Source organism: Jaculus jaculus, chromosome 13, assembly GCF_020740685.1.
Source record: "Jaculus jaculus isolate mJacJac1 chromosome 13, mJacJac1.mat.Y.cur, whole genome shotgun sequence".
Lineage (NCBI taxonomy): Eukaryota > Metazoa > Chordata > Mammalia > Rodentia > Dipodidae > Jaculus > Jaculus jaculus.
This window is the reverse complement of record NC_059114.1, coordinates 38,107,945-38,245,220: the sequence shown is the minus strand read 5'-3', so window position 1 is coordinate 38,245,220 and position 137,276 is coordinate 38,107,945. Positions and strand designations below refer to the sequence as shown.

General features: G+C 40.9%; 1 protein-coding gene across 4 annotated transcripts; it reads left to right on the top strand.

The window, feature by feature from the left end:
* Positions 1-16,649: 16,649 nt before the first annotated feature.
* On the top strand, positions 16,650-136,209 carry Rbm27 (RNA binding motif protein 27). 4 transcript variants are annotated; one of them, XM_045132466.1, is made up of 21 exons: positions 16,650-16,884; positions 39,337-39,455; positions 51,669-51,793; positions 62,123-62,214; positions 63,160-63,353; positions 64,057-64,317; positions 65,766-66,047; positions 70,195-70,329; positions 81,738-81,902; positions 89,223-89,372; positions 94,588-94,732; positions 96,373-96,526; positions 100,592-100,888; positions 103,884-104,024; positions 109,393-109,512; positions 111,422-111,496; positions 111,616-111,780; positions 123,752-123,856; positions 124,040-124,231; positions 131,652-131,762; positions 133,050-136,209. In XM_045132466.1, exons 1-21 carry the CDS (start codon positions 16,826-16,828, stop codon positions 133,131-133,133), a joined length of 3,171 nt encoding a protein of 1,056 aa, XP_044988401.1. In that variant the 5' UTR covers positions 16,650-16,825; the 3' UTR covers positions 133,134-136,209. The 4 variants fall into 4 exon arrangements, with proteins under 4 accessions (XP_044988401.1, XP_044988400.1, XP_044988403.1 ...); XM_045132465.1 differs by having other exon boundaries at positions 64,054-64,317; XM_045132468.1 differs by lacking the exon at positions 81,738-81,902.
* The last annotated feature ends 1,067 nt before the right edge of the window (positions 136,210-137,276 follow it).

The following is a 137,276-nucleotide window of genomic DNA, read 5'->3' as shown; positions in this document are numbered from 1 at the left end:
TTTTCTAAAGACTGTTCTTATAAAAAAAAAAAAAGTAGGGCTGGAGAGATGGCTTAGCGGTTAAGCGCTTGCCTGTGAAGCCTAAGGACCCCGGTTCGAGGCTCGGTTCCCCAGGTCCCACGTTAGCCAGATGCACAAGGGGGCGCACGCGTCTGGAGTTTGTTTGCAGAGGCTGGAAACCCTGGCGTGCCCATTCTGTATCTCTCCCTCTACCTGTCTTTTCTCTCTGTGTCTGTCTCTCTCAAATAAATAAATAAATTTTTTTTTAAAAAGTATATTATGCCATTTCATTCCCCTGTTTTAAACCTTCAATGTCTTCCAATCTCACTTAGATTTAAAGTCCTAAATTCTAGCCAGGCATGGTGGTACATGCCTTTAATCCCAGCACTTGGGAGGCAGAGGTAGGAGGATCACCATGAGTTTGAGGCCACCCTGAGACCACATAGTGAAGTCCAGGTCAGCCTGGGCTAGAGTGAGACTCTACCTTGAAAAACCAAAAATTTAAAAAACAAAATCCTAAATTCTTAGCTTAACCAACAGTCCTTCATGATCTGACTTCTACTTTTCTCAGTGCACCTACCATCATTTTCTTTCTGGCTCCTTTTCCAGCCTCCCTTCTGCAAACTTACCAAACCAGCTTCTGCAATGGGGTCTTTGCTTTCAAGGGAAGCTCTTTTCCCAGACACTCACATAGTGATGCTCACTACTTCTAGTCCTGTGTTCAAAGAGTCTTTCACCTTCTCTGTCATGCTCCATGCCATACTTTGTCTTACTGCTTTTAGTATGTATCTCACATGGCATGGATAGCTGTTCACTTGTCATTCTCCTCCTAACTGCTAAAATAGATCTCCCAAACAATGTCTATTTTCTTCATTGCTAAATCCACAGCAGCTATCATAGGGCTTTGCCAACGATGTTTTCAACCAATATTTCATGAAATAAGGGTTTAGTGCTGCCTAGCTGTCTGTCATAGTGCTGAAAAGCACTATGTGAGTCGATGGGGGAAAAAGTCATCAATTGTATGAACAGTGGAGCCTGCAAACTACTAAGTCAACCAGGCAAGCAAAATGTACCCATGAGTGCAATAGTGGCACTTAAGTTATGCGGTAATAAACTGTTCTCTGATGGGATATGTGGCCCACTCAGTAGGAGGGAATTCATGGCTGGTACTGAGAAAGAAGTAAAAAGCCTATGCCTTGGATGGTCATAGACTCTACAGGGAGCTTCCACTGTTCTTTGGTTAAATGGAGATGTTACTCCCATCAAAAGTCCTTCTAAATGAGTTAGTTTGTGTCAATTGATTAATGTCATTCTCACGTTTGGTTAGTGAACCTTCTTTTTATAGTTGGTGGTGAATATCAGTAGGACCCAAGACTCATCAAAACCACAAGAGAAAGCAAAGTGGGTATCACTCAATGGAGTCATCTCTATCATACCCACCAGAGCCTAGAGAACATTGCAGAGGAAGTAGCAGGGTGAATATAAGTATTGCTCTCACTGCTTCACAGAGAACTTTCACTTATGGAGGTGGCAGTTGACACTAAGGAGACTCAAAACTCATCAATGCTGAAAAGTAAGAGGCTTTCAAGGGCTCAACGCTAAAGGAGATTTTTATCATGTCCTCCAACGCTCACAGAACACTGTAGAAGAAGGAGCAGAAAGAATGTAAGAGCCACAGGGAGGGAGGCTATACTTGGGCATTGTCCTCTCAACATGAACTGATGGGTGCATTCATGACCTCACAATGATTACTGAAACCCACATAAGACCTGCAATGTTCTGAGCCCAGAAAGATTTTGACACAGAGGACACAGAAGGACAAAAGGAATGAGACAACAAAATGGAGGAAGGACTGCCTTTAAAGAAGTGGGTCTTCAGTGTGGGGAGGATAAAATAATATAATGGGATGGAAACATGACCAAATTATAGTATATGTTAAAGTTCTCAATAAATAAAAATATTAAAGAGGAGAGCTGGAGACATGGTTCAGTGGTTAAGGCGCTTGCCTGCAAAGCCCGACAATCTGAGTTTGATTTCATTCCCAAATATCCATGTAAAGCCAGATGCAGAAGGTGGTGCATGCATCTGGAGTTTGTTTGCAACAGCAGGAGGCCTTGGCTCTCCAATTCTCTCCCTTGCTCACTCTCTCTCTCTCCTTCTTTTTCTCTCCCTCTCTCCTGGGCATGCTAGTATACACCTTTAATCCAAGCACCCAGGAGGCAGAGTAGGAGGATCACTGTGAGCTCAAGGCCAGCCTGATACTACATAGTGAATTCCAGGTCAGCCTGGGCTTGAGCAAGACCCTACCTCAAAAAAAATAAAAATAAATAAAAAACTGTGGTTGGAGAGATGGTTTAAAAGTTAATATGCTTGCCTGTGAAGCCTAAGAACCCAGGCTTGATTCCCCAGTACCCACATAAGGCAGATGCACACGGTGGTGCATGGATCTGGAGTTCACTTCAGTGGCTATAGGTCCTGAAGCACCTGCTCTTTATCTGCCTCCCTCCCCCTCCCCCTCCCCCCCCCTTAGCTAAATAAATAGAGTATATTTTAAAAGTATTTTTAATAAAAAAATAAATAAAGTGGCCATGTGAGACAGAGCTGAGTGCTGGAGCTGAGTGCCAGGGCTAGATGCCATTTGACAGAGGCCACTAGGGTGTGGTGGTTTGATTCAGGTGTCCCCCATAAACTTATGTGTTCCGAATGCTAGGTTCCCAGCTGAGGGAGATTTGGGGATTAATGCCTCCTGGAGGCATTGGGGATGGGCTTATATGAGTGTTATAGTTAGTTTGCCCTTGCCAGTGTTTGGCACACTCTCTTGTTGCTATTGTCCACCTTATGTTGGCCAGGGTGTGATGTCACCCTCTGCTCATGCCATGGTTTTCCCCTGCCATTGTGGAGCGTCCCCTCAAGTCTGTAAGCCAAAATAAACCTTTTTTTTCCCCCAGAAGCTGCTCTTGGTTGGGTGATTTCTACCAGCAATGCATATCTGACTGCAACAGTAAAGTGGTACCAAGGAGTGGGATTGCTGCTAGACACCTGACTGTGTGGCTTTGGCTTTTTGGAGCTGATTTTCAAGAGGAATGTGGAGGGATTTGAAACCTTGGCCTAAGAGATGCCTTGCAGTGCTGAAAGTACAGCTTGATGGACCTGAAAGACCTTGAAAGACCTGAATGTAGTAAGAATTATGGACTGTAAGGTTTGGCTTATGAGGGTGAGAAAGAGCTTTGCTTAGACTGGACTAATCTCTCAATCGCAGCTGAACAGGCAGCAGTTCACCCAAAAAATTTCATTTTTTTTCTGTGCCATATCCGTTTGCACACACCAGTTCATTTGTATGTAAAGCAACTCTATACAACTTCTCAGGACATGGGCATAACAGCAAGCTTCATACACAAACTGCTAGTCCAGTACCACAAGGCATCTCTTAGGCCAAGGTAGGGTTATGAAAGCCAGAGGGTATGGATACACAAACCTGTAACCCTAGTCCTGCGGGGATTGGAGGCTGAAGAATGCTGGACCTCACCGATCAGCCAGTCTGACCTAAAAAGCTACAGATCTGGAATCTGCAAGAGAGTCCTTCTCAAGGAAACACACCAATAAGTGATAGAGAGGGCACCTGACCTTCTCCTCTGGCATTCACATGGACACACATGGAGCAATCATGTACACATACACCCCCTCCCCACACACACATACACAATTTAAAGAAAGGCTGAATGTAGAAATTGAAAGAGGCAGCCAGGCATGGTAGCACACGCCTTTCAACCCAGCACTTGGGAGGCTCAGGTAGGAGGATCACTGTGAGTTTGAGGCCACTTTGAGACTACATAAAAAAATTCAAGGTCAGCCTGAGCTACAGTGCAACCCTACCTGAAGAAGAGGGAGAAGAAGGAAAAGAAAAAATAAAAGAAAGGGGCTGGAGAGATGGCTTAGCAGTTAAGGCACATACCTGTGAAGCCTGGGGACCCTGGTTCAATTCTCCAGGTCCCACATAAGCCAGATGTACATCGTAGCACATACATCTGGAGTTTGTTTGCAGTGGCTAGAGGCCCTGGCACACCCATTCTCTCTCTCTCTGTCTCTCTCTTTATCTCATTAATAAATAAATAAAAATTTAAAAATCTTAAAAACAAAAGAAGAAAAAAAGAAACCGAAAGAAGTTAATTTACATAGTCACAGCAGAGTGCCTAATATAAAAATACAATATTAAAAAAACAAATTTTGGGGAGAGGTAATATGATGGAGAATGGAATTTCAAAGGGGAAAGTGGGGGGGGGGAGGGTATTACCATGGGATATTTTTTTATAATCATGGAAAATGTTAATAAAATTTTTTTTAAAAAGAAACAAAAAAATTTTTTTGTTTGTTTGTTTTTTGGATTTTCAACGGAGGGTCTCAATCTAGCCCAGGCTGACCTGGAATTCACTAAGGAGTCTCAGGGTGGCCTTGAACTCATGGCGATCCTCCTACCTCTGCCTCCCAAGTGCTGGGATTAAAGGTGTGTGCCACCACGACCGGCAAAAAAAAAAAAAAAAATTTATAATGTTTTTAAATTTTGTTTATTTTTATTTATTTGAGAGTAACACAGAGAGAAAGAGGCAGATAGTGAAGGAGAGAGAATGGGCTCACTAGGGCCTTTAGCCACTGAAAACAAACTCCAGATCTATGCGCCTTCTTGTTCATTTGGCTTACGTGGGTCCTGGGGAATTGAGCCTTGAACCAGGGTTCTTAGGCTTCACAGGCAAGCGCTTAACCACTAAGCCATCTCTCCAGCCTTAAATTTATTTATTTACAAAAAAGGCGGGGAAGAAGGAAGGGGGGAAGAGAGAATGCACATGTCAGGGCTACTAGCCACTGCAAATGAACTCCAGACACCATGTTCCTCTAGCTTACATGGATTCTAGGGAATCAAACCTGGGTCCTTAGGTCTCACAGGCAAGCACCTTAACCACTAAGCCATCTCTCCAGACCCCAAGTAATATGTTATTACTATTTACAATGTCCAAATCCCAAAGGACTTTCTGTCCAAAGAAGAAAAGACAGTTCTAATACCAGAAAGATAATCAGGGAGTGGGGTGAAGGGGGGTGGAAAGATGACTTAGCAGTTAAGGCACTTGCCTGCAAAGCCAAAGGACCCAGGTTCGATTCCCCAGGATCCACATTAGCCAGATGTACAAGGGGGCACACTCATCTAGGGTTCGTTTGCAGTGGCTGTAGGCCCTGGCACACCTATTCTCTCTCTCACTCTGTCAAATAAATACATAAATAAAAACTGTTAAATAAAGATAACCAGAGGGAATGGACTCCTGGTCAGTCTTCTACTTCTGCCATTTTGGTTGGTCCTCCCCAAAAGAAGTCACCATGGAATCAGAACTCTGTACATTTCTCCTAAATGCTTTTTTGTGTTTTTTTTTTTTAGATAGGGTCTCACTCCAGCCCAGGCTGACCTAAGTTCACTATGTGGTCTCAGGCTGGCCTTGAACTCACCATGATCCTCCTACTGCCAGGCTCCCCCCAGAGGACCAGGCCCTCTGGTTCCTCCCAAGGAGTTGAGGAGGAGGGTGTCTAGTCAAAGCAGGAACTCACTTTATTGTTACAGGCGGTTGTTTATATAATGTTCAGAACAAAGGCAGGGATTTTGGGATGGGGTAAGGTGTAAGGGCCAATAGCATACCGCGACCTCTGAGATGATTGGTGCTAACTGTAACTTCCTATGTGGAAGTAGCAGGCCAGAGACCATTTGGCCCCCTGCTGAGTCATAGCTGGCCGGAGGCAATGTGCCAAGCTTTAGCTAGGCTCAGAGAGTTCTACTAGGCCTCACGTCCAGGCCTCTCAAGGCCCAACATCCTACTTCTGCCTTCAGAGTGCTGGCATGAAAAGCATGTGCCACCACACCCATCTCTAAATGTCTTTTTAAAAAATATTTATTTATCTGGTTAAGATGGTGGCGTAGGAACCATGCCAAAGCAGCCTACAGGAGAAAAAGCCAAAAAAAAGACAGCAAAATACACTCTTCTACTAAAAAGTGAGGTGTATAAGAAATTATCAACAGCAGCAGAGAAGTAGGAGAGATTACAGCCCACACAGGCAGGCAGAAGTGGCTCCAGCAGCAGCAGAGCACCAGGTCCATGAGGCCACAGCTGCAAGGCTCGGCTTGAGCCACAAGTAAAGCCAGGTGAGGGAATTTTCCACCCATACCAGAGCTCTTCACAAACTCAGGAAATATGAAGAACTGCAGTGAACAACGGAGAAGCAGATCACAAGCAGATCACCTGGACCAGCAGGAGAACCAAATACACCATCCACAGCCTCCCCACCCCCACGACCAGTGCAAGTGCCAGCAAATACCAGAGACCAGGGGAAGAGAAATCACAGCACCCAGCACCAGCAACCAGAGCAGAGATCCAATGACCCATCCCCCTATTTGAACCCATAGTTCACCAAAGAGGGACCCAAGCAGGAGCGCAGCATAACTGAGACCAAAATCATCCCAAAAGGTAACTGGGACTATACCAGGGCAGTACCCACCAAATAAGCCTGGTATATAGACCTGAATGGAAAGTGCTAATTGCACCTTCCATGTTAGGATATGTTAAATCTGATGGATGGTCAGATTTGCCATTCTTAAATAAGCTATATTTTGGGTTTGTTATTTGTTGCTCCTTGATTTATAGTGGCTTTGTTTCCTTTTCTGTTGTACATTAGGGAAGGGTCTCACTTGGTCACAAGCTGACTTGGAACCCTCGACAGATGAGAAATCTTAACCTCCTAATTGACAGGATTAAGGGTGTGGGGCACCACATACTCTAAGGGACAGTTAGAGGATCTGGTTGCCATAATACCTAATCTTGCATAAATACTCTGTACTGTTTTTCATTGAAAGTGTACATTATTTAGTTAAATTTTAGAATCTGCCTGTACTTTCTTCCACTCAGCCTACTTGAATACTCTTATAGCAGGCAAACCCAACACCTAGGGTCACTTTTGTAGATACTCTGAGAGTCTCAAGAGCCACACCTAGCACCTTAAGCTCCTACATTGAACATATATAACATCAGATTGATTGATACATCTAATAATACTACAGCTAACTAGAAAATCCAAACATTAAATTATTCCAAGATGCAAAAATATATACATTATGAAGCAAGAAACACCAAAAATCAAGACAATATAAATCCATCAAAAAGTATTAATGCATCAGAAATGACTTTCAGTAAGAATGAGAGGACATGCCTGAAAAGATTTCAAAAGAATAATTATAAATATGCTCAAGGAAGTCAAAGAGGAAATCAAAGGAAAGAAGAAATTAAAGGAATCAAAGAAGACACAGGATACCAACTTAATGAAATAAAGAGGTCAATACAAGACATAAATAAGGAAATAGAAACAACAAAGGAAAGCCAGTCAGAATTACTAGCAATGAAGAACACAGTTAATGAAATAAAAAATTCTGTAGAAAATCTCACCAGTAGAATGGATGAAGGAGAGGACAGAATATCTAAGCTAGAAGACCAGGTGGCAGATCTAATGTAGTCCAACAAAGAGAAAGACAAACTAATAGGAAAGTATGAGTGGGAATTTCAAGATATTCAGGACACTATGAAAAGATCAAACATAAGAATTCAGGGCTTGGGCTGGAGAGATGGCTTAGCAGTTGAGCGCTTGCCTGTGAAGCCTAAGGACCCTGGTTCGAGGCTCGGTTCCCCAGGTCCCACGTTAGCCAGATGCACAAGGGGGCGCACGCGTCTGGAGTTCGTTTGTAGAGGCTGGAAGCCCTAGCGTGCCCATTATCTCTCTCTATCTGTCTTTCTCTCTGTGTCTGTCGCTCTGAAATAAATAAATAAAAATTAAAAAAAAAAAAAGAATTGGACTGTTGGGGGGCGCTGGCCAGAGGCAGCAGTGGTCTCCGCAGGCCGCATGGCCGGAGCTGCAGGCGGGCCCTGAGCGGCCGGCCCCGGGCAAGCCCCAGCTGGGGTTTCCTCTCTGGCTTCTTCACCCGGGACCAGGATTGCCAGTGCATGCTCTGGGAGACGCTGGAGACGAATCCATATGTGAAACTTCTCCTTGATGCCATGAAGCACTCAGTGCTGTTAAGAAAGAAAGACAGCCGGGCGTGGTGGCGCACGCCTTTAATCCCAGCACTCGGGAGGCAGAGGTAGGAGGACTGCCGTGAGTTCGAGGCCACCCTGAGACTCCATAGTGAATCCCAGGTCAGCCTGGGCTAGAGTGAGACCCTACCTTGAAAAACCAAAAAAAAAAAAAAAAAGAAAGAAAGACACTTTTCTTGTGAATATTGTAATGGAAATGTGAGTGTAGGTTTTGATTCTTCAACATCTCAGATTGTTTTATGCCAAAATAACATCCGTAACCAGGCTCATATGAACAGGGTGGTCACCCACGAGCTCATTCATGCCTTTGATCACTGTCGGGCTCATGCCCCTCCCCATTGGCCCCTCCTTGTTGAGGTATATGGGTCATGCATTGTGGATATCATTTTCAAATTTTAATTAACAATTTCCATGATTGTAAACAATATCCCAAGGTAATGCCCTCCCTCCCTCCCTCCCTCCACTTTCTCCTTTGAAACTCCATTCTTCATCATATCCTCTCCCCATCTCAATCAGTCTCTCTTTTATTTTTATGTCATGATCTTTTCCTCCTCTTATGATGGTCTTGTGTAGGTAGTGTCAGCCACTGTGAGATAATCGATATCCAGGCCATTTTGTGTCTGGTGGGGGAGCACGTTGTAAGGAGTCCTACTCTTCCTTTGGCTCTTACATTCTTTCTGCCACCTCTTCCACAATAGACCCTGAGCCTTGGAAGGTATGACAGAGATATTGCAGTACTGAGCACTCCTGTCACTTCTTTCCAGCACCATGATGTCTTCTCAGTCATGCCAAGGTCACTGCCATCTGAAAAGAGAAGATTCTCTACCAAAGGTGAGAGTAGCATTAATATATGGGCATGAACATTAAGAGAAGTGCTTACTGGGCAGATTGATAAGCATAGTATATACATTTAGCCAGACAGCAGCAGACATTACACCCCTAGGGCTCATGACTACCCCTGTTTTAAGTTTTCAGTATCAGGGATATATTCTCTCCCATGGAGCAGGCTTCCAGTCCAATTAGAGGGCAGTTGGTTTCCATGATGACATAGGTGCCACTATTGCACCTGTTGGCTCATTTGGCCTGGCTGGCCAATTATAAGGCTTGAAGTGTCTACTGTTCAGTATCTTCACTGGTGATTTCTCTTTCTTTCATTGAATTGCATGCAGAATGGCTTCTTCCAGCTTTCTGTCAGCTGGTCTACATGGAGGAGGTTATCAGTTCAGTTCCATCAGGATTTTTCAGTGGCCTTGTAGCCCAAGTATGTGGAGTCTTCAGCAGTAGGGTCTTACCATCTATTCCTGGTGGGAAACCAAGGACCTTGTCAATGGCCTATAATGTTTTGTGGGCATCAGGGACCTCCCTGGCCAACAACTCACTGGAAGGTATCCCATCTCTGGCACTGAAAGTTTTCTAGCAACAATCTACAGCTCCTGAGTGTTATATTGTCCAAAAAAGTAGGTTTCTGTATGATTTATTTATATCCTCTTAGATTTAATTAGCCCTCCCTCCACCTTTCCTTTATTCAGTCTCTTCCCCTATCCTCACTTTGGGCCTTTTCACCCCCTTTAATCTATTCTTCTATTTACATATATACAATACCATCCTATTAAGTACTCCCCTCCCTTCCTTTCTCTTCCCTTTATATATCTTTTCTAGCTTACTGGCCTTTGCTACTGAGTTTTCTTCCTACTCACACAGAAGTCCAATCATCTGTAGCTAGGATCCACATATGAGAGAAAATATGTGATGCTTGGCTTTCTGAACCTGGGTTACCTCACTTAGAATAATCCTTCCCAGATCCATCCATTTTTCTGCAAATTTCATAACATCATTTTTCTTTACCACTGAGTAGAACTGCATTGTATGAATGTGCTATATCTTCATTATCCACTCCTCAGTTGAGGGACATTTAGGCTGGTTCCATTTCCCAGCTATTGTGAATTGAGCAGCAATAAACATGGTTGAGCAAGTATCTCTAAGGTAGTGAGAAGAGTCATTAGGTTTATTTATTATTATTATTTTAAATTTAAATTTAATTTAATTTTTTGTTTTTTGAGGTAGGGGCTCCTTCTATCCCAGGCTGACCTGGGATTTACTGTATTGTCTCAGGGTGGTCTCAAACCCACTGCAATCTTACTACCTCTGCTGGGATTAAAGGTGTGTACCACCACACCAGGTTTAAATAATGTATCTAAAAACATAATGTATTTTTAAAAATTTAGTTATGTTTTTGAGAGAGAACAGGAGATAAAGAGTAGCCTCCTGCCACTACAAACAAACTCCAGATGCATGTACCATTTTTTTGTTTTTGTTGTTGTTTTCGAGGTAGGGTTTCACTCTTGCTCAGGCTGACCTGGAAATCACTATGTAGTCTTAGGGTGGCCTCAAACTCATGGTGATCCTCCCACCTCTGCCTTCTGAGTGCTGGGATTCAAGGTGTGCATCACCACACCAGGCTAGTTTCTTTGTTTATTTGAGAGATAGAATGGGTGCTCCAGGGCTTCCAGCTTCTGCAAAGGAACTTCAGATGCATGCGCCACCTTGTGCATCTGGTTTACATGAGTCCTGGGGAATTGAATCTAGGTCCTTTGGCTTTGTTGGTAAGCATCTTAACCACTAAGCCATCTCTCTAGCCCTGCAGCTGGTTTTATGTGGGTACTGGGGAATTGAATCCAGGACATCTATTAAGCTTTGCAAGCAAGCACCTTTAACTGCTGAGCCATCTCTTCAGACCCCTACACGCATAATATTATTACTCCTATCATCTCTGTATCTGCCACCAGTAAAGACACAGAATAGTTCTAGTATCACAGGATCCTAATTTTGCCCTTTTATAAATACACCCACTTTCCTGTTGGTAACAGGTCTCAGTTCCTATGTGGGCCTCTCCATAGGGTTGTTGAGCAACTTGCAACATAGTGCCTGACTTTCCCCACACAAATTGCCAGGCTTTTTGTGACCTTACCACAGAAGGCGCTTCTAGTCACGGTCCACCACCTGTACAATTATATTTTCTTACAGGATGAGGAGATAGCTCAGTGGGTAAAGAGCTTTCCTTGCAAACATGAAGACCTAGTGTTATTTTTTCTACACTTTTTTTTTTAAAGGCCGAGTTTCTTTCTAGCCCATGCTGACCTGGAACTCACTCTGTAGCACAGTGATTCTCCTACCTCAGTCTCCCAAATGTTGGGACTATAGGCATGAGCCACGGTGCCTGACTTTTTTTTTTCCAAGGTAGGGTCTCACTTTAGCCAAGGATGACCTGGAACTCATTCTGTTGTTCTAGGTTGGCCTCAAATTCACAGCGATCCTCCTACGTCTGCCTCCTGAGTGCTGGGATTAAAGGCATGCACCACTATGCCTGGATTTTTAAAAATTTTATTTATATTTATCTATTATATGAGAGAGAGAGAGAGGGAGAAAGAGGCAGAAAGGGAAATGGGCATGCCAGGGCCTCCAGCCACTGAAAATGAACTCCAGACACATGCACCACCTTGCATATCTGGCTTATATGGGTCCTGAGAAATGGAACCTGGGTCTTTAGGCTTTGCAGGCAGTGCCTTTGTTGCCCTGTTTTGTTTTGTTTTTTCTTCAAGGTAGGGTCTCACTGTAGCTCAGGCTGACCTAGAATTCACTAGAGTCTCAGGGTAGCCTTGAACTCACAGTGATCCTCCTACCTCTGCCTCCTGGGATTAAAGATATGTACCACCATGCCTAGCTTTTTTGTTTTTTTTTTTTTAAATTGCTGTTGTTGCTGATTTATTTTTCTTTTAGACAAGGTCTTATGTAGCCCAGGCTAGTCATGAAATCCTTATGCAGAGGAGGCTGGACTTGAACTCCTGATACTCTTGCCTAGATTTCCTAAGTATTGGAATTAAAGGCATGAGCCAAAATGTTGGGATACCTTTCTTTTTTTTTTTTAATTTTTTTTTTGTTTATTTTTATTTATTTATTTGACAGCGACAGACAAAGAGGCAGATAGAGGGAGAGAGAATGGGTGCGCCAGGGCTTCCAGCCTCTGCAAACGAACTCCAGATGCGTGCACCCCCTTGTGCATCTGGCTATCATGGGTCCTGGGAAATCGAGCTTCGAATCGGGGTACTTAGGCTTCATAGGCAAGCGCTTAATTGCTAAGGCATTTCTCCAGCCCTCCACTTAGTTATTTTTTTTTTTAATTTTTTTTATTTATTTGAGTGTGACAGACACAGAGAGAAAGACAAATAGAGGGAGAGAGAGAGAATGGGCGCGCCAGGGCCTCCAGCCTCTGCAAACGAACTCCAGACGCGTGCGCCCCCTAGTGCATCTGGCTAACGTGGGACCTGGGGAACCGAGCCTCGAACCGGGGTCCTTAGGCTTCACAGGCAAGCGCTTAACCGCTAAGCCATCTCTCCAGCCCTCTTTTTTTTTTTTAATGTAACATTTTGGGTGAACCCAGTCATCTCTTAGGGCTTTTATTCTCATTTGCAAATGGCTTCCAGTTTTATTTCTCTATATAAGGGGTCTTCAAACTTCAGCCATAAAGCTCATCTCTGCCAGTCCTTTTATAAAATACTTTATTTTTATTTTATTTATTTAAAAAAATTATTGAAAATTTCTATAACTATAGACAATAAGCCATCACTTTCTCTTTTGCAACTCTACTCTCCATTATATCCCCTCCCCCTTTCAATTAGTCTCTCGTTTATTTTGATGTCACCATCTTTTTAAAATTTATTTATTTATTTGAGACAGAGGGAGAGAGAAAGAGTGACAATGGGCATGCCAGGGCTCTAGCCACTGCAAATGAACTCCAGATGCTTGTGCCACCATGTGCATCTTGTTTATGTGGGTCCTGAGGACTTGAACCTGGGTCCTTTGGCTTTGCAGGCAAAGGCCTTAACTGCTAAACCATCTCTCCAGCCCAGCAGCACTTGTTTTTGTACATCTATGAGGTTGCAATGCCTCTTATGTTTCTAAGTGGTTGGAGAAAATGAAACAAATGCAGTCTAGCTATTCATAAGAAGGGTGAATATGGATACATTAAAATGAGGTACATATACACAATGGAATTTTATTCAGTCATAAAGAAAAACTAAACCATGAAAATTTGAGGAGAATGCATTATATCAAGTAATATATTAATATATAATATTAATGTATTTTACTAAGTGAGGTAACCCAGAGTTAGACAAAAACTGCATGTCGGCTGGAGGGATGGCTTAGTGGTTAAGGCATTTGCCTGCAAAGCCAAAGGACTCTGGTTCGATTACCCAGGACCCACGTTAGCCAGATGCACGGGGCGGGGGGGCATGCATCTGGAGGTCGTTTGCAGTGGCTAGAAGCCCTGGAGTGCCCATTCTTTCTCTCTTGCTCTCTCCCTCCCTCTTTCTCTGTCAAACAAACAAACAAATAAATAAAAATAAAATATTTTTTGGAAGGGAATTACCATGGGATATATTTTATAATCATGGAAAATGTTAATAAAAATTGAAAAAAAATAAAAAAAAATTTTTTTAAAACTGCATGTTTTCTCATATAGATTATGGCTTTTTTTTTTTTTTGGTTTTTCGAGGTAGGGTCTCACTCTGGTCCAGGCTAACCTGGAATTAACTCTGTAGTCTCAGGGTGGCCTTGAACTCACGGTGATCCTCCTACCTCTGCCTCCCGAGTGCTGGGATTAAAGGCGTGCGCCACCACGCCCGGCTATGGCTTTTAATATTTATATGTGTACATATGTGAGTGTGAGTGTGGGTAGAGGCAATGAAACTAGAGAGGGGAAAAAGAGGTTTTGAGGAAGAGAGAGGAAGGTAAGAAAACAAATGTGATCTGAAAGTGGAAAGGGGGCTATTGAGCACAGAGGGTAAAGAGGAAGCAGAGGTGTGGGTGAGAAAGATCAACAAAAACAAACTGCTTGGACTGGAGAGATGGTTCATCAATTTAGGTGCTTGCTTTCAAAGCCTGACAGCCTGGGTCTGAGTCCCCAGTACCCACGTAGAGCCAAATGCCCACAGTGACACATCCTAAAAAGAAAAGACAAGACAAGACAAGAAAGGGAAAGAAAAGAAAAGGATAGAAAAGAAAAGAAAGGAAAAGAAAAGAAAAAAAAGAAAAGAAAAGAAAAGAAAAGAAAAGAAAAGAAAAGAAACTGGGTGTGGTGGCGTAGGCCTTTAATTCCAGTACTTGGGAGGCAGAGGTAGGAAGATCAGTTGTGAGTTGGAGGCTACCCTGAGAATACATAGTGAATTGCAGGTCAGCCTGAGCTAGAGTGAGACCCTACCTCGGAAAACACAACAAAACAAAAAGAAAAAAAAAGTGGCACGTCCATATTGGTATTTGGGTATTTGTTAGCAGTGGCAAGAGGCCTAGAGTTCCCATTCCCCTCCCCTCTTTTTTTTATTTTTATTTTTTTTCGTGGTAGAGTCTCACTCTAGCCCAGGCTGACCTGGAATTCATTCTGTATTGTCAGGATGGCCTTGAATTCATGGCAATCCTCCTACCTCTGCCTCTCAGTTAAAGGTGTGCGCCACCACACCTGGCTTTCACTCTTATTTTATATGTCTCTCTTTCTGCATAACAGAAGTAGAAATATTTAAAAAAAAAAAATCAAGCTTGGCGTGGTGGCGCACACCTTTAATCCTAGCTCTTTGGGGGCAGAGGTAGGAGGACTGCCATTGAGTTCAAGGCCACCCTAAGAGTACATATTGAATTCCAGGTCATCTTGGGCTTAATTAGTCCAGTGTGATGGTGCACACCTTGATCCCAGCACTTGGGGAGTAGAGGTAGAAGGAATGCTATGAGTTTGAGGCTCAACCGTGAATACAAGGCGAGTTCCAGGGGAACTGGACTAGAGTGAAGGCCCTACTTTGAAAAAAACGAAATAAAGAAATAAATAGATTAAAAAAAAAAAAAAAAGACATTGCCGGACGTGGTGGCGCACACCTTTAATCCCAGTATTTGGGAGGCAGAGGTAGGAGGATCACTGTGAGTTTGAGGTCACCCTGAGAATATAGAGTGAATTCTAGGTCAGCCTAGGATAAAGTGAAACCCTACCTCAAAAACAAAACAAAACAAACAAATAAATAATAATAAAATAAACCAGGTGCTGCTGTGGCGCATGCCTTTAATCCCAATACTCAGGAGGATGAGGTAGGAGGATGGCTGTGAGTTCTAGGCCAACCTGGGTCTACAGAGTGAGCTCCTGGTCAGCCTGGGCTAGAGTGAGAACTCACCTAAAAAACAGACAAAATAAAAGAAAAACCCAAAGGATAAAAATATTATGTGAAAAATTACATAAAGTTGAAAATTACCATATGCTATTGGAATACAATTACACTCATTTGTTTTCATATGGCCAGATTTCTGCCAAGGCATTGCATGTTGAGTAGCTGTCACAATGACCTCAAGGCTCACAAATCTACAAAACCTGTTTGGCTCTTTACACAGAAAGCTTACTTATACATGTTCTATGTACAGAGTATTTAGTATACCTGCTAATTTTGGGTTGACCCATCTGTCTTATGTGAGATGTGTGCTCACCAAGAATTTTTCAAAATGTTTATTATTAGACAGGGTAACAATAACTGTATAGTAACTATTCCATTACCTTTCAGGAGGTCCACTTGCCACAGGGGCTCAATATTTGTTATGGAATAAGTGTTCTAGCACCAGTGCTAAACCAGTAATTTCAGAAGAGCAGCAAGAGTATCTCACCTAGTACAAACTAACTTGCCTGTTTTAGCCATTTCTGTTTTTCTTTGCTTTCATTTTTTAAAAATTGTTTTTGCTGAAAACATGTTTTGCTGAAAAAAAACAGCAAAGATACTGAAATTTAGATAATGTACTGAAAAGAGATTTTTAAAAGTAGGAACCTATTAAAATCATTTTTTTCTTCCTAAAAAATTGATTAATATCACCAGTACAATTGAAATGGCCTCAGCCTTTCACATCCGTGCGCCACGTTTTAAAAATGACGAATATTGGATCCTAAGGCAATGGTTGTCAGAAAGAAACCTTTTGCGTAATTTAAGCTTAGCGGCAAAAAATACAAACATGAGTGCCGATCAAAATTAGTGTGTAAGGAAAAAGATAAAACTAAGATTTTGCATTCTTTGTAATGAGTAGAACGTGAAGGTTTTGCACGTTGTGTTGCAGATTTACTACAGCTGAGTCATTTCGGGACAGGAGAGTGTGTTTCCAGGAAAAAAAACGACAGGAAGGAACCAGGATGAGGGGCTCGCCGGGTTCCCCCAGGCACTCCTAACAGCAGACACCGGTATTCCGCGGCGGGTGGCGGCGTGGTCCAAAGAGGCGCCGTGGCCCCTTTAAGAGGCACAGCACCTTCTCCAAGATACCATCTTGCACCAGGAGTTCACGGGAGCTCTCCACCTACCTTGCTAGGTCCCTCCTCCCTGACTGGGTACGGCGGTCGGGCGGGCGGGGCGAGCGAGCCTGCTCATTGGTCTTGCGCGCACGGCCCTCTCTTTTCTATTGGTCGTCACGTCCGCCACTTGGCATTCTCTCCCGCCCACCGGGGGGCCTTCATGTTAGGTTGAGTGAGGGCTCTTGGGTTAGTTCCTGTTAGGCCCGGGCCGGGGCAGTAGGTTGAAGTCTCTCAGGATGCCTGGTGGGCTGGGGCACCCGGAGCTGTGAGGGGAGCGTGAGCAGGCGACGAGCGGAGACCCACGGCGGGCCTGAGGAAGAGCGGCGGCCGAGCCCGCCTTCCCTGCACCATGCTCATAGAGGATGTGGATGCCCTCAAGTCCTGGCTGGCCAAGTTACTGGAGCCGATGTGAGTAAGCCGGCCAGGGCCAGGGCCGGCGAACGTGGGCGTTGGGGACGCGCGGGGGCGTGGGGGAGGGGAGCGGGCGGCGCGGCGCGGCGCGGGGGGCGGCGGCGGCGGCGCGGGTTCCCTCCCGGCGCTCCCGGAGTACGAGCCCATTGTGGGGGGGAAGGGAGCGCGGGGCCGCGGCGAGGGCTTTTTGAATATCAATGTCGGGGTGCCGCGGCGGCTGGCCGCCTCGCGAGGGAATCTGGAAGCCGGCTATTGGAGAGCCAAGGGGGACGGCTGGGCTGTCGAGGGAGTTTTGAATGTGACTATGGAGATTTGGAAGGAGATGGCAGCGTCGAGGACTTTGCAAACATCGCGAATCTAAGGCTCTTTGCAAAAGAAAAAATAGCCGGGCAGAAAAGAATGCAGGATTCTCGAAGCTTAAAGCAATTCTTGGTGAGCTGGAAGGGCTTTCAGGTATATTGAACGGTTGGAAAATGGGGTGGGAGTAGCTGATGGGGGCATTGAAGGCTTTTCTCACATTATTGGGGAGCTCGTAAGTACGTAGCAAGGCTACTTGCTAAGGGGTTTTTAAAGTGTTAAATGAGGAGGAGTTGGTACTTGAATTGTAGGTACCAAGGGGTGTTGGGGGGAAGAATTGATAGTTTTATAAGTTTAATGGCGTGTTGGAAGGGCTTATGGTAGATAGCATGGGTGGAGAGGTTAAGTTGGGAGTACCTACTGGTTAGGGATTTTTCTTCAGGACAGATATAGGAGACTAAAGGGGCCATTAGAATAAATAAAGGGCTTGTAAACAGTTTTGAAGGGTGAGAAGAATACCATAATTGGGATGCAGGGTAATTGTTGAAGGACAAAAGAGAACCAGAAGACCTGTCCTTTTAAGATATTTTGAATGGTGTTAGAGTATTTTGAATAGTGTCAGGAATACTGACAGGTTTGAAAAGGATACTAGAGGCATCAAGTTTTTGTTTGTAACTTTTAGAAGAAAGTACAGTTTTATGGAATATTTGGGGTGCTCAGGGGTGTCGTCAAAAACAGCCTTGGGTAGGGAGGAAAGGAGAGGTTGCAGGGGTAAGAGAAGTGCTTTCCAAAAGAGGGTATGGGAAACTGAATGGAAGGAAAGGAAAGGATCATTTTCCTGCACCCTTTTCATCTCAGCCTCTCATCCTCTTTATTGGAGGCTAGGACTTTTCTGCCTGAACGAAAGGGGGTCCTGGAAGAGATGGGCGGGGCTTTGATTCATTAGGTCAGATGGCTTTAGCTTGAAAAGAAGTGTTTTCCTGGCGTGCAAAATAAGTAGTTTGGGAGGTATGCCGACATGATAAAGTTAGTGTCAGGCTACTTCCCTGTTACCTATTATTTCCTGAATCTTCTGAGAAACCTTGTAAACTAAAATTTCTTTGGCTACTTTGGTTTCTTGGGATGAGAAGGTAACATCTAGGAAGTAATCTGTGGGTCTGGTAGTGTTGGGGAGGGCACGATGGGGAAGGGATGTCTGAAGTGGCAAGTGCATGAATAGAACATAGGCATGAATGAATAAGTAAGTGTACAACAAGGACTTCTGAATTTTAGATAAACAGTGGTGCAGTTAGAGTGAAAATTATTGCTGGACACACTTGAAAGTTCTGTAGAAGAATATGAATCCTTTGAATGTGCATATACTTTTTTTAAAGAATGCTTGTGTTTATATGTGTGTGTATGTGCACTGTGTGGGCTGTCCATTAGTATTTCTTGCTCTACATGAATATCAGATGCTTGTGCCTCCCCCCCCACTCCAGGTAGGGTTTCACTCTAGCCCAGGCTGACCTGGAATTCACTATGTAGACTCAGGGTGGCCTTGAACTCAGGATAATCCACCTGCCTCTGCCTCCCAACTGCTGGGATTAAAGATGTGTGCCACCACGCCTGGCTAATGTACACATTTTTTGACAATGAAGTTTTACAGCACAAAAATGGTATATAGGTTGGAAATAAGATAGATTTAATGAAATTAACCATCTGTTGAAAGGGTGAAACAGGAAAAGGTTTGCATGCTTAAGAAATAGTTGTGTTACTAAAAATTGAGTCTATTTATAACTAGTATGACTTTTCTTGCCTCTCATTATTGTTTTTACTATTGTTATTATTTTTTTACTGCTGGACAGTGAGTCTAGGACCTTAGGCATTGCATGTTAGGTCAGTGCTCTGAGCTACATACATCCCCAGACCCCCAGCTTACCTGTTTTTTTTTTTTTTTTTTTTTCACCCTTGAGGCAGGGTCTTACTCTAGCCCAGCCTGGCCTGGACTGGCATTGAACTTAGCTGCTACCTGAGCTGGAGCTAAAGGCATATGCCATTACACCTGGCTCTTTGTTTATTTATTTATTTATTTTAAGAGAGAGAGAATGAGGCAGATAGAGAGAATGGACATGCCATGGTCTCTTGCCACTGCAAGTGAATTCCAGATGCTTGGGCCATCTGGCTTGTGTGTACTGGGTAATCAAACCTGGGTCCTTAAGCTTTGCCAGCAAGTGCCTTAATGGCTAAGCCATCTTTCCAGTTCCCACCCTGTTTTTTTTTTTTTTTTTTTTTTTTAATCTTTTCTTTTTCCCAAGTAGGATCTTCTCACTCTATCCCAGGCTGACATGGAACTCACTCTGTAGTCTCAGGCTGGCCTCGAACTCACAACAGTCATCTTTCCTCTGCCTCCTGAGTGCTGGGATTAAAGGCGTGCACCAACCACACCCAGTTTGGCTCTTCATTTAAAAAAAAAACAAAACTTCTCTACTATAAGCCTTTAATTTGTTTATTTTTTCGGATTCTTAATTCTTTTTTTCTTGGAGAGAGAGGGGGACAAATAGAGAGAATAGGCACACTAGGGCCTCCAGCTACTGCAAACAAACTCCAGATACATGTGCCTTCTTGTGCATCTGGCTTATGGGGGTACTGAGGAGTTGAACCTGGGCCCTTTGGCTTTGTTGACAAACACCTTAACCACTAACCCATCTCTCCAGCCCCTTTTTTCTTTATTTTTTAATGAGAGAGTGTGAGAGAGGGTGTGAGGGATGAAAAGAATTGGCCTGCCAGGGAGATCCACTGTAATCCAACTGCAGACACGTGTGCGAACTTACACACTTGTGTCACCTTGTGCTGACTCACATGGTACTTGGAGAGTTAAGTGTGTGTCCTTAGGCTTTGCAGGCAAGTACTTTGCTAAGCCTTGTTTTTTTTTTTGATGTAGGGTCTCACTAGCACAGGCTGACTTGAAATTTACTATGTATTCACTCTCAGGGTGGCCTTTAACTACCTCTTCTGTCCTCCAGTACTCACGTAAAGCCAGAAGCACAAAGTGGCACATGGGTCTGGAATTCATTTGTAGCAGGAAGGAGCCTTGGTGCACTCATACATGCACACTTCCCTTGCATGCAAGGAAGCAAACAAACAAACTTAGGCTGGGAGTGCAACTCAGTGGAAGAGTACTTGCCTAAAATGTGCCTAAACCCTGCCTTAAATCCCCAGCATTGCAAAAATAAGCTAAAGCAATAAATATCAAGATAGCATCACTTACTATAGCAGTGTAGGTGGGGGCTGGGAGATGGCACAATGTTTGCACAGCCTGTTGGACCTGGTTTGATTTCCCAGTGCTCATATAAAGCCAGATGCAGAGTGGTACCTGTGTCTGGAGGTCATTTGCATCTTCAAGAGGCCCTGGTGCACTGCATGCTTTCTCTCAAATAGTTTCATTTTTAAATTGATTTATTTGAGAGAGAGGGAAGATGGGAAGGAATGGGCATACCAGGGCCTCCTGCAACTGCAAACAAACTCGAAATGCATACATCCACTTGTGCTTCTTGCTTTATGTGGGTACTTGAGAATCAAGCCCAGGCAAGCTGACTTTGCAAGCAAATGTCTTTAACCATTGAACTATCTCTCCAGTCCCTTAAAGGTCCCCCTCTTGGTTTTTTGAGATAGGGTCTTGCTCAAGCACAAGCTAAACTGAAGTTCACCATGTGGTCTCAGGGTGGTCTCAAACTCACGGTGATCCTCCTACTTTTTATTTTATTTTATTTTTTTTAATTTTTATTAACATTTTCCATGATTATAAAATATATCCCATGGTAATTCCCTCCCTCCCCACCCCCACACTTTCCCATTTGAAATTCCATTCTCCATCATATTACCTCCCCATCTCAATCATTGTAATTACATATATACAATATCAACCTATTAAGTATCCTCCTCCCTTCCTTTCTCTACCCTTTATGTCTCCTTTTTAACTTACTGGCCTCTGCTACTAAGTATTTTCATTCTCACACAGAAACCCAGTCATCTGTAGCTAGGATCCACATATGAGAGAGAACATGTGGCGCTTGGCTTTCTGGGTCTGGGTTACCTCACTTAGTATAATCCTTTCCAGGTCCATCCATTTTTCTGCAAATTTCATAACTTCATTTTTCTTTACCGCTGAGTAGAACTCCATTGTATAAATGTGCCACATCTTCATTATCCACTCATCTGTTGAGGGACATCTAGGCTGGTTCCATTTCCCAGCTATGATAAATTGAGCAGCAATAAACATGGTTGAGCACGTACTTCTAAGGAAATGAGATGAGTCCTTTGGATATATGCCTAGTAGGGCTATAGCTGGGTCATATGGTAGATCAATCTCTAGCTGTTTTAGGAACCTCCACACTGTTTTCCACAATGGCTGGACCAGATTGCATTCCCACCAGCAGTGTAGAAGGGTTTCTCTTTTTCCACATCCCCGCCAACATTTATGATCATTTGTTTTCATGATGGTGGCCAGTCTGACAGGAGTGAGATGGAATCTCAATGTAGTTTTAATCTGCATTTCCCTGATGACTAGTGACGTAGAACATTTTTTTAGATGCTTATATGCCATTCGTATTTCTTCCTTTGAGAATTCTCTATTTAGCTCCATAGCCCATTTTTTGATTGGCTTGTTGGATTCCTTATTATTTAACTTTTTGAGTTCTTTATATATCCTAGATATTAATCCTTTATCAGATATATAGCTGGCGAAGATTTTTTCCCATTCTGTAGGTTGCCTCTTTGCTTTTTTCACAGTGTCCTTTGCAGTGAAAAATTTTTGTAATTTCATGAGGTCCCAGTGGTTAATCTGTGGTTTTATTGCCTGAGCAATTGGGGTTGTATTCAGAAAGTCTTTGCCAAGACCAATATGTTGAAGGGATTCCCCTACTTTTTCCTCTAGCAGTTTCAGAGTTTCAGGTCTGATGTTAAGGTCTTTAATCCATTTGGACTTAATTCTTGTGCATGGCGAGAGAGAAGAATCTATTTTCATCCTTCTGCAGATATATATCCAGTTTTCAAAACACCATTTGCTGAAGAGGCTGTCTCTTCTCCAATGAGTATTTTTGGCATTTTTATTGAATATCAGGTGGCTATAGCTACTTGGACTTACATTTGGTGATCCTCCTACTTTTGCTTCCCATGTAGATTAAAGGCATATGCCACCACACAATTTTAAAAAATTTAATTTTATCTCTTATTGTTTCTTTGCTTTTTTTCAAGGTAGGGTCTCACTCTAGCCCAGGCTGACCTGCAATTCACTATGGAGTCTTAGGCTGGCCCCAAAGTCACAGTGATTCTCTTACCTCTGCTTCCTAAGTGCTGGGATTAAAGGCGTGTTCCACTACACCTGGCTTAATTTCATTTTTAAAAATAATTAATTTATTTATTTGAGAGAGAAAGAAATAGGCAGGTAGATCATGGGTTCTCCAGGGCCTCTAGGCATTGCAAATGAACTCAAGACATGTGCCACCTTATGCATCTGACTTATGTAAATCCTGAGGTATTGCAACTGGGTCCTGTGGCTTTGCAGGCAAACGCCTGAACTTCTAAGCCATCTCTCCAGCTCTTTTTTTTTTTTTTTTAAATTTTATTTGCAAGCAGAGAGAGATAGAAGAGAGACAGAGAAAGTGGGCACACCAGGGCCTCTAGCTAATGTAAACGAACTCCAGATGCATGTGCCCCTTGCGCATCTGGTTTACGTGGGTCCTGAGGATCTGAACCTGGGTCCTTTGGCTTCACAGGCAAATGCCTTAACCACCAAGGCATCTCTCCAGCCCATCTTTTTTTTGTTTGTTTGTTTTGTTTTTTGGAGGTAGGGTCTCACTCTGGTCCAGGCTGACCTGGAATTAACTCTGTCTCAGGGTGGCCTTGAACTCACGGTGATCCTACTACCTCTGCCTCCCAAGTGCTGGGATTAAAGGTGTCCGCCACCACGCCTGGATTTTTTTTTTTTTTTTAATAATGTAGGTGGCTTTCCTAGAACTAGGAAATAAAAAGCTTATCTTTTAAAAAAAATTGATTGACAACTTCCATAATTATAGGCAATAAACCATAATAATTTCCTCCCCCTGATTTCCCCTTTGCAGCTCCATTCTCCATCATATCACCTCCCTCTCTCAATCAGTCTCACTTTTGTTTTGATGTCATCATCTTCTGTAATGAGGGCCTTGTGTAGGTGTGGGTAGTCCCAGGCACTGTGAGGCCATGGACATCCAGGCCATTTTGTATCTGGAAGAGTGCATTGTAAGCAGTCCTACCCTTCCTTTGGCTCTTATATTCTTTTTTTTTTTCTTTTTCTTTTTCTTTTTTTTGGTTTTTCGAGGTAGGGTCTTACTCTGGCTCAGGCTGACCTGGAATTCGCCATGGAGTCTCAGGGTGGCCTCGAACTCTCGGTGATCCTCCTACCTCTGCCTCCCGAGTGCTGGGATTAAAGGCGTGCGCCACCACGCCCGGCTTGGCTCTTATATTCTTTTTGCTATCTCTTCTGCAATGGACCCTGAGCCTTGGAAGGTGTGAATTTTCTCAGTGCTAATACTACTCTGTCACTTCTCAGCACTGTGGTGCCTTCTGAGTCATCCCAAAGTATTAAGAGTGTGTGAACATTAAGAGAAGTACTTATTGGACATTTTAGTGAACATAATGTATGCATTTAGCCAGAGACCAGCAGGCCTTACAGGCTCATGACCTCCTCCTTCATAGGTTTTCAGTATCAGATATGTATTCTCTCCACTGCCACTGGTCCAGTTAGTGAGCGTTGGTTTCCTCCATAACAGACATGCCACTGTTGTACCTGTTGGCTCATTTGGCCTGGTTGGCCACTGCTGTTTATCTCCATTGATAACTTCTCTTTCTCACATAGAGCTGCATGCAGCATAGAATAATTTTGTTTTTTTCTTTTGTCTTCTTTCTCTCTCTCTCTCTCTCTCTCTCTCTCTCTTCCTCCCTCCCTCCTTCCGTCCCTCCCTCCCTCCCTCTCTCTCTTTCTTGCTTTCTTTCTCTAATTCATGTACTACCTTTGGAAGGAGGTGTTAAAAAAAAAAAATAAATCCAGAGCCACGTGTGGTAGAGCATGTCTTTAATCCCAGCACCCAGGTGACAGGTAGGAGGATTGCTGTGAGTTCCAGGCCACCTTGAGACTACATAGTGAATTCCATGTCAGCCTGAGCTAGAGTGAGACCCTATCTCAAAAAGCCAAAAAAAGCTGGGCGTGGTGGCGCACGTGCCTTTAATCCCTGCACTCCGGAGGCAGAGGTAAGAGGATCACATGAGTTCGAGGCCACCCTGAGACTCCATAGTGAATTCCAGGTCAGCCTGGGCTACAGTGAGACCCTATCTTGAAAAACCAAAAAAAAAAAAAAGCCCTCCTGAAAAGTAAATACAGTATGTTTTATATCTTCTTTCTTCGTTTATTGTCATTGAAGGTTTTTTTTTCTTGCCTAGATACCCTAAAATTTAATAAATAATATGCTGAAGTGGGTTGCGTTTGTAAACTTAGTTTTCTCATATTCCAGATTCAAGAAAATTTTTGTGGCAGATTGACATGTTGTTACAACATAGCATGTCTGAGCAGTTGTATGGGTTTCAGATACTGTAGTTGCTGGCTAGGTTGGAATCATACTCTGGCTAAACACAATTTCTGTCATATCCCCTTCCTCTCTCCATTAGTCTCTCTTTTAATTTGGTGTCATCATCTTTTTCTCCTATTATATGGGTCTTGTGTAGGTATTGCTAGGCACTGCGAGGTCTTGGATATCGACGCCAGTTTCTGTCTGGACATTTGCATTGTGAGGAGCTGTACCCTTCCTTTGGCTTATATTCTTTCTGTCACCTCTTCTGCAATGGACCCTGAGCCTTGGAGGGTGTGATAGAAATGTTTCAGTTCTGGATACTCCTTTGTCCCTTCTTCTCAGCCCTGTGTTGCCTTTTGGGTCATTCTAGTGGTCACCACCATCTGAAAAGAGAAGCTTCTCTAACCAGAAGTGAGAGTAGCATTAATATATGAATATGAACATTAAGTGTAGTTCTTTCAGGGCAATTTGGTGAGAAGAATATATGCATTTAGTCAGACAAGAGCAGGCTTTTTACCCCTAAGGCTCTTGACCTCTTCCCCCTTGCCATAGGCTTTTGGTTAGGTTTTCAGTACCAGACATGTATTCCCTCCCATAGAGCAGGCCTTCAGTGCAATTAGATAACAGTTGGTTTCCCCCAGAGCAGACATGCCACTATTGCACTTGTTCATTCATTTGGACTGTCTGGCCAAACTTGAAGCTTCCAGTGTCCACTGTTTTCATCGCTTATGACTTCCGTCTCCCATTGGGCTGCATGCAGTGCAGCTTTTTCCCGCTTTCAGTTGGCTGGTCTATAGGGAGAAGGTTTTCTGCTCAGCACCAGCTTGATTTCTCAGTGACTTTGCTGCTCAGGCATGTGAAGTCTTCAGCAATAGGATCTTGCCATCTGTTTCTCAAGGGAAACCAAGGGCCTTGGCAATAGCCTATGATGCTTTGGAGGCAACAGGGTCCTCCCTGGCCAACAACTCACTGGAAGGTATCCCATCCCTGGCACTGAAAAGTTTCTTGTAACAATCCATGGCTTCTGGATGTGCCATTATTCAAAAAAGTAGGTTTTCATATGTCAGAATATCTTGAATTTTGATTGACCCTCCCCCCACCTTTCTTTTATATAATCTCTTCTCCTGGCCTCACGTAGGCTTTTCCTCTGCCTATAATCTGTTCTTGTACTTACATGTATACAATACCATCCCCTTAAGTCCTTCCCTGTCCTCCCTCCCTCATATCCTTTTTCAAGCTCACTGTCCTGTGCTAGGGATTTTTGGTTCCAGCTCACACACAAGTCTATACATTTGTAGCTGCAATTCTCATATGAGAGAGAACATGTGATGTTTGGCTTTCTGGGTCTGGGTTACCTCACTTAGTATAGTCTTTCCCAGTTCCATTCATTTCCCTGCAAATTTCATAATTACGTTTTTCTTTACCACTAAATAGAACTCCTTTGTGTTGATGTACCACATCTTTATTATCCATTCATCTGTGGAGAGACCTCTAGGCTGGTTCCATTTCCTAGTTATTGTGAATAGAACAGCAATAAACATGGTTGTGCAAGTATCTCTAAGGTAGTGAGAAGAGTCATTAGGATATATGCCTAAAGGTGCTATAGCTGGGTCACATGGTAAATCTATTTTTAGCTGTCTCAAGAACCTCCAAGCTAATTTCCACAATGGCTGGCCCAGATTGCACTCCCACCAACAGTGTAAAAGGGTTCCTCATTTTCTGCATTCTCATCAACATTTATGGTCATTTGTTTTCTTGATGGTAGCCATTCAGACAGGAGAGAGATGGAATCACAAAGTAGTTTTAATTTGCATTTCTGTGATGGCTAAGGATGCAGAACACTTTTGTTTTAAAACATTTTATTTATTTATTTGAGAGAGAGAGAGAGAGAGGAGGGGGAGGGAGAGGAAAAAGGAGAGGGAGGAGGGGAGGGAGAGAGAGGGAGGGAGGGAGGGACCCACCAGGGCTTCCAGCTACTGCAAGTGACTTCTAAACACATGTGTCACCTTGTGCATCTGGCTTACATGGGTCCTGGAGAATTGAACCTGGCTTTTCAGGCAAGCGCCTTAACTGATAAGCCATCTCTCTAGCCCAGAACACTTTGAGATGTTTAGATGTTTTAGACTTTATATGCCATCTGTATTTTATCTTATTTATTAAAAAGATTTATGTATTAGAGAGAGAGAAGGAGAGATGGGTGAGCCAGAGCCTCTAGTCCTTGCAAATGAACTCCAGATGCATGGACCACCTTGTGCATCTGGCTTACATGGGGTCTGGAGAATTGAACCTGGGTCCTTAGGCTTCGCAGGCAAGTGCCTTAACTGCTAAGCCTTTTCTCCAGCTATTATTTATTAATTTGAGAGATGGGCAAGCCATGGCCTCTAGCCTGAATTCAAGGTGCATGCACCACCTTGTGCATGTGGTTTACATGGTTACTGGGGAATTGAACTCAGGGCCTTAGGCTTTGCAGGCAAGTACCTTAATCACCAAGCCATCTCTTCAGTCCCTGTCTTTTCTTTAAAAATGATTTTATTTATTTATTTACAAGCAACGAGAGAGAAGAGAGGCAGACAGAGAGAATGTGTGCTCCTGGGCCCCTAGGCACTGCAAATGAGCCTCAGATACATGTGTCATTTTGTGCATCTGGTTTTATGTGGGTACTGGGAAATCAAACCCTGGTCATTAGGCTTTGCAGTCAACTGCTAAGCCATCTCTACATTCCTGTACTTTCTTTGTTTTGTTTTTGAGGTAGGGTCTCACTCTAGCTCAGGCTAACCTGGAATTCACTATGTATTCTCAGGGTGGTCTGAACTCATGGTGATCTCCTTCCTCTGCCTCTGGAGTGTTGGGATTAAAGGTGTGTGCCACCACGCCTGGCGCCATCCCTGTACTTTCTTATTTAGTTGAATTTACAGTTAACTTGATAAAAATTTCTCATTTTGGAGGCTGGAGTCATGTGCCATTTTGTACTTCTTGGTACTGAGGAATCCAAAGTTGGATCCTTAGGCTTTATAGACAAGTGCCTTAACAGCTGAGCTATTTTTTAAGCCTTCTTTTTCTTTTTTTTTTCTTTTTGATGTAGGGTATTACTGTAGCCCAGGCTAACATGGAATTCACTATGTAGTCTTAGGGTATCCTTGAATTTACTGCCATCCTCCTACCTCTGCCTCCAAAGTGCTGGGATTATAGTCCAGGCTGACCTGGAATTCACTATGTTGTCTCAGGGTGGTCTTGAACTCATGATGATCCTTCTACTTCTGGGTTCTTAAAAGTGTATTATGCCTTGTTACTGGTGAAACAGAGGCATGTTACAGGTCCTTCTAAACTGATCCAGTTTGCATGTGATTATTCCCTGTACTAGACAAGTTAGAAGTTTCACAAGCTGTTAGAAATTCCTTGCGAGGGCTGGGGAGACGGCTTAGCTGTTCAGGCATTTGCCTGTGCAATCTAAGGACCCAGGTTCGACTACACAGAACCCATGTAAACCAGATGCACATGGTGGTGCATGCAGGTGGAGTTTGTTTGTACTGACTAGAGATCCTGGTGCACCCATTCTCTCTTCCTCTAATAAATAAATAAAAATAAAAAAGAAATTATCTGCTAATTGACATGGGACATATCTATTACTAGATGAAAGATAGGAGGAGAGAACACAAAGGAAATAGTTCTTTGTTTTTTCAAGGCTGCCTCTTGCTGACCTGGAATTCCCTCTATATTGTCAGGGTGTCCTCAAACTCACAACAGTCCTCCTATCTCTGCCTCCTGAGTGTGGTATTAAAGGCATGTGCTACCAGCCCTGGCTACAGAAGAAATAATCCTTCTCTTAGCTAGCAGGTAAAAGACTTTTAGGACCATTTTTGTTGGCAGTGCACCAAAAGGAGAGGAAATCATGTTTTAGTCAAGAAGTTTATTTGGCTGGAGATAATGGCTTAGCGGTTAAGGCACTTGCCTTCAAAGCTTAATTAATGACTTGGGTTCGATTCCCCAGTACCTATATGAAGTCAGATGCATAAAGTGATGCATGCATCTGGAGCTTGTTTGCAGTGGCTAGAGGCCCTTTTGTGCCCATTCTTTCTCCATGTCTCTCTCTCTCTCTCTCTCTCTTTCTTTCTCTCTCTCTCGGTCTCTCTCTGCATGCAAAAACATACATAAATAAATGAAAAGAAGTTGGTGTTTCTTTTCCTTACTTGTGCATGAATAAAGTGAGTCCTCATCTTTCTCCACTCTCAAAGATTCATAGATATCCCAATCAGAGAGACTTATGTAGGGATTATGTTAAATTTGGGATGCTATGATTTCATACTATCAGAGAGGACTACTCATTTTAAGTATGCAAAGTTCTAAGTACATCCAGGAGATAAATGATTTCTTGAAGTTTAGAAGATGTCCAAGCAAGTATTAAAAATATATATATAAATTTGGGCTGGAGAGATGGCTTAGTGGTTAAGTGCTTGCCTGTGAAGCCTGGTTCGAGGTTCGATTCTCCAGGACCCACGTAAGCCAGGTGCACAAGGAAGGGTGCATGCATCTGGAGTTCGGTTTGCAGTGGCTGGAGGCCCTGGCGCACTGATTCTCTCTCTATCTGCTTCTTTCTTTCTCTCTCTGTTGCTCTCAAATAAGTAAAAATAAATGAAATAATTAAAAAAATATAAATTTGCAAGGGGAGAAAGAGAGGGAGAGAATGGGTGCTCTAGGAGCCTCTTGCCATTACAAATTCCAGATGCGTGCGTCACTTTGTGCATCTGGCTTTACTTTGGTACTGGGGAATTGAACTCAGGTTATTAAGCCTTCAGGCAGGCCCCTTTAACTGCTAAACTATCTCTCCACCTCTCATGCAAGCATTTTTAAAGAATAAGGCCTAGTAATGCATGCACAGCAAGCACTGTACCACTAAGCTATATGCTTGGTCATTTTTTTGTTTTGTTTTTGAGGTAGGGTTTCACTCTAGCCCAGGCTGACCTGGATTTCACTAATGTAGTCTTATGGTGGCCTCAAACTCACGGGGATCCTCCCACCATCCTCTTTCCTCTGTCTCCCTGAGTGCTGGGATTAACAGTATGCACCACCAACCTGGCTGATTATTTCTTTTGAGATATAAAAATACATTAAGTTATTTGCAGAACTATTTGGTTTACTATTGTTAAGTGCCATTACTATTTATTTATTTTGTTTTGTTTTTTTTTTGAGGAAGGTCTCCCTTTAGCCCAGGCTGACCTGGAATTCACTCTGTAGTCCCAGGGTAGCCTTGAACTCATGGGGATCCTTCTACCTCTGCCTCCTGATTGCTGGGATTAAAGGCGTGTGCCAGTACGCCTGGTGCCATTACTATTTTAAAAATGTTAGCTCGCTGTGGTGGCACACGCCTTTAATCCCAGCACTTGGGAGGCAGAGTTAGGAGCATCACCATGAGTTTGAATTCACCCTGAGACTACAGAGTGCTCCAGGTCAGCCTCGTCTAGAGTGAGACCCTACCTTGAACCCCCCCCCAAAAAAAAAGTCTCATATGGTTAATGGGTATTGCATGCAGATGGAAAGCATATCTATAACTTCACATAGCTCTACTGAACAGCATTACTCTAGAAATCCAAGTGCAAGCTAGGCATGGTACGCACACCTTTAAACTCAGTACTCAGTAAACTCAGTAATGTGCTAGGCCTGCTTGCATGCCTTTGATCTCAGCACTCAGGAAGCAAAAGTAGTAGGATCTCTGTGAGTTCTAGGCCATCCTAGGATTACAGAATGAATTCCAGATCAGCCTGAGCTAAACTGGACCCTACGTTGGGGGTGGAATGTTAATGAGTCTTATGTAGGACACAGCTAGAGATTTACTGAGTTGCTATTGAATGTCATAGACTTTATGTATAGTATCTAAGTTCTAGCCATATTAAAAAGACTCTTGAGGGCTGGAGACATGGTTTAGCGGTTAAGGTGTTTGCCTGCAAAGCCAAAGGATCATGGTTTGACTCTCCAGGAACTACTTAAGCCATATGCACAAGGGGCGCTTGCATCTGGAGTTCATTTGCAGTGACTGGAGGCCCTGGCACATCGGCATTCTCTCTTTCTCTTTCTGCCTCTTTCTCTCAAACAAATAAATACATAAATAAAACATATTTAAAAAAAAAAGACGGGTCTTTTAAAGTGTATACTGGGAAATTGAATATATTGTTATCTTTGAGAATGATGGAAAGGCATCAGAAAGGTTCACACAATAAGATTATGTCATTAGTTGAAATTTATTGGTTTGGTGTCTAGGAAGAATATACTTTGGTTGAACTCTCATGTTTACATGCTTCTGTAGGTTGGCAATTCTTACAATGTTAAACTCTGTCTAGTTAGCATTACTGTTGACCAAATGGGAAGAAAAATCACTTGTAGCAGTTGTTAGACTTGACCTAATAAATAAACTATGAAGGGTTAAATGAGTATTTGGAGTCAGTCTTAGCAGGGGAAGTACTGATAAAAGTTCCAGTGGCTTCAAAGAATTATGTGCCTGTAAAGTGGCATGGGCCTTTCTTAAGGAAACCATTCACTGTTTTATAGAACAGGACTTATTTTGGCCAGAAGACTTCTTGGCAAGTTTTAGACTACTAACTTAAGAACACATTTGTTTCTTTGTCTTTGGTCTGCCTCCTAACTATGTCTGTTTCATTCTTTCTGGCCTGTTAGCTATAGGCTATAAGCCAGAAGTTGCTTTTAAAGCCTTGTGTTTCCTATCACTGTCTTCTTTCATCTTCTCAAAGTGCTAGTGCTTTACTATGTTTTTCATTTCTCTTAAAAAATACTTTTTATTTATTTACTTGTAAGCAGAGAGAGACACAGAAGAGATACACAGAGAGAATGGGTGCACCAGGGTGTCTAGCCACTGCAAACAAGCTCCAGATGCACGTGTTACTTATCTGGCTTTATGTGGGTACTGGGGAGTTGAACCTGGGTCATTAGGCTTTTCAGGCAAGCACCTTAACCACTGAGACATTTCTCCAGCCCCATGTATTTCATCTCCTTGTGCCATTTCTCATTTTGTTCTGTAATTTATTTTCATTTTTTAAAATTTTTATTTATTTATTAGAGACAGGGAGGGAAGGAGGGGGAGAGATAGAGAGAGAGAATGGGTGTACCAGGGCCCCTAGCCACTGCAAACAAACTCCAGATGCATGTGCCATCTTGTGCATCTGGCTCACACGGGACCTGGAAAATTGAACTTGGTCCTTTGGTGTCACAGGCAAGTGCTTTAACTGCTAAGCCATCTCCAGCCCTGTAATTTATTTTCTGCCCCCCCCCCCCCAGGTAGGGTCTTGCTCTAGCCCAGGCCGAACTGGATTTCACTATATAGTCTCAGGGTGGCCTTGAACTCATGGTGATCCTCCTACCTCTGCCTCCCAAGTGCAGGGATTAAAGTCGTGCACCACCACACCCAGCTCCTGTAATTTATTTTCATAGCCATCTCTTGGCCATGTGACTGAAGGGCAAGGTCTGTTTTACTCAAAGTAATTCCATCATCAAGCAAGGTACTTGGCAGTTAGTTAATAGTAGGTGTTTGAATGAATGAATATCTCCACATGTATGTTTATTTGTTTCAAAATTAAAGATAAAGTTAGGCTGGGTGAGTTGGTGCATACTTTTAATCCCAGCACTCAGGAGGCTGAGGTAGGAGGACCACTGTGAATTCAAGGCCACCCTGAGGCTACATAGTGAATTCCAGGTCAGCCTGGGCTAGGGTGAGACTCTGCCTCAAAAAATGCAAAGAAAAAGAAAGTTAGGCTTAGGGTTCAGCTTGCTGAAAAAACAATTCACAAGGCCTCTAGGTTTGAGTCTCAACACTGCAAAAACAAAACAACAACAAAAAACCAGATTTTATTTTTACTGGTTTAACTTTGTGTATATTGAGTTAGTGAGTTCTTGTCTGTCTGTCTTTCTCTCTCTCTCTCTCTCTCTCTCTCTCTCTCTCTCTCTTTCTTTCTTTCTTTCTTTTTTGGTTTTATGAGGTGATCCTCCTACCTCTGCCTCCCAAGTGATAGGATTAAAGGCATGCGCCACCACGCCTGGCTTTAGTTAGTGGTTTCTGCATTAGGAACTAGTCCAAATAAATAATTTGTATTTGAGGGCTTAGCGGTTAAGGTGTTTGCCTGCAAAGTCAAAGGACCCAGGTTTGATTTCCCCAGGACCCACGTTAGCCAAATACACAAGGGTGCACACGCATATGGTGTTTGCAATGGCTGGGGGCCCTGGCACACCCATTCTGTCTCTCTCTTTCTCCCTCTTTCACTGTCAAGTAAATAAATAAAAATTTGAATTTGAAACTGGCATGTGTATGTACATATTTTCTTCCCAAAAGCACAAATCTGGGTATATCTCTTCCTTCTATATTTTGATGAGAAGCTCTAAGAGTAAGATGCAAGTGCTAGCATCTGGATTTTGATGTCCCAAATTCATGTGTTGGAACTTAATCACTAATGTGAGGGGGTTAAAAGGTGAGGCTCTTATTTTTACAGTATAGAAAATAAAATAGAAGGCCAAAGGTATGGCTTATAGTTATGGCATTTGCCTGTGAAGCCTAAGGACCCAGGTTCGAGTCCCCAGTACCTATGTAAGCCAGATGCACAAGGTGGTACATGTGTCTGGAGTTCGTTTGCAGTGGCTAGAGGCCCTGGCATGCCCATTCTCTCTTCTCTCTCAGATAAATAAAATAAAATAAGATATTTTATTTAATACAGACACAGAGAGAGAGGCAGATAGAGAAAGGGCATACCAGGGCCTCTAGCCACTGCAAACGAACTCCAGATGCTAGTGCCCCTTTGTGCATCTGGCTTACTTGGGACTGGGGACTTGAACCTGGGTCCTTAGGTTTAACAGGCAAGTGTCTTAACTTCTAAGCCATCTCTTCAACCCCCCCAAAATTTAAAACAAAACAAAATAAAATTGCTTGTAGATAATTTGTTTTCAGTTTCTCTTCTATATATGAATTTTATGCTCTTGTTCTCTTGCTTAAAACGAAAAGAACAGTCTGTTGGGCTTGCCTCAAGAAAAAAAAAAGGCCTAGACCAGATGGGTTCACTGGAATTCTATCAAATTTTTCTTTGTTTTACTTTTTATTGACAACTTCCATAAATACAGGCAATATACCATGATCATGCTTCTCTTCCACCACTCTTTTTTTGTTTGTTTCTGTCTCCAGGTAGGGTCTCACTGTAGACTCAGGGTTTCTCCGAACTCATGGCCATCCTCCTACCTCTGCCTCTTTAGTGCTAGGATTAAAGGTGTGTGCCCACATGCCTGGCTTCTCTCCCACCACTCTTTTTTCTCCCTCACAAATCCTCCCTCAACTGGATCCATTCTTCTTTCCAACTAGTCTCTTAATATTTGTGCATAATGGTAAGTATTTACAGAGCAGTTTGGTGACTTTTACCATGAAGAGATGTGGATTTAGTCAAATGCCTTTTCTGTATCTATTGAGATGATCATATGATTTTTGTCCTTCAGTCCATTTATATAGTGTATTACATTTATTGATTTGTGTATGTTGAACCACCCCTGCATCTCTGGGAAAAGTAGGGTGAGTAATGTTTCTGATATATTCCTGTATTCTGTTTATTAATATTCTGTTGAGGATTTTTATATCTTATGTTCATGAGGGAGATTAGTCTGTAATTTTCTTTTTTTTTTTCTTTTTTATTTTTGAAGGTAGGGTCTCACTGTAGCCCAGGCTGACCTGGAATTCACTATGGAGTCTCAGGGTGGCCTCGAACTCATGGCGATCCTCCTACCTCTGCCTCCCGAGTGCTGGGATTAAAGGCGTGCGCCACCACGCCCAGCTTGTAATTTTCTTTTTTAAGATTTATTTTTATTTATTAGAGACAGTGAAGGAGGATGGGCACGCTAGGGCCTTTAGCCACTACAAATGAATTCCACATGCATGCGTCACCATGTGCATCTGGCTTACGTGGGACCTGGAGAATTGAACCTGGGTCCTTAGACTTCAAGAGAGCGCCTTAACCTCTGAGCCATCTTTCCAGCCCTGTTATTTTATTTTCTTTTATTTTTTTGTTGTTGTTCTGTTTTTGTCTGGTTTTGGTATCAGGGTGATGCTGGCTTTGTAGAAGGAGTTTTGTAGAACTCCTTCCTTTTCTATTTTTTGGAAAAGTTTGAGAAGCAGTGGTGTTTGTTCTTCCATTAAGGTCTGGTAAAATTCACCAGTGAATCCATCTGGGACTGGACTTTATTTAGTTGAGATACTTTAAAAAAATATTTTTATTTATTTATTTATTGGCAGAGAGGGAGAGAGACAAAGAATGGGCGCTCCAGGGCTTCCAGCCACTGAAAATGAACTCCAGACGTGTTCTCCCCCTTGTGCATCTGGCTAATGTGGGTCCTGGGGAATCGAACCTGGGTCCTTTGACTTTGCAGGCAAGCACCTTTACCACTAAGCCAGCCCTCTTAATTTCTCTCTTTCTTTCTTTCTTTCTTTCTTTCTTTCCTTTCTTTCCTTTCTTTCCTTTCTTTCCTTTCTTTCCTTTCTTTCCTTTCTTTCCTTTCTTTCCTTTCTTTCCTTTCTTTCCTTTCTTTCCTTTCTTTCCTTTCTTTCCTTTCTTTCCTTTCTTTCCTTTCTTTCCTTTCTTTCCTTTCTTTCCTTTCTTTCTTTCTTTCTTTCTTTCTTTCTTTCTTTCTTTCTTTCTTTCTTTCTTTCTTTCTTTCTTTCAGAGAGACAGACACAGAGAGAAAGACAGATAGAGGGAGAGAGAGAGAAAATGGGCGCGTCAGGGTTTCCAGCCTCTGCAGATGAACTCCTGATGCGTGCGCCCCCTTGTGCATCTGGCTAACGTGGGACCTGGGGAACCGAGCCTCGAACTGGGGTCCTTAGGCTTCACAGGCAAACGTTTAACCGCTAAGCCATCTCTCCAGCCCTCTAATTTCTTAATATAGGCACTTAGAGCTATAAATTTCCCTCTTAGGACTGCCATCATTTTGTCCTGTAGGTTTTGCTAGGTTGCATTCTCATCATCATTTGATTCTATGAAGTTAGTGATTTCCTTTAAAATATTTTTATTTATTTATTTGAGAGAAACAGGTAGGTAGAGAGAGAAGTGGGGGAGAGAATGGATACAACAAGGTCTTAAGCTGCTGGAAACAAACTCCAAATGCATGTGCCACCTTGTGCATCTGGCTTATGTGGGTACTGGGGAATTGAACTTGGGTCCTTTGGCTTTGCAGAGAAGCGCCTTAACTGCTAAACCATGTCTCCAGCCCTCCCTTTTGGTTTCTTCAATGACTCATCCATCATTCCATATTGTACTGTTTAGTCTCCATGAATTTGTGTATTCTCTATAGTTTTTTAAAGTATATTTATTTATTCATTTGAGAGTAAGAAAGAGGCAGAGAGAGAGAGAGAGAGAGAGACAGAGACACAGACAGACAGACAGACAGACAGACAGAGACAGGAAGGCAGGCAGAGGCAGGCAGGCAAGCAGGGAGGGAGAGAATTTGCACACCAGGATCCCTTTGGTTTTGCAGGCAAATGCCTTAACCTGTAGTTTTTCTTATTGCTAATTTGTAGTTTAATCCCACTGTGGTCAGATAGAGTATAAGGATTATTTCATTTTTCCTGTATTTGTTAAGATTTGCTTTGTGTCCTAATATATTGTCTATTTTCTGGAGAATGTTCCATGTGCTGCTGAGAAAACTGGATATTCTGTATCAGTTGGATCTAATGTTCTGTAGATATTTGTTAGGTCCATTTGTTCCATGACATTTAATCCAGATGTCTCTCTGTTTATTTTCTTTCAATTTTATTTATTTATTTTCAAGCAGAGAGAGAGAGAGAGAGAGAGAGAGAGAAGAGAGATAGACAGAGTGGAGTTGTCAGCAGTAGGGTCTTACCATCTACTCCTAGTGGGAAACCAAGGGCCTTGGCAATAGCCTGTAATGTTTTGGGGGCATTAGGGACTTCTCTGGCCAACAATTCCCTGGAAGGTATCCCATCCCTGGCACTGAAAATTTTCTAGTAACAATCTATGGCTCCTGTGTGTTCCATTGTCCAAAAAGGTAGGTTTCCATGTGACTTATTTATATCCTGTTAGATTTTGATTAGCCCTTGTTCCACTTTTCCTTACTCATTCTCTTCCCCTGACCTCACTTGGGCCTTTTCATCCCCATTAATTAGTCTGTTCCTCGGCTTGCGTATACACAGTACCATCCTATTAAGTCCCCCCCTCCTTTTTTAGCTTACTGACCTCTGCTACTGAGTTTTCTTCTGACCCACACAGAAGTACAAGCATTTGTAGCTAAGATCGACATATGAGAGAGAACATGTGATGTTTGCTTTTCTGGGCCTGGGTTACTTCACTTAGTATAATCCTTTCTAGATCCATCCATTTTCCTGCAAATGTCATAACTTCACTTTTCTTTTCCGCTGAGTAGAACTCCATTGTTTAAATGTACATCTTAGTTGTCAGCCCATCAGTTGAAGGACATCTAGGCTGGTTCCATATCTTAGCTATTTTGAATAGAGTGGCAATAAATATGGTTGAGCAAGTATCTCTAAGGTAGTGAGATGAGTCCTTGGGATATGTGCCTAGGAGTGGTATAGCTGGGTCATATGCTAGATCTATTTTTAGCTGTCTCAGGAACCTTCACACTGATTTCCACAATGGCTGGCTCAGATTGCACTCCCACCAACAGTATAAAAGGGTTCTTCTCTTTTGCATCCTCACCAGCATTTATGGTCATTTGTTTTCATGATGGTAGCCAATCTGACAGGAGTGAGATGGTATCTCAATGTAGTTTTAATTTGCATTTCCCTGATGACTGGGGATGTAGAATATTTTTTTTTTAGATGTTTATATGCCATTGTGTTTCTTCTTTTAAGTACTCTGTATTAAGTTCCATAACCAGACTTTTTTTTCAATTTTTTTTTTATTAACAACTTCCATGATTATAAAAAATATCCCATTGTAATGTCCTCCCTCGCCCCACTTTCCCCTTTGAAACTATTCTTCATCATATCCCCTCCCCCTCTCAATATCTCTTTTATTTTGATGTCATGATCTTTTCTTCCTATTATGATGGTCTTGTATAGGTAGTGTCAGGCACTGTAAGGAGTCCTACCCTTCCTTTGGCTCTTACATTCTTTCTACCACCTCTTCTGCAATAGACCCTGAGCCTTGGAAGGTGTGATAGAGATATTGCAGTGTTGAGCACTCCTGTCACTTCTTTCCAGCACCATGATGCCTTCTCAGTCATCCCAAGGTCACTGCCATCTGAAAAGAGAAGATTCTCTACCAAAAGTGAGAGTAGCATTAATATAAGGGTATGAACATTAAGAGAAGCGCTTACTGGGCAGTTTGATAAGCATAGTTTATACATTTAGCTAGACAGCAGCAGACATTACACCCCTAGGGCTCATGACTACCCCTGTTTTAAGGTTTCAGTATCAGGGATGTATTCCCTCCCATGGAGTGGGCCTCCAGTCCAATTAGAGGGCAGTTGGTTTCCACCATGACAGACATGTACCCGTTGGCTCATTTGGCATGGCTGGCCAAATATAAGGCTTTCAGTGTCCACTGTTGAGTATCTTCACTGGTGATTTCTCTTTCTCCCATTGAACTGCATGCTGAATGGCTTCTTCCAGCTTTCTGTCAGTTGGTCTACATGGAGGAGATTATCAACTCCATTCCATCAGGATTTCTCAGTGGCCTTGCAGCCCAAGTATGTGGAGTCTGCAAGCAGTAGGGTATTGCCACTGTTTCACCCATTGGCTCATTTGGCCTGGGTGGCCAATAAGGCTTGCAGTGTTCACTGTTGAGTATTTTCACTGGTGATTTCTCTCTCTCCTATTGAACTGCCTGCAGAATGCCTTCTTCCGTCATTTCTCACTCTTTAGAACGACCTTTAAGGCACTCATTAAAAAGATTAGCAACGTTATTGATTAATGACTCTTTGGATGTTGGTCTCTTGGGTTGTATAGAATGGTGAAGAGAAGAAAAAAATCTCTCCCATTACTTTCTTTGCTTTTTCCTCACTGGTGATGTGGAATACAGTTCTAAGAGTGGTGCTGATAATTGTATACAGGCTGGACCAAACAGCAACTTGGGTGTATCTTTTCCCTATTGTTATTGAGAAAGCAAACAATGTATACCAGATCCAATATTGTTGGTAGAAGGAAAACTTTGGAAGTAGGAGACAAACTCATTATTTAATAGAATTAAGCATTACAGTAAAATTCTGTTTGCAGTATGTATATGCTGTTGGTTATAGTAGTTCCCTGTGTTTACAGTTACTTTAAAATAAATCTTTGGCTAGCCTTGGTGGCATACACCTTAAATCCCAGCACTTGGGAGGCAGAGGTAGGAGGATTACTGATCGAGACGAGGCTGAGACTACATAGTATATGCCAGGTCAGCCTGGGCTAGAGCCAAGACCCTACCTTGAAAAACCAAAAGGAAAAACAAAAAATAAACAAGAATAAAACAAAATTTTGGTCTTTGGTTTTCCAAGATAGGGATGGCTTCATTAATAACATTGTTTTTTCCTCTCCACCTTTTGAAAAGTGTTTTAAAATCTTTGTTTTCTCTTTGACTAGATGTGATGCTGACCCTTCAGCCCTAGCTAACTATGTTGTAGCCCTGGTCAAGAAGGACAAACCTGAGAAGGAATTGAAAGCCTTTTGTGCTGATCAACTTGATGTCTTTTTACAAAAAGGTAATTATTTTGGGTAAAGATTTTGCATTTAAACCTTGCTAATAGGAGCTGGGAATGATGACAAACTCGTGTAATTCCATACTCAGGAGGATGAGGTGGGAGGATAATGAGTTTGAGACTAACTTGGGGCTATGTAGGGATTGCTGGGCTATCAGGCAAGATATTGTCTCACATAAAACAACAAAGCCAAACTTTATCTATAATAAGGTCTCTAGAAAGGAAAGGCTGCAGTCCTTTGAATACTTGAATATATCCATTCAGGAATACCTAAATACACACACACACACACACACATTGGTTTTTCGAGGTAGGGTCTCACTCTAGCTTAGGCCGACCTGGAATTCACTATGGAGTCTCAGGGTGGCCTCAAACTCATGACGATTCTCCTACCTCTGCCTCCCGAGTGCTGGGATTAAAGGCGTGCACCACCACGCCTGGCTTAAGAATGCCTAAATATTTTATAAGAACAGGTCCCCACCTCCTTTGCTTTTTCCCTGTATAGACAGTAGCAACTCTGATACTTTTTAGGTCCTTTGCAGGATTCCCCCACACCTTCAAAGTAGGGTCTCACTCTAGTCCAGGCTGACCTGGAACTCACTCTATAGTCCCAAGCTGGCCTCAAACTCACAGTCCTCTTCCTACCTCTGCCTCCCAATACTGGGGTTATTCCTGGCTTCCTTTGTGGTTTTTGGCAAAGCCTACGTGATGGTTGAAGGAGGACAGTTTAAAGCCACTGAAGCTACTTATTTGTGTTAGCAAAACGCTGCTCTCTTACCTGTGGCTTGCTTTATTTATTTATTTATTTCTTGTTTTTTTTTGAGGTAGGGTTTCAATGTAGCCCAGGCTGACCTGGAATTCACTTTGTAGTTTCAGGGTGGCTTTGAACTCATGGCTATCCTCCTACCTCTGCCTCCCAAGTGCTGGGATTAAAGGTGTGTACTACCAACCCTTGCTAGTTACTTATTTTTATTTATATGAGCGAGTGAGAGAGAATATTAATGGGCACACCAGGGCCTTTGGTCACTGCAACTGCAGAGTCATGTGCCACCTTGTGCGTCTGGCTTACATGGGTCTTGTGGGATCAAACCTAGGTCCTTGGGCTTTGCTGCCAAACATCTTAACTGCTAAACCATCTTTCTAGCCCTGGCTACCTGATATCTAAGATGAGAATTGCATGATCCTCTTGTTGTTTGTACCTTTAACTTAACCTTCTTACCAAAGTACTTTTCATGACATATAGTTTCCCTTACTGCCTCTTTAACACCTCTCCCCTCTCCAACTAGTTCTACTCTAAGTCACATTGACCACTTCCCTCCCTCCCCGGGTAGGGTCTTGCTCTATAGTCCCAGGCTGACGTGGAATTCACTGTGTTGTCTCAGGGTAACCTTTGCTTCCTGAGTGCTGCGAATAAAGAAGTGCACCACTACACTTTGCTTCACTTTTTTTTAATATTCTCTCCTTAAGTTGTCGACTATGCACACCCCCTGGGTTAGTTCCTGATGCTCTCTCTTTAATTCTAGAGCCCATGAACAGAACATTGTTATGGTAACCAAATTCAACTTCTTGTCATTCCTTGAAGGTCTTTAGAAGGCACAATTTAAGGGTTGTTTTTTTTCCCACCCCAGGGTGACATTATCAAGTACTCTGTAATAGTTTTACCTTTTTTTTGTTGTTTTGTTTTTGGTTTTTCAAGGTAGGGTCTTGCTGTAGCCCAGGCTGACCTGGAATTCACTGTGTAGTCTCAGGGTGACCTCGAACTCAGGGCTATCCGCCTACCTTTTATCTCTGGAGTGCTGGGATTAAAGGCATGCCCCACTACACCCGGCCCTATCTATATACATACATATATATGATGATTTTTTTTGAGATAGGGTCTCACTCTAGTTCAGGCTGACCTGGAATTCACTATGGAGTCTCAGGGTGGCCTTGAACTCACAGTGATCCTCCTACCTCTGCCTCTTGAGTGCTGGGATTAAAGGCATGTGCCACCATGTCCGGCTCATGGCAAATATATATATATATATATATATATATATATATATATATATATATATGTATTTAATTTTTTTGTTTATTTTTATGTATTTATTTGGGAGCAACAGACAGAGAAAGAGGCAGATAGAGAGAGAGAGAATGGGCACGCCAGGGCCTCCAGCCACTGCAAACGAACTGCAGACACATGCGCTCCCTTGTGCATCTGGCTAATGCAGGTCCTGGGGAATCGAGCCTCGAACCAGGGTCCTCAGGCTTCACAGGCAAGCGCTTAACCGCTAAGCCATCTCTCCAGCCCGGCAAGCATATTTTTAACAGAGCCTTTGAACTTGTTTTAACCTTACCAGAAAGATAGTCTTTCTCTCCTTTAAGGCCTAGAGAGATTTTATTAGATTATAGATAGAACTTAAAGTGTGTAGGAGAAAGGAAGGGGAGAGTATGCAGAGAGCTTCTGCCTGTGAGAAGACAAGACTGGAGTAAAAACCCTTGTCTCTTTTCAGATGTCATTTTTAAACAGTTTACCCTGAATACAGCACCCTCATCGTTCCAGGCACTTTTGTAACACCTTGTCATTTATTTGCCTGGGCTAATTGTTTAAAGTGTTTTTTTTTTAAATTTATTATATATTTTTGGTTTTTCGAGGTATGGTCACACTTGGGCTCAGGCTAATCTGAAATTCACTGTGTAGTCTCAAGGGTGGCCTTGAACTCACTGCGATCCTCCTACCTCTGCCTTCCGTGTGCTGGGTTTAAAGATGTGCACTACCACCTCTGGCCCGTGTTTAAAGTTTTATTTATCTGTTTATTTAGATTTTTGTGTGTGGGTAGTGTATATAGGCGTATGTATGGGCACATTGTCATATTGAGTGTTGGGATTACAGTTGTATATGCCACTTTGCATCTGGCTTTATGTTGTTGTTAGAAATTACACCTAGGCCGCTAGGCTTTGTAAGCAAGCACTTTTAACTGCTGAGTCATCTTCCTAGCCCCATAATTATTTATGTCTTTTCTCATCTGTTTGACTTCCCTGTTGAACGTAGAGTCTTGAATCTATAGTTTTGGGCACATTGATATTTGATAATACTGAATGGATATACAGGAATGTAGACAATACAAGTTGAGAAAAATATCTATATAGGTTTTATTTTTTTGAGCCTAGGGTCTTGTTGTAGCCAAGGCTGACCTGGAATCTGGAATTCACTTGGTAGTCTCAGGCTGGCCTTGAACTCTGACTCCCAAGTGCTGGGATTAAAAGCATGTGCCACCATGCCAGGCTCCATGTGAGACTGTTGAGTAGTTGAATTATGGTTCTTATAGTTGACTCATTTACATAGCCACACATGGCTAAGTGGCTTCTGTATTAGACTGTTGGAAAGTTTATCTATATACTTAAATGTGCCTAAATTAAACATATATTTATAGACCAAAATTAGCCAGTCGTGGTGGTGCACACCTTTAATCCCAGCACTCGGGGAGGCAGAGGTAGGAGGATCACCATGAGTTCGAGGCCACCCTGAGACTACCTAGTGAATTCCAGGTCAGCCTGGGCTAGAGTGAGACCCTACCTTGAAAAACAAAACAAAACAAAACAAAAAAAGAATGAAATGAATTTATTCATTTGTAATATGTATTTCTTTGCCCCTCATATGCTAGGCAAATGCTTTGCACTTAGCTGTATTTTCAGACTTAGTGTGCTTCTTATAACCTTAATTAAAGGTGTGTGCCACCTCGCCTGACACTTAGCTTTTTTATTGTCTTTCAAGTTATAAAAGTAATGGAAAAATTTACAAGAGTATGAAGAAAGATGTGTTTATAATGACCTTGAAGGTTCTGATTTATTTATTCCCATAAGATTCCATGTAACATTTAAAAATATCTAATAGTTTTGTTAATTTTTAATTTTTTGTGATGTGCATGCATATGTACATATATATGCAGTTTATAGTGTGTGGGTGTACATGTGTTTGTCCATGTTCATGAAAGTGCATGTGTGCACTTGTGTGTGTGTGCATGTGTGTAGGTTGACACTGAATTTTGTTGGTTGCTCTCCACTTTATTTACTGAGGCAGACTCTCTCACTTGAACCCAGAGCTTGACAGGTTGGCTAGTTGTGCTCCCCAGTTTATCTTAGGAATCGCTTGTTCCCACTTTCCAAGGTCTGGGATTACTGGCAGGCCACCATGCTCACCCTGCATTTGGGTTGTAGGGTTCAGAATTCTGGACATCGTGCTTGCACATCAGGTGCTTTATCTACTAAGCTATCTACCCAGAGCCATGTTTTTTGGTATTAAAATTATATTTTCTTTTTTAAAAATGGATTTTTTAAATTTGTTTGAGAGAGAGGAAGAGGCTGAGAGAATGGGCATGCCAGGGCCTCCAGCCACTGTAAACAAATTCCAGATGCATGTGCCCCCTTGCTCATCTGGCCTATGTGGGTCCTGGAGAATTGAACTGGGGTTCTTAGGCTTCCCAGGCAAGCGCCTTAACCACAAAGCCGTTTCTCAAGTCCTAAAAAAATATTTTCAAGTGTGTGTTTGTGTGTATGGGTGTGTTATCATTTGCTGCCGTAAACAAATGCCAGATGCTTGTACCACTGTTTGCACCTGCCTTTATTTGGGTGCTGAAGCATAGAGCCCGGGCCAGCAGGCTTTGTCAGCTAATGCATTTAACTACTACGACATCCCTCAAGCTCTGTTTTTGTTATGTGTTGTTTGTTTGAAGTAGGGTCTCATTTTTCCAGGCTGTCCTAGAATCCATGATGTTGTCTAAGAGTGGCCTTGAATTTACAGTAATCCTATCTCTGCCTCCCAAGTGTTGGGATTAAATGTATGCACCACCATACCTGGCTTGAAGTAACTTTGTAAAAGAGAAGACCACACTTGCTTTATAATATTTACCCAAAATACACATGTGGATTATATCATTTATTGGTTTTTGAACCTTTTTCCTTATAACTTTTCTAAAAAACATTTTATTTTTTCCTTTTGATTTTTTGAAAGGTAGATTTTTTTCTGTAGCCCAGGCAGAAATGGAATTCATGATGTAGTCTCAGACCAGCCTTGAATTTACAGTGTTCCTCCTACCTCAGCCTCCTTAGTGCTGGGATTAAAGGCATGTGTCACCACACCCGGCTTTGAAACACATTTGTTTTTTTTTTTTTTTTAAGAATGATACATGTCCATGGCATTTACTGAGGGCTCAATAAAATGGTCATACAGATGGTTTTCCAGTGACAATTTGGTCATCCTTGCCCGACATGGGGGATTGCTTATTTTCCAGAAAGGTTCAATGTCTCCTCCATCCATTTCTTAAACACTTTAAGATACATAGTGCACATTTTTCAAATATAATCAGAGCTTTGAAACACATTTTTGAAGGTATGAAAACGTATTAGAACACTATTAGAAATTTTATAAATTTTCAGACATACTCAGTATTGAGTACTTCCAAATCTAAGCATAAATCTTTAGGCTGTTTTCTGTTAGCAGTTCCATAGAACCTTAGGGAGATAAAGTAAACATTAAACCAGTTATGGCACAAATTTTGAAGTTTTTTTTTGAAAAGATTTTATTTTTCATTATTTATTAGAAGCAGAGAAAAGGAGAGAGGGTGTGTGTGAGAATGGGCACGAACAAACTCCAGACACAGGCGCCACCATATGCATCTTACTTATGTCGCACTTGGAGACTCGAACTGGGGTCCTTAGGCTTCACAGGCATGTGCCTTAGCCATTAAGCCATCTCTTCAGGCCCCCATAGCACATTTTTAAAAATAAGAAGTCTAATTATGTCAGTTGCAAATGGGGATTTACTCATCATCATCCTGGGGCTGGGACCCGGAGAATACCTGAGCCTGCAACTCTCCTGGCTGTGCAAGACAGGGAAGCCAAAAAAATCAGAATCATCAGGGATATTCCCATGGGTGAGCTTTGGGCCTGTGAACAACCGAGGCCCTGGCACCCATCCACTGAAGAGGGAGGTGTAGAAAGGACAAAGCAGCATCCATAGTGGCAGCTTGAGCTCCAATGAGATGCCAATAGGAGCACAATTTAGCCCTGTACATCTTTGAATGTCCACCTGGGATCAGCCCTAGTGTTTTAACATTTCCTGATCGACATCCCAGCCACTGGGAGCACTGTGAGACAGCATCAGGCCCCAGTGACATCTGCACTGCAGCCTGGCTCCTCCTTCCAGTCCCCCACAGTCAGTTTGTACAGAGCAGAGGAGCAAAATGAACTTTGAAATAGATACAACATTTTGCTTAGAGCCAAAAGCTATGGAAGAACAAAGGCTGGAATTCTTCGCACTAACCTAGAGCCAGAATGGTTTCAATAAGAGAACCCTCTCAGATCTGGCAAGGCATCTCATCCATACTAAGCTCAGAGGCCTTGGTATAAACCCACAACCATACTTTCATTTTCATCTTGGTTTATCTTTTTCTTCATTGTTCATCCTTTTCAGTGTCAAGTTGTGGAATAGTGGAACTCCCCAGTAGCCCAAACAGTGTTGCCCTTCCCCCTTTATATGGCATTGGGATTGTCCGTTCCCAGGCCTACCTAGCCTGCCCCTCATTCTCTCTAACTGGAGAGTATGTTTGGAGTCAGGTATGTGTGTGGAGTAGGTGGGCGGAGGTGGTGAGGGGGACTCTGGCCTTGAAGCTTCTGGCCTGGTTGGTTCTAGCTGATCTGTGTTTTTTCTTTCTTTTTTTTTTCTCATAGCCCAGGGAAAAATTTGAATATCTCTCATGGCTCCAGTACAGCTCCCCCAGCTTACTGCTTTACAACTTTGTTTTTAAGAGTAGGAGGCTTTCAGGGCTGGAGAGATAGCTTATTGGTTAAGGCATTTGCCTGCAAAGCCTAAGGACCCAGGTTCAATTCCCCAGAACCCACATTAGCCAGATGCATGCACAAGGTGGTACATGAATCTGGAGTTCATTTGTAGTGGGTAGAGGTCCTGGTCTACCCATTCTCTTTTTCTCTCTGTCTTTCTCCCCCTTCTCTCTCTCTCTCTCTCTCTCTCTCTAATAAATAACTAAATACAATATTGGGAAAAAAAAGAATAGTAGACTCTTATATTTTCTCTGTCTATAATATTAGTTACATTCAGAGTTTCCTCTGGGGGCCATTTAACATTAAAAGCTGGCCATCGTAGAGGATTATTACCTTTCCTAGTGTCATCTCAGTATCATAATCCCCTGAATGTTCCATCTTAAAGTTAGTGAATGTACAATCCAAAACAGTGGGCTTTCTGACAAATCCACCCATTATGTTCCACTCTGTGCCAGTGTTGCAAGCAGAGACAAGACCTTCTGAGCAGGAACTGCACAGGACAAAACTCACTTCTGCCTAGCCATTCCTTTGCAGGAAATTAGGTGTCTCTTATCATTGGTGGGACTATATAAACCCCAACATCAAGTCCCGTCAAAGGAGGGCTGGCATATGCCTTTATGAGGATCATCACAGAACTGGAAGGGCCCAGTCAGATTCCATAGCCATTCAGTCATGGAGCCACAGTCACACCATAGTCACAGTCATTCACAACACTCCATACAGGTACCTCCCACTGAGGCCCTAATTAAGCAGTCAGAATGACTGCAGGGAGGTGATCAAACGTTCTCATCTATCAACTTGATGATCTGGCTAATTGAGCACCCTGGGTGGTTTACCAGATTTTTGGAATGCCAGGTTTGTCTACTCTCCTCATCAGGTCCATTGTGCAGAACATGTGGCAGAGGCCATAGCCCACAGAGGCTGGATCCCCAAAAAGGCTAGGTGGTGCCTCACAGCCATCCTTGGACTGTTTCTGGATGCAGCCGAGTCCTGCAGTGATTGTGGCTCATAGTGCCAGCCTTGTCTGAGCACAGGTTACAATTGGGTTTCTCAGCCAAATGCACCAAAAATGTTATGGGAAACAGTCACACAGAGGTAGCACCAGAGATAGAGTGGAGAATGAGAAAAAGAAGCAGATAGAGAATGGGCATATCATGGCCTCCTGCTGCTGCAAACGAACTCCTGATGCATGTGCTGCATTGTGCATTTGGCTTACATGGGGAATAAAACCTGGGTCCTTTGGCTTTGCAGGTAAGCACCTTAACCACTAAGTCATCTCTCCAGCCCATAAATGACATTTAAATTTTTTTATTTACTTATGAGAGAGAGAATGAATATGAATATGGGCGTGCCAGAACCTCCATCATCTGCAAGTGAACTCCAGATGCATGCACCACCTTGTACATCTGGTTTACGTGGGTTCTGGGGAATTTGAACTGAGGTCCTTTGGATTTGCAGGCAGGTACCTTAACCATTAAGACATCTGTCCAGCCCCTTAATAGACATTTTTTGACATGGGGTCTCACTCTAGCCCCAGTCTAGCTTCTAGCTCAGCCTCCATTCTGCTGGGACTAATCGGTGTATGCCATCACACCTGTCTTTGCCTTTTGTTTTAATAGTACAACCCCCCCCCCCCCCCCCCCCGCGTAGTAGAGTCTCACTGTAGCCCAGGCTGACCTGAAACTCACTCTGAAGTCTTAGGCTGTCCTTGAACTCAGGACAACCCTTCTATCTCTGCCTCTCAAGTGCTGGGATTAAAGGTGTTTGCCATGATGCACGGCTATTGACAACTTTCATATGTGTACATAATGTATTTTGACATGTTCTTTTTTTCAAATTTTTTTATTAACAACCTCCATGATTATAAAAAAATCCCATGATAATACCCTCCTTACCCCCACTTTCCCCTTTGAAACTCCATTCTACATCATATCCTCTCCCCATCTCAATCAATTTCTCTCTTTTTTTTTTTTAATTATTTATTTATTTGAGAGCGACAGACACAGAGAGAAAAGACAGGTAGAGGGAGAGAGAGAGGGAATGGGCACGCCAGGGCTTCCAGCCTCTGCAAACAAACTCCAGACGCGTGCGCCCCCTTGTGCATCTGGCTAACGTGGGACCTGGGGAACCGAGCCTCGAACCGGGGTCCTTAGGCTTCACAGGCAAGCGCTTAACCGCTAAGCCATCTCTCCAGCCCTCAATTTCTCTTTTATTTTGATGTATTTTGACATGTTCTTTTAAAACTTTATTTTTATTTTATTTTATTTTTTGGTTTTTCGAGTTAGGGTCTCACTCTGGTCCAGGCTGACCTGGAATTAACTCTGTAGTCTCAGGGTGGCCTTGAACTCACGGCAATCCTCCTACCTCTGCCTCCCGAGTGCTGGGATTAAAGGCGTGCGCCACCACACCCGGCAAAACTTTATATTTTTGAGTGAGACTTTACCTTGAAAAATCTATACACACACACACACACACACACACACACACACACACACACATTTTTTCTTTTTTCTTTCCTAGATGCTGGTTATTCAACCAGCAAGGCAAGCGCACCACCACTGAGAAATTCCTGTTTTTTAATGTTCTGTTTCTTAGAGCAGGACCATTGAAAATAACTTAAATTTAGTTTTAACAAAACTACACATATTTAAAAATATTTTACTAATTATTGATTTGTGTGTGTGTGTGTATGAGAGAGAGAGACACAGACAGACAGACAGAGGCAGAGAATGGGCACTCCAGGGCCTGTAGGCACTGCAAACGTGAACTCCAGGCACATATGCCACCTTGTGTATCTGGCTTATGTGGATACTGGGGAATCAAACCTGGGTTATTAGACTTCCCAGACAAGTGCTTTAATTGATAAGCCATCTCTCCAGCCCAAAACTACAAATATATATATATATATTTTCGAGGTAAGGTCTCACTCAGGCCCAAGCTGACCTGGAACTTAGTATGTAGTTTCAGGGTGGCCTTGACTCATGGCAATCCTCCTACCTCTGCCTCCCAAGTGCTGGGATTAAAGGCCACCACGCCTGGCTGACAAGTATTTTAATATTTATATTTTTAGTGACTTCATCTGGTTCTCATATTCCATTCATTTGAAAAAGTTTCATAGTACTGCAAGACACTGAGTTAAATAAAACAGCTTCCTATCATGCCAATAGAGATTTTCTTTTTTTTTTTTTTTAAGGTGTGTGCGCCAAGTGGAGTACAGTGGCTCACGTCCTTTTACATTTCAATTTATTTATTTTATTTGCAAGTAGAGACAAAGAATGGGTACACCAGGGCCTCTAGTCACCACGAACTTCAGATGCATGCACCACTTTGTACATCTGGCTTTATGTGGGCACTAGGGAATCAAACCTGGGTCCTTAGGCTTTACAGGCAAGCGCCTTAACCGCTGAACTATCTAGTCCTCAATGTTGATTTTCTTAACTGATTTAAAATACTGTGATAATTTGTGATCAGTACATTTAATCTAACATGGATAAATATACCATGGGATTACTCTTACCTGTTCCCACATATGCCCTTTTCCCTCTTGTATTATTTGATTTGTCAGATTTTGTATCCTTTCAGGGTTTTTTTTTTTTTTTTGAGGTGAGGTTTCACTCTAGCTCAGGCTGACCTGGAACTCACTATGTAGTCGCCTTGAACTCACACCGTGATCCTCTTACATCTGCCTCCCAAGTGCTGGGATTAAAGAATTGTGCCACCACGCCTGGCTCAATTCTTTTTTTTTTTTTAATTTAAAAATTTTTATTAACATTTTCCATGATTATAAAAAAAAATCCCATGGTAATTCCCTCCCTCCCCCCTGACACTTTCCCCTTTGAAATTCCATTTTCCATCATATTACCTCCCCATCACAATCATTGTACTTACATATATACAATATCAACCTATTAAGTACCCTCCTCCCTTCCTTTCTCTTCCCTTTATGTCTCCTTTTTACCTTACTGGCCTCTGCTACTAAGTATTTTCCTTCTCACGCAGAAGCCCAATCATCTGTAGCTAGGATCCACATATGAGAGAGAACATGTGGCACTTGGCTTTCTTGGCCTGGGTTACCTCACTTAGTATAATCCTTTCCAGGTCCATCCATTTTTCTGCAAATTTCGTAACTTCATTTTTCTTTACCGCTGAGTAGAACTCCATTGTATAAATGTGCCACATCTTCATTATCCACTCATCAGTTGAGGGATATTTAGGCTGGTTCCATTTCCCAGCTATTATAAATTGAGCAGCAATAAACATGGTTGAGCATGTACTTCTGAGGAAATGAGATGAGTTCTTTGGATATATGCCTAGGAGTGCTATAGCTGGGTCATATGGTAGATCAATCTCTAGCTGTTTTAGGAACCTCCACACTGTTTTCCACAATGGCTGGACCAGATTGCATTCCCACCAGCAGTGTAGAAGGGTTCCTGTTTTTCCACATCCCCGCCAACATTTATGATCATTTGTTTTCATGATGGTGGCCAATCTGACAGGAGTGAGATGGAATCTCAATGTAGTTTTAATCTGCATTTCCCTGATGACTAGTGACGTAGAACATTTTTTAAGATGCTTATATGCCATTCGTATTTCTTCCTTTGAGAATGCTCTATTTAGCTCCATAGCCCATTTTTTGATTGGCTTGTTTGATTCCTTATTATTTAACTTTTTAGTTCTTTGTATATCCTAGATATTAATCCTCTATCAGATATATAGCTGGCGAAGATTTTTTCCCATTCTGTAGGTTGCCTCTTTGCTTTTTTCACTGTGTCCTTTGCAAAATCTTTGTAATTTCATGAGGTCCCAGTGATTAATCTGTGGTTTTATTGCCTGCTGGCTCAATTCTTTATGAAGTCACATATAAACATTGTTTTAGATCTTTGATATTATAAATGCTCATTCTTTTGTTTTTGTTTGTTTGTTTGTTCTTAAAGTAAGGTTTTGCTCTAGCTGAGGCTGACCTGGGAATCTACTATGCAGTGTTAGGGTAGCTGGAGCTTAAGATGATTCTCCTACCTCTGCCTCCCAAGTGCTGGGATTAAAGTGCATCACCATGCCTGGCAATGTTTATTCTTTTTATAGAAGTTTTGTGTTTCATTGTATGATAACATACTTTACTAGCCTTTTTTTTTAAAATGGAAATTGTTTTTTATTCTAATCTTGCTATAATGTATGCAGCTAATAATTTACATTTGTATCATTTGCAGCATAATTTTGTCATAAGGATTTAAAAAGAAACAAACAACTCCAAAACTGGAATTCTCTTACTTTGCAGTAAAGTTTCTTTGAAATTCCTCTCCAGCAATGAAAGAAAATTTTCTTTAACTTTGTGAATAGTGGTTAATCTTGGGGTTTTTGTTTATATAACACTTATGTGTTGTTTCTCTTTCTTAGAAACTTCAGGTTTTGTGGACAAACTATTTGAGAGTCTTTATACTAAGAACTATCTTCCACCTTTGGAACCAGTTAAGCCTGAGCCAAAACCACTAGTCCAAGAAAAAGAAGAAATTAAAGAAGAGGTAATACAAAATATTTGTTTTAATTGGCTTCTTAAATCATATCACCAGTGTTCTTATTTGGAAAGTGAGATTTTTTTGGGTAGCAGGCCGAGGGAGAGAGAATGGTTATACCAGCGCCTCCTGCTATTATGAGTAAACAGACACCTGGGCCACTTTGTGCGTGTGGCTTTATTTGGATACTGGGAATTTGAACCCTGCCTGTCAGACTTTGCAACCAAGCTCCTTTAACTGCTGAGGCATGTCTCCAGCCCCAGAAGTAATTTTCTTTATTTTGTTTGTTTGTTTGTTTTTTCAAAGAAGTGGTTTGCTGTAGCTGAGGCTGACCTAGAATTCACTATGTAGTCTCAGGGTGGCCTCGAATTCATTGCAGTCCTCCTACCTCTGCCTCCTGAGTGCTGAGACTAAAGGTGTGCGCCACCAGCTAGAAGTAACTTTTCTTTTTTCCAGGTAGGGTCTTGCTCTAGCCCAGGCTGACCTGGGATTCACTGTGTAGTCTCAGGGTAGCCTCAAAGGATGTCACTTAAAAAGAAATTATTCATTTATTTTAAATTTATTATTTTTATTAATTAGTTTTGTACTCAGCGAAAACAGTCAATTTGGTACCACTGTTGGGCTCATCCATGTCCTACCCCGTCCCCCTGGCCTCTCCTTGTTGAGGTATATGGGTCATGCATTTTGGAGCTAGCCCACAGTTATGGGTAGGATAAATGTTTCTGCATATCTCGATCCAACATGTGGCTCTGACATTCTTTCCACCACCTACCTCTTCTGCAAAATGTCCCTGAGCCATGTTGGGTTCATTTTTGGTCTGCTTCATTGTAATCTTTATTTATTTGTTAATTTTTGAGAGAGCGAAAGAGGCAGAGTGAGAGAGAAAGAATGAGCACGCCAGGACTTCCAGCCACTTCAAACAAACTCCATATGCATGTGCCCCTTGTGCATCTTGCTTATGTGGGTACTAGGGAATCAAACCAGGATCCTTTGGCTTTGCAGGCAATCGCTTTATCCACTAAGCCATCTCTCCAGCCTGAAAGGAAATAACTTTTTAATTGCTTTCCTGTGTTGAGAGTTTGGTACAGATTCTTCAATGAAGTTTTTTTCCTTGGGTTAGAGGAGTAGTTGGAAGAATTTCAGATATTCAAGAAATACTTTAATAATAGTGAGAAATGAAGAGAAATCTTATCTAGTGATTTGTAGAAAAAGAAAACTTGGTTGTATCTAGACTTGACTGAAAGTAAAACATTGAGACTTCAGGGGAAATCATTAGGTAAGATGCTTTCATAAAAATGAGTTTCCTCCTATAGATTTGTAAGAATGGTTTACATATAAACATCACTATCAACATTAGGAAGAAATTAAAAACAGGATTAAATAAGTATTTAATTTTTTTGTTCATTTTCATTTATTTATTTGAGAGTGACAGAGAGAGAAAGAGGCATATACATATAGAGAGAGAGAGAATGGGGATGCCAGGGCTTCCAGCTACTGCAAACGAACTCCAGATGCGTGCGCCCCCTTGTGCATCTGGCTAACTTGGGTCCTGGGGAATAGAGCCTCGAACTGGGGTCCTTAGGCTTCACAGGTAAGCGCTTAACCACTAAGCCATCTCTCCAGCCCTAAATAAGTATTTAATTATTTGAACTAAGACAGAAATTTTACAGTGTTCATTTGTAATTCTTTAAGAATGTTTATTATATATTTAGGGTGTATGTTAAAATAGCAGCTCTGTAGCTCCATAGACAAAATGACATAAGGCCTATAATCCCAGAACTTAGGAGGCTGTGATAGAATAACCTTGAGTTCTAGGTCAATCTTGGCTAGAGTAACACCCTACCTATTTTAAAAAAAATGGAATTGGAGAAATGGCTTAGCAATTAAAGGCACTAGCTGGCAAAGCCTATTTCCAATTTCCCATTCAGTCAGGCATTTGTGTTTAGTTGCAGCACACACACAATTAAGTAAATAGGTAAACTAAAAAGAGCAACAAATACCTTTTTTTTTGTGGTTATTTTTATTTATTTGAGAGTGAGAGTGAGAGAGAGAGAGAGAGAGAGGGAGGGAGAGGGAGAGGGAGAGAAAGCGCACGCACGCGAGGTGGGGGGAAATGGGCATGCCATGGCCTCCAGCCACTGCAAGCAAACTCCAGATGCATGCTCCCCCTTGTGCATCTGGCTAACGTGGGTCCTGGGGAATCGAGCCTTGAACCGGGTTTCTTAGGCAAGTTCTTAACCGCTAAGCATCTCTCCAGCCAACAAATACTTTTTATTTGGAAACAATTTTAAACTTAACATCAAAGTCATAGGAGTAGTACTCAGACAGTCATATGACATTTGCCTGGATGAGTTTATTGGAGATTTGCACTATTTGCTCTTTTCATATTTTCACAGCCTTAAATGTTTTTTTTTAAATATTTTATTTTTTATTTTTACTTATTTATTCAAGAGAGGGAGAAAGAGAGAATGGGCACATCAGGGCCTCCACCTTCTGAAAATGAACTCCAGATGCATGTGCCACCTTGTGCATCTGGCTTATGTGGGTCCTGTGGAATCGATCCTGGGTCCTTTGGCTTTCCAGGCAAGCGCTTTAACCATTAACATCCCTCCAGCCCATCTTAAATGTTTTTTTTCAGAGCCATTGGTCATACACATATATCATGGTCCTTCATCTATTAAATACTTGTCTATATTTCATAAGAATATTTTTTAGGGGCTGTGGAGATGGTTCAGTGGTTAAAAGCATTTGCTTGTGAAGTCTACTGGCCCACAGTTCATTTGTGAAGCCAGACACAAAAAGTGATGCATGTATCTGGCATTTCTCATCCATATACACACATGACATGAAAATACATGAATAGATAATTTTTTTTTGTTCTCAACCACTTCATTAAAATTTATCACAACTACATACTTTTCATGAAGTTTGTACACATTGACTATTACAATCTTTACTGCTGTTGTTGATGCTGTTTGTTTGTTATCACCCCTACTGCAAACCAAAGTGTTCAGAGCATGAGCCCACATATGTGGGTCACTGATCTCAGATTCTGAAATAAATTTCTGACTCAGTCGTGTGGGTATTAGTCCCAGCTTTTCCTTAGAATCCTGGAGTAGTCTGGCATGTAGTTCACAGTTTCCCATCCATAGAAAGTTGCTTGCTTTAACACATCAAAAAAAAAAAATGTTGTCTTTGACATGCTCATTGTGCGGAAAAGCACAAATATGCCCTAATATTTCTGTAAGTTCATAGATCTTTAGAGATAGCAGCAATAATGTAGAAAAATACAGCCTTCCTATGTAAGTTCAGGAGTCAGGTTATTAGAAGCAAAAATCAAACATAAAATTGATGAAGCATGCCTGGCATGTTGACGAACACCTTTAATCCCAGCACTCAAGAAGCAGAGGTAGGAGCATCACTTTGATTTTGAGGTTACCTTGAGACTACATAGTGAATTCCTGGTTAGCCTGGGCTAGAGCAAGACTGTACCTTGAAAAACACAAACAACAACAAAGATACATTATTATAGAGCACTTGATAATGTCACCTTGGGGTGAAAAAAAACACTTTTAAATTGTGACTTCTAAAGACCTTCCAGGAGTGACAAGAGGTTGTATCTGGTCAGCATAATGATGTTGTGTTCATGGTCTTTAGAATTAAAGAGAGAGCATCAGGAACTATCCCATGTGGTCTGCATAGTCAGCAACTCAAGGTGAGCATATATGACATGGAAACTGGAGGAGGGAAGGAGAGATGGATTGGTGGTCATTGTCAGTTAGGAGAGCATCAGTATTTTCAAATCTCATGTATATTATTGTATTTCTGGCTTAGAGATGCCCAATTTGCACAGTATAGTGTTCTGCATAAAATCAACTGTGGGAAGTGAATAGAAGTTGCTTTCAATGAAGTGGGCTTTGTACAGAATGGCTAAATGCCATTAGAGGGCTAGGGATTTAACATGTTTGGCAGTAGTTGCTTAGTATGCATGAAACTTGGGATTTAAGTTCCAGGAGTGCCTAAAACTGGATGTGATCACATAGTCAGTATTCCCAGTATTACAGAGACAGGATCAGAAATTTAAGGTCGTCTTTATCTACATATAGAGTTCGAGGCCAGCATGGGACATAAGATACCCTATCTTAAAAAAGCAAGTTCTGAGCCGGGCATGGTGGTGCATGCCTTTAATCCCAGCACTCGGGAGGCAGAGGTAGGAGGATTGCTGAGAGTTCGAGGCCACCCTAAGACTACATAGTGAATTCCAGGTCAGCCTGAGCCAGAGAGAGACCCCACCTCGAAACCCCCCCCCCCAAAAAAAAATCAAGTTATTTTGGTGTGGTGGTCCACACCTTTAATCCCAGCACTCGGGAGGCAGAGGTAGGAGGATCACCATGAGTTCAAGGCCCCCTGAGACTACATAGTGAATTCCAGGTCAGCCTGAGTCTCTAGAGTGAAACCCTACCTTAAAAAATTAAAAACTTAAAAAAAAAAGGCTGGTGGGGTGGGATGGCTTAGTGTTTACGTTGTTTGTCTGCAAAGCCAAAGGACCCAGGTTTGCTTCCCCAGGACTCACTCTAGCCAGATGCATAAGGGGGCACAGGTGTCTGGAGTGTGTCTGCAGTGGCTGGAGGCCCTGGCGTCTCCATTCTCTCTCCCTCTTTCTCTATCAAATAAATAAAAATTATTTTTTAAAAATTATTTTTTGTTTATTTTTATTTATTTATTTGAGAGTGACAGAAAAAGGGGCAGAGAGAGAGAATGGGCGCACCAAGACTTCCAGCCACTGCAAAGGAACTCCAGATGTATGCGCCATCTTGTGCATTTGGCTTATGTGGGTCCTGGGGAATTGAGCCTCAAACCGGGGTCCTTAGGCTTCACAGGCAGTCGCTTAACCGCTAAGCCATCTCTCCAGCCCCAAAATAATTTTTTTTTTTTTTTTTGAGGTAAGGTCTTAACTCTAGCCCAGGCTGACCTGGAATTCACTATAGAGCCTCAGGGTGGCCTCAGACGCACGGCAATCTTCCTACCTCTGCCTCCCAAGTGCTGAGTTTGAAGGTGTGTGCCACCATGCCCAGTTTAAAATTAAAAAAAAAAAAAAAAGGTGTTTGTCTTTCATCCCAGCACACCTTTTTTTTTTTCTCTCTCTCTTTTTTGTTTGCTTTTAGCTAGGGTCTTGCTCTATACTAGGTTGACCTGGAATTCACTATGTATTCTTAGGGGTGCCTTGAACTCACAGCAGGCCTCCTACCTATGCCTCCCAAGTGGTGGGATTAAAGGGGTGTGCCACCATGCCTGGTTTAAATCTGTTTTTTAATATTTTTTTATTTGCAAGCAGAGGGAGACAGAAAGAGAGAATGGGTGGGCCAAAGCCTCTGGCCGCTGCAAATGAACTCCAGATGCATATGCTACATCTTGCATCTGGCTTTTCATTGGTACTAGGGAATGGTACCAGGGTCCTTAGGGGTTTGTAGGCAAGCACCTTTAGCACTGAGCCATCTCTCCATCCCCTCAATAACAAATTCTTATTTAGGATAAAACCATTATCAATTTTAGTGTATTTAATATCTATACTATCGTTGAATTAACTGTCTGTTCTCATTATATCAGTTCACTCAACAATGTCCCTTACTTATAGCATGTTCTTTCTGTAGTGTAGGATTCAATCTATGGATCATGTATTATTTAGTTGCAATTTCTGATTCACTTGCAAATCATATGCTGACTGAACTAATCTAACATTAAAACAAAATTTGATGCTTTTTAATATTTTTAAGATAAATTTTTATTTATTTATTTGCAAGGAGAGAGAGAGGGAGAGAGAGAGAGGTGTGTGACAGGCAGAGAGAATAGGCATACTAGGGCTTCCAGTCACTGCAGACAAACAGCAGATAGAATGTGCCACTTTGTGCATTTGGCTTTAGGTGGGTATGGGGGAATTGAACTCTAGTTGGGGGAATTAAAATTGGATCATTAGGCTTTATTAAGCAAGTGCTTTAATTGTGGCGCCATCTCTCCAGCCCTAATAAATTTTTGGGAAAAACGTATTTATTTATTTACAAGCAGAGAGAAAGAATGAGAATGGGAGTGGGCACACCAGGACCTTTAGGTACTGCAAAGGAACTCCAGGTGCATATGCATGAGAAGGTTTTTTTTTTCAAGGTAGCTATGTAGTCTCAGGGTGGCCTTGAACTCGCAATCCTCCTACCTCTGCCTCCTGAGTGCTGGGATTAAAGGCTATGCCTATCTGGCTCCCCCCCCCCCCCAAATTTGTTTATTTAGAGTTGCAAGCAGGGAGGGGAGAGAATAAGTATGCCAGGGTTTCTAGTCACTGCTAACAAACTGGATGCATCCACCATTTTATGTGTCTAGATTTACATGGATACTGGGGAATCTAACCCAGACCAGTAGGCTTTGCAAATAAGCTTCTTTAACTGCTCCCTAGCATTGTATTCTTTTGATTTTCTCGAAGTAGGGTCACATGAATCCCAGGCTAATCTCACTGTAGCTTGGAGCTGACCTTGACCCCCTGATCATTTGACATGTACCTCTTCAAGGGCTGGGATTACAGGTGTGCCTGGCTCATAAAGTCTTTTTAAAAATTGGTGTGTGGGGGGGCTGAGGGGCTGGATATATATATGGCTTAGTGGTTAAGGCACTTGCCTGCAAAGCCTAAGGACCCATGTTTGACTCTCCACATCCCACGTAAGCCAGACTCAAAAAGGTGAGATAAGCACAAGGTCACACATGCCCACTAGGTGGCACAACATAGGTTAGGGTCTTGCTTTTTTGAGGTAGGGTCTCACTCTAGCCCAGGCTGACCTGGAATTCACTATGTAGTTTCAAGCTGGCCTTGAATTCACGGCGATCATCCTACTTCTGCCTCCCGAGGGCTGGGATTAAAGGCGTGCGCCACCACGCCCGGCTAAGCTTTGTATGTTTTTTAAAAATAATTTTTATTTTGTTTGAGAGAGAGAATGGGTGCACCAAGGCCTCGAACCACTGCAAATGACCACCAGACATATGTACCACCATGTGCATCTGGCTTATATGGGCCCTGGGAAATCAAACCTGGATCCTTAGGATTTGCAGGCAAGCTCCTTAACTGCTAAGCCATCTCTCCAATCCTCATATGTTTTTTTCAAGTAACAGAAATAGAAGGAACTTTTCTTCTTTCATACTTTATCATGATTTTTCTTTGATACTTCAAATAGTACATAATTTGTTCTTTGGTATGGAATACTTTTTGTGGTGGCGGGATGGGGGAAGGGAGTGGTGGCTGTTTGAAGTAGGGTCTCACTCTAGCCCAAGCTGACTTGGAGTTTACTCTCTAGACTCTGGCTGGCTTTTAACTCACCACGATGGGATATATATATATATATGTTGGTTTTCCAAAAGGGGTCTCACTCTAGTGATCTGGAATTCACTATGTATTCTCAAGGTGGCCTTGCACCTTCAGCAATTCTCCTACTTCTGCCTCCCCAGTGCTGGGATTAAAGGTGTGCGCCACCATACACGGCCTGATATATACCCTGTTTTGTAATCATTATCTTGATAACAAGCAGTTGATTTGAATGTAAAAGAAAATTTGTATTGTTTCAAAAGAACAACTTTAAAAAAATCACTACAGAATTTCATTTGTAGTTTTGTAGTGAATAGTAATTCTGAAAACTGAAGAATGGGTAACAGGAATTTTGGTATAGCGCTGTCTCAATTGACACTGTCTGGACTCCCCTTCCCCTCCAGTTAGGGTCTCATTCTAGCTCATGCTGACCTGGAATTCACTCTTTTGTCTCAGGGAGGCCTTGAACTCAACAGCCATTCTCTTAACCTCATCCTCCCAAGTGCTAGGATTAAAGGCATGTGAAACCAGGCCCAGTGACTTTCTCGTTTTTAAGGTTTTTATATACATAGCTTAATTGTAGTTACAGATATAAATAATAGTTCATGTAACTGCACATAAATATGACAATTTAATATAATCCGGTTAGATGTTTTGGGAGAAAGGGGGTATGGAGCAGCACACAGCTTTTGACTAATTGTCTTAAGAGACAATCTATACTCAGTTGATAATGTTACACTGAGCAAGGTCTGAGTCCAATCTAAGGACTAGCCATCTTAACTTTTTCCTTGAGCCTCAGCTGTATTGTACCATCAGTTGTTTTATAATTAGATTATTGGTCACAGGGGGGAACTAGGCAAGAGAGTTTGGGCCACTGACTTACCTCATCAGGGTGCTAAGAAAACAACAGAAGATTCACATGGCATTCATTTCTCTTTACTAAACTTTATTTTTCCTGAGGGTTTATTTTATTTATTTGTTTTTCAAGGTAGGGTCTTGCTCTAGCCCAGGCAGACCTGGAATTCACAATGCGGTCTCAGGGTGGCCTCATGTTCATGGCAGTCCTTCTACCTTTGCCTCGCAAGTGCTGGGATTAAAGTCATGCACCACCACTCCTGGCTTTTTTTTTTTTTTTTTTTGGGTAAGGAAACTCAGGAATTTGTTTTGTAGTGTTTGTACTATTTAGATATAGCTTACTATATATAGCCAGTGGAGTAATACTTTCTTAGTTTCTTGTAAATTAGAAGAGAAGATGGCTTTTTAGTAAAATCTGATGATTGTATGTATAATATCTGCTGTTGCCATGTGATTGCCTTAGTGTGGCTGTCATTATATGTTGCCTGGGTTTTATTGAAGTGTTTGCTAGTCCATTTCTTGATTTGGGTTTGTCCATTATCTGGGAATCATTAGTTCTTATGAACGTTATTTGTGGTGCTGGAGATTAAGTCCAAGGTCTTCTGAATGCTAAGCAGGCATTCTATATCTAAGCTTCCAGCAGTCTTTAAAGTTTTTTAGGGTCTCCCGCTATATCCAAGCTGCCTCACTCACGATCTTCCTACTTGAGCCTCCCGAGTAATAGGATTATTGGTGTTGGCATTTTATTTTATTTTAGTTTAGTTTAGTTTGTGAGAGGGACTCAGGTAGCCCAGGCTAGTCTTTCCAAGATTTAACTGGCAGGGCTCACAGTTATGGCAGCAAGGGCACCCCTAAACCTCCCTCTATCTTAGCCTCACTTACTTGTCCCTCACGCCTTACTTCCGTGCTCTAGGTCCTCGGGTCCCACATTTCCTGTCACATTTTAATCCTCTCAGGTTTCACAACAGTTACATTGGGCCTTATTTGAAAAAAGAAAATTATTTGAGAGAAAGAAAGAAAGAATGAACATGCCAGGGATCTTGTCACTGCAAATGAACTCCAGATTTGTGTGCCTTTTTGTATGTATGGCTTTATGTTGATGCTAGGGAATTGAACCAGGCCAGCAGGCTGTGCAAGCTAGTACCTTTAACTGCTGAGCCATCTCTCAAGCCTCATTTATTTTTTCCACATAGCAATATTTATTTCCTATTTATTTTTTGAGGCAGGATTTGACTCAGCTGACTTAGAACTTATTCTAGTCACAGGATGGCCTTCAATAAATAGTGATCTTCCTACCTCAGTGCTGGGACTAAAGGTGTGTGCCACCACACTTGGCTTTCTTTTAACTTTTTAAAATTAATTTTATAACTAGCATGATCTTTACTAAGTTCAATAAATTCTGTTTCTTTGTTGTAAAATAAAGATATAAAATTTTTTTTTGTATAACACTAAGCAATTTGCTGGTTATACTTTTCAGGTTGAAAAATGAATTGCTGTATATTGCCGTTTTCTATCTTAATTAAGCCAACATTTGAAAATTAATAGTTTGTATTTTATTCTTTTTAGACAAGGTACAGGGTCTTGCTATGTAGCTTTAGCTGGTCTGGAACTCCCTATGTAGCCTAGGTTGTCTTGATGTCAGAGCAATCCTTCTTCATTCTCCATAGTGTTGTGATTATAGGTATGAACCACTTTTTTGGGAGGGGAGGGAAGATAGGGCTTCCCTGTGTAGCCTATAATGGCTTCACACTTGTAATCCTTCATTCTGCCTTAGTCTCCGTGATGTTGGGATTGTAGGTACTGAGCATATTTTTGACCTTTTTTTCTTTGCCTGGCTCTTTTGGCTGTGATGTGACTTCAGAGTTTCTTTTTATTTGTGGCTTTTTAAGGCAGTGTCTCGTGTATCCTTGAACTCACTGGGTAGCCATTTTCTTGCATTCTTCTACCATGGGCTGGGCTTGCAAGTTTGTACACCATGCCCTGACTTTGATTGTAGCATTTCAGCATATTTATTTGTGCTTCTCTTGTGCTCAAAAATAAACAATAAATAATCAGGTGGCTGTGTTTTGTAATTTATAGAAGAAATGTTGTTATTTTAAATTATTTTTATTTTAATCTCATTTTTAATTAACATTTTCATATAGGCATTTCAGGAGCCAACAGAGGAAGAACGAGATGGTAGAAAAAAGAAATATCCTAGTCCCCAGAAGACTCGTTCAGAATCTAGTGAACGAAGGTTTGTGTTCATCTTTAATTAGAAAGATACTTGTTTGTTGGCCATGTGTGGAGTTAGTAATAGGACTTTTTTTTTTTTTTCTTTTTGAGTTAGGGTCACACTCTAGCCCAGGCTGACCTGGTATTTACTAGGTAGTCTCAGGGTGGCCTTGAACTCCTACCTCTGCCTCCCGAGTGCCTGGATTAAAGGTGTGTGCCACCACGCCTGGCAGGGCTTTATATATATATATATTCCTTCCTCTCTAAACCCATTAAGGAGTTGAGAATATTGTCTTCTTTCCAGTCTGTTTTTTTTTTTTTTTTTTGTTGTTGTTCTTTTGTTTGTTTGTTTTGAGGTAAGGTCTCATTGTGGTCCAGGCTGACCTGGAATTAACTATGTCATCTCAGGGTGTACTTGAACTCACAGCAGTCCTCCTGCCTCTGCCTCTGAGTGCTGGGATAAAAGGCATGTGCCACCCCACCTGGCTTGTTTTTTGTTTTTGTCTTACTTTCTATTCCTTTTTATAAACAGTCATCATTGTGCTTTCCCCAAGAGCTCAGGGGTGGGAGCCGTCTCCTTAGAGAATAATGTGAAATGTTCCATTTGGTGAGGGGTGCTCAGTATTAAAGTTATCCATGTCCTTTATACTACAAATAGTACAATTTATGCAGTTGTTCACCTGTACTCAAAAGGCAGGTTTTGTTTAGAAGAATTTTGTTTTTAGCCTGCTTTTATGCAGTTTCAATTTCTGTCCTCCCCTTTCTACTCGTCACACTTTGGATTCATCTCTTCATTTCTCCCCACCCAGTGAATATTTTTTTCCTTTAAAAAAAAAATAAAGGATTAGAAGAATTATGTGATAGTTTCACAACATTCTTAAAAAGCACAGATGTTATGAGTTTTGGAGATTCAAGGAGACTGTTTTATCCTCTGGATGCATATGGCTTTTATATCTGTTTATTATAGGACACGTGAGAAAAAAAGAGAAGATGGCAAATGGAGAGACTATGACCGGTACTATGAGCGGAATGAACTGTATCGTGAGAAGTATGATTGGAGAAGAGGCAGGAGTAAGAGCCGGAGTAAAAGCCGAGGCCTGAGTCGAAGTAGGAGCCGAAGTAGGGGGCGCAGCAAAGATCGGGATCCAAGTAGGAATGTTGGTGAGTAGAAGAAATGTCTCCCCTAGAAGTTGTGCAGTTCTTTATATCTCTGAAGTACAAGAAATTCCCATAGAAGTAAATACCTTTAATATGTCTGAGCAGTGGAAAAACTGGAATTATCTCAAAAAAAGATACTGATTTTTTTTTCTTTACAAAGACAGAACTCTAATCTTTGTTTGTAGTCAGGGGAGTTTTTAAAAAACCTATTCATAAGTTATAGTATATTCCTAGACTTAAATAATTTTTCATAATTGTTACAGATACCCTTTAATCAAAAAATACACCATTTGAGGGAAAATGTTACTTTCTTTTGCTCTTTATTATTGTGTCCTAAAAGTAAATACTTGCTCTAGGATTGTCTGTTGATTAAATTAAAAAGAAAAAAAAATCACCTGGTGTCCTAAAATATCAGTTTATATGTCAGTGCTTAGAACATATTTGAATTAAGTCAGTGAAGAAACTTTTTCATTCCGTGTTATTAATATTGATAAACATGGTTTTTCACAGGTTATTGATTGGGATGCCACATTGTTGATGTTCTTGCTTTTGGAATATAGCAGTAATGAAAGCAGTTTGAATGTAGAAAGTGTAGTAAGTTTGGCTAATACTCTCTTCTGTTCTGTTCTGTGATAAAATAGGCATAGTTTAAGGATATAAATATGTAATCTCTTTGCTGCTTGTTTTTATTTTGTCTCTAAAGCAGAACACAGGGAAAGATCAAAGTTTAAGAGTGAAAGGAACGACTTGGAGAGTTCCTATGTTCCTGTGTCTGCTGCACCTCCTAACTCTTCAGAGCAGTATTCCTCTGGGGCTCAGTCTATTCCCAGCACTGTTACTGTCATTGCACCTGCTCACCATTCGGAAAACACAACTGAGAGTTGGTCTAATTACTATAACAATCATAGCTCTTCCAATTCTTTTGGTCGAAACCCACCACCAAAGAGGCGATGCAGAGATTATGATGGTAAAATCACCTTCTGTGTATTGTATTTGTGAGTCCCGTATAGTAAATGCTGCATGTATTAGCATACCTTTTCATTAGTGCCTGGTTTTTGTTAAAGGGATTAATAGAAGAGACTCTGGGTATATGCTTATTTACTTGCTTGATTTGTTGATTTGTCTCTGGTCAGAAGAACAGTTAAATTTGTCCCTTCTAAATTTTTGGGAGTCTTTATTTTCTTTGGAGACATCCTTTCATTATGTAACCATAGGGTACAGTGGCATTTCAATACCTGTATGCTCTGTGTAATAATTAGATCAGGATAACTGGTATGCTAATAATATCAAACAATCATTTTTTGTATATTGGGACCATTTATAATCTTCTACCAACTATTTTGAAATAATTGTTGTCAACTATAGTTATTGTACTGTAGAATATTAGGTTATTCCTTCTAGTCACTTGGATATTTCAAATTAAAATTTCATCTTCCAGGTATAATAAGAATGCTCTAATGAAAATAGATCATTGAAATTAAATCATCTAGATCAAAGCTTTAGTCCCCTCTTACTAGCCTTGGCTATATTAAAACTTGCTTAAAATACTTGAGTTTTTGTTGTTGTTGTTTAAATAAGACAGGGTATTGTGTAGCCCAGGCTTGCCTTAAACCTACTAGGTAGCTCAGTCTGGACTCACATTGCAATCCTCCTGCCTCTGCCGTTCAAGTGCTAGGATTATAGATATCACTGTCACACTGTATTCTTACTGTGAAAGCTTAAAAGCAAGTTGGCTACTAATAGCAGCTTGTTGCCGTCTCCCCCCTCCCCCCGCTCCCCAACGTAGGATCTCACTCTAGCACACGCTGACCTGGAATTCACTATGTATTCTCAGGTTGGCTTCGAACCTACAGTGATCTGCCAACCTCTGCCTCCCAAGTTCTGGGATTAAAGGTGTGCGCTACCTCAACTGGCTTTTTTGTTATTTTGAGGTAGGGTTTTGCTCTGGCTCAGGTTGACCTGGAATTCACTATGTAGTCTCGGGGTCTCCTCTAACTCACAGCGATCCTCTTACCTCTGCCTCCCAAGTGCTGGGATTAAAGGCGTGCGTCACCACACCCGGCTCTTTATGGTTTTTTGAGGCAGGGTTTCACTCTAGACCAGGCTTACCTGGAATTCTCAGGTTAACTCACAGTGAGCCTCCTACTTCAGCTGGCATTAAAGGCTTGTGCCACCATGCCTGGCCTGGTTGTTTATTCTTGGCCATTTTTTAACCTCAATACATTGTATTCTCATAATATAGAGAGGAATAAATATACCTGCCTGCATCTCATGGATATATGATGATTACCAGAAAAATGCTAGGGACATCTTCAATTCCTTTGAGAAAATTATCTTACAAATTTAGAGTGCTGAACTTCTGTTCTTTGGATTCTCTAAGTAGATTGTAATAGAAAGTTTGTTTTATTCTTACAGAAAGAGGATTTTGTGTGCTTGGTGACCTTTGTCAGTTTGATCATGGAAATGATCCTCTTGTTGTTGATGAAGTTGCTCTGCCAAGTATGATTCCTTTCCCACCCCCTCCTCCTGGGCTTCCTCCACCACCACCACCTGGAATGTTAATGCCTCCAATGCCAGGCCCAGGCCCAGGACCTGGTCCTGGCCCAGGCCCAGGCCCAGGTCCTGGTCATAGCATGAGACTTCCTGTTCCTCAAGGACACAGTCAGCCTCCGCCTTCGGTTGTGCTTCCCATACCAAGTAAGTACATGTTGGGTTAATCTTTCTTCTTTTGATTATGAATTGTGTTTAGAGGAACCTAATCCTTTTTTCTAACTGAGCTCACGGCTTAATGTATTTAAAAAATAATAGAATTTGAAATATATTCGTATAGTCAAGATGTTCTTTTTGCCATCTGTTGTTACATGGCATTATATGTTATCTGCAGTATAAATTTTGTCTATCAGGCCTAACCTGGACTGACCTGGGGACAAAATCTTGTGAGTTGATAGCATCTTTAGATTTTAGAGAAAGTCCGTGCTAATATTTAATGATTATAGAAACCAGTTGCAGCTTCCTGCTTTTTACATGGATCCTGGGGATCAGATTTGGGTATTTCAGTTTGAATGGCTAGTGCTTTATTCACAGAGCTGTTTCCCCAGCCCCCTTTTCACTTTCGTTTTTACATCAATGTCTCACTGTGTTGCCTTGAACTTTTTTTTTTTTTTTGAAAAAGTATTGTATTTACTTAATTTGAGAAGGGGGGAAGATAGAGAGTGAATATGCCAGGTCTTCTAACCACTGCAAACAAACTCCAGATGCATGCACCACTTTGTGCATCTGGCTTTATGTGGGTACTAGGGAATCAAACTTAGGTCCTTTGGCTTTGCCAGCAAGTACCTTAACCACTGAGACCTCTCTCTAGCCCAAAATTTCTTTCTTTTTTTTGGTTTTTCGAGGTAGGGTCTCACTCTGGCTCAGGCTGACCTGGAATTCACTATGTAGTCTCAGGGTGGCCTCGAACTCTCGGAGATCCTCCTACCTCTGCCTCCCGAGTGCTGGGATTAAAGGCGTGCGCCACCACGCCCAGCCAAAATTTATTTCTTAAATATGGAATCATTAGGCCAGTCGTGGTGGCACACTTCTTTAACCCCAGCACTCGGGAGGCAGAAATAGGAGGATCACCATAAGTTCAAGGCTACCCTGAGACTACATAGTGAATTCCAGGTCAGCCTGGACTAGAGCGAAACCTCACCTTGAAAAAGCAGCAACAAAAAACCTTATGAATCATTGAGTTCACTTCAGGAGAAATCAGAATTCATGAGGTTTATTTAGGGGAAAAGGCTGGAATAGTTCCACACACTTGTGGAAGACCAGATATGGAAGCCTGTACAAATAACCTATGGTAGTGCACACCTTTAATCCCAGCACTAGGAAGGCTGAGGTAAGAGGATTGTTATGAGTTTGAGGCCACCCTGAGACTCCATAGTGAACTCTAGGTTAGCCTGGGATAGAGTGAAACTCTACCTCAAATAATTTTTTAAAAAGTGGGAGGGGGGAGCTGGAGAGAAGACTTAGCAGTTAAGGTGCTTGTCTGTGAAGATTGAGGGTCCAGGTTTGATTCTCCAGTACCCATGTAAGCCATATCACATGGTGGGTGGCACATGCATCTGGAGTTCATTTGCAGTGGCTAGAGGCCCTGGCATGCCCATTCTCTCCCTTTCTCTCTCTGTCTCAAATAAATAGACAATAAAGTAAAATTTAAAAGTATTGAAGAACTCAAAGATCAAAGATAAACCATACCTGTAATCAAAGTTAGACGGTATCCCCAAAACATGACGTAGATAGAAGTCAAGAAGAAAAGTACTGAGGCCAAGATAGTACTTTTACCTTCCCGGCAAGGCTAGGCAGGAGTGACAGATTACATGGGAGGGCCTTGAGCTTTAGAGCTTCCTCCAGCCTTAGCCTCCTGAGCAACAGGAAATATAGACTTGGCTCTTATTGTTTATTTGTTTATTTATTTAGTATTTATTTATTTATTTATTTTTACAGTTCTAGGGATTGAATCCTGGGCCTTATGCATTTTAGGTATGTTTTCTATCACTAAGCTACATCTCCACCTCCATTTTCTTTTTTTGAGAGAGAGAGAATTGGCACATAAGGACCTGTAGCCACTGTAATTGAACACACCACCTTGTGCTTCTGGCTTACATGGGTTCTGGGCAGTTGAACCTGGTCCTTAGGCTTTGCAAGCGAGCACCTTAACTTAGCCATCTCTCCAGCTCTCCACCTGCATTTTTTATTTAAGGGTTTTCTTTTTAAAGATTTTCAAAAAGTTTTATTTGAAAGAGAGAGAGAGAAAGAAAGAGGAAGATAGGTGGAGAACGGGTGTGCCAGGTCCGCTAGCTACTGCAAATGAACTCCAGATGCATGCGCTGCCTTGTGCATCTGGTTTGCGTGGGTTTTAGGGAATTGAACCTAGGTCCTTTGGCTTTGAAGGCAAATGCCTTCACCACTAAGCCATCTCTCCAGCCCTTAAAAATTGTTTTATTTATTTATTTGAGAGAGAGAGAGAATGGGGATGTCATGACCTTCTGCCACTGCTAATGAACTCCAGGTGCATGCGCCACTCTCTGCATCTGGCTTTACATGGGTAACTGGGGAAATGAAGCTGGGCCATCAGGCTTTGTAAGCAAGTGCCTTTAACCACTGAACCATCTCTAGCTCCATCACCTCCATTAAAAAAAAAAAAAAGAAATATTTTATTTAATGACTGGATACAGCTTGGTGGAACAGTGCTTTACAAGCAGATGTGAGTTTGAGGGTTTTTTTTGTTTGTTTGTTTTGTTTTTGTTTTCTTGTTTTTCTAGGTAGGGTCTCACTCTGGCCCAGGTTGACCTGAAATTCACTATGTAGTTTCAGGCTGGTCTTATGGTGATTGATCCTCCTACCTCTGCCACCTCAGTGCTGGGATTAAAAGCGTGCGTCACCATGCCTGGCTCGAGGGTTGGGGTTTTTGTCCATACCATCAAAAACTCAAGAATTTGTACAGATAATTTAGTGCATATGTAAAGCCCCTCTGTAGTATAGAAAGCATTAAAGTTGATAAAGATGTAGAAGAGCCAGGCGTGGTGGTGCACACCTTTAATACCAGCAGAGGCAGGAGGATCTCCGTGATTTTGAGGCCACCCTAAGAGTACATAGTAAATTCCAGGTTAGCCTGAAGCAGACTGACACCCTACCTCAGAAAACAAAACAAACAAACAAACAAAAGATATAGAAGAATGTAATAATATAAATGTTGCCGCATACTGGTTATTTTAACTTTCTTTTTTTTTTTTTTTTTAAGTAGTGCTGGGGATTGAACCCAGGATGGCCATTAGGCATGCTGGGCAAGTGCTTTACAACTAGATTACATCCACAGCCCTTTAATTTAGTATTTGTGAATGTTAATTATAGTTGTGTAAATAAAAATTTTTTTTTAGTTTTTCGAGGTAGGGTCTTACTCTAGCCCAGGCTGATGTGGAATTCACTATGGAGTCTCAGGGTGGCCTCGAACTCACAGCAATCCTCCTACCTTTGCTTCCCGAGTGCTGGGATTAAAGCGTGTGCCACCACGCCTGGCTTAATAAAAATTTTTGTATTGCTGTGCACTAGTGTTTTTCCCTCTAGATAAAGATTTTTTTGGTATAGATTCTGACAGAAGGCACTTTCTCAATGTAAGAGCATATTTGTATAAATAAGTTAAATAATGTCACTTTCCCAAACATTTGCATTAGCATAATAACTTTTCATTTCTTTATTTTTATTTATTTTTTCTTTTACTTTATTTTTTTAGGTGATAGGAATTGAACCTAGGGTCTCATGCATGCCTGACAAGCATTCTACCATTGAACTACATGCTTAGCCCTGTGGTTCTTTTTTGGTTTTCGAGGTAGGGTCTCACTCTAGCTCATGCTGACCTGGAATTCATTATGGACTCTCAGGTAGTCACAAACATCTTCCTACCTTTGCCTCTCGAGTGCTGGGATTAAAGGTGTGTGTCTGGTTTTTATTTGATGCTTTACACAGTGTTCACAGTTGCAGATACTTCAACATATTTATTATTCTCTGCTTATAACTTCTATAGGAATCTGCCATTGTTCAAAAAAAATTTTATGTCCTTCCCCAACCATTTGCCATTTCCATCTGCAGCCACTTGTGCTTTTCTTCAGTCTTAATTAATTTTGCCTGTTGTGGAACTAAGAGCCATTTTAGTTAATTATACAACTCAGTGCCTAAACCTGCATGTCAAATATAACAGTAATTCTGCTCAAAACCCAACTAGATAAGTATGAATCTCAACTCTGTACTAGGATTATTATTAGGAAACATTCATGCTGTACTTCTCACTTTTTATGATCTGTAGGACCACCTATTTCTCAGTCAAGCTTAATAAACAGTCGTGACCAGCCTGGGACAAGTGCAGTGCCCAATCTTGCACCAGTGGGAGCAAGACTACCTCCTCCTTTGCCCCAGAACCTTCTTTATACAGTATCAGAAAGTAAGTAAATGTCTGGCTTTAAATTCCTACAGCATAGAAAAGTCAAGTTTTCTCCTTTGAAAAATTAAATTTTATTCTTTTAGAGTATATAACTATAAAAATTATTTGTATCCATAGAGAATTTTACTGTGTGGCTATGCCATATGGCTGTATTTTAATTTTTCTTTAAAGAAAGATGGGGCCTTCTGTTTAGGAGAAACCTCCTTTGCTGTAGACTAGCAACATTTAGTCTCTTCCATAGTCTCTACCATGGAGTAGCAACATTTAGTTTCTTCTAAATATATTTTAAAGCTTCTGTTGGCATTTCTAAGACAAGACCTGTTTTCTAAGAGATATACAAAAAGTCAAGTAAAATATATATAAAGCTGGGCATGGTGCCACATGCCTTTAGTTCCAGCACTCTGGAGGCAGAGGTAGGAATATTGCTGTGAGTTCGAGGCCACCCTGAGACTACATAATGAATTTCCAGGTCAGCCTGAGCTAGAGTGAAACTCGACCTCATCAAAGCAATTTACTAAGTGTCTTGGTTGTTTAAAGAAATTCCTTTCTCAAAAAATCTTTTTTAAGGATAGTTGGTTAAACTAGGCATGATGACACATGTCTGTAATCCCAGGACTTGGGAGGTGGAGGCAGGAGTTCAAGGCTAGCCTCAGCTACATAGTAAACTTAAGGCCACTCTAGACTACCTGAAAACTTGTTTCAAAAAACCAAAATAATAAAAACTGGTAATTGATTGTTTTAAGTATCGTATTATGAGATTCTCTGGAGAATAGTCAATTATGGAAATGTTCATTTTTTATGTTAAAAAAAAAAGTTAAAAGTAAAAGTTTTGTTTTACCTCCTGAACATTCTTCATCTCTCCCCCCCCCCCCCTCTCTCTTTTGAGGTATGTTTTCACTCTAGCTCAGGCTGACCTGGTCTTCATTTCTTTCATATGAGGAAGTAATTGAGCAAAGTAGTTGAGCATAGTTTCAAATTCTGGTTCCTTCATTTTTAAAATATTTTATTTATTTATTTATTGGTTTTTCGAGGTAGGGTCTCACTCTGGCCCTGGCTGACCTGGAATTCACTATGCAATCTCAGGCTGGCCTTGAACTCAGGGCAATCCTCCTACCTCTGCCTCCTGAGTGCTGGGATTAAAGGCATGTGCCACCATGTTCTATTTTTTTGTTTTTTGAAGAAGGGTCTCACACTAGCCCAGGCTGACCTGGAATTCACTATATATTATCAGGGTGACCTCAAACTCTTGGCAGTGCTTCTACCTCTGCCTCCGGAGTGCTGGGATTAAAGGTGTGTGCCACCATGCCCGGCTTGCTTCATTTATTTTTGACAACCACCATCCTCCTACTTCCTCCCCCGCCAGGGTCTGGCTCTAGCTCAGGCTGGCCTTGAACTCACGGTGATCCTCTACCTTTGCCTCCCAAGTGTTGGGATTAAGGTGTGTGCCACCACGCCTGGCTTCCTTCATTTATTTTTGACAGCCTCCACCCTCCCACCCCCACCCAGGCTCAGGCTGGTCTTGAACTCAAGGTGATCCACCCACCTCTGCCTCTGGAGTGTTGCGATTAAAGGTGTATGCCATCATATCCTGCTGCTTTACTTCTTTGTACCTTAATTTTCTTCCCTTGTAAAGTGAGAATAATGTTACTTCATTAAAGTTCTTTGTAAAAATAAATGACTCAATACATACAAGACATCTAAAAAAAGAAAAGAAACTCTTGGCATCTAGTGAGCTATAAGGATTGACTGACTATATTATTGTAGTTATTTTCTCTTCATATTTCAACCTCTCTGAAGTCAGACCTGTTATCACCTCCATCAGGGCCTCTCTCACTCTAACCCAGGCTGACCAGGCACTCACTCTGTAACTCCAGGTTGGACTCAAACTCAGAGTGATCTTCCTACCTTAGCCTCCCAAGTACATTATATTCTTTTTTATTTGGTTTTGGTTTTTCAAGGTAGGGTCTCACTCTAGCTCAGGCTGACCTGGAATTCACTATGTGGTCTTGGGGTGGCTTCGAACTCACAGTGATCTTCCTACCTCTGCCTCCCGAGTGCTGGGATTAAAGACATGTGCCACCATGCCCGGCTCCAAGTACATTATATTCTTAAATCTTTTGTACCATTCGTGTCTCTGTCTATGGAAATAGAACTGAAACTGTCACATGTCTACCCCATTACCTTTTTTATTTTTTCATGTTGGTGGGCTTCTAGTATGCTAGGCAAGCATTGTATTACTGAACCATATCCCCAGCCCTACTTTACTTTTTTTTTAATCTAGTTAATGAGAAATTTTTTTTCTTTTGCTTTGAAGTATCTTTCACTGTTGTTTCTGTTGTCGCCTCTCTCCTCTTCCACATTTGGATCAGCACATTTGGATTGTTTGATGGCATTGTTTTATGTCCTCACTTTTTCCTAAAATACACCATATGATGCTGCTGAGGTCGTAGTTCTAAGGCTATTCATCATGAGAACACTTTAGCCACCATTTCCTTCTAAACCTCAGTGAACCTCTCTATGGGACTTCTGACTCTTTCAGCAATTTACCTTTATTCAGTCTTTTTCAACATTTTCCAGAATACACCTTTTCTGATGAGACCAAATAAATATTAAGATTGTTTTATTGCTGTTCATATTTCTTTTACTTATGGGAAATCTCAAATATACATAGAAATAAAGAACTTAATAATGTAATAAAGTCACATGTGTCATGAAAGTTTTGTGTATCTACTATCTGCTTCAATAATTACCAGCTTATGGCTCACCCCTTTTCATCTGTTTCCACCTGTTAGCAGTTAACATTGTTTCTGAATTCATTTTCTATTTATCAGTATGAAAAACTGGAGTTATCTCAGTCTTTGGATAATGGCATATTTTTATATTGTTAAATTTAGTATTGTGACTCATGGTAAAAATTCCATTTTGTTGTAAGTTTTTGAAAAAGCTGGCAATTATGTATTTATTTTTATATGAAATTTAATGTTGTGACTCAGTCTATTAATACACTCTACTTGGTTTTAATTTTGTTTAAATCTGACTGTTACATTTATTTCAATGACCTGGCTTAATTTTTAATTCAGCAAATAATTATTAAGTGCTTACTTTGTGCCAGGTGTTGTACTAGACACTATGGAGACGAGTAAAGGAAGAGATTTTAGGTTTTATTCCCTTCTTTTTTCCCCTTCCTCCCTCCCTCCCTCCCTCCCTCCCTCCCTCCCTCCCTCCCTCCCTCCTTCCTTCCTTCCTTCCTTCCTTCCTTCCTTTATTTTTATTTATTTTTGGTTTTTTCAAGGTAGGGTTTCACTCCAGTTCAAGCAGACCTGGAATTCACTATGTAGTCTCAGGGTGGCCTCAAACTCACTGTGATCCTCCTACCTCTACCCAGAGTGTTGCGGTTAAAGGCATGCGCCACCATGTCTGGTGCCTTTCTCATTTTTAACAGGATATGTATTTTGTTATGTACCAGAATAGATTTTTTTAGAACAGAAATTGCAAGCATTTGTTTTATAGTCTATTAACAGGCCTAAGAAAATTTGGGGGGCAAATAAAAAAAAACCCAAAAAGTAACTTTTTATTTTTGTAGGGGAAAGGAGTATATATGAAAATATCTACCATCATTTCAGTTTTAAAAGTACAGTTTTACACATATAAAATTAGGGCTGGAGAACTAGCTCTGCCGTTAAAGGGGGCTGCTTTCTAAAACCTGATAGCTTGGTGCATGTGTCTTGAGTTTGTGTACACTGTCAGGAGGCTGTGGCATGTCCACTTACTTTCTCTGTTTCTCTTCCTATCTGCTTATAAATAAAAAATATTAAAAAGATAAAATCCTGGAATAAAGGACAACCCTTTATTTATTGATTGATTTTGTTTTTTCGAGGTAGGGTCTCACTTTAGCCCAGACTGACCTGGAATTCACTCCAATAGTCTGGCTGGCCTTGAATTCACAGCAGTCCTCTTATCTCTGCCTCCTGAGTGCTGTGAATAATGGTGTGTGCTACCATGCTCAGCTTTATATTTTATTTTTATGAAATAACTTACTTTATTTTTTTCCATTTTAGCTTCAAGATCAGTTACAGGAGATAAACCCCAATGGGTATTTGTATATGGCTACTCTATTATTTTATGTATAATATCAGTGTTTATGAAATGATTTAATTGGTTGGTAATGGAAAATTATAAAATATAGTTTTACAAAAAGTTAATTAAAAAAACTAGAACACTGGGGCCTGGAGAGATGGCTTAACTGTTAAGGCCTGTGAAGCTAAGGAACCAGGTTTGATTCTCCAGATCCCATGTAAGGCAGATGCACATGGTGGCACATGTATCTGGATTTCATTTACAGTGTCTAGAGGTCCTGGCGTGCCCATTTTCTGTCTCTAATAAATAAATGAAAATATCTAAAAAAAATAGAGCATTAATATTTGACAATTCACCGTTTTGTCATACAGACACATTTTGGATCTTATTTCTTCCTTAAAGCTTAAAAATTGCTTCTAATGATAGAAATTTGAAAGCAGGAGGTTTTAGAAAGCAGTCTGAACGTTAAAAAAAGAAAGTGGGCTAGAGAGATAGCTTAGTGATTAAAGTACTTGCTTGCAAAGCCTAAGAATTCATGTTCAACTGCCCAGGTCCCACATAAGCCAGATACACTGTGATGCAAGCACACTATGTCCATATGCACACAAGGGGTCATATGCATCTTGAGTCCATTTACAGCAGCTGAAGTCCCTGGCTCACCCATTCTCTCTCTAATAAATTACAAAAAGAGAGTGTGTGTGTAAGTTTTTCAGGTTTAAAGTTTTTTTATATTTTTTATTTATGTGATTTTGTGATAACCTTTTAAGAAAAATGTTTTCTTTGAGACAGATAAGTCAAACACTTAGGATTGTTCAAGTTTTTTATATATAACTGGTAATTTTAAAACAACTTGTTTTTGCTTCAAATGAAGTAAACAACTCTATGTATGTTTTCAGTGTAGTAGAAAATTTGAGCTATTCTAAAAATTTAACACATTGGGAGACCTTAAATTATGGATACCTTATTGCCATTAAAATTACTGTTGTTAAAATTCACAATACAGTGAAACAGTACATAAAATGGTATTTAGTTATGAAAATTAATGTCAGTGGGGGTCAGTAAACATAGAAATAAGAGTTTTGCATTTTTTGCATGTAGATAGCTTCATCTGCTCAATGCTAAGGACCATGCAGATAAGTAAGAAATGGCTTAGAGTGAAAGAATTTTTTTTTTCCCTTTTGGAGCAGGGTCTTATTCTAGTTCAAGCTGACCTGGGATTTACCTTGTAGCCCCAGGCTGACCTTGAACTCACAATGACCCTCCTACCTCTCTCAGTGTTGAGCATTAGGATTTAAAGAAAGTAAACTGTAACTCCTAGCTGAGTGAAAGAATTTTTTTTTTTTTTTTTGAGGTAGGGTCTCACTCTAGTTCAGGTTAACCTGGAATTCACTATGTAGTCTCAGGGTGGCCTCAAACTCACGACGATCCTCCTACCTCTGCCTCCCGAGTGCTGGGATTAAAGGTGCATGTGCTACCATACCCGGCTGAGTGAAAGAATTTTAATAATAGGAAAAAACTACATTTCAGAATACATGAAAAATAGTTACAATATATATTTTGCTATTAGAGCATCCTTGAAACATAGACATCAATGAAAGAAATACTCTAAAGCTGATGTGATGGTCCACACCTGTAATCTTGGATTTTTGGGAAGCTGAAGCAGGAGAGTTTGGACAATGTAGCAACAACATGAGACTGTCATTTCACTCCCTGTTTACCCCCACTCCCTCGAAAAACAACCCTAAGCAGCCAGAAACAACAAAAAGAAGGTAATAATGTAAAATGTAGTGTTCATTTAGACAATTGTTTGTTTTAGAAGTGGAAAATGTTGAGGGCTGGAGAGATAGATTTAGTGGTTAGGGCGCTTGCCAGCAAAGCCAAAAGACCCCAAATTCTCCAGTCCTCACGTAAAAGCTGGATGTATGAGATGGCGCATGTGTCTGGAGTTGGTTTGTAGTGGCTATAGGCTTTGGCATGCCCATTTTCTTTGTCTGCCTCTCTATCTCTCAAATATATTTTAGAAAGGAGTAAAAAATGTTTGAAGAATAAAAATAATTACTTCATTGTAAAATAGGATAGAATACTTATGGTTCTGATAGTACTATTTGGTTATAGTTTATGAAAAACTGTAGGTTTTTTTGAGGTAAAATGTTATAGATCCTTTGAAAATGATGTAAATCATGAGATAAGACAGTACTATCCCATAACTATTAAAATTCCAGTTAAGTACTTAATTATTTTTTTTTAAATTTTTTATTTATTTATTTGAGAGCGACAGACACAGAGAGAAAGACAGATAGAGGGAGAGAGAGAGAATGGGCGTGCCAGGGCTTCCAGCCTCTGCAAACAAACTCCAGATGCGTGCGCCCCCCTGTGCATCTGGCTAACGTGGGACCTGGGGAACCGAGCCTCGAACCGGGGTCCTTAGGCTTCACAGGCAAGCGCTTAACCGCTAAGCCATCTCTCCAGCCCATTTTTTTTTTCTAGCTTCACATGATCATTTTAAATTAAGTATGCCCCCCCCCCCCGCCTTATACTTGGTCTAATTGCTTCTAGAAATTTGGGCTGGAGAGATTGCTTAGTGGTTAAAGCTCTTGCCTTTGAAGCCCAAGAACCCATGCTTGACTCCCCAGATCCCACATTAGCCACACACACAAAGATGAGGCATGTGCAAGGTCATACATGTCCACTAGCACAAGTGTTTGTTGTTCAACTGAAGTGGCCCAGGCACTGGCACACCAGTTTTCTCTCTAAAAAAAACCTGCCAATAAGCTCATTGAAATGAATGTGCATCAAAATAAATTGGACTATATAAATCCCAGCAACTGTTGAATTCACATAAATAACCTTTATTATTCAGAAAATGCTTTTCCTTCCTATGAGATTTGCTTAGTTTTGTGGGATGCCTATTATTTCTGTGGGTTAAATGTGTGGAAAAGTATGTCATGCTCTGATTGAGTCTTCTGTGCTTTTATTTTCATGTTGCGTTCTTGTCATAGTGCCCATGTCAGCCTAGACATTCATCCAAAGAAATGATTACCATTTAGTTGCTTTTAAAGTTTCATTTCAAGTGTCTCTGTAAAGTTCTTCTTATGGACTAGGTACTCTTTAGGCCCTAAAACATCCAACATGGGTCAGGTGGTGGTGGTGCATGTCTTTAACGCCAGTACTTGGGAGGCAAAGGTAGTAGGATCACTGTGAGTTTAAGGCTAGCTTGAGACTACATAGTTAATTTCACTTCAGCCTGGGTTTGAGTGAGACCCTAACTTGAAAAAAATAAACAACCAAAAAATAAAAAGAAAGAAAGAAAGTACATCCAGCATGTACCAGGGACCTTGTATTTTAGTAGAGAAAACACTTGATAAATACAACCAGTATTTGGAAACATAATTGTTAATTTTTTTTTGAGATTTTTAAATTTAAATATTTTTCTGTGAATACTCAATAAAAATCAAAGGCTGGAGAGATGGCTTAGTGGTTAAGGTACTTGCCTACAAAGCCAAAGGACCCAGGTTCAATTCTCTAGTACTCATGTATGCCAGATGCACAAGGTACTGAATCTGGCTGGAGTTCGTTTCCAGTGAATGGAGGCCCTGTTGCTCCCATATTCATTCATTCATTTTCTCTCTTTCAAGTAAAATATTTTAAAAATAAAATCAAGAAAGGTAGGATGTATCTGAAATTTTACTTTAAGTGAAGATCATTCTCAACTGTCTAGAGTTGATGTCAAGAATGTGTAAGTGTTGATATCAAGCATGCAAAGAACTGTGATCAACTTGATATTTGCACTTTTCACACTTACCAAAACAAAATTGAATCAGTAACTGCTTTATTACTATAATGGTGGCATTATTGTAACCTATGAAAATTTCAGATGTAAGCATAAGGAAATAGTGTAGTGAATTTGTGTTCTAGTTTATTCCTTTAACAGCATTGTCCAAAGGTACAATTTTTATTACTTCATTTATTTTTAAACAAATATTTTATTTTTCTTTATTTGGGAGAGAGAATGGGCATGCCAGGGCCTCCAGCTGCTTCAAAGGAACTCTAGATGTGTCTGCCCCCTTGTGCATCTGGCTTTCTTGGATCCTGGGTTCTTTGTCTTTTGAGGCAAGTACCTTAACCACTAAGCCGTTTCTCTAGCCCTCTTCCTTCCTTTAAAATATATTCCTGGATTATAGTTAGAGTAAGTCTGAAATATATCCGTTGTAAAAATGTGACTGTCTTTAAAAAGTAAAAAATGAGGGCTAGAGAGATGGCTCAGCAGCTAAAGCATTTGCCTATAGAGCCTATGACCCAAGTTCTATTTCCCAGGACCCATGTAAGCCAGATGCACAAGGCAACACACGCATCTGGAGTTTATTTGTATTGGCAGGAGGCCTGGTGTGCCCATTCTCTCTCTCTCTTGCTCTTGCTCTGTCCTTGCAAGTAAATTAAAAAAAAAATAGTAAAGATAAAACCTATACATCATCACCATCATCACAATGGACTCCCAACAGTTTATTAACAGTTTACTTTTAATTGCCAAATTAAAATGGTGTTTGTATTTTCCAGTTGTATTTAATATATTTTTTCTTTTGCTTATGTGTTTTATATATATGTTTGTACATATACATGTACATGTGTGTCTATGTGTGTTCATATGGAGCCCAGAGGTTGATGATGTGGGGTGCTCGTTCTCTACATTAATTTGAGATAAGTGTTCTCATTGGACCTGAGGCTCACTGTTTTTGCTAGACTAGGTAACCAGCAAATCCAGGGCATCCTCTTGTTCTGCCTTTCCAGTGCTGAGATTACAAGTGTGTGCTGCCACACTCAGGTCCTCATGCTTGTATGGCAAGAACTTCAGCCACTGAGCCTTCTCTCCCGCCCCTCATCAGTATATTTCTTTTAGCTGGTTAATTTGAAGCTGAGTCCAGACAGGGTTACACATGATACTTAGTTCAAGCTTCTTAATTTATAACAATTTCTCATCTCTCTATTTTTTAATTATTTTTATTTTTTATTTTCCAAGGTAGGGTCTCACTCTGGCCCAGGCTGACCTGGAATTAACTATGTAGTCTCAGGGTGGCCTTGAACTCACAGTGATCCATCTACCTCTGCCTTCCAAGTGTACCACCACACCCGGCTTTGTTTTTTTTTTTTTTTTTGTTTTGTTTTGTTTTGTTTTGTTTTGTTTTTTCATTTGAGAAGGAGAGAGAGAGAGAGAGAGAGAATGGGTGTGCCAGGGCCTCCAGCCACTGCAAATGAACTCCAGACACATGCACTCTTTCTGAATCTGGCTAACATGGGTCCTGGGGAGTTGAACCTAGGCCCTTTGGTTTTGCAGACAAGCACATTAACCACTAAGCCAGTCCTCATATCTCTCTCTCCCTCCCTCTCTCTCTCTTTAAATCAGTGTATATAGATACTTGAGGTTGCAGCTAGGTAGATGACTTACTTGGCCAAGTGCCTGCCCCTCAAGCATGAGGACTTGTTTGGAACCCCAGTACCTACAAAAATATAACAAATCTGGTGGTGGTGTGCACCTGTAAGCCCACTGCTGTTGGAGGCAGAAACAGGCAGCACTCTGTAGCTCACTGGTCATCTAGCCTAGCTTGATTGGTGAACTCCAGGTTAGTGAGAGGCATTCCTAATATAATATTAAACATGCATAATTAATATACATGCATGTGTGTGGATCTGTGTGTGTTCTTGTGGAGCCCAGAGGTTGGTGTTGGGAAGTCTTCCTTGGTCACTCTCTACCTTAATTTCTCTCTCTCTTTCTTTCTCTAGTAAGTAAATAAAGAAATAAAATTTTTACAAAAAGGAAAAATCAAATTTCATTTGAATGAATAGCCACATCTAAATGTTTACAGTACATGTATCAAGGGTTTAAAAAATATGTGCAAACTAGCCCCTTAATTTACAGTTTAACTAGTTATTACTCTATATATCTTGGTATATTTTGTGGTGTATCAGAAATTTGAAGTAGTCATGTACTGAGATGGCATTCTTTCTTTTCCTCTTGACCAGTCTACTTCATTTACTTATTGGTCATTCTTCACAGGCTTTCTCCGTAATTGGTTGTTCATAGAAATTCTTTCAGATAGATAACCAAAGATATGTCACAAAGATTTGTTGCAATATTCTCACTGATTGAAACTTTCTGAACATAAATTTTGAAAACATTGGTTTTAAATGTGTAGTTGTGTGTACTTTGCAATATAGTTTCTCACCTCTTCTGCATGCATGTAGAAAGAGGAAGGTTGTACACCTATACATATCTCTTCTTACTGTAAACTGTGAAACCAAGAGTTTACTTGGTGGCCTGTTAGTAAGGTGTATTTGAAATCTTTAGGAATTTCACAACTCTTAAGGCATTTGAACATAGGTTAAAATCTTTCTGAATTTGTTTTATTTTGTCTAGTGTTGAGGTGAATATTTGGCTTTGGCTATGAAACATTTACCAAATCTTATAAATTTATATGAATCATATGAGATTGTCAGAAAATTAAGATATTACTAAACACACAACTAGCTCAGGCTGATCTGGAATTCACTATTTAGTCTCAGGGTGGCCTCGAACTCTTAGCAATCCTCCTACCTCTGCCTCCCAAGTGCTGGCATTAAAGACATGCACCACCACACCCAGCTATACTTTGTCTTTTTATAATCAATCCTGTGGTACAGAGCTTACCTTCTGCTTTTTCTATGTGATTGTGTCAGTATATTTATAAACCCTAAATATATTTTCTTTCAAACATAGTCTTTAATATCCAGGGCAGTTTATACATTCAGTACTGATCTGTTCATCTGTGTTTTAATCCAGTTTTCCTTTCTTATGAGGTAGAAATTTACATCATCTTGTTTAATATTTCCTTTCAAACATTTCTTTCTTTGAGGTGTGCCTGTGGTGGTTTGTTTTGTATTTCTTACTATTTTTTCTTTTTGTGTGTACCTAGATGTAGGAGTGTATTTTGTGCAAACCTAAAATTTTGTTTTTGAAGGGGTATGTGTGTGATAAGCCTCATCTGAATAGTTCATTAGATACGAGATTCTGTGTAGGCTCCTTTTATAATAACTTGATTTGGTTGATTGGTCAGCTTTACATAAAATTAGCATATAAGATTATGCAATACTACCTGATCTTTACTTTGTTTTTACCTGGATGCACCCTAACCAGTTGTGTGTCTGCTTTCTTGAGTTAGGATCCCAATAATATCTTTCTCAACTACTGTTCCTGTTGGTCTAATTTCTGTTCTTGGCTCACAGTCTCAGGAAGTGCATCATTACCTAAGAGAATCCTGTGACTCTCAATCCCAGCTGCCCTCCTATTCTTTCCTCTGTAGGACAGCCCATGTACTCTCGGGAACATGGTGCTGCTACATCTGAGCGACTTCAGTTGGGGACACCGCCTCCTCTGTTGGCAGCTCGTTTGGTGCCTCCTCGAAACCTCACGGGATCCTCCATTGGGTATCATACCTCAGTCTCCAGCCCCACCCCTCTGGTCCCAGGTAAGCTTTGCTGCCCATGGCCATTCACCTCACTGGCCAACCAAAGAGATGACATGGCACACAGATCTCCTTTTACAAATCCCCATTCAAGCTCCAAGGTAGTTTTATTTTCTGTTTCCTTGCTTCTTTGGTTTTTCCCTAGTGGGTGTTCAGCTCCCTTTATGTCTGTCATCTCTGGTGTCCTCTGTATATACTTTCAGTGCCTTGGTAACAGTCATGTTCCTTCCTTAAGCTAGTTTCTAACTGGGTTGATAAGAAGATAATGTGTACTTGAATATTTTCTAATTAGTTGTATATTATAAGAAAAACTAGGTCAATTTTCTTTAAAATACAAACATCTGATTTCTTGCTGATGATGGATAAACCAGTTCTTTTTTTCATTTCTCCTGATAATTGGATTAGTTACATGTAATGTAGTGATTTTTGAAAACTTCTGTTCTATTGACATGTGTGTTTTGAAGATTTAAGGAGTACTTTGTTGGTGTCTTGTGAGAATCTCTCTTTCTCTCTCTCTCTCTTTTTTTGTTTTTTCAAGGTAGTTCTAGTTCACGCTGACCTGGAATTCACTATGGAGTCTCAGGCTGGCCTCAAACTCATGACGGTCCTCCTACCACTGACTCCCAAATGTTGGGATTAAAGGCGTGTGCAACTATGCCCGGCTAAGAATCTATTTTTAAAATATTTTATTTGGGATGAAGAGATGGCTTAATAGCTGAGGCACTTGTGTGCAAAGCCAAAGGACCTTGGTTTGATTCCCCAGGACTCATGTAAGCCAGATGCACAAAGTGGCACAAGTATCTGGAGTTCGTTTGCAGTGGCTGGAGGCCTTGGTGTGCCCATTCATATTCACTTACTCTTTCTCTCTTCTCTCTCTCCCTCCCTCCCTCTTTCTCTCTTTCAAATAAATAAATAAAATAATATTTTTTATTTATTTGCAAAAAGAGAGGGGGAAGAGGGGAGAGAGACACAATGAGTGCAAGGGAGAATATGGGCGCACCAGAGCCTATAGATGTTGAAAGCTAATTACAGATGTATGTGTCACTCTGTATCTGGTTTTACATGGGTACTGGAGAATCAAACTGGTGTCGTTAGTCTTTGCAGACAAGTAAGGACCCTAACTACTTAAGCCATCTCTCCAGCCTGAGGATTTCTTTTTCCTTTTTCCTTTTTTTTTTAAAATTTTTATTTGCATTTTCCATGATTATAAAAAAAAAATCCCATGGTAATTCCCTCCCTCCCCACCCCCACACTTTCCCCTTTGAAATTCCATTCTCCATCATATTACCTCCCCATCACAATCATTGTGCTTACATATATACAATATCAACCTATTAAGTACCCTCCTCCCTTCCTTTCTCTTCCCTTTATGTCTCCTTTTTACCTTACTGGCCTCTGCTACTAAGTATTTTCATTCTCACGCAGAAGCCCAATCATCTGTAGCTAGGATCCACATATGAGAGAGAACATGTGGCGCTTGGCTTTCTTGGCCTGGGTTACCTCACTTAGTATAATCCTTTCCAGGTCCATCCATTTTTATGCAAATTTCATAACTTCATTTTTCTTTACCGCTGAGTAGAACTCCATTGTATAGATGTGCCACATCTTCATTATCCACTCATCAGTTGAGGGATATTTAGGCTGGTTCCATTTCCCAGCTATTATAAATTGAGCAGCAATAAACATGGATGAGCACGTATTTCTAAGGAAATGAGATGAGTCCTTTGGATATATGCCTAGGAGTGCTATAGCTGGGTCATATGGTAGATCGGATTTTTTTTTTTTAAAAACATTTTTCTGCATTTTCTTTAGGTTTTAGATCATCATAATTAACTAAAGGGCTCTTTCTGAGACAGGGTTTCACTATGTAGCTCAAGCTGGCCTTGAACGTGCAATCCAGTGCTAGGTAGAATAACAGGTGATGCATGTCATCACCCCTGGCATGGATATAAACTATTTTTTAAAAAATACTTTATTTATTTGAGACAGTCAGACACACAGAGAGAGAAAGGGCATAACAGGGTCTCTAGACACTGTAAATGAACTCCAGATGCAGGCGCCACCTTGTACATCTGGCTTATGAGGGCCCTGGGGAATCAAACCTGGGTCATTAGGCTTCGCAGGCAAGCACTTTAACCACTAAGCTCTCTCACCAGCCCTAAAAAAATATTTTTATTTATTTATTTGCAAGGATAGGGGTTGAATGTGAGTGAATGAATGATAGAGAAGGAATGGGCATGCCAGTGCCTCTTGCCACTGCAAATGAATTCCAAATGCATGTGCCACTTTGTGTGTCTCTCTTCATGTGGGTTCTTGGGAATAGAACCTGGGCTGTCAGGTTTTGCAAACAAGTTTCTTTAACTGCTTAGCCATATCTTCATTCTTCTGACTATAGAACTTTTTGTATGTTTACTGTTGTTATGGTAAAAATTATATATTTATATAGTATACAAACACTATACAAGTATGTACAGTTATATAATAAAGTGATAAGTTTATTATTAATAAGATCTTTCTTTCTTCCTCTATCTCCCTCCCTCCCTCCCTCCCTCCCTCCCTCCCTCCCTCCCTCCCTCCCTCCCTCCCTCCTTCCCTTCCTTTCTTTCTTTTCTTCAAGGTAGGCTCTCACTCTAGCCCAGGCTGACCTGGAATTCACTATGTAGTCTCAGGGTGGCCTTGAACTCATGGTGAACCTTCTATGCTCTGCCTTCTAAGTGCTGGCATTAAAGGCACATGCTACCATGTCCTGCTCATTAATAAGATATTCCCAGGACTATAACAAAGTTATTTAACTTTAGAAACTTTCTACAGTATTAACTGTGGCAGATTTTCAGTTAGTAGTACCAAGTAGTATCTAAAGCTTCTTAATCAGAAATTGCTGATTTGCTCAAAAGATGGAACATTTTGTTACTTTGTATAATTTTTAGAGCACATAACAATGGAAGCTGTTATTTTACATGTCTTCAAACTGTATTGCTCAAACATTTAATACTTTTAAATTTAATAAGGCTGTAGATTTGCTTTTAAGTTATGCATCATTATAGTACATGTTTTTATTATATATTTGCAAGCAGAGGGAGGGAGAGATAGAGAATGAATGAATGAATGGATGAATGAATGAATATGGGTGTGCCAGGACTTCTAGCTGCTACAAAGGAACTCCAGATGCATGCACTACTGTGCATGAGGCTTTACATGGGTACTGGGGAATCAAACTTGGGTCGTTGGCTTAGCCATCTCTCCAGCCCACAGTACATGTTTTTATCAGTAGGTGATACTCCACTACTTTCTGTCTTAAAGAAAAAAAACAACAGTGAAAACAGAAGCCAAAGTAATGACATATGAAGTCTAAAGAATTACCTTTGACAGGTTAACTGCTTAATCCACAGAAATGAGTCTGAATTTATTAATTCACCATCAGGTTGCTTTGAGGCTGAATGTAAGCCTTGAAAATGATGTGCAAATTCTGTAATAGGATCATCATTGTGATAGTAATTTATTAACTTTCCTTAGCTATTCTCTGAGGAGGTAACATAGACCGTACTGGTGATAAGTTTTCAAAATTATTTAACATTTTATTATAGGAAATATGTTTTCTATCATTTTTTTATTTTAATGTTTTGTTTAGTTTTTATTTGAGAGAGAGAGAATGAATGTGGATGCACAAGGGCCTCTAGCCACTGCAAACGAACTCCAGATGCATGCGCCAACTTGTGTATCTGGCTTATGTGGTCCTGGGGAATTGAGCCTCGAACTGGGTTCGAGGCTTCACAGGCAAGCGCTTAACCACTAAGCTATCTTTCCAGTCCCCAATTGTTTTTTCATTTTAGGGAGACAGACACACACACACACACACACATACACACACACACACACACACACACACACAGAGAGAGAAAGAGAGAGAGAGAGAGAGAGAGAGAGAGAATGTGTACACCAGGCCCTCAGCCACTGAAATCGAACTCGAGATGCTTGTGCCTCCTATTCGGCATGTGCAACCTTGTGCTTGCCTCACATTTGTGCATCTGGAGGCTCAACATGAGACCATAGGCTTTGTAGGCAAGTGTCTTAACCACTAAGTTATCTCTCTAGCCCTGTTTATCAATGTTTTAAAACTTATTTTTGAGACAGGGTCTTACTTTCCCCCTTACTGACCTGGAAGTCACTCTAGCCCAGGCTGGTTTTGAACTAACTGCTGTCCTCTTACCACCAGCACTCCTGGCTCAGTTGCTAATCTGTTGATTTCCTTTCTTTACAACTCCATGAGCTGTTTGTAAAACTAGAAGGAAGAAATGTAGGGGAAATATGAGAGAGAAGATATACCAGCAGTTCTAGTTTTGAGACTAGGTATTTCAGAATTGACTTGTACTTTGGTGACATTTAATTGCTTTCGGCTTATGGTAGCCTGTTGATGCTTCCTGTGAAGAGAGAATTTGCTCATGGACCTGAATTGAAAGAAGCACAGGACTCAGGAGAGGTTAATCTAAGAGGGTTGAGAGTGACATTTGCTTACTGAGGACTAACTCCTAGGAGAGCTTCTTAGGTGTTGCAAAATCAAATACCTTTAGAGCTCAGAATAGTTCCTTTGGGGGTCATTTGCAGATACTACCCTGAATCATGGATTTAGTCTCAATTAAAATTAGTTTTGAGCTGGATGTGGTGACACACACCTTTAATCCCAGCACTCGGGAGCTTTGAGCTGGACATGGTGACACACACCTTTAATGCCAGCACTCGGGAGGCACAGGTAGGAGGATCGCTGTGAGCTTGAGGCCACCCTGAGAATACAGAGTGAATTCCAGGTCAGTCTGGGCTAGAGTGAGACCCTACCTTGAAAAACAAACAAACAAAAAATCAGAACTGAATGTATCTGAGCTTAACGTAAACTTAATGTAAACCACTTGAGGAATTTGTGTTAAGAATAAAAAGAGTGGGGCTGGGGATATTGCTCAGTGATTAAAGGTGCTTGCTTGCAAAACCTGACAATCCAGGTCCGATTCCCCAGTACCCATGTGAAGCCAGATACACAAAGGAGCGCACAGGTCTGGTGGCGTACTCCTTTAATTCCAGCACTCAGGAGGCAGAGGTAGAAGGATCACCGAGAGTTCGAGGCCACCCTGAGACTACATACGTAGTGAATTCCAGGCCAGCCTGGACTAGAGTGAAACCTTACCTTGAAAAACAAAATACAAAAAAAAAAAAAAAAAAAAAAAACCCAAAAAGAATAAAGTCCAAGGACTTTTAAATTATAATTGTGAAAACCTGTGTCTTCAGTATCTTTCTACCCATGGGCTTTATGCAGAGTGAACAGGATATATGCTGTTATATGATATATGGGTTTTTTTTTTGTAATTTACTTCAGAATTATTTGTTTTTGTTTTTTGAGATAGGGTTTCACTCTAGCCCAGGCTGACCTGGAATTCACTCTGTATTCTCAGGGTGGCCCCGAACTCATGTCGGTCCTCCTACCTTTACCTCCCGAGTGCTAGGATTAAAGGTGTGCGCCACCATGCCTGGCTTCAGAATTGTTTAAAAAGAATTTATTAAATGACATAAAGGGTAAATTGGGACTTTTAAAACTTTTATTTATTTATGTGTGTGTGCATATATGTGTATGAGTGTGCCTGCCAGTGCCTATGTGGTGGTCAACGAACAACTTCAAGGTGTTTTCCTTGCCCCGCCTTTTGAACAGGTCTCTTGCTGTTGCAAATGAACTTGCAGACTGCAAAGTGTCTTCAGTGTCAGAGTAGCTAGCTGACCTGTAAGCTTCAGATTCTTCTAGCTCTGTCTCTCATTGTCATAGGTGCTTTGGGATCAAGATGCATGCACTACTTCACATCCAGGTTTACATGAGTACAGGGTAGTTGAACCTGGGCCAGTTGGCTTTGCAAGCTATTTCTTCAGCCTCTAGAATTTTTTTTTTTTTTTTTTTTTTGAGGTAGAGTTTCACGGTAGCCCAAGCTGACCTGGAAATCTCTATGGAGTCTCATGGTGGCCTCAAACTCACAGCGATCCTCCTACCTCTGCCTCCCAAGTGCTGGGATTAAAGATGTGAGCCACCATGCCTGACTAAAATGAATTAAAATTTTTTTTTTTTTTTTTTTTGAGTTAGGGTCTCGCTCTAGTCCAAGCTGACCTGGAATTCATTCTGTAGTCTCAGGGTGACCTTGAAACTTATGACACTTCTTCTGCCTTGGCCTGCTGGGAATAAAGGCGACCACCAACATGCCTGTACTAAAAATATTTTTTCTAAACATTTATTTGAGAAAGGGGGGGGGGGAGAGGGAGAGAATGAATGAATATGGACTCCCCAGGGCCCTCTCTATCCTCTGCAAAAAACTCTAGATGCATGCACCGTCTTGTGCATCTGTGTTTATGTGGGTACTGGAGAATTGAACCTGGGTCTTCTGGCTTTGCCAGCAACTGCCTTAACCACTAAGCCATCTCTCCAGCCCCTTAAAGAATACACACACACACACACACACACACACACACATCTATGTTTGTTTGTTTTTCAAGGTAGGGTCTTGCTCTAGCCCTGGCTGAGTCTCAGGTCCTAAAAATATTTCAGAATGGGCATACCAGGGCCTCTAGCCACTGCAAAAGAACTCCAGGTACATATCCCTCTATGTGCATCTGGCTTTATGTGGGCACTGGGTAATAGAACTTGGGGGGGTTGTTAGGCTTTGCAGGCATGCACTTTACTTGCTGAACCATTTTTCCAGGCCCTGATTTTTTTTTGTTGTTGTTGTAGAGAAAATATAACAAATGTGATTAATTAGTAGGGTGCTAATGGTAATTTTGAGCATAACATTTATTTTATCTAGTTCTTTTTTGTTGTTTTTCTCTTTTACTTGAAATATGTGTTAGATGGGAAACCAGCAATTCTATCTTGAGCTTAAAATACATAAAATTAAATGACTAGATTAGTCCCCCCCCCATAATCCAAGTGGTTAGGAATTGAGGGGACCAAAATACCCAATAGTATTTCATGTATATTGTATTTATGTACATGAAAATTTATCATAAATTTGTGCATTGAAGTTTGGACTAGGTGATTAATAAGCAGGATAGAAATGACTTACTTGAAAGAATCTGGAAATAGACAGCAATATTTGAGATCAAATGCATTTATATTTTATGGACGTTGTTGCTAAACTTGAATGTTTTCTGTACTGTAACTCAAAAACATATATGAATTGGTGTGATTATTTGTTGAAGAATGTGGTTTTTCTTTTTTTACTAGTTATCTCACAATGAAAAGAAAGGGTTTGACCTTTCTTGACTTTGTTAAGTGTATTTTGTTATTTTTTATTTTCTCAGATACGTATGAACCAGATGGTTATAACCCTGAAGCTCCTAGTATTACCAGTTCTGGTAGATCACAGTATAGACAATTTTTTTCAAGAACACAGACACAACGCCCCAACCTGATTGGCCTAACATCAGGAGATATGGATACCAATCCAAGAGGTACAAATGTCTTGAACTTTTTTGGTGATAAATGTTATGCAGTAGTTGGATATAGTTCTTAATTTGCATGTTTTACCTCATTTGAGGGTCTTATAGAATTTATACTTTTTGAGGGATACTAATGATCTCAAATGTTTTAATAATTTTAACTCCAAATTGTATCTTAAAGCTATAGTTTTAATCTATGTATCGTTTTGATTTTTTTGAGGTAGAGTCTCACTCTAACTCAGGCTGACCTGGAATTAATCTCAGGGTGTCCTCAAAATCATGGTGATCCTCCTACCTCTGCTTTCCGAGTGCTGGGATTAAAGGTGTGTGCCATCACACCTGGCTTACATTTAATTTTAGATACAGATAAAGGTTTTCATTGCTTTTTTGGTAGGACGTAAGATGTTTACACTATATGCGAGGCTCTGTGCTTGATTTTAAGTATAGAAACATGAATTGACTGGTCCCTCTCCTTTAAAACACTAACCATTCAAGGGTTTATTTTGTGTCTGGAAAGTTGTAGCTTTGTGCTAATAGCATTAAGAACCTAAAACAGTGCAATTAAATTATCATTTGTTCATTTTTACTGCCTAAGAGTGCAGCTCTGTAACCAGGCATAGTGGTACATGTCTTGTAATCCCAGGTGGAGGCAGGAGGGTCAAGAGTTCAGGGTCATCCTTGGCTGCACAGAGAATTTCAGGCCAATTTGAGTTATATGATATACTTTGTGTCTCTCTCTTCCAACCCCCTCTCTCAAAGCACTTCACTAAAAAGCATTAGGCAGTGATCATCATAAGCACTATGGAAAAGATAATGACATTTAAAGTTCTAGAATGCTTTATGCCACCACAATATATCCTCCATTCTTCTTCTGAAAACAGAAATCCTAGAAAGGCAGGGAATATATCTACTTGTACACTCACTCATTTATCCTCAAGGTCTAAATGCACTTCTTGAGCTGTAAAATAGGACCCTCAAGAAATACATTTTGGGTCAGGTGTGGTGGCATGTACTTTTAATCCCAACACTTGCAAGGCAGAGAGAGGTAGGAGGACTGGGGCTATAGAATGAGTTTGCAGGTCAGCCTGGGCTAGAGAACGACCCTACCTTTAAAAAAACAAAACAAAACAAAACAAGCCAGGTGTGGCGGCGCATGCCTTTAATCCCAGCATTTGGGAGGCAGAGGTAGGAGGATGGCTGTGAGTTCAAGGCCACCCTGAGACTACATAGTGACTTCCAGGTCAGCCTGGATGAGAGTGAGACCCTATTTCGGGAAAACAACAACAACAAAACAGTACAAATAAAGAAATTCATGTTAAATAAATGAATCTTTTTAGTGTAATTCCCCTTGTCACATGAACAGTGTGGAGCAATACATTCCTCATGTCAATATCCAATATTGTGTACTTTTTGCTTGATGAAGTTGCTGAAGTTGGGTGAAATCAGAGTATACAGCATTGTTTAGTATTATTTCATTTTTAAAAAATATTTATTTATGAACGAGAGAGAGAGAGAATGTGTGTGTGTATGTGCGTGTGTCAAGCCCTCTAGCCACTGCTAACAAATTCTAGATGCATGTATCACCTTGTATATCTGGCTTATGTGGGTTCTGGGGAATGGAACGAGGGTCCTTAGGCTTCTCAGTTAGGTACCTTAACTGCATCTCTCAAGCTCCTATTATTATTATTTGAGGTAGAGTCTTGCTCTAGCTCAGGTGACCTGGAATTCACTATGTAATCTCAAGGTGGCCTCAATCTAACGGCAGTCCCCCTACCTCATCCCCCCCCTCCACTAAGTGCTGTGATTAAAGGCTTGTGCCACCACACCGGCTCCTGATTTTTTTTAATTTAAGGTTAGTTTCTAACAGTATTTTAGTTTTATTCTTTTTCTTTTTAGTTTTTGAAGTAGGGTCTCGCTTTAGCCCAGGCTGACCTGCAATTCGCTTTGTAGTCTCCAGGTGGCTGTGAACTCAAGGCGATCCTCCTGCCTTTGCCTCCCGAGTGGTCGGATTAAAGGCATGCACCACCATGCTGGTAGTATTTTAGTTTTAACTTTGGATTTTCTTCTCAACCCTATAATTAAAAAAAACATATGTATGTACGTATGTACGTATGTATGTATGTATGTATACACACACACACACACACACACTCCCACCCACCCACCCACCCCCTGGGGCTATGTCTCAGTGGATAAGAACACGTGCTTTGTAAACGTGAGGGTATGAGAGGGCCTGAATTGCCCTGAGTGTGATTCCCCAACACTTACATAAACTGCTAGGTTTGGCCACTTACCTCTATAGTCCCAGTACTGTGGAGAACAGAGACTACAGAAACAATAGGGAAAACTGGTCAGTTAGTCTGAACGAAAATGGGGTTTGGCGAGAGAGAGAGAAAATGAAGTTTGATGACTGTTTTTCTTTTGTCTTTTAAATTTTTTTATTATTTTTATTTTTATTTTTTGGTTTTTAGGGGTAGGGTCTCACTCTAGCCATCACGCCTGGCTTGTTGAGTGTTTTTCTTAAGAAAGCCAGTAGATGAGCCATATTGGAAGACACCAATATGCTCTAGCCTATGCATGTATGTGCATGGGACACAGAGATCTCCATAAGCATGTACATTTACCATACTACACATAGACCAAAAATTACTCATCCGTGTTATAAATATATATTTTTATATAGCAACATATAAAGTGTTATATATTATATATATGCACCTGTAGGAAGTCAAAAGAAATACAGTGAACATTTAAATGATTTCACTAAATTTTCCATTTTTTAATGTATAATTTTTTATTGACAACTGTACTTACAAAAATAAATTTTGTAATTCCCTCCCCCACTTTCCCTTCACAACTCCACTCTCCATTAGTGTCCATTAGTCTCTCTTAATTTGTTGTCATCATTTTTTTCTCCTGTTATGAGGGTCTTTCTAGGGAGGGTATTGCTAGGCACCACAAGGTCGTGCATAATGAGGCCAATTCCTGTCTGGACAGTTGCATTGTAAGCAGTCCTATCCTTCCTTTGTCTCTTACATTCTTTCTGCTACCTCTTCAGCAATGGACCCTTTGCTGTGGAGGGTGTGATTGAGATGTTTCATTGCTGGACACTCCTCTATCATTTCTTCTCAGCACTATGTTGCCTTTTGGGAAGTTTTCCATTTTTTTTTTTTTTTGACATTTTGTTCCCCATGAGCATGCATGCTCACCTGTGCACTTTTTCTCTCTCGTTCTTGCCCCTCCCCTCTCTTGTCCAAGCACAATTTTTTTCTTACTTGAGCTTCTTGGAAATAAAAACACTATCACTCCTTAAATCTTCTGGTTTACATCTAAGCAAAAAATACCATCTTATGAAAACATAATGCTAGTTAGGCATGGTGATTCGCACCTATAATGCCATATGCTTTAATAGTATTTAGGAGGCAGGAGGATTGCTGCAAAGTTCAGACCAGCCTGGGCTACAGAATTATACCCTGTCTCAAATAAGTTAAATAATTGAACAATTAAATGTAAACATAAATAAGAGTGCTATTGCCATACACAATAAACCATAATTCCGTAACATCTAAGCCTTATGATGTGGTTCAAGTTTGACCACATGTGGAGGCAGATATTATTTTAATTTTTCCCCTGAAGTAGTAATTGTTTTATTATCTTCATTGTCAAAATAAGTAAATTTAAGCCGGGTGTGGTGATGCATGCCTTTAATCCCAGCGCTCTGGAGGCAGGGGTAGGAGGATTGCCATGTGTTCCAGGCCAGACTGAGACTACATAGTGAGTTCCAGGTCAGTTTGAGCTAGAGTGAGACCCTACCTTGAAAAAAACAAAAACAAGCCAGGCGTGGTGGCGCATGCCTTTAATCCCAGCACTCAAGAGGTAGTAGTATCACCGGGAGTTCGAGACCACCCTGAGGCTCCATAGTGAATTCCAGGTCAGCCTGGATGGGAGTGAGACCCTACCTCAAAAAAACAAAAACAAAAACAAAACAAGAAAGTAAATGTGTGGAGTGGTACTTTGTATACCATATAAATACCTTGCTCTTCAACAACCTTTTTCCTTTTTTTTGTTTTGTTTTGTTTTGTTTTTCTTCAAGGTAGGGTTTCACTCTAATCCAGGCTGACCTGGAATTCACTATGTAGTCTCAGGACCTCAGCCTCCCAAGTGCTGGGATTAAAGGCATGTGCCACCATGCCCGGCTTCCAATAACATTTTTAGTCCATTGATTATCTGTGCTTTAGTTAATTATTACATTGGGTCGCCTTTGAGATTTTAAGTTTAGATTTTTCTTTTTTGAAAGTAGGTGAAAAGCCAGGTGTTTGTAATTTTTTTTCTTTTCTTTTTTGTTTTGTTTGGTTTTTTGAGGTAGGGTCTTGCTCTAGCCCAGGATGACCTGGAATTCACTCTGTAGTCTTACGGTGGCTGCAAACTCATGACAGTCCTCCTGCCTCTGCATCCCAGGTGCTGGGATTAAACGTGTGTACCAGCACACCTGGCTAATATTTCTATTTTACTTTTTTTTTTAAATATAATTTTTTTATTTGAGAGCAACAGGCAGAGAGAGAGGCAAATATATAGAGAGTATGGGCATGCCAGGGCCTCCAGCTATTGCAAACAAACTCCAGATGCACGTGCCCCCTTATGCATCTGGCCAACATGGGTCCTGGGGAATAGAGCCTCAAACCGGGGTCCTCAGGCTTCACAGGCAGGTGCTTAACTGCTAAGCCATCTCTCCATCCCTAATTTTTCTTGATATTAGGCATTTCTAGAAGGAAATAGGTGCTGGAGAGATGGCACAGTGATTAAAGGTGCTTGTTTGCAAAGCCAACAGACCAGGTTCAATTGTCTAGTACCCATGTAAAGCCAGTTGCACAAAATGGTACATGCATCTGGAGATTGTTTGCAGTGGCAAGAGACCATGAAAATGGTGCTCCCATTTACTCTTTCTCTCCCCCCTTTCTGGTTGCAAATAAATAAAAAATAAATATAAAAAAGGAAATAGTTACCTGGTCATGATAGTACACATTTGTAATACTAGCAGGATCCCTAAAGCAGGAGTATTGTGAATTTGAAGCCATCCTGGGCAACATAGGGAGAACTGGTCTAAAAACTAAACAAACAGAAAGGAAATGGTAGTAGTTGAATGTTATTCATAGTGCTTTAGACTAAATATTTTAATCATTTGACTTTTTCCCCCAAATTCAGTAATGGGAATTTTTGTTTCCAACAGCTGCTAATATTGTCATCCAGACTGAACCACCAGTTCCTGTTTCAATTAATAGCAACATAACGAGAGTAGTCCTGGAACCAGATAGCAGGAAAAGAGCTATGAGTGGTTTGGAAGGGCCACTCACAAAGAAACCTTGGCTGGGAAAGTAAGATATTGTACTAATTTAAAATATGTAATTGATATTTTTGTTGTTTCATTTGCATTTGTAAGATTGTTAAAATAATTTTCATTAGCCAGTGATTTTCAACCTATATGTGCCACAGTTCAAAGTTCCAGGAAACATCTTTAGGATGTCCTAAAAATTGAAAAGCTAACAGAATGTTCATGATGTATATTTATTTGTAAGTTGTACTTTTTTTCTCCTACATTTTGGCCAATATTAAAAAAAAATTGAACTGGGTATGGTGGTTCGCACCTTTAATCCCAGCACTGGGAAGGCAGAGGTAGGAGGATTGGTATGAGTGTGAGGCTAACCTAGGACTACAGAGTGAGTTCTAGGTCAGCTTGGGCTAAGAGTGAGGCCCTACCTCAAAAAAACAAAAAAGAAAAATAAAAAATAATTGAACCGGAGAGGTGGCGCAACAATTAAATGCACTTACTTGGGAAGCCTTTTAAAGCCTGCTTTTGATTTTCTAGCACCCATATAAAGCCAGATCCACAAAATGGGCTTATGCATTTGGAGTTTATTTGTAGTGGCACTTAGGCCCTGGTGCATCCATTCTCATTCTCTCTGTCCCTCTCCCTGTCTCTGTACTTGCAAATAAATAAATAAAATTATTTAAAAAATAACAATTGAGCTATTCATGATGTGGTGGCACATGCCTTCAATCTCAGTACTCAGGAAATGAAGGTAGGAGGCTCGCTGTGAGGTTGAGGCCAGCATGAGACTACATAGTGAATTAATTACAGATCAGCCTGGGCTGGAGTGAGACCCTACCTCTAATCCCATCCACCCCCCTCCTCCCAAAAAAGAAAGCTGTGTCTGGTGGCTCACTTCTGTAATTCAAACACTTGGGAGGAGTTTGATGGCAGCCTGGAAAGAGAGAGCTTATCTCAAAAAAACTGAGGAGAGGTTGAGATTCTAGAAGTCAATAGAAGAGAAGAAAAAATTTCTACCTTTGCAGAAGTTGAAAAATGCATAATTGGGCTGAAAAAGATGGCTTAGCAGTTCAAGGCATTTACTTGCCTAGGTTCAATTCCCAGACCACTAATGTTAGCCATAAGCAAAAAGTGGCAAATGCATCTTGGCTGTCATTTGCAGTGGCAAGAGGCTCTGGCCTGTTGTTTGTGCACACTCTTGTTTATGTACATGTATGCAAATAAATTTTTAAAAATTCAAAAAGAGAAATGCATCGTTAAAAATTGTCTCCACTCTCTGGATGATCTAAAATAAGGTGGTGTTTTTTATTTTTTGTTTTTGGTGTTTTTTAAATTTTTTTATTATTATTATTATTTTTTTTTTAATTTCCCGAGGTAAGATGTCTCTATCTTAGCCTGACTTTGTAGTTCCAGGTTGGCCAAAAACTCACAGGAATGCTTCTGTATCTGCCTCCAGAGTGCTGGGATTAAAGGTGTGCCCCACCATGCCTGGCTTTAAAAATGAGGTTTTTCCATTTGTAGTATTTCTTTCATTTTCTTCTCCCTCTGTTCTAGTTCAGTAAGGGTGATGTTGAAGTGGTTTAGTGATTGCTGAAGCATACAGAGTCCTAAACTTTACCTTCTTTGAAGATATCTCTTGACTAGACATGAGTTGAGACTTAATCAAGATTGATTAATCTTTTTCAGGCAAGGAAATAACAATCAGAGTAAGCCTGCATTTTTACGGAAGAATCAGTACACAAACACCAAATTAGAAGTCAAGAAAATCCCTCAGGAACTGAACAACATCACCAAGCTCAATGAACACTTCAGTAGATTTGGAACTATCGTCAATATTCAGGTAAAGGTGGCTGTGTCAGCAACAGAATCCATGCATGTTATGGGTCTTGGAAAGTATTCATATAAGCTCACCTAGATTAAATGAGTTAGTACTTCTGACACCTTAACTATCATAAACTCTATTATATACCTGTATACATATTTCTTAAAAAAAATTTTTTTTAAGGTAGGGCTTCACTCTAGCCCAGGCTGACCTGGAATTCACTATGTAGTTTCAGAGTGGCTTCGAACTCATGGCGATTCTCCTACTTTTGCCTTTCATGTGCTGGAATTAAAGGCATACACCACCACGCCTGACTATATTTATATGCACACAATAGAATTGTTAAGTTGAATTTGTTCTTGTGAATTCATGTAGTTCTTTTTACAGCCCCTTCCTGAAAGGTAATTGGCTCGTTCCTGTATTTTAAAAAAATATATTTTATTTCTTTCTTTGAGATGGGGAGAGAAAGAGAGAGAGGCATATAGAGAAAAATAGACATCCCAGGGCCTTCAGCCACTGCAAACAAACTCCAGATGCATGTACCTCCTTGTGCATCTGGTTTATGTGGGTACTGGCGATTTGAACATGGGTCCTTAGGCTTTGCAGGGAAGTGCCTTAACTGCTAAGCCATCTTTCCAGCCTATAATTCCTATATTTTTATTCATTGTTCTACCTCTGAACACATGACTTGCCTTCCTATATTAATGTTCTGTCTCTCTAGGAAGCTGAAATTTTTTTTTAGGCAAGAGGGAGGGAGGGATTGAGAGAGAAAGAGAGAGAATGGGCACTGCAGGGCCTCCAATCACTGCAAACAAACTACAGACACATGTACTACCTTGTATATCTGGTTCTATGTGGGTACTGATGAATTGAACCTGGGTCCTTTGGCTTTGCCAGAAAGCACCTTTACGGCTAAACCATCGCTCCAGTCCCTGATACTTTTTGGTAATTTCTCAGTTTGTAATCTGTCTGTTCACCGAGTTTCAAATTATAGTAAAATAGTAATTGGTTAAGAATGGTGCCTAGTCTTGAGAATTTTAGGTAGCATAATAAGTTATCCCAGGTCAAATAAGCTGTAATTATAGTATTTTTCTGTCTACTTATTAAATATTTTAATTTATGAATTTGGTTGAGTCTGAGGCTATAACTGAGGATACTCAAAAGTAGGTTAGGGCCGGGCGTGGTGGCGCACGCCTTTAATCCCAGCACTTGGGAGGCAGAGGTAGGAGGATCGCTGTGAGTTCGAGGCCACCCTGAGACTCCATAGTGAATTCCAGGTCAGCCTGGGCTAGAGTGAAACCTTACCTCGAAAAACAAAAACAAAAACAAACAAAAAAAAAAAAGTAGGTTAGAATCTCAGGCTTGTTTCTCCTGTTACTTAAGTATTACCACCAAACCAACAGGTAACTGAGTTTAAGAAAGTAGTACTGTGGTTGGAGAGATGGCTTATCAGTTAAGGTGCTTGCCAGCAAAGCCAGAGGACCCAGGTTGTATTCCCCAGTTCCCATGTAAGGCCAGATACGCAAGGTTGTGCAGGTGTTTGGAATTAGTTTTCAGTGACTGAAGGTACTGGTGTGTGCACATGCACTCTCAAAGAAATAATTTTGGGGGGGGGGGTTCGTGGTAGGGTTTCACTCTAGTCTATGCCTTCCTGGAATTCACTCTATATTTTCAGGGTGGCCTCGAACTCACGGCGATCCTTCTACCTCTGCCTCCCGAGTGCTGGGATTAAAGGCATGTGCCACTACACCAGACTAATTTTTTTTTTAAGAGTATGGCTGGAGAGATGGCTTAGTGGTTAAGGTGCTTGCATGCAAAGCCTAAGAATGCTTGTTCAACTCTTTAGGTCATATGTAGCCAGACACAAGTGTTCAGTGTTGCACATGCGCACAAGGGGGCACACATTTCTGGAGTTCGTTCACAGCAGCTGAGAGGCTCTGGGACACCCATTTTTCTCTCAAAAATGAATAGAAAGAGTATTGGGGGCACTAAGTGTTTCAGAGAATTTGACCAATGTTCTTTTGTTTGTAGGTTTTTGTTGTTATTGTTTTGATTTTTGAGACAATCTCCTTGTGGAGCCTGGCTAGCCTCAACACACCCAAGATTTTTTTTTTAATTTTGTTTTTTCGAGGTAGAGTCTCATTCTAGCCCAGGCTGACCTGGAATTCACTATGGAGTCTCAGGGTGGCCTCAAACTCACAGCGATCCTCCTACCTCTGCTTCCCAAATGCTAGGATTAAAGATGTGTGCCACCACACCTGGCTTTTTTTCCCCTTCGAGGTAGGGTTTTCACGCTAGCCCAGGCTGACCTGGAAGTCACTGTGTAGTCTCAGGGTGGCCTTGAACTCAAGGCAGTCCTCCTACCTCTACCTCCCAAGTACTGGGATTAAAGGCATATGCCACCACGCCCAGCCTAAGATATTCTTTCTGAGAGATTATTAAACATTTTTCTCTCAGTACAGGAACAAATGTTTAATTTACAAACATTTGGGAATACATTAAATACAAGTGAAAACTCTATTGCCCAAGTCTTTTTTTTAAATATTTATTTATTTATTTATTTGAGAGCAACAGACACAGAGAGAGAGGCAGAGAGAGGCAGAGAGAGAGAATGGGCGCGCCAGGGCTTCCAGCCTCTGCAAACGAACTCCAGACGTGTGCACCCCCTTGTGCATCTGGCTAACGTGGGACCTGGGGAACCGAGCCTCGAACCGGGATCCTTAGGCTTCACAGGCAAGCGCTTAACCGCTAAGCCATCTCTCCAGCCCTGCCCAAGTCGTTTTTATGTAAAATTTTTTTTATTTCTCTCTCTCTATATATATGTATGTATGTATGTATGTATGTATGTATGTATGTAAGTAAGTAAGTAAGTAAGTATGTGTGTGTGTGTTTATGGATCGGCATGTCACAGTGTGCATGTGGAGGTCCAAGAACAACTTCAGGGTATTTCTGCTCCACCTTGTGATAGGGTTTCCTGATGTTGCAAATAAGGTGCCAGACTGCAAACTGTTTGTGGTTTGATTTGCAAACCAACAGCATACTAGCTGTCATACTAGCTGACCTGTGAGTTTTGTATTCTCTTGGCTCCATCTTTTAATTGTCTAAGGTATTGGGATCTCAGATGCATGTACTGCTTTGCCTCTGCTTTACATGACTGCTGGGAAATTGATTCTCAGCCAGTAGGTTTTGTTACCATTGACACATCTCCCCAGCCTTACCACCCAAATAGTGCTGATTGTCACTAATGAATGGTCATTCATCTTAAAATGAAAAGACACTGATTTTATTTTACTTTATTTCATTTTTCAAGGTAGAATCCCTCTCTAGCCCAGGCTAAACTGGAATTTACCACCTTGAGAAAAAAATTTAAAGATGTAATCAGACCAAATGTCCCAACCCTTTTTATAAAATTTTCTCTTCTTTGCTATTAAAATTTTTCCATGTTATTCCTTATGACATTTAGAAAAATTAGAATGGATTAACATAGATAGCTATACTAGTCTGCTCAGGCAGTCATATATTATGGATTGGACAAAACAAACCAGAGAAACTTAACTCCTCTCAGTTCTGAAAGTGAGGAAGATCAAGGTTCTGGCTTTTTTTTTTTTTTTTCTTTCTTCTTCAAGAAACGGTCTCACTTTCGCTTAGGCTGACCTAGACTTCTCTATGTAGTCTCACGGTGGCCTTGAATTCATGGTGACTATCCTTCCTCTGCCTCCCGAGTGCAGGGATTAAAGGCGTGCACCACCACGGCCAGCGGTTCTGGCTTATTTAATAGGTTCTTGCTAAAGACTTTCTTGGCTTGCAGAGAACTGGCTTCTCACTGTGGCTTTACTTGGCAAATAGAGGTAGGCATGTGGGGCAGAAAGAGACTTCTCATAAAGCCCCAAATTTGTGATCACAAGCCCAAATTTAGTACCTAATTTAATGTTAATTTCTTAGTAAAGCTACATCTCCCTTGAGGGTTAGGGTTTCAGCATAAAAATGTTGGAGGTCATAATTCAGTCGATAGTAGTAGAGCACACTTAATTTAACTATTCTCTGATGTTGGGAGTTTATTTGTTTCTGTTACCATTTTTCAAGGTTGCTTTTAAGGGTGACCCGGAAGCAGCACTCATCCAGTACCTTACCAACGAGGAGGCGAGGAAAGCCATTTCTAGCACTGAAGCAGTTTTGAACAACCGATTCATTAGAGTTCTGTGGCACAGGGAAAACAACGAGCAACCAGCACTCCAGTCCCCAGCGCAGCTTCTCCTGCAACAACAGCACACTCTGAGTCACCTCTCACAGCAGCACCATAACCTACCACAGCATCTTCACCCGCAGCAGGTGATGGTGACCCAGTCTTCTCCCTCTTCAGTCCATGGAGGTATTCAGAAGGTAATCAGGTTTACTAGAAATTAAATGTCTTGACTCATCCTCCAGATTAGGATTTCTGAATTCATAGCCCCTTAGTCTTCTACATTTCAGCTGTTTGTGGTTTGATTTGCAAACCAACAGCATCTAGTCTTTTGTGAACTTAATAGAAATGCAGAATTTGGGCCCCACTCCATCTTACAGAATCAGATTTTTGTGGGTGAGATCTAGGAATTTGTGTTTCAAAAATCTCAGTAGTGCCCACTCATCTGAAAAGTGTTGTGCACAGAATCACTTACTTAGGTAATATATACATTTTTTAGCCATATTGGTACATAGTTAGACTAGGTATGAAGCTTATAAATCTGCATGTTTAAGAAGTAAGCTCAAATGAGGCATATGCCCTATCTAACATTGTACTTTGAATTTTGTTTGAGCTACTTTGATTTATATGAGAGAGAAGTAGTCATTTTTACATCTATTTGTCCTACTTTTCCTGTGAAGAAAATTTGATTCCTCTTTTAAAAAATTTTTTTAAGTTTAAAAGTTTTTTTTATTTGTAAGGAGAGAGAGAGCCAGACAGAATGGGCATGCCAGGACCTCTTGCCACTGTAAATGAACTCCAGATTCATGTGCTACTTTGTGTATCTGACATTATGTGGGTACTGGGGAATTAAACAAAGGCCACCTGGATTTTCCTTCTTTCTTTTTTCTTTTTTAATATTTTTTTGTTTTATTTTTATTTATTTATTTGAGAGTAACAGACAGAGAAAGGGGCAGAAAGAGAGAGAATGAGCATGCCAGGGCCTCCAGCCACTGCAAACAAACTCCAGATTCATGTGCGCCCTTGTGCATCTGGCTAATGTGGGTACTGGGGAACTGGGGTCCTTAGGCTTCATAGGTAAGTGCTTAACCACTAAGCCATCTCTCCAGCCCTATTTTTATTTATTTATTTGAGAGAGAGAGGGAGAGGGAGAGAGAGAATGAGAGTGGATGCACCAGGGCTTCTAGCCACTGCAAACTCCAGACGCATGTGCCACCAGCTTATGTGGGACCTGGAGAATTGAACCTGGGTCCTTAGGCTTTGTAGGCAAGCACCTTAACTGTTAAGCCATTCTCCAGCCCAGCCATCTAGCTTTTTAAGGAAGCACTTTTAATTGTGGAACTGTCTCCCAGCCCCTTAATTTCTTTTAAGAGTGGAATGGAACCACAAAAAAATAGGAATTTAGTTTTACAGTTTTGAGACAAGGTCTCACTATGTTGCTATGTTGGGATAAATCCTTCTTTCGCTTCAGGAATACTGGGAGTACATGTGTACACCATTAAACCTGGTCAAGAATTAGGATTTTGATTTTTTTCTTCTCCCCTAGGTGGGATCTCATTCTAGCCCAGGCTGACCTGGATTCACTACGTAGTCTTAGGCTGGCTTTGAACTCACAGTGTTCTTCTACCTCCAAGTGCTGTATTAACCTGGTGGGATTCTGAATTGACTTTTTCCCTAATGCTTAAAACAATAAACAGTGCTTGGTATGGTACATATTGCTGAAAACATTTGTGTAGATAGGTTAAAAAAAGAAAGCAACAAACTTCTAGACAAACTAGAGCCATTCAAATGTTGGACAGTAATGGTGTTCATGTAGACGTTCTCATGTTCAGGGTAAATGTGCTCACATTATAAACAAAAGTGGCCAGGCGTGATAGTGCACGCCTTTAATCCCAGCATTCAGGGGACAGAGGTAGGAGGATTGTCATGAATTGGGGGCCATCCTGAGACTGCATAGTGAATTCCAGGTCAGTCTGGGCTAGAGTGAAACCCTACCTCAAGAAACCAAACCAAAACAAAAAAAGTGAACAAAGATGCTGTGGGACAGGTCTGTATTCCCAGCAATTAGTAAGCTAAGGCAGGAGTCTCCTAGTTTGAGGCCAGTCCAGGTTACATAGCAAAACCCTGACTGAAAACACCAGGGAAAGAAAATATATGTGTGTGTGTGTGTGTGTGTGTGTGTGTGTGTGTGTGTGTTTGTGTGTAATTCTTAAGAGTCTCAATTCTCACAATTCCTACTAAGTCATCACTCCTAAATATTTTAGACCAGTTATCAATTAGGATCCAGTTATGAATACTTGCCCTAGATGTTGGATGAGTAGTGAATGTAGCCAAGATTGTCTTATGATTTTATTTTATTTTATCTTATTTATTTTTTTGGTTTTTCAAGGTAGCTCTCTAGCTCAGGCTGACCTGGAATTCACTATGTAGTCTCAAGGTGGCCTCAAACTCACAGTGATCCTCCTACCTCTGCCTCCCGAGTGCTGGCATTAAAGGCATATGCCACCACGCCCAGCTTGTCTTATGATTTTAAAGTGATCATTTCATATTGCTATTCATATTAAATTAAAGCCAACTGTTTCAAAGTGTTGTATATACGAGGGAACATGAAAGTTAATAGTTTTTATATGTGTGTGTATGTATGTATATGTGTGTATATGTGTATAGTGCTGGAGAGATTGCCCATCGGTTAAGGCAGTTGTCTGCAAAGCCTAAGGATCCAGGTTTGACTTCCCAGTACCCACATAAAGCCAAATGCACAAGAAGGCATATGCGTCTGGAGTTTGTTTCCGGTGACAGGAGGCCCTGGCATGCCAGTTTTTTCCCTCTCCCTCTCCCCCTCCACCTCTCTCTCTCTCTCACACACACACACACAAGTAAATAGGAATCTGTATTTGTGAGATACTTTTTGGGGGGTAGGGTTTGAACGCAGCACCTTGTGTATGCTGAACTACTGAGCTCTGCTCCCAGTTGCCGTGCAGCATATTTTGGACATCCAAAAAATTACAAACCATGTCACATAACCATTTGTGTATTTGTTACAACATTTAAGAAATAAAACATTACAAATAGCTGAAACAGCTTTTCATTTCAGTTCCTTAATTTCTTTCCAGGAAAGTAACTACCTTAAATCAGCAATATTCTTGGGCATGTTTTAACACTTTTACCATATATGTGTCTGTTTTGATTTTGCAGATGATAAGCAAACCACAGACCTCGGGTGCCTACGTCCTTAACAAAGTTCCTGTTAAACATCGTTTGGGACATGCAAGTGGTAACCAGAGTGAAGTGGCACACTTGTTAAATCAGTCTGGTGGTGCCGGGGAGGATTGCTTGGTATGTTTCTCTATAACCATCAGCTTTAGAGCCATCAGTTTCACAAAATTAAATTGTCAATCAGACTTGTTATCCCTTCCTCAATCAAGAAATGCATGACAGTTGACCTAGTATTATTTCCCTAATTTCTGTAATTCACAAATTTGCCATTCAGTTTATTTTTTAAAGATTTTATTTTTATTTATTAGAGAGGGAGAGAGTGAGAATGAGCATGAGCACATCATGGCCTCCAGCCACTACAAATGAATTCCAGGTGCATATGCCACCATATTCATCGAGCTTATGTGGGACCTGGAGAATCAGACCTGTGTCCTTACACTTCATAGGCATGCGCTTTAACAGCTAAGCCATTTCTGCAACCCTCAATTGTTTTTAACTTAAAGCTAAGTGAGAATTTTAGCTTATGGCTCTTTACTAATAGGTAGGTTTCCTTATTAGTCTATTTCTTTCCCCCCTCCTCCTTTAATATTTTTTCAAAATTTTACAATTTATTTATTTATGAGAGAGAGAGAGAGAGAGAGAATATGGGTGCACCAGGGCCTCTAGCCATGGTGAACAAACTCTAGAGGCATGAGCCACCTTGTGTTTCTGGCTTACATGGGTGCTGGGGAATTGAACCTGTGTCTTTAGGCTTTGCAGACAAATACCTAAACTGCTAAGCCATCTCTCTAGCCCTTCCTCTTCTTTTTCTTTTTTAAAAAAACTTTATTCATTCATTTAGTTTGTTTTTTTGAGGTAGGGTCTTACTTACTCTGGCTCAGGTGACCTGGAATTCACCATGTAGTCTCAAGGTGGCCTCGAACTCATGGTGATCCTCCTACCTCTGTCTCCCTAGTGCTGGGATTAAAGGTGTGTGCCACCATACCTAGCCTAAACTTCATGTTTTATATATTTTATTTATTTGAGAGCTAGGAAGGAAGGTTGTGTGTGTAAATGGGTGCACCAGGGCCTCCAGCCACTGGAAATGAACTCCAGATGTGTGCGCCCCCCTTGTGCATGTGGCTTACGTGGGTCCTGGATAGTTGAACCAGGATCCTTTGGCTTTGCAGGCAAACATGTTAGCTGCTAAGCCAGCTCTCCAGCTCTTTCTTTCTTTTTTGAGAGGTCTCACTATATAGCCCAGACTGACCTTGAACTCATGATCCTTCTGCTTCAGCCTCCCAGTGCTGTTACTACAGGCCTATGCCATTATGCCTCCTGCTTGTTTTCCTCCTATGTATGCTTAAGAACACAGTAAAGGTAATTCTATCATTAAAAAAACAACTTTGAATTATACCTTAAGTAATTTCTTTTGCTTTTAGGAATATGGTGATTATTGCAAAGAACTAGAGGAACTGAAAAATGAGCAATGGGACTAGCTCCAAAATACTCTATAAACAGTTTGATAGTAGCATATGAATTGACAGAACAGAGTAGAAAATCTAGAAATGGACTCAATTGCAAAAGGGATTTATTATATCTGGTATTTCAGATCAGTGTAAAAAATACTGGACTTTTGAAAAGTGGAGTTGTCAGGTGTGGCAGTTAGGAAACTTCTCCAGGGTCTGAGTGCCCCCAAAAGTTACATAGAATTCATAAAGTACTTAAAGGATTTGCTCATGTAGTTAAATTTGCTTACTTTTAGGGATAACTAAATATAATCTTGATTGAGAGAAATTTTATATTTGGGTTTATTGATATAATTGAAGTTTCTACAAATTTCTGTATAGTTAAGAATTTAATGAAGGCCTGGAGATATGGCTTAGTGGTGAAGGCATTTGCTTACAAAGCCAAAGGACCCAGGTTCAATTCCCCAGTACCCACGTAAACCAGATGCACAAGGTAGAGCTTGCTTCTGGAGTTTATTTATAGTGGCTGAAGGTTCTGGCTTGCCTGTTCTCTCCCTTTCTTCCTCTCCCTCTCCCTTTCCTTTTCCTCCCTCCCTTCCTCCCTCCCTCAAATAAATAAATTGATTTAAAAATGTTGGGCTGGATAGATGGTTTTGTTGTTAAGATGCATGCCTGTGAAGGCTAAGGACCCAGGTTGGATTCTCCAGGTCCCACATAAGCCAGATGCACATGGTGACGCGTGCGTCTGGGGTTCATTTGCAATGGCTGGAGGCTCTGGTGCGCCTATTTTCTCTCTTTCTCTCTGTCTCTCTCTTCCTCTGTCTCAATTAAATAAGTAAATAAATAAATCTTTCAAAAAAAAAGTTAAGGAAGGGCTGGAGAGAATGCTTAGCAGTTAAGGTGCTTGCCTGAGAAGCCTAATAGCCTGGGTTTGAGTCTTAGTACCCACATAAAGCCAGATGGACAATGGCATATACATCTGGAGTTCATTTGCAGCAGCTGGAGGCCCTGGCATGCTTATTCTCTGCCTCACTCTCTTTTCTCTTTCTCTGTGCTTGCAAATAAATAAAAATGTTTTTTTAAAAAAAGTGAAGAGCCAGTATGGTGGCACATCCTAGCACTTTGCAAGCCAAGACAGGAGGATCATAACTTTGAGGCCAGATAAAGCTACAATAGTGAGTTTGAGAGCAGCCGGGGCTATCTCAAATAGGTTGGTAGGCTGGAGAGATGGCTGAGTGGTTAAGGTGCTTGCCTGCAAAACCAAAGGACTCAGGTTTGATTCTCTAGGACCCATGTCAGCCAGATGCACAAGGTGGCACATGCATCTGGAATTCATTTGTAGTGGTTAGAGGCCCTGGTGCACCCATATTCTCTCTCTCTCTCGCTCGCTCACTTGCTCTCATCTCTATCTCTTAAATAAATTAAAATAAAATACTTTTAAAAAAGTTGGGGGAGCTGGATTGGTGGTAAACATCTTTAAACCCAGCACTCAGGAGGCAAAGGTAGTATGATTACAGTGAGTTCAAGGATGAATTCCAGGTCGGCCTGGGCTAGAGTGAGACCCTACCTCCAAAGAAGAGACCCTATCTCCAAAGAAAAGGTAGGGGTTCAAGTGTATAGCTCATGGGAGGACAGGATTTATTTCAGGCTTACAGTTTCCTGGAACACACCATCAATGGCGGAAGATGCTGGCTCACTTTTATCAATCCGAGCAGAGAGACACCACTCACCACTCACAGCCAGCATCACCAAAACTACCAGTGTTCAAGTAGCTCTTAACACACCTAGTAAGGTGAGACTCTAAGACCCATTCCCCAGTGACATAGTCTCTTTCCTAGCAGGGCTCTCGGCCCATTGGAAACTTGAATAGCCAGCTTATTCTTAATAAAACACTTGAATTTATGGGCCATGCATTCAAACCACCACCGGGAGTGACAAAGAGTAGTATGATAGGGAAGACTTAATTCAAATAAGTGGTAGTGACCCATTAAGCTCTGTTGTTCCTTAGGGAGGAGAAATTAATTGGAGTCATCAGTTCACCCGAGGAAAGGAATCTGAATACCAGAACACAGTGGTGATAGTCACCTCCTGGTTGCTTGCAAAGTCTTATTTGTGACTTTATAAACATACAGCATTTGATGAAGTATAATACTAAGCTTAATTGCAAATTATTTGCTATTTTACTACACAAAATAACTCACCTAGTACCATGGTGCCGGTAACTACTAGGAGTATACTTTAGAACAAGCTCTGTTGATTCATTACTCAGTGTGGGAATGTCACAATGACACCATGAACTTTCAAAGGGCTTGTTCTGGGGTAGGGACTGCAGTAAGGGACTTGGGCAAGGACTTAAGGAAGCAGAATTTGATATTCCAGTAAGTCTTAATCTAGGTGGAAGACGAGAGTAAAGCTGCAATTACAAGCAAGCACCTTTAACCACTGAGCAATCTCTCCAGGCCTAAAGCTGCTGTTGGAAAAGAAGCCATGATTATTCATATTAGTCTAGGTGGAGTGATTTTTTTTAAATTTATTATTATTATTTATTTATTTGAGAGTGACAGACAGAGAAAGAGGAAGAAAGAGAGAGAATGGGTGCACCAGGGCTTCCAGCCACTGCAGACAAACTCCAGATATGTGCGCCCCCTTGTGCATCTGGCTCACGTGGGTCCTGGGGAATCTAGCCTCGAAACGGGATCCTTAGGCTTCACAGGCAAGCGCTTAACCGCTAAGCCATCTCTCCAGCCCAAGGTGGAGTGATGTTTAATAATTTTTTGTAAGTTTATTTTTTTGCTAGCATACAGAGATTTAGGTACCATTCATTCTAGAATTTTCAAATAGAATTTGTTTTAGTTGAAAATTGTTTAGTAATTTAAAAAGTATTTTAAATGTATTTATTTATTTCCAAATAGATAGAGAATATAAATGGGCATGCCACGACCTCTTGCCACAGCATATAAACTCCAGTGTACATGTTGCTTTGTGCACCTGGCTCTATGTTGGTCTGAAGAATCAAACATAGGCCAGCAAGTTTTGCAAGCAAGTACCTTTAACTGCAGAGCCATCTCCCCAGCCCTAGAAATGTTTTGTAATTTTAGTTTTTTGCTAGCATACAGAGATTTAGGTACCATTTATTCTGTCATTTTTAAATACATTTTTTTAGTTAATGGATATTTAATAATTTTTGTGGTGTGAAATGTCATAAGAGTAGCCTTGTCTCATGTTGATATTCTGTGGCATTATGTTTAACAGAAGGACCCTAGCTGTTAGTAGCATACCAGCTCCTAGGGATTGGGGCCACTATTGTTTTTCTCACAATTAAAATTTAAAAAGAAGCTGGGTCTGGAGAGATGGCTTAGTGGTTAAGGTGCTTGCCTGCAAAGCCAAAGGACCCAAGTTCAATTCCCTATGACCCGTGCACAGATGCACAAGGTAGCACATGTGTCTGGAGTTCATTTGCAGTAGCTAGAGGCCCATTCTCTCCCCCCTCCCCTTCTCTGTCTTTCCTAAATGAAAATAAAAAATTAAAAGAAGAAGTCAGGTGTGGTGGTACACATCTTTAGTCCCAGCACTTGAGAGGCAGAGGTAGGAGGATTGGCATGAGTTTGAGGCCATCCTGAGACTACATAGTGAATTCCAGGTCAGCCTGGGTCAGAATGAAACCCTACCTCAGAATATCAGAGGAGAGGGGTTAAAATGTAAGGAATCACATTTAGAAGCAAAATGTTATTTTGTTGTTTTCTGATGCAGTGTCTTACTCTAGCCCAGGCTGGCCTTGAACTCAAGGCAATCCATCCTCCTACCTCAGCCTCCCAAGTGCTGGGACTAAAGGCATTGTGCCACCACCAGGGTAGAATGGTACTATTAAATATGTTTTTTAGCTTTAGCAACAGTTGAATTCATATATAAAGAACTAGATTTCATAGATGAAGTTTTGGAATATAAAAAATTTAACTCCTAAGTAGAAACATAGTCTTCTGAACATGGTCTTAAGCATTTTAAAAATTTAATTGTATTTGTATGCTCTTTTGTCTTTTTAGATATTTTCACCTCCAGGCCACCAAAAACCAATTTATAGTTCCTCCAATTTAAAGGCATCTTCCAAGCTTTCTTCAGGGACTAAATCTCATGATGTTCAAGAAGTTATCAAAAAAAAACAGGTGACAATCTTGATACTTCTTGCCTATTGAGTTATTATTATGTTAAGCCCTTTAAATTCATGTTGTTCTAGAACTATGTAATGTCCTGATTCTTTATCCCTTATTTTATTATTATTATTATTTATTTTATTGTATTGGTTTTTTGAGGTAGAGTCTCTCTCTATCTCAGGCTGACCTGGAATTTACTATGTAGTCTCAGGGTAGCCTTGAACTCATGGCAATCCTTCAACCTCTGCCTCCCGAGTGCTGGGATTAAAGGTGTGTGCCACCACTATTTTTAATTTTTAAATATACTTTATTTATTTGCAAGCACAGAGAGAGAGAAAGAAGGAGAGAGGAGAGGACAGGATGGATATGCCAGGGCTTCTTGCTACTGCAAGTGAATTTCAGATGCATGTACTCCTTTGTGTATCTGGCTTTTTGTGGATAATAGTGAATCAAACCTGGGCATTCAGGCTTTATAAGCAAGTGCCTTTAACTGTGGACCCATCTGTATAGCCATTTCCTCATTTAATAGACATGGAAAGCAAAAAAAAAAAAAAAAAAACATGAACAATAAGAAAACAGTGTTTTACAGTTGCTTTCATTAGCCACATAAATACAAAGAATAATGGTTCTTTGTTTTGTTTTTAGGTGTGGGGTATTAAACCAAGGGTCTTAATCATGTTATTAAGTACATGCTATACAAAGAGGAATAGCCCCCTAAACATTTGTTTTCTTTTAACCCAAGAGAAAGAAGCAGATACTTTATTCTTTTCTTCTCCTTTTTTAGGGGGTACAGAAAGGTGCTGTTGGGCCTGGCTCATGTTAGATGAGTGCTGTACTACTCAGCCACACCAGCCCAAAGCAAAGACTTTTTTTCAATATTTTTCTTTCCAATTTCTTTTTTTTTTTAAGTTTTATGATGTTTCACATAAAGTATAACAGTTTTATGATTAGGTTCTGAGTTTTGATTGTCATCTTAGATTTAAGCTGTTCAAACATAATGGGAATTTATATGTGCTATCTTAGTAGATTTAATTCTCAGGAATGTAGAAACAAGATTTTCTTGGCAAAAATCCATAAACTGATCATTTCTTACTGATAGCCTCATTTCATGTGTCATAACATTGAGCTTCAAGAATAAGAGGGGGTGGGAAAGATTGGCTTATTATGTCGCCAAGTGAAAACAGCCTGTTTTTCTTTAAAAACACAAAATTTGGTTACACATGAACCCTGTTACGCTGAAATTGTTGGGGGCAAATACATCTAGTAGTTTTATGTCTGGTTTCAGAGGATTTCTTTTTAGAATATATATTTTATTTTTTCGAGGTAGGGTCTCATTCTAGCCCAGGCTGGCCTTGAACTCACAGCGATCCTCCTACCTCTGCCTCTTGAGTTTGGGGATTAAAGGTGTGCATCATGCTGGGTGTGGTGGTGCATGCCTTTAATCCCAGCACTTGGCAGGCAGAGGTAGAAGGATCACTGTGAGTTCGAGGCCACCCTGAGAATACAGAATTAATTCTAGGTCAGCCTGGGCTAGAGTGAGACCCTGCCTCAAAAAGCAGAAAACAAACAAACAAAAGGTGTGCATCACCATATCCAGCTTGTTTTGTTTTTAAGACAGGGTGTAGGGAGGTGGTTCAGTGGTTCAAGGCACTGCTTGTTTTTAAGACAGAGTCCCACTTTGTAGCACAGTCTGGTGTCTACCTCACTATTCTCCTGCCTTAGCTTCTTATGTGCAAGAGTTATAAGTATGTGCAACTCCCTTCTACTGCCAAGTGCTGGTTTCAGCTATGTTTTTATTTCGAGGAAGTTTTATTCTATTTTAGAGAAGGAGGACTCAGAAGGAATGTGTTGAGAAATGAATGTTTATCATTGGCAAATTTTATTATCCCTTACTGAATTCTTCTTTACCTATTTTATATAGGAAGCAATGAAGCTACAACAAGATATGAGGAAAAAAAGGCAAGAAGTATTAGAAAAACAAATAGAATGCCAAAAGGTACTACTCATAATTTCATGTTAGAATTGATATGTAGAATTAGTTTACAAAAATATCCTTAATAAAGTTTTTAAGGCTTAAATTTAAGCATTGATTTTTGTTTTCTGATTGTTTTGTAGATGCTTATATCTAAGCTAGAAAAAAACAAAAACATGAAACCAGAAGAAAGAGCAAATCTAATGAAGACCTTGAAAGAACTTGGAGAAAAGATCTCGCAATTAAAAGATGAATTAAAAACATCTTCTGCTGTCTCCACACCATCCAAAGTGAAGACAAAAACAGAGGTATCTACATTCTTTTCTTTTTCTTTTTTCTTTTTTCTTTCTTTTTTTTTTTTTTGGTCGAAGTGGGGGTCTCACTCTAGCCCAGGCTGACCTGGAATCCACTATGTAGTCTGAGGGTGGCCTTGAACTCACAGCAGTCCTCCTATCTCTGCCTCTTAAATGCTGGGATTAAAGGCATGTGCCACCACTCCCAGCTTAACATCGTTCTTGAAAAGTTAATACTATCGATAAACCATTTTTGTATTTACATTTTATGTGTGTCTGTACACATACACATGCCTGTGTATGCATGTCAAGGTCTTTTGCATTGTAGGCAAATGTCCGTCCAGTTTTATGTGAGTGGCTGGGGAAATGAGTCCAGGATGGCAGGGTTTGCAAACCAGAGCCTTTTACTGCTGAGCCATCTCCCCAGCCTTGCTCATATTTTTGAATACACTAAAAAGCACTGAAGTCTACACCTTCTGTGAATGAATTAAAAATTATATGTGAGCTGGGTATGGTGGTGCCATCTTAGTACTTGGGAGGGTGAGACAGGAGGATTGAAAGTTCATGGCCATTGTAGGCTATAAACAAGAAACCTATCTCAAATATTAAAAGTAGGGCTGGGGCCTGGTGCCTTGGTGGTACACATCTGTAATCCTAGCGTAGGGAGGCAGAGGCAGGAGTTCAAGGTCATCTTTGGCTACTTTAGGGAGTTTAAGGCCATTTAGGGCTTTTTTTTTTTTTGGTTTTTCGAGGTAGGGTCTCACTCTGGCTCAGGCTGACCTGGAATTTACTGTGTAGTCTCAGGGTGGCCTCGAACTCTCGGCGATCCTCCTACCTCTGCCTCCCAAGTGCTGGGATTAAAGGTGTGCACCACCACACCCGGCCTCCATTTAGGGCTATTTAAGACACTGTACTCTCCTCAGAACCCCTCGCCCCCACCAAAAAAAAAAAAAAAAAATGAGTGTAGTGCCTCATACTTAATAATTCTAGCACCAGGAGCTTCAGGTAAGAGAATTGCTATAAGCTAGTTTGATGCTACTCTGGGCTACAGCTCCAAATTCTGTATGTATGAATGTATGTATGTGTATGTGTTACAAGATTTATTTATTTTAACTTTTTTCCCCTTTGGTCTTTTTGAGGTGGTTTATTTTTATTTATTTTGAGGTTAATTAATTTATTTATTTGAGAGAGAGAAAGAGGCAGAATGAGAGAGAGAATGAGCACGACAGGGCCTCCAGCTACTGAAAATGAACTCCAGACATATGTGTCCCCTTTTTGCATCTGGCTTACATGAGTCCTGGAAAATTGAACCGGGATCTTTTGGCTTTGCAGGCAAACGCCTTAACCACTAAGTCATCTCTCCATCCCCCCTAACCCCCCGCCCCTTTGGTCATTTTGAGGCAGGGTCTTGCTCTAGTCTGGCTAACCTGGAATTTACTGTGTAGTTTCAGGGTAACCTTGAACTCACGGCAATCCTCTGTCTCCCCAGTGCTGGGATTAAAGGCATGCGCCACCATTCCTGGCTCTTTTAACATTTATTGACAACCTCCATACATATATAAAGATGTACAATGATCATAATTCCCTCCCACATTCTCCCTTTTTTCCCTCACAAACACTCAGGCTGACCTGAAATTCACTATGTAGACTCATGGGGATCCTCCTACCTCTACTTTCCAAGTGCTAGGATTAAAGAGGTGTGTCACCATGCCTGGCTATACTTTTCTAGCTCAGGCTTACCTGGAATTCACTATGTAGTCTCAGGGTAGCTTTGAACTCATGGCGATCCTCCTTCCTCTGTCTCCTCAGTGCTGGGATTAAAGGCGTGTGCCACCACACTTGACACTTCAAAAAAAAAATATTGTTTGTTTATTTATTTGCAAGCAGACAGGGAAGGAAGGGGAAGGGGAAGGGAAGGGGAAGGGGAAGGGGAAGGAAGAATTTAAATGGGCACAGGGCTTCTAAACACCATATACATGCACCAGTTTGTGCATCTGTTCCTTTTTATATGTGGATGCTGAAGAATTGAACTTTGGTCATTTGGCTTTGCAAACAAGTACTCATCAGCCCCACTGAATACCTTCTTCTTATTAACTAGTCTATCTTTCTCGATTTTGTTTTTGTTTTTTGTTTTCTGAGGTAGGGTCTCACTCTAGCTCAGGCTGACCTGGAATTCACTAGGTAGTCTCAGGGTGGCCTTAATTCCTACCTCACTTTTCACCATGCCCAGGTCCCTTCTGTTTTGATGCCATTATTTTCCCCATCCTTTTTGCAGATTTTGTGTAGGTAGCACTAGCCAGTGTGAATTCATGAATATCAAGGCCATTTTGTATCTGGATGGCAGTAATGTAAGGACTCCTCCTCTTCCTTTGGATTTTACATTCTTTCCTCCACCTCCATTGATCTTTGAGCCTTGCAGGGTGTTGTAGTCCGGTTCACATTGCTGGTAGAAATCACCCAATCAAGAACGGCTTCTGGGAAAAAGAGGTTTATTTTGGCTTAAAGGCTCAAGGGGAAGCTCCACAATGGCAGGGGGAAATGATGGCATGAGCAGAGGGTGGATATCACCTCCTGGCCAACATCATGTGGACAATAGCAACAGGAGAGTATGCCAAACAGTGGCAAACTGGGAAACTAGCTATAACACTCATAAGTCTGCCCCCAACAGTACATTCCCTTCAGGAGGCATTAATTCCCAAATCTCCATCAGCTGGGAACTTAGCATTCAGAACACCTAAGTGTATGGGGGACACCTGAATCAAACCACCACATTCCATCCCTGGCCCCCATAAACTGATAACCATACATGATGTAAAATGCAATGCATTCGTCTAACTTTAAAAGTCCCATAGTTTTTATCAATTCCAATGATGTTTATACATCCTCATAGTCCAAGGTCTTTTAACTGAGCCATAATACCAAAAAGTAACCTCAAAAAACCCATAATGGCACAGAATAAATATTCATACTGCAAAAGTTGGCATTGGGCATAGCAAAGAAAAATTCAACCAATACAAGATTTAAAACAACCAAGGCAAACATCAAATTGTATAGCTTCAAGTCCAACAACTTTAGCCAGTGACACATCTCCAAGTCCAATTCTGCCCCTCCAGCTAGGCTACTCACAGTTCTGGAAAACTTCATCTGGGGCCGGCAGCTCCTAGCAGCCATTTCCTGGTCCCGCCATCTCCACTGGGTCTCCACTGCAATCCACGGCTCATTCTCATGGCCCAGTGGGGTCTCCATGCAGCCATCCAGCAAACCTGCTTCACACTGCCCATGGCCATTTCCAAGACACAAAACCATGTTGCCAACTCAGTGACCCACTTTCCAGCATTTCTTATACTCCACGATACCAGGTAGGGTGCCAATTTGTTAATCCAGGGGGGAATAAAGCAGACTTTGAAGAACAAGACACTCCTTGAACACTCAGGCCCCTTCAAAAGAATTGATATTCTTCCTGTTGGCCCAGCGCAGGTCAGCTAGCCCAGTCTCAAAAGTTGTAATCTCTCATTTGCATCTGAACGGGCAACAGTTCACCCAAAGATTTTTCTTTCTGTGCCATATCCCTCTGCTCATACCAGTTCATTTCTACACAAAGCAACCCTGCACAACTTCTCAGGACACAGGCATAACAGCAAGCTTCTCACACAAACTGCTAGCCCAGTCCAAGCAAAGCTCTTTCTCACCCTCATAAGCCAAACCTCACAGTCCATAGCACTTACTGCATTCAGGTCTTTCAACTCTAACCAGAATAGTCCATTAAGCTGTACTTAACAGCATTGCAAGGCATCTCTTAGGCCAAGGTTTCAAATCCTTCCATATTCCTCTTGAAAATTAGCTCCAAAAGGCCAAAGCCACACAGACAGGTGTCTATCCGCAATCGCACTCCTCAGTACCACTTTACTGTTGCAGTCCAGTTCACATTGCTGGTAGAAATCACCCAACCAAGAGCAGCTTCTGGGAAAAAGAGGTTTATTTTGGCTTAAAGGCTCAAGGGGAAGCTCCATAATGGCAGGGTAAAAAGAGGGCATGAGCAGAGAGAGGGTGGACATCACCTCCTGGCCCACATCAGGTGGACAATAGCAACAGGAGAGTGTGCCAAACACTGGCAAGGGAAACTGGCTATAACACCCATAAGCCCATCCCCAACAATTCACTCCCTCCAGGAGGCATTAATTCCCAAATCTCCATTAGCTGGGAACCTAGCATTCAGAACACCTAAGTTTATGGGGGACACCTGAATCAAACCACCACACACCACAGAGGGTGTGGTAGAGATGTCTTCACTGTCACTTCTTCTCAACACTTTGATGAGGTTTGAGTCTCACCAGTGGCGACTGCCATCTGAAAAAAGTTTCCTTAACCAAAAGTGAGAGTAGCATTGTAAGCATGAACATGAGTATTTAGAGGGCAATTTGGTAGACACAGTATATGTATTTAGCCAAACAGTAGCAGTTTTCCCCTTTGAAATTATGACCTCCTTAGCCAAAGGCTTTTGACTAGGTCTTCACTACCAAGCATGAATTCTCTCCTGTGGACTGGGTGGGTTTTGGGACTCAAATCCAAGTAGAGAACATCTGGTTTCCCCAATAACAGACAAGCCACCATTGCATCTGTTGGAACATTTGGCCTGGTTGGCCAGCCATTAAGTTTGCAGGTTCCTCTGCTGGTTAAGATTTCCAAACCAAGTCGTGGGTGGTGGCACATGCCTTTTATCGCAGCACTTGGGAGGGAGGCAGAGGTAGGAGGATCACAGGTAGTTCAAAGCCACCCTGAGGCTACATAGTGAATTTCAGGTCAGCCTAGGCAAGAATGAGACCCTACCTCAAAATGCCCCCCTCCCACACACATTACAAATCATTTTTATTAAAACAAAACAAACAACTTTTTTTCCCCCCCAAGATAGGGTTTCACTGTAGCTCAAGCTGACATGGAATTCACTATGTAATCTCAGGGTGGCCTTGAACTCTCATCTGACTGCCTATGCCTGCCTCCCAAGTGCTGAGGCTCAAAAAATTTTTTTTCTTTAAATTATTTGCATAGATGCTAAATACTCTTTTTCCCAAACGTTGATAATCTAGTTTGAACCAAGATGTGTTTTGTTGGTGCTGGAGATGGAACCCAAAGCCACATGCATGTTAAAAAGCCAAAGGATCCAGGTTTGAAACCCCAGGGCCCATGTAAGCCAGATGCACAGGGTAGTACCTTTGTCTGGAGTTTGTTTGCAGTGGCTGGAGGCCCTGGCTTGCCCATTCTTCCTTCTCCCCTCCGTCTGTCCCTCTCTTCCCTCCCTCCCTCCCTCCCTCCCAAATCAATAAAGATAAAATATTTTTTAAAGAAAGGCCACAACTTTAGCTTTTAGGAAAGATTTTTTTTTTTTTTAAGGTGAAATGATTTCTGTTTTCTTTTGTTTTGTTTTTGGTGGAGGTTGTTTCTCCTTGTTGGAACAAACACCCTACCTACCAAAAGCAGTTTGTTTTGCAGGAATGTTTTTATTTTAGCTTACAATCTTGAGGGGAAGCTGTGATGGCAGGGGAAAACATGGCATGAACAAGGGATGCACATCACTTCTACCACAGTAAGAGAGTGAGCCAAGCTAGCACCAGTAAGCTAGAGCTAATAAACTTCAAGGTCTACCTCTAGAAAAACACCTCCTCTAGTAAGATCCCACCTCCCAAACCACCACCAGCTGGGAAACAAGCATTTAGAGTTTATGGGAGACACATAATTCAAACCACCACATTCCATCCCTGACCCCATAAACTCATGACCTTCTGTAGTAGACAGCTTCAGGTCACTGAGATAAACTTCCAAACCAGGCACAAGTTGTGAGAGGAAGAGGTATTTATTGAACCTTACAGATGCAGGGGAAGTTCCATAATAACAGAAGAAGCTGGCCCATCTTCACAGGTCCAGAGAGGGCGGAGGGGGGAAAAAAAAAACAAGCTGCAGCTGCCACCACCACCACCATAAACAAGCACACTCCAGAACTTAGTCACTTTGCATATCTTCTCTTGGAATTCAGATCAGCTTTAAGGGCTGGACCCTAGATCCTCCCACAGCCTTGGTGGCTAGAGATCTAAATTAAAGCCTGTAATAAACTCCTGAATTTATTGGGGGACATCCATTCAAACTACCACACCATCTGTGTTGTAAAACGCAATGCATTCATTCCAACTTTAAAAGTCCCCTTAGTTTTTTTTTTAATGTTAGTAGATAGATCTGATGCAATACTGTAGATTTTTTTTAATTTTTATTTAAGTTATTAATTAATTAATTTATTTATTTGAGAGTGGCAGACACAGAGAGAAAGACAGATAGAGGGAGAGAGAGAATGGGCGCACTAGGGCTTCCAGCCTCTGCAAACAAACTCCAGACGCATGCGCCCCCTTGTGCATCTGGCTAACGTGGGACCTGGGGAACCGAGCCTTGAACCGGGGTCCTTACGCTTCACAGGCAAGCGCTTAACTGCTGAGCCCTCTCTCCAGCCCTCCCCTTAGTTTTTTCAATTATAGTACTGTTCAAATATCCCCATAGTTCAAGGTATCTTAATGGTACAAAAACACATAATGGTGCAAAGTAAACATTCACACTGCAAAAGATAGCGTTGGGCATAGCAAGGAAAAATTGCACCAATGCAAGATCTAAAGCAAGCAGGGCAAACATCAAATCTTGTAGTTCCAGTTCTGATGCTGGCAACCAGTGGTGAAGTCTCTGGGTTTCCAGTTCCACCCCTCCAGCTGGGCTGCTTAAAGCCCAGGGAACAATTCATCCCATGCTAGCAGCTTTCCTTAGCAGTTGTTCCACAGTCCTAGAATCTCAAAAAAGACATAGCTCTCCACTGCAACCCATGATTCACCCTCATGTCTCCCTTGGGCCTCCATGTATGTAAACCTGCCTCACATTTCCCATTGGCCATTTCCAGCAAACAGAACCCACGTTGTACATCCACTGATCCTTTCTTCCCTGCATTTGTCAGACTCCCATAGTATCTGTTGAGCTACCAAATTTGTTAATCTAGGGGGCAATAAAGCTGACTTTGAAGAGTAGAAAAACGCCTTCAGTATTTAGTATTCTTTGAAAAGAGTCTGCTTCCTTTCTGTGGCCGCAGTACAGAACAGCTGGCTCAGTCTCAGTGATGGTCTTTCCAGCCGTTGTGTCTGTGTAGTTGCTATCTCCAACCTGAAGTATTCTTTCTGTGTCATATTCTACTTAAACCAGTCAGTTTCTACACAGCGCAATCATGCGTAATGATTTAAGACATAGGAAGGAAGAATGCAGTGAACCACTCACACAAACTGCTTCTGTCTTAGTCCAGACTAAGCTCTTTCTTCCCTTCATAAGACTTTAACCAACCACTGAGCGATCTTCCAGCCCAAAAATGGGATTTTTTTTTTTAAAAAATTTGATTTTGTGAGAGAGAGTCTCACTGTAGCCCAGGCTGACCTGGAATTCACTATATACTCTCAGGCTGGCCTTGAACTCACAGCAGTCCTCCTACTTTTGCCTCCTGAGTGCTGGGATTAAAGGTGTGTGCCACTATACCCTGCAAAATGTCAATTTAAAAACAATTTTAAGGAGATATAAAGGGAAGAAAGACAAAGGAAGGGAGGAGGGTACTTAATAGGTTGATATTGTATATATGTAAGTACAATGATTGTGATGGGGAGGTAATATGATGGAGAATGGAATTTCAAAGGAGAAAGTGGGGGGGAATTAACATGGGATTTTCTTTATAATCATGGAAAATGCTAATAAAAATTTGAAAAAAAATAAAAAACAATTTAAAAAATATTTTTATTTATTTACTAGAGAGAGAGAAAGAGGTGGGGGGGAGGGGGTGCGTGCCAGGACCTCTAGCTGCTGCAAATGAACCCCAGATGTATGTGCCACCTTGAACATCTGGCTTACATGGGTTCTGGGGAATCAAACCTGGGTCCTTTGGCCTTGCAGCCAAGTGCCTTAACCACTAAGCCATCTCTACAGCCCCTAAATTTTTTTTTTTTTTAATTTGTTTGAGAGCGACAGACACAGAGAGAAAGACAGATAGAGGGGGAGAGAGAGAATGGGCGCGCCAGGGCTTCCAGCCGCTGCTAACGAACTCCAGACGCATGCGCCCCCTTGTGCATCTGGCTAACGTGGGACCTGGGGAACCGAGCCTTGAACCGGGGTCCTTAGGCTTCACAGGCAAGCGCTTATCCGCTAAGCCATCTCTCCAGCCCTACAGCCCCTAAATTTTTTGTTAATTAATTTATTTGGGGGTGGGGGAAGAGGGAAGGAGGGAGGGAGGGAGAGAGAGAGAATGAGTCCATCAGGGCTTCTAGGGACTGCATACAAACTCCAGATACATGCACCACCTTGTGCATGTGGCTTAAGTGAATACTGAGGGATTGAATGAACCTGGGTCCTTCAGCTTCACAGGCAAGCGCCTTAACTGCTATGCCCGATTTTGTTTTTGGGTTTTTGAGGTAAGGTTTCACTGTATCCATGCTGACCTGGAATTCACTGTGTTTGTTTGTTTGTTTGAGAGTGACAGACACAGAGAGGAAGACAGAGAGAGAGAGAGAGAGAATGGGTGCGCCAGGGCCTCCAGCCACTGCAAACGAACTTCAGACACATGCGCCCCCTTGTGCATCTGGCTAATGTGGGTCCTGGGGAATCGAGACTTGAACTGATGTCCTTAGGCTTCATAGGCAAGCGCTTAACCGCTAAACTATTTCTCCAGCCCTCACTGTGTAGTTTTAAGGTGGCTTTGAACTCATACCTCCTATCTTTGCCTCCCAAATGCTTGGATTAAAGACATCACACCTGGCCAGATGTGGATTTTTTGGGGGGTGGGGAAGTATTTCAAAGTAGGGTTTCACTCTAGCTCAGGCTGACCTGGAATTTGCTATGTACTCTCAGGGTGGCCTTGAATTTACGGCCATCTCCTACCTCTGCCCACTGAGTGCTAGGATTAAAGTCATGTGCCACTACGCTTGGCAAAATGTGGATTTTTGTGGGGAGGGGGATTTCAAGGTAGGGTCTCACTCTGGCTCAGGTTCACCTTGAATTAACTCTGTAGTCTCAGTGTGGCCTTAAATTCACAGTGGTGATCCTCCTACCTCTGCCTCCCAAGTGCTAAGATTAATAGCATCCACCACCACCACGCCCAGCTAAAATGTGGATTTTTAATTGAACAATTTTGGTCTTCATACCCACATATAAACATTAAGTAAAATGCTTACTGGGCAGTGTGGTGAGCATAATATATGCAGTTAGCCAGACAAGAGCAAGCATTACATTCCTAATGCTCATGACCTCCCCCATCATAGGCTTTTTTTGTTTGTTTGTTTGTTTTGAGGTAGGGTCTCATTCTGTTCCTGGCTGACCTGGAATTAATTATGTAGTCTCAGGGAAGGTGGGCTCCAACACACAGTGATCCTCCTACCTCTACCTCTGCCTCCCAAGTGCTGGGATTAAAGGCATGCCCTACACACCTGGCTCCATGATAGGCTTTTCATTAGGTTTTCAGTACCAGGTAGGTATTCCCTCCAATAGTCCAATTAGAATGAGAGCAGGTGGTTCCCCCCAAAACGGACAGGCCACTGTTGCACCTGTTGGCTCGTTTGACCTGGCTGACCAAACTTGAGGCTTCCAGTATCCATTGTTTTCACCACTAATGGCTTCTGTCTGCCATAGGGCTGTCTACAGTGCAGCTTTTTCCAGCATTCTGTCAGCTGGTCTACCTGGAGAAGGTTTTCAGCTCAGCCCCAGTTTGAGTTTTCAGTGACCTTGCAGCCCATGCATGTGGAGTCTTAAGCAGTAGGGTCTTATCATCTATTCCTGGTGGGAAACCAAGAGCCATGGCAATAGCCTGTAATGTTTTGGGGGCATTAGGAACCTCCCTGGCCAACAACTCATTGGAAGGTATCTCATCCCTGGCACTGAAATTTTTCTAGCAACAGTCTATGGCTTGTGGGTGTGCCATTATCCAAAAAAGTAGGTTATCATGTGGCTTATTCACAATAATACCCTGAAATTTTATTATCCCTTCCCCTACACTCCTTTTACTCAATCTCTTCTCCTGACCTCACTTAGGCCATTCCACCCACAGTAATCTGTCTGTATACTTACATATGTACAATACTATCCCCTTAAATCCACCCCTCTCCTCCTTCCCTTATATTCCCTTTCTAGCTTACTGACTTCTACCAAGTTTTATTCCAACTCATATACAAGTCCAAACATTTATAGCTAGGATCCACATATGAGAGAGAACAGACAGCACTTCACTTTCTGGGCCTGGGTTACCTCACTAAGTATAATCCTTTTCAGGTCCGTCCATTTCCCTGCAAGTTTTATAATTTAATTTTTCATTACCACTGAATAGAACTCCATTGTATAAATATACCACATCTTCATTATCCTCTCATCAGTTTCTACCTACTGTGAATAGAGTGGCAGTAAACATGGTTGTGCAAATATTTCTAAGGTAGTGAGAAGAGTCCTTAGGATAGATGCCTAGGAGTGCTATAGCTCGATCATATGGTAAATCTGTTTTTAGCTGTCTCAAGAGCATCCACACTAATTTCCACAATGGCTGTACCAGACTACGTTCCCACCAACAGTGCAGGAGGGTTCCCCCTGTTTCGCATCCTTGCCAACATTTATTGTCTTTTGTTTTTGGTTTTTCGAGGTAGTGTCTCACTCTAGCCCAGGCTGTCCTGGAATTCACTATGTAGTCTCAAGGTGGCCTTGAACTCACGGCTTTCCTCGTACTTTTGCCTCTGAAGTGCTGGGATTAAAGGTGTGTGCCACCACGCCTGACTTGATTTTCTTTTTTAAATATTTAATCTAATTATTTTATTTATTTGACAGAGAAAGAGGGAGAGAGAGAGTGGGCGTACCAGGGCCTCTAGCCACTGCAAACTCCAGACACATGTGCCCCCTTGTGTATCTGGCTAACGTGGGTATTGGAGAATCAAGCCTGGCTCCTTTGGCTTTGCAGGCCAAACATCCGGAGAGACTTTTTATTTTAAACTACCCAGGCTTAGTCGGGCGTGGTGGCGCACGCCTTTAATCCCAGCACTCAGGAGGCAGAGGTGGCAGAATTGCTGTGAGTATCGAGGCCACCCTGAGACTACATAGTTAATTCCAGGTCAGCCTGAGTCAGAGTGAGACCCTACCTTGAACCTCCCCCAACCTCCCCCCAAAACTACCCAGGCTGGCCTAAAACTCTTAGATTCAAGTGGATCTGTTAAATGGACTACAATCATATGCCACAACACTCAGTTTACAAAGAACACAGGAAGAAAAACATCTCTCACTGTCATGCCACCTAAAGACTAGTAGTTTGTCTCATACAAAGAGTAAAAATATATAAAAATGATATAAAGAATATGTTAAAGTATTTTATTTATTTACAAACACAGAGGCAGATGCATGCATTAATTTGTGCATCTGGCTTTACATGGGTGTTGGGGAATCAAACCAGAGTCATTAGGCTTCTCAGGCAAGAGCCTCAACTGCTGAACTACCTCTCTAGTCCTAAAATCTCTCTCTCTTTCTCTTTTGGAGACAGTTTCTCACTCTGTAGCTTAAGCTGGTCTTGAACTCGAGGCAGTCCTCCTTCCTTAGCCTTCTGAGTGCTGAGTTTACAGATGTGATCCAAAAGTCTTGACCCTTACCACTATTAATAAAGGTTTATTGTATTACTTATTTTGCCCAGTTGTGTTTCATTTATGGTTCTTTATTTGTGAAAAGTATTTTCAGCTCCATCATCTCAGGTAACCTATTTATCTTAGCTTCTTACTTTCCAGTAATAGCATTATGCTTCTATGTGTGTGCAGTATTATATCTGTAAACATGATTGTCCTTAAGGCCACCTGTGTATCATATCCTTCCATTTTCTTAAAAGAGAGGAATTTTATTGTGTGACTCTAATGTTCTGAATGACATCTTGGAAGTTATCTATAAAACATCTTTTTAATTTTTCTCAAAGGCTCAGAAAGAATTATTAGACACTGAACTGGATCTCCACAAGAGGCTGTCTTCAGGTGAAGACACAACAGAATTACGAAAAAAACTCAGTCAGTTACAGGTTGAGGTGAGATTTAACCTGTGTTGTATTTAAATGTGTCAAAACCACAATTTTCTTTGCCTTTATTTTCCAAAGTTTATAATCTATCAATGTTTATTATTTTCCAAAATTTAGTCAGTCAATGTACATTACTTTCCAAAGTTTAGTATATTAATGTCTGTTACCCTTTCCTTTTTTTCTTGTCATTAGGCTGCAAGATTAGGTATCTTACCTGTGGGTCGAGGAAAGACCATGTCCTCTCAAGGACGAGGAAGAGGCCGGGGGCGAGGAGGAAGAGGGAGGGGTTCCCTAAATCACATGGTGGTAGACCACCGCCCCAAAGCACTCACGGTTGGAGGATTCATTGAAGAGGAAAAGGATGAATTGCTTCAACATTTCTCAGTAAGTTTTATGGAACAAATGTTAATTCTAAAAACACTATATCTGCATTGTCCTTGCTGCAGTTCTATATAAATATCGGATAATTTTTAGGTTAGAAAAGTTAGTTGTTAAAACATAATTGGGGGGGTGGGGAGGGAGGGAATTACCATGGGATATATTTTGTAATCATGGAAAATGTTAATAAAATTAAAAAAAAAAACCCACATAATTGGAGCCAGGTGTGGTGGCACATGCCTTTAATTCCAGCACTTTTTAGAGGCAGAGGTAGCAGAATTACCGTGAGTTCAAGGCTACCCTGAAACTACATACTGAATTCCAGGTCACTCTAGACTAAAGTGAAACCCTACCTCCAAAAACCAAATAAATAAATAAATAACCAAAACACAATTTGAGGGCTGGAGAGATGGCTTAGTGGTTAAGGTGTTTGCCTGCCAAACCAAAAGATCCAGGTTTGATTTCCTGGTACCCAATAGGCCAGATGAACAAGGTGGCACATGTATCTGGAATTTGTTTTCAGCAGCTGAAGGGCCTGGTGCTCCTATTATTTCCCTTTCCCTCCCCATCCTCCATCTTTTTCTCTCTTTCCCAAATAACTAAAAATTAAAATAATAGAAACATGATTTGAACCATGTGTGGTGGCACATACCTTTAGTCCCAGCACCCAGGAGGCAGTGGTAGGAGTATCGCCTTGAGTTTAAGGCTACCCTGAGACTTCATAGTGAATTGCAGGTCAGCCTGGGCTAGAGCGACACCCTACCTCAGAAAAAACAATAACAACAGCAACAGAAAACAACATGATTTGAGCAAATTCTTTTTCTTCTCTGTTTTTTCAAATTCTTATTAATATGTTTGAAAGTAAGGAATAGTTCTTGCTTTGTAATTCTATATACTATATGTAAACACATTTGTAGTGACAAACTGTTGCAAAGCTATATTTGATTGTAGAATTCTTTTCTTTATTAAAGAAACTTCTATTCTTATTGGTTTATTATAATTTTAGTCTTTTTAAAAAACTTTTAATTTATATGAGAAAGAGGGGCAAATAGAGAATAGGTGTACCAGGTCCTTCAGCCACTGCAAATGAACTCCAGAAGCATATGCCACCATCTGCCTCTGGCTTACGTGGGTCCTGGGGAATCAAACCAGGGTCCTTTGACTTTGCAGGCAAGCATCTTAACCACTAAGCCCTCCCTACAGCCCTTCATTGTTAGAATTCTTATATATACTAGATATTTCTAGTAAATAAATGAAAGTAATCTGGATAGAGGCCAAACTCAAAGAAAGCATTTATTAGGATAGCAAACATGTTTTGTTGTATTCTGTATAGACTATATATAATGGCTACCACTTTTATGCACTCTGCAGAGATTGGCCACAGGTACTTTGGACATATACACAGTATAATTTCTTCATTAATTCAAAGTCAATAAATACAGAACTAGAAATTTCTATACATGAATTTATGTAATTTAAAAGGACTATAAATGTGAAAAGCATGTGGAATTAGCAAAACCAAAAGCCTTGAGCTGGAGAGATGGCTTTAGCGGTTAAGCGCTTGCCTGTGAAGCCTGAGGACCCCGGTTTGAGGCTCAATTCCCCCAGTACCCACATTAGCCAGATGCACAGGGGGTGCACGCATCTAGAGTTCGTTTGCAGTGGCTGGAGGCCCTGGCATGCCCATTCTCTCTCCCCCCCTCTTTCTTTCTCTGTCGCTCTCAAATAAATAAATAAATAAATTTCTTTTTAAAAAAAAAAAAAGAAAAACCAAAATCCAAGCTTTGCTGGGCATGGTGGCACATGCCTTTAATCTTAGCACTTGAGAGGCACAGGCAGGAGGATTGCCATGAGTTGGAGTCAACTCTGAGACTGCATAGTGAATTCCAGATCAACCTGGGCTAGGGTGAGACTCTTAACTTGAAAAACCAAAAAAACAAACAAACAAACAAAAACAAAAAACCATGTGGATTTACATGTAGTGAAATCCTTTTTGTTCACATGTGTGAGACAAAGCTTAAAGTGTTCACTAAGAACATACAGTTAATAAATGCCAGAACCAAGATGTCGCAGCTTCTTTTATTTTGTTATTAACAACTCCCATAATTGTAGACAATAAACCACGATAATCCCCCCTTACCCCCACTTTCCCCTTCATAATTCCATTTTCTGTCACATTCCCTCCCCTCTCCATTAGTCTCTCTTAATTCTGATGTCATTGCCTTTTCCTCCTGTTAATGATGGTCTTGTGTTGGTAGTGTCAGGCACTACAAGGTTAATTTTATTTTTATTTATTTATATGAGAGAAAGAGAAAGTGGGCGTGCCAGGGCCTCCAGTTGCTGCAAATGAACTCCAGCTGCCTGTGCCATCCTGTGCATCAGGCTTATGTGGGTCCTGGGGAGTTGAACCGTGGGTCCTTTGGCCTTGCAGGCAAGTACCTTAACCTCTAAGCCATCTTTGTAGCCCAGTAACCTGTTTTGTTTTTTTTTTTGAGGCAAGCCCAACTGGCCTTTTTTTCTTTTTTTAAAATGCCAGAGAGTAAAAGTGGGAATGAGAGAGAGAGAGAGAGAGAGAGAGAGAGAGAGAGAGAGAGAGAGAGAGAGAGAAAATTGGCACGTCAGGACCTCCAGCCACTGTAATCAGAGTCCAGACACATATGCCATCTGGTGCACATGTACAACCCTGTGCACTTGTGTCACTTTGCATCTGGCTTATGTGGGACCTGGAAAGTCAAACATGGCTCCTTAGAGGCTTTGCAGGCAAGTGCTTTAACCGTTAAGTCATCTCTCCAGCCCAATAACCTTTTTTTTTCCCTTAACACATGAAAACTATTTTCAGTCCTCAGGCCATCCTAAGCAGGGTGCTGAGTCATGTGCAGTGGTATGCTCCTGTAGTGCTGGCACTTAGGAGCTGAGGCAGAGAGGATCATGTGAGTCTAGGACTTGAGAAAGTCTAGACTGCAGAGTATTTATGTCTTTAATTTCAAGCCTGGTAAAGATTGTTGTTGTTGTTTTGGAGACAGGGACAGTGTGATTTAGCTCAAGCTGGCCTTGACCGACCTCCTGGTCCTCCTGCCTCCACCACTACCTTGTGGGAATTATAGGCCTGTACTGACCGCACTATCTTTTATTACAGAGAGGTTTCACTAGTTTCAATATAGAGGATTATTTTCTCAAATGTTTATAACATTTTGGACTGCACATGGAATTTTTCAGGTAGTAGATATACATTTTAATTGTTTTAGTGTGCTGTAACTGTTGTACTCATTGATACAGGATAATACTTAGATTTTTTTTTCCATTTTTGATTATGAAGTAACACATGCTAGTCTCAGGATTCTTTTAGCTGGAAGTAATGGATAAGTAACCTGAAAATATACGGACTTTATTTTATTTCTTCTTAAGAAATCTTGAAGCAAGGAACTTTTAGGCTTGAATGACTCATATTTTTTTCCCCCCTGAGGTAGGGTCTTGCTGTAGCCCAGGCTGACCTGGAATTTACTATGTAGTCTCAGAGTGGCCTTGAGCTCATGGCAGTCCTCCTACCTCTGCCTCCCAAGTGCTGGGATTAATGACATGTGCCATCTTGCCCGGCTGACTCAGAGATTTTGACTGCACATTTGTCCTTTGCTATCCTACATTAGGTTTCGTTCCTGGACATTTTCCCCTCTTACTGTCAGGGTGTCTGCCGCAACAGCAAATAGTACACAAATCTGCATGAATGCCAAAGTAAAAAGGAAGGCTACCTTCTTATACCAGTTTGTAAAATAGGAAAGCCTTTCCACAAGCATTTTTACTCCCGTCATGCCCAGTGATATGTCCTCAACTTTTAGTCATAGGTTTCATATTCTCATTTATAAACTAAGTCCTTCTTGAGTTATTTGATTGCTGAAAATGAGGGTCTGTTAAAAGGAGAAATGTAGGACTAGAAAGATGGTATAGGTCCTGAGTTTGGATCTCCAGTATACTCATATGTGCTTTAATCCCATTGTTGAGGAGGCTGAGTTGGGATTCCAAGGCTTGCTGGCTAGTTAGTCTAGCTGAATTAGAGAGCCCAAGATTCAGTTAGGGAAACCCTGTCTCAAAAAATATGGTAGAAAGCAGTTGAGAGACTGGACATTGACCTCTGTGTGTACTCATGGAGAAAATTAAGTAGTTAAATATGCATCTGTTTTCCATGGTGTTTATCGAGGGAAACTTGAGTGTATGAATATAGAAGGAAGACAGCAACAACCTTAGAATCTTTTAAGAACGTAATTTTATTTCTATACAAATTGATGCATGCATGCCATTTAAGTGCCAGATTAATTTAGTAATAACAAGAATCCTGCTTCATTCTCCCTTTCTTAGAGGTTTTTATCTTTAACTTCTTTAGGTGATTTGTGTGTGTGTGTTTTGATATAGGAACTAAAGCTTTCAATCCCAAATGCTTAGCCTCCCAAAATGTGGGGTTTACAGTGTGTACTATTCTGCCATCTATAGCTGATTCTTTTTACTCTTTAGTTTTAAATTTTTATTTATTTTTATTAATTGTAAGCTTTTCTGTATGAACATATTGCATATTGGTCATATTCCCATAAGATTATACTCTTATATCTCTTGTCCTCCACCCTCATTCCGCTGTAAAGCCATATGCTAAAGTGGCCAAGCTTCAGCATTTGTTTACAGTGTCAAGAGACTCTTGCACAAGACAGACAGACAGGCACACACACAGTACTAAATACATTTAAAATAAAAACTAAAATAACAGAAATGAACAAAGCAAGCAGTGAAAGCCTCTCTACATTTGAGGTGTGTTAAAATGGGGCAGAGGATATTTGTTTGTTCTTGTTTTTTTGAGGTAGGATCTCACTCTAGCTCAGGCTGACCTGGAATTCACTATATAGTCTCAGGATGGCCTCAAACTCCTGGTGATCCTCTTATACCTCTGCGTCCCAAGTGCTGGGATTAAAGGCGTGTACCACCGTGCCTGGCTAGAGGATTTTTTTGTTTTGTTTGTTTTTCGAGGTAGGGTCTCACTCTGGTCCAGGCTGACCTGGAATTAACTCTGTCATCTCAGGGTGGCCTTGAACTCATGGCAATCCTCCTACCTCTGCCTCCCGAGTGCTGGGATTAAAGGCATGCGCCACCACGCCCGGCTTAGAGGATGTTTTTATACACATGTATAAAATGGTCAGCGAAAACTATTTTGATGTATCAGTTTGGTATGTCTTCAGTCAAAATGTTTTGTATTCAGTTACAAACATTCACACTTCCTCCATAAGGAATGGTACAAATTATTTTCTTAGGTCACAGGTTGAGATCTGCAGCAGTTGACCTTTGGGAGTCTGAGTTATGTAAATGGTCTAGGTGCTCTTTTGAAACATTTGGCAAATATTTTATGAGATTTGTCAGAGGTGTTCCTAGACCAACAACAGTGAAACCTCAAATTTTAAAAAGAACCACTGGGGCTGAAGATGTAGCTCACTTGATAGAGTGCTTGCCTGGCATGTACAAAACCCTGAGTTCTTCCTGAGCACTACGTATATCAAGTGTGGTACAACACTTGTGAGCCCAGTGCTTAGGAGGTGGGAACAGGAGGATCAGAAGTTCAAGGTCTAACTCAGCTACATATCAGGTTCAAGGCTAGCCTGGGATGCAAGATACCCTGTCCCAAGGGGAAGAAATAGCCCCTACAATAGTTCACAAATTTACCAAAATAAACGTATTCTACAGTCAAACCTTTGAGAGAAAAGCTGTACGAATGAGGAAGCATTCGTTTCCTTGAAACTTTGGGTTCCTTCCATCTCTGTTGCTTTGATTTTAAAACTAAACTGGACTGGGGTTAAAGACGCTTGCAAAACCTGACCGCCTGGCTTCTGTTACCCAGTACCCATGTACAGCCAGATGCACACAGTCCATTTGCAGTAGCAAGAGGCCCTGATATACTCATATATGTTTGTTCCCTCCTTTCCTCCCTTCTTCCCTTTCTCTCTCCCTCCCTCCCTCTACCCAATAAATAGAATAAGATAAAATAAAATAAAACTAAACTTTTAGGGCTGGGATTATAGCTTACTGTGCTTACCTAGTGTTCTCTGAGTTCAAACTCTTATACTGAAAAAAATTTTAAATACTTTATTTATTTATGAATGATAGAGAAAAATAGAGTGAGAATAGGTACACCAGGCTCTCTAGCCACTGCAGATAAATTCCAGATGTGTGTGCCACCATGTGCATCTGGTTTTATGTGGGTACTGGGGAATCAGAGCTGGATCTTTAGGCTTTGCAGGCAAGTGCCTTAATTGCTGAACCATCTCTCCAGCCCTGAAAAATTTTTTCTTATTAAAATTTGCTGAGGTGAGGACTGGAGAGATAGCTTAGTGGTTAAGGCACTTGCCTGCAAAACCTAAGGACTCATGTTTGACTCTCTAGGTCCCATGTACAGTGATGCAAACAATGTTGCACATGGGCACAAGGGGACACACATGCATCTAGAATTTTTTTTGTTTTGTTTTGTTTTTTTTGTTTTTCAAGGTAGGGTTTCACTGTAGTCCAGGCTGACCTGGAACTCACTGTATAGTCTCAGGGTGGCCTTGAACTCATGGCAATCCTCCTACCCCTGCCTCCCAAGTGCTGGGATTAAAGGCATGCGCCACCACGCCCAGCTGCATCTGGAATTTGATAGCAGTAGCTAGGGGCCCTGACATGCCAATTCTCTCCTCTGCACCCCCACCTCTCTCACTCTTTAAAAAAAGGGGGGGGGCTGGAGAGATGGCTTAGAGGTTAAGCGCTTGCCTGTGAAGCCTAAGGACCCCGGTTCGAGGCTTGGTTCACCAGGACCCAGTTAGCCAGATGCACAAGGGGGTGCATGCGTCTGGAGTTTGTTTGCAGTGGCTGGAAGCCCTGGTGCACCCATTGTTCCTCCCTCCCTCCCTCCCTCCCTCCCTCCCTCCCCCCTCCCTCTCTCTCTTTCTCTCTCTCTCTCTCTGTCTCTCTCCCTCTCCCTCTCTGTTGCTCTCAAAAAAAAAAATAAACAAAAAAAATTTTTTTAAAAAGGGCCAATCTTGTTGGGCTCACCTCAAAAAATATTTTAAAAAATTTGCTGGGGTGAGTAAAATGTTTCAAAAGTGATACAAGAAAGCATTCCAAGACCAGGATGTAGCTCAGTGATGGAAATCTTGAGTGGCAGGTGCAGGATTAGAAACAGTATGTGCCAGTTTTAACATACCATCTCAATCATGAGAAATGCTGAAATTTACCTGGCAGACTAAAACATACAGTTGCTTTCTTTAATTGAAAGGGATTTCATTATTTTCTAGCTTGTTGGTCCACTATAACAAATTATTTTCCTCCTAAATTGTTATACTTTAAAAATACCACATAATTTAAAGAAATCCTTAGTAAATATGAGTGCATAATTACATATTCTTTTAAAATACACTTTTAGGCTGCAAACCAAGGGTCAAAATTCAAAGACCGTCGGCTACAAATATCATGGCACAAGCCCAAGGTACCGTCTATATCCACTGAGACAGAGGAGGAAGAAGTCAAAGAAGAGGTAATTCCATCTATTGAAAAGGAGAATTGAATTATGTTACCTCCCAGTTCTATATTTTCCTTTACACCAATATGTAAAACTAAATACTGGGGTTTTCTTTTATGTATGTAATTAATAAAGCCAATCTAGAAGTAACAATCATCCTCTTAAAATAAGTGTAATCAAGCTGGGTGTGGTGGTGCACGCCTTTAATACCCAGCACTTGGGAGGTAAAGGTAGGATAATTGCCATGAGTTCAAGGCCAGCCTGAGACTGCATAGTGAATTCCAGGTCAGCTAGGGCTAGAGTGAAACTATACTGAAAAACCAAAATAAATAAATAAATAAATAAATGCACACACAAATAACTTAATTTTGCTTTTTTTACTTTGTTATATCTATTTAGCTTTATTAAAGCAAACACAGCTTCCATTGCAAATTATTTCTGGTTCCATGATCTTGCCTTTAAATGGTGTAAGGCATCTCTGGTGATTAAATATTTTTCTGACTATATTTTGTAAAGCAAAAATATCCCCCTATTAGAAGAAAGCATGTCTTGCATTTTGATAATGATTGTTGGTATGTGTTTTTTATGTTTAGACATGTGTTTGGAGTTGAGACTTTATGTAAGATTTGAAATATCAGTGTCACGGTGAAGTTAATATATTCATTCCTCACAAATTCAAAAAAAAAAACTAAGGGGCTGGGGAGATGGCTTATCATTAAAGGTGCTTGCTTGCAAAGCCTGCCAGTCCATGTTTAATTCCAAAGCCACACATGTAAAGCCAGTTGCAAAAAGTGTTTCAAAATGTCTGACATATATTTGCAGTGGCAAGAAACCCTGGCATGTCTCCTACTCCACCCACCCACACATGTTAAAAATTTCAGAATAAACAGAGGATAGAAACTATATACGTCCACCCCCTCTCCAAGATAGAGTCTCACTCTGGCCCAGGCTGACCTAGAATTCACTATGTAGTCTCAGGTTGGCCTCAGACTTACAGTTATTCTTCTACCTCAGCCTCCTGAGTATTAGAATTAAAGTTGTGCTACCACCATGCCCAGCTATATACTTTATTTTTTCTTTCTAATGAACATCACGCTGTGTCCATATTTTAAGTTCAAACAAGAAAGACTTTTTGTTGTTTGTTTATTTGCTTTCCCCCTGAAAATATTTTGGGTGTATCACTTAGAAATCTAACATGGGCTTTGTATAATAGTTTGCTTACCTCTTGACCTAAAAAAAAAAAAAAGTATTTTACATAGTGTTCATGTGCCACTAATCAGATTTTACCTTCTGCTTATTCAGGAAACAGAAACCTCAGATTTGTTCTTACATGATGATGACGATGAAGATGAAGATGAATATGAGTCTCGTTCCTGGCGAAGATGAAATATGATGCAAGCTATATAATTTTTAGAAATATTGTTTAGAAGAACAACTTTTTAAAATTATTTAAAGACATCAATGAGCCAAAAAATTTTTTATTTTTATTTTCCACATAGTAGGTTTAAGGACAGCAAGTTTGCTATGTAAACACATCTCATAATTGTATGTGATATACAGCACCAAAGGCTTAGCGACTGCACACAGTTGTGAAGATCTGCAGGGGTGACATGGGTAATCTCTAGAGCCTTACTTTCCACACCTCCTGTTTCTGTTGCCATTGGTGTAGGAGTATGATATAAATGACAGGGTGTTCAGAAATTTTATTTTGGATTATAATCTGATAAAATTTCATTAAATGTCAAAATCGCCTTGAATCTCTTAACTCTTAGCTATAATGGATGGGTCGCCAGACAGTAGGAGATATTTGTAATTTAAATACCCTTTTGTTTTCAAGAGAGTTGTCTTGAAGGAAAAGTAAATATTTTTTTAACCATGAAAGAACCCACTTGGTATCATTCTAAAGTGTTCCCCCCCCCCAGAGTTTTTATGTGCAGTAGTACTACTTCAGTGAAAATCACAAACTGTTCCTAGATGTTCCCAGTCATTGGTGGCTACTTCACCTATCACATGAGCTCCTGAGTGTCTCCTGCTGCTGACTTTTGTTTGTTTTGGTGTGTGGTGAGAGTTGGTCCTCTTTTTTAAAAAGCTCATTTTACCTGTTGTCCCTTCATTCATTCCTCTTTTTTCCTCCCTTTTTATTAATAGAACTGACTTACTGGGCCATCAAAAGTCAGAGCCAATAAAAGGTCTAAAGCAGCACTTTGTTAATTAAACAAGTGATATATTGCTGAGAATAAAGGAAGGATTTTAGGGGAGTCACCCTCTCTGCCCCTTTAAAGTATCATCTTAGTTATATTTACACAAAAGGGTTAAAAAGTATCTGGAATTGTTTTCCTCAGTTTAAACCATGATAGTGAGGAGCCAGTGGTGGGGAAGGGTAGAACCTGTGTATGCTAGTAATTAATGGGAGTCATAACCTGACATTGATCAAATGACCTAATATTTTCATAATTTTGTAGCTTGTTGCTGTCCATGAACATACTTTAGTAGGCAGTTTCCTTTACTGTGTGCATTTTTACTGTACACTGTATAGACTATCTGTTAAGTAAAATATATGTGTAAATTTATGTCCTTGTGTTCTGAATGTTAGATGAAAAAGCAGAGGAGCAACACTACACTGTACTGATCCTGGGGAAATAAAATGATTACTGTACATAGGATGTTACTTTTTCAAGGATATACACATCTGTGATTTTTATATATCTGTGGTGTGAAAATTTGAAACTTCTTGTTGGCTTCAGAAGGTTCTTGGTGATTACTATGTCAAGAATTTTGTTTCCTGAGGTAAAGACTATTCAAAATAGAAATTATTCACTAAGTAACTTAAAACCATTAGGACCCTAGATTTATTTAGGTACAAGAAGTTAAATCCCATGTTCTGATCATCTTTCCCTTCTATATACTGTCCTGGAATTATGTATCAAACCAGGAGGATTGTTTTTCATTCATGTAGTTTTCCCTTTGTAACAGGACTTCCTATCTCCCAGTTAGTGTTCTGCTTCTGGTGACTCTGAAGCTGAAATGAGTTCATAAAGGAAGGAGAACGTTAGAATGGGAACCTACAATAGCAATCTTGCTCCTACTCCTCCATCATCTCTAATGAACTTTTCTGGATGTCTGTGGCTCAGTCAGTATATATTTGGAAAGATTCATTGTGGTGAATATTTTGAGTCCTGACAGTTTAATGTGATAGAGGGAACAAAGGATTTATATATTTTTTGTACAAAGTTTTTTCTTAAACTGTATAATTTTGTAAATAATTTGTTTGGGTTTTTTCTTTTGTGTACTAAAACTACCAGCGTATAGATTTCAATGAGAATTGTTGTATTTTTGTATTTGGAAACTGAAAATTGCAGTAAATTAATGAACCTGTAAGAAAATTTTCAGTAAACATTTCGACAGAATGAGATTCCTTTTCATATGATTTTTTAAACCTCAAAATTGACATCGTTTTAGACTCACTGTAGAGAGTTGAGGATTGTTTGGCTTTTGAGTTATTGGGGGCAGAGGATAAGAGAGGTGCTGAAATGAAGAACAGATAGTTTTTTTCATTAAGGATTGGTCCTTAGTATAAAACTTTAGTTTTCAGTATACCTTAAAAAGAACTAACATACTTTTAAAATACTTTTTCAAAGAATTCTAAAACACATTTCACTCTAAAATGAATTCAAAATATGGATTAATTATAAAACAAGATTAGCATAAAGCAATTGAATATGTGTATGTGTGTATATATAGATATATATCTCCCCTTGGGGATTTTTTTTTTAAGCCCCTACCCTCTGATCCCCAACTGCTAGAATTTCTCTGAAAAATGAATAACCACCATGACTTCTTTTCTTGGCATCTTTATTTATAGAGATAACATAAAACATCAGTAGTAAATTCTGCTGTTCTTCTCAGCATGTATGATATCTTTATAAGTAGCTAATCAGCAAAGACAGCCGTCAATGCCTAGGTCAGTCTGATGACTAGGTTTTTGCCCGAGCCTAAAATGGTCACTCAAGGGAATGCAGAACTGCTCTCAATTAATTTCTTCATGTAAAACTGGGAAAATGTTGTCATCAGCTGAGATATTGGAAAATAGTCCTGTTAAGGCAAAAAGGTCCATGGTGATGGAGCATTATTTCAAAAAGAAAAAAAAAATCATGTGAAAAGGAATAGTGGTTACTCTTGATGTATAGTATGCCTGTATTATAGTTTTTACAAAATTGTGAACTTGTGTAATAGTATAATAGGAGATATTGTTGAATTTCTAACTGTTTATACATTTAAATTCATATATGTAATGTTTGTTTTATCGATTACAATCTGAATTTCTAAGAAGCATGTTGACTTTTGCAATAAAGATGCAATATGGAATGGTTCACAATTGGGGGGAAAAAAGCAAAAAATAATACAAATTTAAAAGAATTTGAAAATTTATGAACCATTCCAAAAATTATAACAATCACCAAAAGAGCTGTAATTCTGGCTTGTTCTGGAAAGAAAGAAAAAAGTGTGTGTGTATGCTTGCTTGTGACAGAGACTGAGTAGTGGGTGAAAGTATGAGTGCCTAATGCTGGGTTTATGTACATGAGAGAATGTTGTCTGTATGAAGTTTGGGTCAAATCCACTGGTTATACTCATTTGAATTACTCCTTGAACAAGGTGATCTGGAGAATGAGAAAGGTGTTGGGGCTAGGCATGATAGCACATGCCTACCGTCCCAGCACTTAGGAGGCTGGTGCAGGAGGATTGTGGTTTCTAGGTCCATCTGGACTATAGTCAAAGCTAGATTGTGTCTGAGAGAGAGAGAGAGAGAGAGAGAGAGAGAGAGAGAGAGAGAGAGAGAGAGAGAGAGAGAGGGAGGGAGAGAGGGAGGGGAAAGAATAAAAGCGCTCCAAGTAAAATAGCCTATATGATAAGCCAGGTGTGGTGGTGCACGCCTTTAATCCAGTGCTCAGGAGGCAGAGGTAGGAGGATCGTTCCAGGCCACCCTGAAACTACATAGTGATTTCCAGGTCAGCCTGAGCTAGAGTGAGACCTTGGCGTGGGGGGATATAAGAGCCATCTTTTGGGGGCCATGGGTAAGTCCTAGTATCCCAGACACAAAGCACAAGCAATTTTATGAAAGCAGTTAGGTGATTGTTACCTTGGGATAATGAAGATGCTGGCAACAGTAGGATTATTATTATTATTATTATTATTTTATTATTATTATTATTATTATTTTTTTTTGAGGTAGGGTTTCACTCTGGCCCAGGCTGACCTGGAATTCATAATGTAGTCTCAGAGTGGCCTTGAATTCTTGGTGATCCTCCTACCTCTGCCTCCCCAGTGCTGGGATTAAAGGCGTGCGCCACCACTCCCAGTTTGGATTGTTTCTTTATAGAGGAAAAGAACCTTGTAGCAGAGGTGATATATCAGTTTTGATTGTGGTGAAAGGTGTTACCCGGAAAGGGCAGGATTTAATGATTATGGGGAAGTGTTATCACCAGGGTCTGTTTTTCTCCTTTAAAAAATTTCGGCTGAGCTGGTTGTGGT

What these genes read in the sequence shown, in the direction of transcription:
- Rbm27 (XM_045132465.1), top strand. Translation starts at nt 16,826, where the DNA reads ATGCTCATAGAGGATGTGGATGCCCTCAAGTCCTGGCTGGCCAAGTTA. An exon ending in TCAGAATCTAGTGAACGAAG is followed by an intron (nt 62,215 to 63,159) that starts GTTTGTGTTCAT and finishes TGTTTATTATAG; the next exon opens with GACACGTGAGAAAAAAAGAG. An exon ending in GAACTATCGTCAATATTCAG is followed by an intron (nt 96,527 to 100,591) that starts GTAAAGGTGGCT and finishes CCATTTTTCAAG; the next exon opens with GTTGCTTTTAAGGGTGACCC.